This window comes from Microcaecilia unicolor, chromosome 9 (assembly GCF_901765095.1).
Source record: "Microcaecilia unicolor chromosome 9, aMicUni1.1, whole genome shotgun sequence".
Classification (NCBI taxonomy): Eukaryota; Metazoa; Chordata; class Amphibia; order Gymnophiona; family Siphonopidae; genus Microcaecilia; species Microcaecilia unicolor.
The window spans coordinates 196,519,098-196,663,276 of NC_044039.1; the positions used below are offsets into that span (position 1 = coordinate 196,519,098).

Genomic DNA, 144,179 nt, shown 5'->3' on the forward strand with positions numbered 1-144,179 from the left:
GAATCAGGTGCTCAGCATTAAAAGTTTATATTTATTTACTTATTTATGGCATTTTATCCCACATTAAACATGAATTAGGGTGTTTTGTGGCTCTACATGAGAATTGTGATGATATGATCCCTTGTTTCATATTGTTGACGGTCTGCATTTTCCGTATGGGTGGTATATTGGTGTATTAGGTTCTGCCCAGTGTAATATTTATGGTACAGTAAGGTTCTGAGTGTGTTTTTGCACAAAGTTGTGCATAGTGTTTTGCAGTTGAGCGATTGTGCTTAGAATATGCTTTGAGCAACCACTTTATTCTTTGACATATGATACATATCTAATATCTAAATTTAATAAAAGGTATTAATTGTGACTTTTATTTTTATTTATTTTTTTCTGTGTTTTGTCAGACAATTATGGATTTAAGCCCCACCCCTAATCCCGCCCCCTTTAGCCTCCCCAAACAGTTGGGCCACCGACCGCCTATGCTTGTGTACGTGCATCCAACACGCTCTCCAAGTAGAACACAAGTTTTGCACAGGGCCTGCTTGCTTATAATTTGTTTACTGCATTGCAGAGCAAAAATTGTTTGTTACACTTGTATTAGAAGCTGTGCACTGAGCCACCAGTCGCACAGCTCTAGTACAAGCTTTCTTCATAGACCCCTTAGTGCATTGAAGTCCCCGGAGACAACCGCTCGCTATTTCCACCTTGGTAAAAATTACTGGAGGTGGAAATAGCGAGCAATTCCCAAACGAAATCGCAAAAACAGCGAGTAGCTTGGTAGAGGAAAGCCCAGTGCACGAGTACGGCATCCTACTCTGCTCACTGCATCACGTGGCCCGTCTAAGATGCAATATAAGTGTGTAACATTTATTTTATTAAGGATAATAATGAATTCCACAGTGTGCACATTTGAAACGGTTTTGCAATAAAAATTTACATCAACATATGCTCATGAATACTTCAGGAGCGAATTCACAGATTTTAATTACTTGTCCTGTTTCTGCTATGAGAACAGCACTGCCAACCAAAAAAAAAGAAGAAAAAAATCTTCCCTAATTAATGACATTTTCAGTTTATGGTTTATTTGAGATTTGATTTACAGCCATGTCTGACATACAGGTTTCTTAATGAAGGCTAAAATCTGTCTGCTCTATTCTAGGATTTTAGGTTTTTGTGTCTGCTTTAATCACACTTCTCCCCTTTCCAGTGGCGTTCCTAGGGGGGCTGGCACCCGGGGCGGATCGCCGATTTGCCCCGCCCCCCCAGGTGCAGCGCCCCCCCCCCCCGGCGAAAGCACACCCCCGCGAAGGAACCCCCCCCCCCCGCCGAGTGCATGCCGCCGCGCGCGCCTGTCCTCCGTTGTTCCATGCTTCTTCTCTGCCCCGGAACAGGAAGTAACCTGTTCTGGGGCAGAGAAGAAGCATGAAACAACGGAGGGCAGGCATGCACGGCACCCCCCCCCCCCCCGGCGGCGTGCACCCGGGGTGGACCGCCCCCACCGCCCCCCCTAGGAACGCCAGTGCCCCTTTCCCCTGTTCTTCATGTAGGTCAGATGTCAAGGTGGAGGATGGAGATGCCAGCTACCATCTCTTCCCACCCACAACCCTACTTTGTGGTTTCCCACAATTCCACAGGGGAATCGGCCAACTCTACAGCGATTGGCACATTGTGCAGCCCTTGTCAGATGCAACTTGGAACAGGGTCCAGGGGGCCCTGGTATGAGGAAGAGTGGCAAGCATAAAGCATAGATGCCTGACAAACTTCCTTCAGACATATAGGACTAAATTATGTACATGGATGGCACCGAAAAAAAAAGAACATAAGAACAGTCAAATTGCGTCAGACCAATGGTCCATCTAGTCCAGTATCCTGCTTCCAACAGTGGCCAATTTGATTTAATTACTTAACATACCACTTAATACAGCTCACAATTGATTTGTCCCATAACTCTGTCCCATTAAACCATGTTTGTCTATGTGTTCAGTGATTTTATTCTTTATAATAGTTTCCACTCTTTGCCCGGCACTGACATCGGGCTTACCGGTCTGTAATTTCCCAGGTCACCCTGGCTCCCTTTTTAAAAATAGGCGTTACATTGGCCACTCTCCAATCTTCAGCTACTACAGACAATTTTAATGACAGGTTACAGATCACTAACAGCAGATCTGCAGTTGTATATTTGAGTTCTTTCAGTACTCTGGGGTATATACCATCCAGTCCAGGTGATTTACTACTCTTTAATTTATCGATTTGGCTCAGCACGTCTTCCAGGTCCACCTAAATTTCTTTCAGTTCCTCTGCACCATCACCCTTGAACACCATCTCTGGTACAGGTAGATCTGTTACATCTTCTTCAGTAAAAAACTGAAGCAACGAATTCATTCAGTCGCTCTGCTATGGCCCTGTCCTCCCTGAGTGCCCCTTTTACTCCCTGATGATCAACAGTCGCAGGGATTTCCTCACAGGCTTTCTGCTTCTGATATACCTGAAACAGTTTTTACTATGAGTTTTTGCCTCAGAGGCAAATTTCTCTTTGTATTCTCTTTTTGGCCTTCTTTAGCAATGCTCTGCATCTAACTTGCCAGTGTTTATTGTGTTGCTTCTTGTTTTCTTCATCTAATCTTTTTTCCATATTCAGAAAAATGTTCTTTTGGCTCTAATAGCCGCCTCTTTCACTTCTCCCTTTAACCATGCTGGCTGTTACTTGCTTTTCTTTCCATCTTTATTAATACTTGGAATACATTTGCTCTGAGCTTCCAAAATGGTTATTTTTGGAACTCCGAGTTGGACACTATTTATAAAGTAGCATTTGGCATCGGGCTCCACACCCAATTTTTGGCACGAGGATTTACACCAACTGAAATCTGATGGAAATCCTTGTGCCTAAATTAGGTGGTAGATCTATCCAATTCTGCACGCAAATTCCAGGAACGTCCTTCCTGTGGCCACGTCCCATTTTGGATCTGCATATAAATATTTATGCACACATCTTTATAGAATAGTGACTAAAAGATGTGTGCATAAATTTTAATTACTGCCTATTAGCACGGATACTCATTAGCACCCAATTATCGGCGCTAAATGGTTTGTTATGCAATTAAATTACATGCACAAGTGGGCATGCGACCAAATTTGCGCATGCAATTTTTAGTGCCATCCATAGAATTAGGGGAATAATGTATTGATCGGTGCATCCTATATATTCCATCACACCCCATGCCTTTCATGTGACACTGAAGTGCGCTAAAGCCATGAATCTGAAAGAGTAAATACAAATTATACATATCATATATTCTGATCACAACCACAAAGTCCTTCTACGTGTGAAGCAAGAAACGCTGATTTGCAAGGCTAAATCTTCCAGCCCTCCTTCAGTCCTTGCACAGAAGAATTCTTCCTGCTATTGGGACCGTGTTGCTTCTCTCCGGGGTTTCAGGTAGCATATAGCCCCGTCCAGCGGCCGCAGTGTCCCAGAGTCCAGAATCTTAAAGCTCTGTCCTGCAACCAGCTGAAAGTCAAACCTTTGCACCAGCTTTGCCAACACCACCTTTGCTTCCATCTGCAGGAGGAGAGCAGAGGATGAGCAGGAGCTCAGTATTACATCTGACATATGAAATGTGTGCGATGCTTAGGACGTGGAAAATGCTGAATCACAAGCAATTTTAGCAGCAAGGATAGTCAATTGAATCTTAAAAGTGGCACTGTATGCTCTCCTGTGCCCTCATATCACATTTTCTTTCTTAAACCTTCCCTTCTTTTGGACTAAAAGTGCAGACTTTTCATTATAACAAACCAAAGGCTAGCCAGAAATGTGTACAAATATAATCACACCCACTTTCAAAGTGGATATCCTGAAATCCAGGCCTGTTTGTGGCACTGAAGGACCTGAGTTGCCTATCCTCGGCTTAAGCTCTCCAAAGAAGGGGACCCAGGTCCATATCCCACGCTAACTGTTACACTTGTGATGGAAAATATCCAAAACCCACAAAGATCTACTATACCCACATATAGGAGACGCCTGCGGCCATAAAGGCTAGTGTAGTGGTGTACAGTGGGATACAGTAGGTTTTTGGTGGGCTCCCCATACAATATAAGGTGGTAATGGTGAGATGTGGACCTGGGACCTTTTAGGTGAAGTCCACTGCAGTGCCCCATAGGCTGCCCCACTGCTCTACTGGGATGTCTGTGTGGCCAATCTGCTAAGAATGCTGCCCCCCCCCCCCCCCCATACATCTCAATGGCTTGTTTTTTGCGTTTTCCCCTTGGACTTCTTTTTTCGAAAACGGTCCTAAAAGATAGATACGTTGAGCACAAAAACATCTAACAAATGGCCACTTGATTTTTGGACATTTTCAGCAAAAGTCCAAAATCGGATTTAGATGTCATATCGAAAATGCCCTTCTAAATATCATTGCATAACTGAGAATTTCAATTGACCTGTAAACCAACTAGAGGCACACCAAATTCTGGCTTTGGTGCTGAAACTGAGCCCAAATCCAAATTCCATCTTGTTTTGGTTTCAGCTGAAAATGCAAGTGTGTTTCTGTCTGAAACCGAAACGGCTCCCTGAAATTGATGCAGCCCCCACCACCTCCTCCTGAACAGGAGCAACTCCCCTCCCAGACCATTTCCCTCACCCCAGTGGCTTACCCAGTGCATTTTGTTTCTAGTGAAAAAGGTGCCGTTACTCAAATGCCAGGCCAGCCTTCAGGGGTGGGGTAATCACTGAGGGACCCCACCTCACAATAGCCAGGCTACCTGCAGCCAGTCACAGAATCTGCGACAAGGCAGAATTAATATGTAGAGCCTGAGCTCTTTCATTAAGACTTGGTGACCATGGATCAATTTTAGCAAACAATGGAAAAGGTGCCGGTACTCAGTAGCCCCAAGTACCCTCTCAAAAAAAGCCGTAGGCTTACCTTACAAGCACACGGGATGTCCAGTGGTGCAGTCAGGGCAGGAGCGATCCCCACTTGCTCCTGCCCGTCAGCTCTGTTGTCGAAATGTCTTGTCACAAATTCAAGAAGCAATTGTACGAGGCTGCTGCCAGAAGGTCACGGCCACCCTTTGAGATTGGAGTCGGAATGGGTAGGAGCGATTGGCTATGCATGCGGGCTCCAATCTCAAAATGGCTGCCGCAACGTCTGGCAGCAGACTTGTGAGACCGCTACACGAAGTTGCAGCAGCCATTTTGACAAGAGAACCAGCAGCACCAAGTGGGGATCGACCCTGCCCCAACTGCACCATTAAACTACTAATGCTTGTAAGGGAGGCCCATGGGGTAGAGGAACTGCCTTTGTTCAACAGAGGGTGGGGGGAGAGGGAGCATAGCACAGCACTGCGCTGATTAGAGGCAGCCAGTTTCAGTTGAAAGCAAGCAACAAAATTTGGTCGCAGGTTTGGTTTTGGTTGAAACTGTAAAAAATTCTTTGTCCTGTAAAACCAACCCACAAGTTGAAAATGGACAGTTAAGAGATTCAATTTTTAAGAGACCACAAAATGAAGGACTCTATATGTACACACACACACACACACAGAGTACATATAAGGTAGAGATATAGATATGGATATACACACAGTGTTCAGAAAACCTGGAAACCCCAAACATTCTTGCAAATAACCCAAAACTATATTATTATTAAAAATTATTACTACTATTGACAGGTGTTACTGCAAAATGCAAACTGGCAGATCTCTGCTTTTAAAATGTTATCATTCAGAAAAAGTGTCCATTAAGATCCATTTCAGCGAAATGGCATTTAGGGGGCTAAACTGGGCGCACGCTAAACATTAGAGACGCCAATGCATTCCTATGGGCATCTCTAACATTTAGCGCGCCCAATTTTAGTGCGCGCTAAAAACGTGAACACGCCTTAGTAAAAGACCCCCTTAGAGAAGAAGATAAAGCGGAGATTAAATTTTGGCACCAAACCACACCATATGGCGCAAAGCGTTTGCTAAGGAAGTTTCTTAATAAAGCTTAGTCTAATGTATTTTCAAAGGCACCATATGCCTGGAATAGACTTCCTGAGCTGGTACGTCAAGCTCCATCTCTGGCCGTCTTCAAATCTAAGGTAAAAGCCCACCTTTTTGATGCTGCTTTTAACTCCTAACCCTTATTTTAGCATCCTCACTTTAATATTCCCTTATCTCTTGTTTGTCTTGTATGTCTGTCCTAATTAGATTGTAAGCTCTGTCGAGCAGGGACTGTCTCTTCATGTTCAAGTGTACAGCGCTGCGTACATCTAGTAGCGCTTTAGAAATGATAAGTAGTAGTAGTAGTAGTAGTAGCATACTAAATGTTTAATAATTGTGAAGTATTTTCAAACTATTTAAAGGGGATCCGGTTTTTTTTCCCCCCAGACATTGTGTAGAAAGATAGAGATAGCATCAATCATGGATTTAGCTGCTTAATGTTACATACAGACGGAAGAGCAATCTCTAAGGAAAATACAGGGATCCAGTCTCTTTGAATCTCTGAACGCAGTGTGAGGCACGGTAAAGGGGATACAAAGCGTATGTCAGTCATGCAGCGACTCACCTGTGAGAACACCTGGCCAATACAGGAGCGGGGTCCCAGAGAGAACGGGAAATATGTGAAGTTCGGCCTATTGTTAAGAAGCAGCATGAAACTGAGTTATTGATTGAGAAGGTGAATAAAAATGCAGTACCATAGAGGATTTCATGATTACATCACAGAAGTATTTCAGCCTTTTAATATAAGAACATTCTTGAAACCGCATCTAATTTAGAATTTCCTGTCTGCCCTCTTTCTTTCCCTTAAATCTATTACAAAATCTAATGTTTTAGTGACAAGCAGCTCTTGACACGGCACTAGAAATTCACCAGTGCCACATCCTAGGTCGCTACATCTCTACATGACCTCATTTTTAGGTACCATAATTTCCATCTAGCATAGGCACCCGGTATAAGAGGCCTCCCCAGCCACAAGCAGACCCGACAAGCCTCTTCATGGTACCAACACAAGAGGAAAGAAAGAGCAAGAATCCATTAGTGCTGCAGCCTTTGGGACCTGTCATCATCTTTGGATTTCTGCACTGCTGCGTTCCCCTCCCTCCACCTCTGACAATTAACAGGGGCATATGAGAGAAAAGGGGGATCTATTCTTTTGGGGAAAAGCAGAATGTTGGCTTCAGTAATTGGAGGATCCAAACATGTCTTTCCAGTGCTTTTTTTGTAGAACAAAAGGTGCCAGTACTCATTATGGGCGGGGTCACCACATATGGTTCCACCCCTATGATAGCCACACCCACATTAGCCACATCCCCTATACCAGCCATGGCGCATATAAACAGCCATTATTGAAAATACTATACTAGTATAGAAGAAAAAAATAACAAGATTTTTTTCATTATAAATAATTTCTGTAAGCTGTTACAGCTCCAATATACCCAGTGCAAAATAAGATAGCAGATGTAAATTCTCAAATTGGACATATTCCAAACACTAAAAAATGAGTTTTTCTACCTTTGTTGTCTGGTGACTTTGTTTTTCTATCCATATTGGTCCCAGTCTCTGATTCTGCTGCTCTCTATCTCTTCCCTTAACTCTGTTTCCAGGACTTCTTTTCCATTTATTTCTTTACTTTCCTCCTTTCTTCTTCATTTCTTGCCCTACATCCATAAGTAAAAGCTGGGTCCTCTGTGGAATTGACTAGAGAAGGTATAACGTGGATCCAGCTTTTGCTATTTTCTCTACCCATGTGCAGTTTTTCTCCTCTCTTCCCTTTCCCTCATCTCCATCCATGTGCATCTTCTTTTTTCTTTCCTCCCCTCCATCCATGTCCAGCATTTCTCCTCTCTTCCCTCCCCTGTATCTATATAAAGCAATAATTCTCTCTCCCCTCTCCTCCATCCAAGTCCAGCATTTCTCCTCTCTCTCCACCAGCCCCTCCATCCATCTATGTCCAGCAATTCTCCTCTATCTCCTGCTCTCTTCTCCATCCATTTCCAGCATTTCTCCTCTCTTCCCTGCCCTGCCCTCCTATCAATGTCCAGCAATTCTCTCTTCCCTGCCCTCCCCTCCCATCCATGTCCAGCAATTCTCCTCTCTCCCCTGCCCTGCCCTCCTATCAATGTCCAGCAATTCTCTTAACCCTGCCCTTCCCTCCCATGATGTCCAGCAATTCTCTCTTTCCTGCCCTCCCCTCCCATCGATGTCCAGCAATTCTCTCTTCCCTGCCCGCCCCTCCCATCCATGTCCAGCGATTCTTCCCTCTCCCCGCCATGTTCAGCAATGCTCTCATCCCTGCCCTCCCCTCCCATTGATGCCCAGCAATTCTCTCTTCCCTGCCCTCCCCCTCCCATGATATCCAGCGATTCTCCTCTCTCTCCTGCCCGCCCCTCTCATCGATGTCCAGCTATTCTCCTCTCTCCCCTGCCCTCCCCTCTCCCATGACCAGTGATTCTTCTTCTCCCAGCCCATCCATCTTCTCCACTGCCTGCCAGCGTCAGACTCAGCAGCGCGAGCGGTGCAGGCAGCGATTGAGAGAGGCTGGCAGCATTGGAGCTTCCCTTTGCGAGTCCCACCTATGCGGAAACAGGAAGTTGAAACAACGTAGGCGGGACTCGCAGAGGGAAGCTCCGACGCTGTCAGCCTCTCTCAATCGCTGTCTGCACCGTTCGTACTGCCAAGTCCGACTTAGTAGTAAGTAGGGGAATGAGAGGAAGGGTGTAGGAGTCACCGGGGGGAAAATGGTGCCGGTACGCCGTATCGGTGTGTACCGGCACAAAAAAAGCCCCGTGTCTTTCTCTCTCACCCATTCGCTTCGGCACTACAACATGGTGATGTGACATCAGCAGTTGCTACGCAAGAAGTCTACAGTACTGCGGAAGTCAAAGGCACACTTTTTCGAAAAATAAGCACTTTAACTTCCATGACGTTGTTTCACGATTCCAGTTACATAAGCTGCCCAACACAAGGCATCTCATTCTCAATTCTTTCAGCTCATCAAGTATCAGCAAAGGCTATAAATTAGAGCATTACCTAGGAGCCTCAGGACTGAAGCGATCGGGGTCAAAGGTGAGGGGGTCTGGGAAAAACTTATCTATCCGTGCCATTACATACATGTTGATCTGTAAAGAGAGAAAGCTTGTTTGAATGAGTTAACATGCCCGGCACAATCCGCATCCATTTCTCTAAGGAACAGCTTCTTGGCCCATCCCAAACCATAAGGTGAACTACTGTAAACAGTCCACAGATGGGAGTGCAAGGAACGTGTGTTATGGAACAGTGAACATCCATCTTTCCTAGTGATGGCCAGATAAGATGTCAAGGGAAACCATCAATTCTAGTGTTGAGATCTCCGCAACACACCTACACGAATCAACGTGCACAACGGCTAGTTTAAATAAAGACAGAGCTCATTTGCAAGCTGGTGGCTTTCATCAGAACCTGTCCCATCAGCTGCTTACTGGAGTGCCGTTGCTGAACTTACAAATAAAGAAACGGTAGCTGGAACCTTGACTCCTTCAATAACAGTGTCTTCTTCCAGAAGGCGAGAAGTGGCAGGAGCTGGAGGGTACAGTCGGAGGGTTTCCTTGAGAATCTGTGGAACAGTAAAGAACAGAAAGGACTCAATATGAACGGGGCAGTTCACAACATGCCCCCCTACAGAGGAGAGCTAGAAATGGGGCCGCTGCCTGCATTATGTACAGAAGTATAGTTCTGGGTAATTGTGAGGGAGTGAACAGCCACAGGTTAGAATCTGGTCCCTAGAACTATGGCAAAGGGGTTGAGCACAAAAATAAAGAAAATTAAAACAGAGCTCTGTGTTCAAAACTTAAAACTTTAATATCAAAAGGTCTAGTGGTTAGGGTGGTGGACTTTGGTCCTGGGGAACTGAGTTCGATTCCCACTTCAGGCACAGGCAGCTCCTTGTGACTCTGGGCAAGTCACTTAACCCTCCATTGCTCCATGTAAGCCGCATTGAGCCTGCCATGAGTGGGAAAGCGTGGGGTACAAATGTAACAAAAATAAAAAATAAAATCAGGAAACAACCCACGTTTCACCAACAAGCTGTATCAGACTTGCATATTCTGGGATATTCTACATTAAAAGCCCTTTTTACAAAGATGCTGCGTGTCAAATTTCGGCACTAGCACCGGGCTACTGCAGGAGCCTGGCGGTACTGCCTGCCCTCAGTGCATGCCATTTCTGGTGCTTACATTTTTTTTATTAGCAACGAGGTTTACCTGGCGGTAATCGGGCAGCCCCGCACGCTGCCTGGTTACCACCTGCTGAGTGTGGCAATGGGTGGCAATAAGGGCTGTCCTGAGAAATGGCCACTTGGTAAGTGGTTCACTTACTGCAGGGCCATTTCCCTTTAAAAAAAAAAAGCCTTTTAACCGCTGTGGTAAAAGAGGCCCTAAGTTTTTAACCCAGGGCTCCATTTTGTTTTCTTTATTTTTTGTGTGTACGCTTTTTTGCTCCTTTATTTTGTGTTGCATTTATCTCTCATTTTCCCAAGTCAGAAGGAACCATCGATTTAGGACCCATGCATGTAGAGTTCCAGAAGCAGTCCTAGTGCTGGATCTGAGCGAAGCAGAGCTTTCGGGTACCACCGTTTTGGAACTGCCATTTCAGTACTGCTATTAGGGGTCTGGACTTTTGTGTGCTGGAATTCTGGGCACCCAAACAGCACCATCTAAAAGTCGCCTCATCGAGAGCAGGGCCAGTGCCTATTTGTTGTTGCATCTGGAGGTCCTTGGGCAGAAGGAAAATGTGGGCTGCTCCAGGCGGTGCCTGTTAGGGAAGAGAGAACAGGCAACCTGAAGAACCGTCCCCCCTAACAGGCACCGCCATGGGTGGCCCAACATCTCCCTTAAGCCCAAGAACCCCGGGCCAGAGCAGCGAGCAGGCACAGGCCCTGCTGTCGACAAGTGCCAGAGGTCAGCGAATGGGAGGGAGGAGGGAGAAGTAGATGTTGCCATTTGGGTCATGGGCGCTCATATGGTGACACCAAAATGACGTCACCCATATGACACCACTGAAAGTTCACATACCTGGATTCGAGATGAGAACTGTTATTACAATGACCAAACTCTGTACCCTGAAGATACAAAACTAGGGAAAAAATTCCTAGGTAGTAGACAGCAAAGTTTTATGGTACCAGGATCCTTGCTCTGGTTCTGATTGTAGAAGGAAATGGCCAGGTAAATAAACAAGAACCACCCCCCCCCAAAAAAAAAATCTTTCACTAGATTTCCAATCCACAAGACCGACCAAAACACAGCAGCCGGACTGATATATGGTAAAATACGATTTGAAAGCGCTAAACCCGTTCGAGAAAAGCTGCACTGGCTCCCAATCAAAGAACGGATCATCTTCAAAATCTGCACATTGATCCACAAAATCATCTACGGCGTAGTCCCAGGATACATGACAGACCTCATAGATCTACCAACTAGAAACAAACGCGGATCAACCCGATCATACCTAAACTTACATTACCCAAACTGCAAAAGGCTAAAATACAAAACAACTTATTTATTTATTGCATTTGTATCCCACATTTTCCCACCTCTTTGCAGGCTCAATGTGGCTTACAATACATCACGAGTAATGGAAATATATCAGAAAATAGACATTTAGTGTTACAGCAGGATTTTGGGTAACATGATAATGATAGAACATGGTAGTAGTATAACAAGCAGTTATTGTAAGACAGTTCTGAATATACGTGGGGGAGTTGTGTATATTCACATTGGTTGATTTTTGTTGTATGCCATGTTAAAGAGATGGGTCTTCAGTAGTTTGCGGAAGTCCGTTAGTTCGTAGATCGTTTTTAAATTTACACGGCAATGCGTTCCATAACTGTGTGCTCAAGTAGGTAAAGTTTGACGCGTGCATTAGTTTGTATTTTAGACCTTTGCAGTTAGGGAAGTGCAAGTTGAGGAATATGCGGGATGAACTTTTGGCATTCCTGGGTGGTAAGTCTATCAGGTCTGACATGTAGGCTGGTGCATCTCCGTGAATGATTTTATGGACTAGAGAGCATATTTTGAACGTGATACGTTCTTTAAATGGGAGCCAATGTAGTTTCTCTCGTAAGGGTTTAGCACTTTCGTATTTTGTCTTACCAAATATGAGTCTGGCTGCAGTGTTTTGGGATGTCTGAAGTTTCTTGATTATTTGCTCTTTACAGCCGGCGTAGAGTGCGTTACAATAGTCTAGATGACTGAGCACCATAGATTGTATCAGGTTGCGGAAAACTGACCTTGGGAAGAAAGGTCTTACTGTTTTTAATTTCCACACAGAGTGGAACATCTTCTTGGTTGTGTTTTTCGCATGGTTCTCGAGTGTTAGGTGTCGATCAGTGATGACTCCAAGAATTTTTAGGGTGTCCGAGATTGGAAGGTTCAAATTTGGTGTATTTATGGCGGTAAATTTGTTCTTATTATGTTGAGAGGTAAGTATTAGGCATTGGGTTTTATCTGCATTCAGTTTCAGCCGAAGTGCATCCGCCCATGAGTGCATGATCTGGAGACTTTGGTTGATGTCATTGGAGATTTCCTTTAGATCTTGTTTGAATGGGATGTAGATCGTTACGTCGACTGCGTATATGTATGGGTTTGATAATAGTTTGGCTAAGGGTGTCATCATTAAGTTGAATAGAGTCGGCGAGAGGGGGGATCCCTGTGGGACTCCACATTCAGGTATCCATGTGGCTGAAGTACACGAGTTAGATGTCACTTGGTATGATCGTGTGGTTAGAAATCCCTTGAACCAATTGAGAACGTTGCATCTAGTTTCTCCTACATAAGCGCACAACTATGGAATGGTCTCCCGTATGCACTGAAAACAATACATGACCACCTAAACTTCAGGAAATCATTAAAAACCCACCTCTTCAAAAAAGCCTATCCCACCGATCCAACATAAATCTCCACACCCAGCTACACAACATAATCAATGGTCATACTGGACAACATACTATCCTCTTCCCTTGACCCCTGACGTCTGATTCACTTCTACCTCATTTGACCACAACACAATCTTGTATTTGTTATCAATCGAATTGGCAAACGCCTTTACGGTACTTTGTAAGCCACATTGAGCCTGCAAATAGGTGGGAAAATGTGGGATATAAATGTAACAAATAAATAAATAAGACATGACAAGAAATCCACTTCCGGCTCTAATGGACCATGATGTGCTTCTGAGCTCATTGGTGTTTAGGTAAGAGAAGATGGTCATTCTCTGGGTTCAAGCTGTGGGATCTCAAGATGCTTCAGTGGGATACAGGTATACTGCAAGCTGTGGTACTTTTCTTAGCTTACTCTGGCAATTTCAACCTTAAAGACAAAGGTAGGAAAGCTATGGCCTAGGGACAACATCTGGTCATAGAAGGTCTCCATCGAACTGTTGCAACGAAATGGATGACAACAGGAGCATTTCACTTCCAGCAGGAAATGGCATTGGTTGGCCAGAACTGAGCTTTCCATTGGGCACCCATGTATCCCTGTCATTCTAATTAGATCTCTGGTGACCCCTTCCCCAGATCCTCAATGGTCCCTCATCCACAGCTCCAAAAGTTTGCTTATCCATGCTCTAAATTCTGCAATAACTTCTAGTTGCCTCCAGTTTATTCCGATGCCATGATATACATAAGAACATACGTATTGCCATTCTGGGACAGACCAAAAAGTCCATCAAACCCAACATCCTGTTTCCAACAGTGGCCAAACCAGGTCACAAGTACCTGGAAAGATCCCAAAAAAGTACAGTACATTTTATGCTGCTTATCCTAGAAATCAGTAGTGGATTTTCCCCAAGTCTATTTTAATAATGGACTTTGGACTTTTCCTTTAGGAAGTCATCCAATCCTTTTTTAAACCCCACTAAGCTAACCGCCTTTACCACATTCTCTGGCAGTGAATTCCAGTTTACCTGTGATAAGTACTTCAGTTTGCCAAGGTCCTCATAGTCAATGTTCCTCTTAGAACCAATCATCTCATCCACTTCAGCCCGAACCCTGCAGATAAAGGATAATAGAAAATTTGCCAATCTAAAATAAACCCTTTTCCACCAATCTACACATCTATAAAAGTAACTACTTAAAAGCAAAAGTAATTGTTGTTAGTTCAGCAGTCCGAAAGTAAATGCCACACTCGGAATTCAAAGCCAGCAAGATTATAAGTTTTTATGGACTTGATTTTGAGGGGGGGGGGGGTCCTCCTCAAATGTTCCCCCCAATTACACTTACTCCTGACCAGTGGCGTAGCTACGTGGGGCCACGGGGACCTGGGCCCTCCTGCCAACAACCCTCTCGACCCCCCTCCCGCCGCCAACCCTCCCCCAGCCACCGCCTACCTTTGCTGCTGGGGGACCCCAACCCCCTGCCAGCTGAGGTCCTCTTCTTCCAGCGCAAGGCTTCGTTCTATTTCTGTGAGTCTTACATCCTGCGTGTGTACGTGCAGGACGTCAGACTCACAGAAACAGAACGAAGCCTTGCGGTGAAAGAAGAGGACCTCGGCTGGTGGGGGTTAGGGTCCTCTGCCAGCAAAGGTAGCCGACAGCGGCGGCGGGGGAAGATTGGTGACAGAAGGGAGGGTCAAGAGGGTCGTTGGCGGGGGGGGGGGGGGGTCAAAGTTGTTGGTGGTGGCGGGTCAAAAATGGTGGGAGGGGGGGTCAGCGGCGCCAGGGGGGGGGCTAAAATGTGCCCCCTCACCTCAGGCTCTGGACCCCCCCCCCCCCCCGCCAGTCTGGCTACTCCCCTGCTCCCAACCTTCTGTTTGCTCTTATATAATCAGGATATGCAGGAAGTCTCAAGCAACGAACACTGTTGTACATAGAGAATGGAATGATCCTGGGGTCAGGGTGTATTTTGTGTGGCAATTCAGGATCTCCAAATTCTGATCTTTGCAGACTGAACTAACGTGATACCTGTTCAATAGGTCCATGAAAAGTGTTGTCCCAGTGATTCCACTCTATAATGAACATTTCCTGATTGTGCAAAGTCAGTCTAGAGGAAATTCCAGTTAAAATGAAATAGTTGGCTTTAACTGTACTTCTGTAGGCATCAAACAATTTACTCACAGATTTACACATTGCCTCTCCCACACCATTCGCATGTGTAAAAAACTAATTTAAATGTAAATGGCATGCGCATGTAAGTAGCAAAAAAAAAAAAAAAAAGCTACCTACAACATGTACAGATTATCTTGCTGAAAGGTGGTATATCAAGTCTCATTAAACATTCAACGGGGGCACGTTCTGGCCATACAAATATTCCTGATTTTCTAATGAAAATGCATGTCTAGTTCAAGCAATTTCTCCGTCAGCATTTTGACCTGCTCTGAGGCACACATCACTGTCGGTTAACTGCTCATTTGGACCAGAGGCGTAGCTATTGGGGGGCCACGGGGGCCTGGGCCCCTCAAACGGGTTCTGGGGCTCCCAGTTTGGCTGGCAGGGGTCCCCATCCCCCGCCAGCTCTGTCCCACGCTTTTCTAATATTGCTGGCGCCCTGTCCTGTTTTTCAGCACTGTGCACGCTCGTTTTAATGAAACTGAGCATGCTCGCGCACAGCACTTCACGTTAGAGACATCACAATTAACCAGCATGGAACCGGTAATGCTTTCACAGCGGTTAGTGTATCTGGGTTTAAAAAAACGTTTGGACAAATTCCTGGAGGAAAAGTCCATAGTCTGCTATTGAGACAGACATGGAAAGCAACTGCTTGCCCTGGGATTTGTAGTACGGAGTGTTGCCACAATTCGGGTTTCTGCCAGGTATTTGTGACCTGGCTTGGTCACTATTTGGAAAACAGGATACTGGGCTAGATGGACCCCATTGGTCTGGCCCAGATTGGCTACTCTTATGTTCTTCCTTTTCCTACTGGCCATTCCTCTCCCTACATACTCAAGCATCCTTCTGGCTTTTGCTGTAGCCTCTTCTACCTTTTTGATGACCTTAAAATCGTCAGATACGATCACCCCAAGTCCTGCTCTTCTTTTGTGCACAAAGTACTTCAGCCTCTGGTTTTTGCAACCCAAATGCATTGTTTAGAATTAAATCTTAGCTGCCAAATTCTGAACCATACTTCAAGCTTCACTACATCCCTCCTTATGTTATCTATACCATTACGGGTGTCTACCCTATTGTAGAGAGGCAAACCTTACCAGACATAGGAGCCAACTTTTCAAAATTATGTCCATGTGCATAATCGAAAGGGATGCCCAAGATTTGCTGAGGACATCCTCGTAAAACGTCCCGACGGAGGGGTGGGGAAACCCATATTATCAAAACAAGGTGGACATCCATCTTTCGTTTCGATAATACGGTCAGGGATGCCCAAATCCTGAAATTTAGCTCATCCCTAGACATGGTCGTCCCTAGACTTGGTTGTTTCTGATTTTCGGCAATAACGGAAACCAAGGACGCCCATCTCAGAAATGACCAAATGCAAGCCCTTTGGTCGTGGGATGAGCCAGCGTTCATGGTGCATTGGTCCCCCTGACATGCCAGGACACCAACTGGGCACCCTAGGGGGCACTACAGTGGACTTCAGAAATTGCTCCCAGGTACATAGCTCCCTTACCTTGTATGCTGAGCCCCCCAACCCCCCCCCCCCCAAAGCCCACTACCCACCACTGTACACCACTACCATGGCCCTTACGGGTGAAGGGGGGCACCTAGATGTGGGTATAGTGGGTTTGTGGTGGGTTTTGGAGGGCTCACATTTACCACCACAAGTGTAACAGGTAGGGGGGGTGGGCCTGGGTCCGCCTGGCTGAAGTGCACTACACCCACTAAAACTGGTCCAGGGACCTGCATACTGCTGTGATGGACCTGAGTATGGCATTTGAGGCTGGCACAAAATATTTTTAAAGATTTTTTTTGAGGGTGGGAGGGGGTTAGTGACCACTAGGGGAGTAAGGGGAGGTCATCCCCGATTCTCTCTGGTAGTCATCTGGTCAGTTCGGGCACCTTTTTGTGCCTTGGTCGTAAGAAAAACAGGACCAGGTAAAATCGTCCAAGTGCTCGTCAGGGACGCCCTTTTTTTTCCATTATGGGTCGAGGATGTCCATGTGTAAGGCATGCCCAAGTCCCGCCTTCGCTACGCCTCCGACATGCCCCCAGGAACTTTGGCCGTCCCTGTGATGGAAAGCAGTTGGGGATGTCCAAAACCGGCTTTTGATTATACCGATTTGGGCGACCCTGTGAGAAGGACGCCCATCTTCTGATCTGTAGGGGTGCTAAATCCAATGGAAATTACCTCTCCCCAGTGGCACATCCATTCAAGATTTGTGTATTACATACATAACCCATCAGTTCCTCCCTTCTCCCTCCTGATGTATCTTTTCCTTCCCTTCCTGGCCCTGCAAAACTCTCACCATTCCCCCCCTTCCCCATGCCTTAAAATCACCTCCAGTGTTTGGCTGGGCAGCACCAGCAACAGCAGCACTCATAGGCTGCTTGTGGCCTGCACCGGGACTTTCTCTCTGAACCGTCCCACCCCTTCTGATGCAACTTCCTGTTTTCTGAAGGGGCGGGACGGTTCAGAGAGAAGCAGCGGCAGGGAGAAGGGAGGTAAACGCAATGCGAGACACACCCCCTGTCTCTCCCTGGACAAGGCAAGGAGTTTGTTAGGGGTTCCAGAGCTGGATCCTATATTACCAAACAGCCCTTCCACAACATTGATAACAAAAATGTTAAAAAGAACTGGACCAAGAATCAATCCTTGCGACATACCACTGGTAAGGTCTGTTTCCTCAGAGCAGGGGCGTATCTGCGTGGGGCCTCAGGGGCCTGGGCCCCCGCAGATTTTGCCCTGGACCCCCCTACCGCTATCAACCCTCCCCCGCTGCCGTTCTTACTTTTGCTGGCGGGGGACCCCAACCCCCGCCAGCCGAGGTCTGCTTCCACCTGCCGCTGCCATAAAAACTTCTTCTTCAGCCGGCGGGGGACCCCAAACCCCCGCCAGCCGCCCCGCGGTGTTTAAAATTCATCTTCGGCCTCCGTGGCCGTGCTGCTGTGATAGGCGCTGTTGAAATCCACTTCGGAGTCTGACGTCGCAGCACGTACAACGTACAACGACGTCAGACTCCGAAGTGGATTTCAACAGCGCCTATCACAGCAGCACGGCCACGGAGGCCAAAGATGAATTTTAAACACCGCGGGGCGGCTGGCGGGGGTTTGGGGTCCCCCGCCGGCTGAAGAAGAAGTTTTTGCGGCAGGTGGAAGCAGACCTCGGCTGGCGGGGGTTGGGGTCCCCCGCCAGCAAAAGTAAGAACGGCAGCGGGGGAGGGTTGGCGGCGGGAGGGGGGTGGAGAGAGTCATTGGTGGCGGTGGGGGCTTGGCGGTGGGGGCTCGGCGGCGGGGGGGGGGCTAAAATGTGCCCCCTCCCTCTGGCTCTGGCCCCCCCTACCGCCGGAGTCCAGATACGCCCCTGCCTCAGAGTGAACTCCATTTATTACTACCCCTTTGTTGCCTTCCACTCAACCAGTTACTAACCCAGTCGGCCACTTTAGGCCTCTACCAAGGACCCATCCTCTTTCAGTTCATTCACCACCTAGAAAGCTGAATGGACAATTCATAAGTGCTATGATTGTACAGTGTAGGAGCTATTGTTTAAAAGGCAAATGTAAAATTACAAGTGAGCCTGAAAACAAAAGCCAAGATCCCATTTAAGATAAATAAAATGAATTGTTGACCTACCTTTCCATTATCGCTGGATGCCTTGCTATTTCTATCACTGCAAAGGCCAGCTGGCTGGCGGTAGTCTCCTGACCTGCAGCATTCAACATCAGGATAAGCAGACAGCAACAGCACAAAAACAGAAGTAGTATGACCAATTAAAAGGCTAATTTCCCATCTAGCATACCTAGGGCGGGGCGGTGGGGGCAGTCTGCCCCGGGTGCTGGCAGCGAGGGGGTGCACAGAGTGGGCACGTGCTGTCGTCTCTGCCAGTCCTCTGCCCTGGAACAGGAAGTTGACGTCTGAGGGGGCATGGGACTGGCAGAGCCGAGAGTGCGCGCACGCACCGCACACCTCCTTGGCCCCAGGTGGCATTTAAGGTAGGTATGCCACTGAATTTCTCCATCACCCTCACAACTGCCAAGCCTGTGGGGGTACTTTTTACCCAGGCATGTTGCACCCGTTTTCAAAATGAAACTAAGCACATATTTTCCCTTTGAAAATTGCTTAAAGAAAAGGCGCTTTCAGGCATGTGCTCCTCCTTCTTCTGCTGGTAGTTTTTATTTTATTTTATCTTTTGACAAAAATATGTGCATTTCTGTGATTCCCACCCAACTCCACCTCCAGGAGAGACATGCAAAATGCAGTTTTCAAAAGAAACTATTTCTGCAGCTACAACACTATTTTACTCACAGAAATGGCTTTGAAAATTGCCCTTTGTATATCAGAAATGACAGGTGAAATGTCAAACATACTGTGCAAAGTAAATAAAAAATTAAACCACAGCTCCCCCTATATTATAATTGTCATTTTATATATTACATAGAGCTATGTGGACACCATATAAACTATCTAAGATATCAAAAGATGCTTCCAATCGTTGCTGGTCCTGCTGCAACAATATAGGAACCTTGGACCATTTAATATATCATTGCCCATTACTGGATGAATATTGGTCTCAAATAGAGAAAACAATTTCTCTTATACTAAATTTAAAGATTTCTTTAACTTACAAAACGATAATAGCAGGAGATTTCGGCATTAACAATACATTATCACCACATATAATTACACTACTACGTATATTGATCCAAGTGGCTATAAAATTGATATGTCAAAACTGGAAAGATTTTACAAAGTTAACCTACGAAATGTGGTGGAACTCAGTATGTCTAACAGCTAAATACGAAAACGTAGCAGCAGAGAAATGTGGTTCCTTTATGGCATATAATAAAATTTGGTCTCTGGTGATTAAATATTCATCCAGCTAAGTAATTAATGTACAGGTACTTTTCAAACATTGGCATTAATACTATAACATCTGATATGCATGCATACTTCATACGAATATACATATACGTATATATATATAGTCAGAGTACATTGACCTTTCTGTTAACTGTTATTGTCATTGGTACTAAATTTACAATATGTTATAAAATCAATAAAAAACTGATTGAACTAAAAAAAAAAAAAATGATAACTGCATAGTATTCACTTACCTATACTTCTACATGTAAGGCAGTTGGTGGTGGTGGGGCGGGGGTGGGGGGGCAATTTTCAGAGATCATTGATGTGGGTAAAAGGTGACCTATCCAGGTAAAAAAGCCTTTTGGAAATTGTCCACCTTCTTTGCATGTAAACGTATGTCCATTGTTAAATGGGTGTCTTTACTCACATCAGCAGTAACTTTACAAAGCTTTTACTATGTGTAAAGACCATTTTACATGCATTAAAGAACTTTCATGTGTGACCATATATGTGCATATATACAGCACACAAAGCGTGAGTGCCTATAAAATAATGAGTGGAGTTGAACAGGTAGATGTGAAGCGTCTGTTCACGCTTTCCAAAAATACTAGGACTAGGGGGCATGCGATGAAGCTACAATGTAGAAAATTTAAAATGAATCGGAGAAAATTTTTCTTCACTCAACTTGTAATTAAACTCTGGAATTCCTGGCCAGAGATTGTGGTAAAGGCGGTTAGCTTAGCGGAGTTTAAAAAAGGTTTGGACGGCTTACTAAAGGAAAAGTCCATAGACCATTATTAAATGGACTTGGGGAAAATCCACTATTTCTGGGATAAGCAGTATAAAATGTTTTGTACTTTTTTGGGATCTTGCCAGGTATTTGTGACCTGAATTGGCCACTGTTGGAAACAGGATGCTGGGTTCGATGGACCTTTGGTCTTTCCCAGTATGACAATACTTATGTATTCTTTATGCAACCTGCACATAGGCATTCCCAGAGGCATAGCTTTGGTGGAGTGGGGGCATGCAGTTCATAAAATGGGCAAGTACATGTTTACAGTACATGAACATTTACCCTCTCAATATTCAAAACTATTTAACTGGCCAGGAACAGCTCCTGGTTGTTTAAATAGGATTTAAGAGCCTAATGGTGGTTAGGGTGGTGGACTTTGATCCTGGGGAACTGAGGAACTGAGTTCAATTCCCACTTCAGGCACAGGCAGCTCCTTGTGACTCTGGGCAAGTCACTTAACCCTCCATTGCCCCATGTAAGCCGCATTGAGCCTGCCATGAGTGGGAAAGCGTGGGGTACAAATGTAACAAAAAATAAATAAATAAATAAAAATAATCACAGATATTCAGCGGGAGATAACTGGTTATGGAACACTTTTAACCTAATGACAGAGGAGAGCCTTGACAAACTTCTAAGAGACCTTCGACCAACTACCTGCTCCCTCGATCCCTGCCCATCAAAGATAGTGCAGCAGGCAAGTATGGGCCTTATAGAAGGCGCCACAAAAATTGTGAACACCTCTCTTTCTAATGGGCAACTACCAACAGCATTAAAAAGGGCAGTGGTTCACCCTCTGCTGAAGAAAAACAACCTTGACCAGGACAAACTTGAAAGTTACAGGCCAGTATCCAACATCCCGTTTCTAGGGAAACTCATTGAACGAACAGTCTGTGTTCAACTTAATGAATGGCTAGAAAAGAGTAACTGGCTAGATCCATGTCAATCTGCATTCAGACCCGGTTATGGAACAGAAACGGTCCTCGTATCCCTGCTAGATGATCTTCACGGAAACCAAGACAAGGGATCTGCCTCGATGTTAGTACTGCTAGATTTCTCAGCAGCTTTTGACACTGTGGATCATGATATCTTGCTAGCACGACTGACAGAAACAGGTATCAATGGAACAGTACTTGCCTGGTTCAGATCCTATCTATCTATCAGACAGGCAACAATCCATAATGTTTGGCAGCAACTCATCACCACCATGGACACTGACCTGCGGGGCACCACAAGGATCGATACTGTCACCTATTCTGTTCAATATCTACCTCAAGCCACTAACTGAGCTGATTCGGTCAATGGACACTCAGTTCTACATCTATGCGGATGATGTGCAGCTACTCATACCCATTGAACCTGACTTACCCATTGAGCCTTGAATAAACTGATTACTTGTCTAACATCAATCAAAGAATGGACTAAACACAACAAACTCTGCCTGAACCGAAGTAAAACCGAGCTTCTCTGGGTCCCTAACACAAGTGGATACATACCTGACATCAAAATCCCTTTTGGGATGTATGAACTCCCCCTCAAATCACAAGTCAGGAACCTTGGAATACAGTTAGATTCAACACTTACTCTGAGTCCCCAAATCCAAGCAACCTTTAAGAGCTGCTTCTACTATTTGCGACAGCTACGCTGCCTCTCTCCTTGCATCGAGAAGGTAAATATTATCCCAGTTGTGCATGCCATGGTAACATTAAGACTGGATTACTACAATGCACTATACAATGGTCTGACTACAAAGGGCCTGCACCAGCTCCAGTTGATTCAGAATGCAGCAGCAAGACTCATAGAAGGTTGCAAGCGACGTGACCACATTACACCATTTTTGCAAAACCTACACTGGCTACCAGTACAATACAGGACTAAATTTAAAACTCTATGCCTGATCTTCAAGGCCCTGAAAGGAAATGGCCCCGAGTATCTGAAGAATAGGATGAACCTCCACACACCGCCAAGGACACTAAGATCCTCCCAAGGACTTTCACTAACCACACCCTCTCCAAAAGACTACACGATGTGATACCCGCAAGCGAGCCTTCTCTGGAGTAGCCCCCACACTCTGGAATGCATGGCCGGAAAGGCTCCGCTTAACACAAGACTATCTCTACTTCAGGAAGCAGGTGAAAGCTTGGCTCCTCAACCAAGCCTTTAATGGAAGAAGTAACTAACTTGTTAGTCTCACACACACAAGGATTGAGTCGGGCTGCACATACTGCAGCGGGACATATTTATCCACTCCTACCCTAGCTGAGATGATATTTAACCATCTCTCTGACCTCACGTGCAATTTTCTTCAAATCAGTCATCTTACTTTCTATTTCTTCCTACTTTTTTTTCACTCATCTATATGTTACAACTTTGCCTTACCCCTCACTACCAATTTGGTCCTGGGGAACTGAGGAACTGAGTTCGATTCCCACTTCAGGCACAGGCAGCTCCTTGTGACTCTGGGCAAGTCACTTAACCCTCCATTGCCCCATGTAAGCCGCATTGAGCCTGCCATGAGTGGGAAAGCGTAGGGTACAAATGTAACAAAAATAAAATAGATACTATTGGAGATTCTACATGGAATGTTGCTACTATTGGAGATTCTACATGGAATGTTGCTATTCCACTAGCAACATTCCATGTAGAAGCCTGCGCGGCCACATAGGTGATCTGCAAGGGCCGACTTCTACATGGAATGTTGCTAGTGGAATAGCAACATTCCATGTAGAATCTCAAACAGTAGCAACAGTGGAGGAGTGGCCTAGTGGTTAGGGTGGTGGACTTTGGTCCTAAGGAACTGAGTTCAATTCCCACTTCAGGCACAGGCAGCTCCTTGTGACTCTGGGCAAGTCACTTAACCCTCCATTGCCCCATGTAAGCCGCATTGAGCCTGCCATGAGTGGGAAAGCGCAGGGTACAAATGTAACAAAAATAAAATAGATACTATTGGAGATTCTACATGGAATGTTGCTACTATTGGAGATTCTACATGGAATGTTGCTATTCCATGTAGAAGGCTGTGCAGGCTTCTGTTTCTGTGAGTCTGATGTCCTGCACGTGCAGGACGTCAGACTCACAGAAGCAGAAGCCTGCGCGACCACATTGGTGATCTGCAAGGGCCGACTTCTACATGGAATGTTGCTAGTGGAATAGCAACATTCCATGTAGAATCTCCAATAGTAGCAACATTCCATGTAGAATCTCCAATAGTAGCAACAGTGGAGGAGTGGCCTAGTGGTTAGGGTGGTGGACTTTGGTCCTGGGGAACTGAGGAACTGAGTTGGATTCCCACTTCAGGCACAGGCAGCTCCTTGTGACTCTGGGCAAGTCACTTAACCCTCCATTGCCCCATGTAAGCTGCATTGAGCCTGCCATGATCGGGAAAGCACAGGGTACAAATGTAACAAAAATAAAATAGATACTATTGGAGATTCTACATGGAATGTTGCTACTATTGGAGATTCTACATGGAATGTTGCTATTCCACTAGCAACATTCCATGTAGAAGGCTACGCAGGCTTCTGTTTCTGTGAGTCCGTCCTGCACATACGTGCAGGACATCAGACTCACAGAAGCAGAAGCCTGCGCGGCCACATTGCTGATCTGCAAGGGCCAACTTCTACATGGAATGTTGCTAGTGGAATAGCAGCACAAGCACAAGCATTCAACGCCGATGTTTCAACTTACAGGTCATTGTGTATCTGCTGAGGGCAATTAACCAGAGTCCCTGATGAAAGTATTGAAACCCGCGGTGTCGGGCGCAATCAGGGGAAGCCCAAGTGGATTTCAGCATTAAGAGATATGGACACGGCTTAAAAGACAAGATAAGTTTATTATTATTTAGAGCACATGTAGTTTGAGCACTTTTACGTGTTTGCAATAGCACTTACAAAAAATGAACTAAGGGATAGCCCAATGAAGAGATGCTATGCCACTAGGCAAAAGAATCAATAATATTGTCTTTATAAGTGGTATCTTCCGAGGGTTCCCTTATACAAGTATAAGAATATATCACATCATGAATATGTATAACATAATAATGTGTAAGGAGAAAAACTAAAGGTATTGCTATTTGCAGACAGTCAGTTCTTATCTTTGGTTTTGTAGTTTATTTAATTAGCTAGTGGAATAGCAACATTCCATGTAGAATCTCCAATAGTAGCAACAGTGGAGGAGTGGCCTAGTGGTTAGGGTGGTGGACTTTGGTCCTGAGGAACTGAGTTCGATTCCCAGCACAGGCAGCTCCTTGTGACTCTGGGCAAGTCACTTAACCCTCCATTGCCCCATGTAAGCCGCATTGAGCCTGCCATGAGTGGGAAAGCGCGGGGTACAAATGTAACTAAAATCAATAATGTTCTAGTACATATTGTTTTGTCATTGCAAGTAGTATACCACGCCATACTTTGTATTGTTACTTGAATATTTTTACTGCTCTAATTGCCTGTTGCTCATGTTTGATCTATTCTTACTGTACACCGCCTTGAGTGAATTCCTTCAGAAAGGCGGTAAATAAATCCTAATAAATAAATAAACTTAGGGGCCACAATATGCATAAATCCAGCCCTGATTAACCTCCTGTACCGCAGCTCAGAGTAAAGTGGCTACAGACCAGCAATGAAGAAGGTGACGAAGTTGTCAATCATGCTTTCCTGATCACAGTCCTCTTCCAGAGCTGCAAGGAGAAGAAACAGAAAGGGTACAATGAGCATTAGTATTTGCAACGTGCAGCCCAACAGGCAGCAGCCAAATAAGGCAGATGCAGGACTAATTCCTAAGTCATGTACCCTGGTAATTTCAGTGCCTAGCAGCATACACAATTCATACACAATTCATACAGTTCAAGCTTCTCCTACTAACCTACAAATGCACTCAATCTGCAGCCCCTCACTACCTCATCTCCCCTTACGCTCCTACCCGTAACCTCCGCTCACAGGACAAATCCCTCCTCTCAGTACCCTTCTCCACCACCGCCAACTCCAGGCTCCGCCCTTTCTGCCTCGCCTCACCCTACGACTGGAATAAACTCCCTGAGCCCATACGCCAAGCCCCCTCCCTGCCCATCTTCAAATCCTTGCTCAAAGCCCACCTCTTCAATGTCGCTTTCGGCACCTAACCATTCTACCTCTATTCAGGAAATCTAGACTGCCTCAATCTTGATTGACTGCACTTTTTGTCCTTTAGATTGTAAGCTCCTTTGAGAAGGGACTGTCCTTCTTTGTTAATTGTACAGCGCTGCGCAACCCTCGTAGCGCTTTAGAAATGTTAAATAGTAGTAGTAGTACTCTGTCATATCTGGAGATTTTTCAGTGCAATAACAAAAGAAAAAATGCAAAGTGACATCCAGACACTTGTTCTACAGAAACATGGGTCTCCATATTTACCCCCCCCCCCCTGCTAGTAGGGGCCATTTGTAAGGCCGGTGTGAAATAAGTTAGGGAGGATGTGGCAGCGTGAGCGGGGTTGGAGCGGGAGGTCTTCATAAAATACAGCCAGACAAGGAAAAATGAAAACAAAACTCATTAACAACTATTGAACCCTGTTACCTCACATGTACAGTAAAGTAAAGTAAAGAACAAGGTCTCTGTAGATTCAGAGGCAAAATTCCCACATACCTGCAGCTGACAGGCCTCAAAGCCCACAGTACACACTGCTACTTGTAATGTTGCACAACACAGGTCTGGCTCCAGCCAGACCTCAAGGACAGTATTCCTGTAAAGCTCAAATTAAAGCTTAGCCTACCTTAGCCAGGTTCTGGTAGCTTACACATAAGCAGGGCAGTGGCGTAGCCAGAAGGCAATTTTGGGGTGGGCCAATAGGTTGGATGGGTGGGCACTAGACAGTGGTGTGTTGGTAAATGTTTAACAACAGGCTCTCTCCCCGGTCCACTTCTGCGCCTCCCCTCAAAATTGCAGAGCTGGCTATAGCCGGGGAGAGAGCCTGGTGTGGGGGGGGGGGGGCAATGCATTACTCTCTCCAGGAAAAAAAAATTAAATGATCCCAGGTTCCAATCTAATTCATGTTTAATGTGGGATAAAATGCCATAAATAAGTAAATACATATAAACTTTTAATGTTGAGCACCTGATTCTCAAAGTGGACATATTCCAAACACTATAATGAAAATAAAATGATTTTTTTCTACCTTTGTTGTCTGGTGACTTTGTTTTTCTGGTCATGCTGGCCCAGTATCTGATTCTGCTGCTATCTGTCCTCTTAACTCCATTTCCAGGGCTTCCTTTCCATTTATTTATTTCTTTACTTTCCACCTTTCTTCTTCATTTCTTCCCCTACATCCGTAAGTAACAGCTAGGTCATCCGCAGACTTGACTGTCCAGTGGATCCAGCTTCTGCCTATTTTCTTCATCCATGTGCAGTTTTTCTCCTCTCTTCCTTTTCCCTCATCTCATCTCCTTCCTCACTCTTCCCTCCCCTCCATCCATGTCCAGGATTTCTTCTCTCTCCCTTCCCTCTCCTCCATCCATGTCCAGCAACCCTACTCTCCCCTGCCCTCCCCTCCATCCAACCATGTCCAGCAACCCTCCTCTCCCCTGTCCTCCCCTCCATCCAACCATGTCCAGCAACCTTCCTCTCTCCCCTGCCCTTCCCTCCATCCACCCATGTCCAGCAACTCTCCTCTCCCCTGCCCTCCCTCCATCCATTCATATCCAGCAATTCTCTTCTCTCCCCTGCCCCCCTCCACCTATCCATACCCAGCAATTATCTTCTCTCCCCTGCCCCCTCTATCCATCCATACCCAGCAATTCTCTTCTCTCCCCTGCCCCCTATCCATTGATACCCAGCAATTCTCTTCTCTTCCATAACCCCCTCCCATTCATCCATACCCAGCAATTCTCTTCTCTCCCCTATCCCCCTCTATCCATCCATACCCAGCAATTCTCTTCTCGCTCCTAAACCCCTCCATCCATCCATACCCAGCAATTCTCTTCTCTCCCCTGCCTCCCTCTATCCATCCATACCCAGCAATTCTCTTCTCTCCCCTGCCCCCCCTCCATTCATCCATACCCAGCGATTCTCCTCTCTCCCCTGCCCTCCCCTCCCGCTCCCATCCATGTCCAGCAATTCTCCTTCACCCCCATCCACCCCTCCCATTCCACCTGCCCGCCCTCTTCTCCCTCCAACAGCCCCCTTTTTCTTCCTGCCACAGCGCCCTGCGTAAATTACCTTCATCAAAGTGGCTGCGACATTGAAAGCCCTGCCCGTCTCTAGCCTTCCCTTTCTGAGTTTGTTCCCTCAGTCCTGCCCTCGCGGAAAGAGGAAATTACATCAGAAGGCGGGACTCTTCGACAGAGGCAAAAAAAGATTTAAACCCCGGGCGAGGGGATGTTGGGTGGGCGGGCCTGAAGGGAAAGTGGCTGGGCCTGGGCCCGTCCAGGCCCATCCGTGGCTACGCCCCTGAAGCAGGGAAGATCTATACTGCAGGGTGGCTTCTCTCTAGCCTAGTGGTTAGTGCAGTGGACTTTGATCCTGGGGAACTGAGTTCAATTCCCACTGCAGCTCCTTGTGACTCTGGGCAAGTCACTTAACCCTCCATTGTCCCAGGTGTAAATAAGTACCTGCATATACTATGTAAACTACTTTGAATGTAGTTGCAAAAACCACAGAAAGGCAGTATATCAAGTCCCCTTCTCTTCCCTCCTAAACCCTCATTCATTTGTACAGCACCCGTGTACATTTTATCATTTCCACCTTAGTAATTCCGTTATCCCTTATTTGTCCTGTTTGTCTGTCCTGATTAGATTGTAAGCTCTCTCGAGCAGCGACTGTCCTCTTACATGTTCAGTGTACAGCACTGCGTATATCTAATAGCGCTATAGAAAACATAGTAACATAGTAGATGACGGCAGGAAAAGACCTGCACAGTCCATTCAGTCTGCCCAACAAGATAAACTCACATGTGCTACTTTTTGTGTATACCTTACCTTGATTTGTACCTGTCCTTTTCAGGGCACAGTCCGTATAAGTCTGCCCAGCACTATCCCTGCCTCCCAACCACCAGCCCCGCCTCCCACCACCGGTTCTGGCACAGACCGTATAAGTCTGCCCAGCACCATCCCCACCTCCCAACCACCAATCCCGCCTCCCACCACAGACCGTATAAGTCTGCCCAGCACCATCCCCGCCTCCCACCACCGGTTCTGGCACAGACCGTATAAGTCTGCCCAGCACCATCCCCGCCTCCTGCCACCGGCTCTGCCACCCAATCTCGGCTAAGCTCCTTAGGATCCATTCCTTCTGAACAGGATTCCTTTATGTTTATCCCACACGTTTGAATTCCGTTACTGTTTTCGTTTCCACCACCTCCCGCGGGAGGGCATTCTAAGCATCCACCACTCTCTCCGTGGAAAAAATACTTCCTGACTTTTTTCTTGAGTCTGCCCCCCTTCAATCTCATTTCATGTCCTCTCGTTCTACTGCCTTCGCATCTCCGGAAAAGGTTCATTTGCAGATTAATACCTTTCAAATATTTGAACGTCTGTATCATATCACCCCTGTTTCTTCTGATACGTAGTAGTGGCATAGCAGAAGTCTCCTCGGCCTGAGAGCAGCCAATATGTAAAGTTGTCCGAGTTTTCTTTTACTTTTCCCCTCAAAAAGATAAAGACCAGTCCAGAAGCCCTCCCTATCACGTTGCTGTCATTTTGTTTTTATTTACTTCTCCTAGATTCCATGCTTCATCTCCTTCACAACAGAATCCCACGGCTCCTGGCTCGGGGTCCCCCTGTTTATCAGTTGAGCTTTGCCTCCTTTGCTGAGCTGAGTCGGCGGTTCTCTTTACTGTTACAGAAATGACGTGGTCGCCCCCCCCCTTCACAGACCCCTCAAAAACTCCCCAACCCACCCACCCAACTCCCCTTACTTTGCCCCTGCCCCCCGCTTCCCTCCTAAAAGAGAATGCTAAATATACACCTCACAGTTTGCTATTGTTTTAGGCAACTCAATATGGTGGCAAGCTCTGCCCACTGGCTTCAGCCCAGATAATGGGCCAAATGGGATCATGCCATCTCCTGTCATGAAACCTCCTTGTCCTTCTGGTTGTTGAGCCCCACCCTCCTGGCCTGACAAGCTAACATCCCTATGCTACACTGGCTCTGCCTCAGCCTCTGACAAGGCAGGTTTAACACCACCTGCTGTAAGGTGGCTAGAGTGTTCTTAGGGACACTTGCCGCTATACCAGTCACTCTCTCACAGAGGACCATATCTAATATGAAAAATCTCAGTGGAGGTCAGACTGATGAGTGAAAAGTAGTGCCGATGAAGCTCTGCACACAGGTAGGAAAGAGCCTGGGAAGTGACCAATGCAAATAGACACAGCTTACATAAGAAACTGGAATTGGGGGGGGGGGGGTGCATTTTTAAATAGTTAGAAGCGACACATATTTTGGAAGATTTTCAATGAGAAACTACTCCCATTGATTCTCTTTGAAGGTATGCACTCCCAGCACTTCTAGAAGGCAGGTCTCCAGTTGGTTTCCCAGGCGGCACCTTCCATACCCAGGGTCAGCGGGGGCTGGGGATACTGTAACACCAGCATTCAGAACTCTTGATTGGGAAAGACGTCATGGTCAAAAGTAAGGGTGACACCTGCCAACTGGATATAGCCCTCGTGGCACAGGGTTCTGGTGCTTAGCTCCTGGCCTTCAGACTATCGTTCAAATGATCAAATTAGGAAAAATTCAGCAAATTTGATTAAATAGAAAATAAATCTCTGAATATAGGAGCATAGTGCCAGCATACTGCACTGGTTCTGACTGAGCTGGAATTAAAAAAAAAAAACAGAAATAACAAACTACTAAGCATCTCCCCCACACCCCCTTCCAACAGCAAACCTAACCCTATGCACTAACTCCAGTTACTCAGCCCATAATCTCCTAATTCTGCAGCTCCTAAGCTCTGATCATCCATCCAATTCTCGCAGGGCTGGTGCACTCCCCCCCCCCCTCCAATTAACCTTTAGGCCCATTGGACCCCTTAACAACAATCATGATCACCCCAACACCACCCTCGGAATAGTCTGGGTAAATAGATTATTTGAAAACTGCTCACCCGCCCTGCCAATGCAAGTACCTCCAATTATTTCTTGGAGTATGTGTGGCTGTCAGGATGTGTTGTTTTGCTTTCACTGCAGCTACGGGTCCAGCCTCGACCTCTCCTCACTACCAGATGACCTATGCTTTCCTTCACTCCCCTAAGCAACCCTCTCTTCTACTAACCCACAATATCCATCTCTACCTGAAGTTCCCACTGCTCACCAAACATGCCCACCAAGCCGTGATCTCCCCCTACCTCAACGTTGGTACTGTGCAACAATTTTCTCCCTCCCACTTACCCATAATCTCCCTTCCTCCTTATCCCACGGGTCGATGTTCACAGCATAACTTTGCGGTGAAAAGAAGATGCTGCTTGATCGGAGACAGTCCCTGATATAGCTTATCGCGAAACATGGATTCATGTTGGCGTGAAAAGTCTCCTTTGCTACAATGTGTATTGTCTTATGGAAATCCTAACGTTAAGAACTAAAGAAGAAGCAGCTTTTTAAGCTAAGTATTTTGTTTTTTTAAAAGATATTGAATTTTTGATTTAAAAAAGTAGTATTTGATTAAAAAGCAATATATAAAAAGGAAAACAAAACTCTATTGCAAACGTTTCTGGATCAATGACGAATACATGCCCACTCTAAATTGCGTTTGGCTTGAAACACTGAGCCATAGAAGCGGAGTCATGCGCATCTCACAGATCCAATATTACTACTGAAAAAAACTGTATTATTTAAGGAATATAAGAAAACTACAGGAGCTGGGTATTTGGTTCAGATTTATATGCATCACCTCCTCCTTTGAAGGAAGTTATTGGTACTATTGATATTGAGAATCAGAGTATAATGCCGGCATTAGAGCCCATTAGTGCAGGACTAGCACCAGCATTAATCTGTGCAGACTGCTCGGATGGCTTTAGCGGAGGAAAGAGTGTACACGCTAGAGATGGCTGCAAATTACATTTAAACATAGTCAAACCGTTGTTAATGAGCTCATTTGCAATGACCGCCTAATGCTCAGAGAACAGCGCAAAAACAAACCCTGCTCTTACCGCTGGAAACCTGCCACCGGCTCAGAGCTGGCGTTGGGGGATTGGAAAAGAGAATTTCTTTTGATTTTCAGTTTAAAATCTGCCAGTTTTGATTTCTCTTGGAAGCGGAAGAAAGCCTGTTCAAGGCCTGTAAGCACCGGTACTGAGAGAAAGAAACGTGCGCAAATCCGAGCAAACCTGAAAGTGAAAGCACACGCTGGCACCTGCCCGTTTTCTACTCTTAAATATAAGTCTTCCAAGTTTAAAAAAAATTGATATGTGCTTCACTTTCGGGTTTGCTTGGCACATGCGCACAAGAGCTGCGCTTACCGCCAAACTCTTCTGCACACGCACCAAGCACATTTCTCCATTGCTTTCGCTTGTGCAGCATGCATATCATTTGAATACAATTTCTTTTGAGCATTGGCAAGATAGTTTTCTGTGCTGTTCCGGCAGCATGAGGTGTGCGCCATTGACTTTAGAACGGGAGTTTAGCATCGACTGCTGGAGATCCCACTGATAAACAGGCCCCCCTGGTCACCACAATCATTCACTAGTGGGCCGATGACCAGAAGCAAACGCAGGTGCTAGAGGCTGTTAGCGCCATACTAGCATCTGCATTTGCTACCGCCTCGTGATCAGAGTCCCCCGAGCGCATGAAACAATGCGCTCATGGGCTCTGAACGCAACTAGCATGCAAATGCATGCAAAACAGGGCTCTTAGCGCAAGCAGCATGCAAATTCATGCTAAACCTATTCATCCCCAAAGATCAGCGACCAGCATGCCAAAGATTGGCTTGCTGTCCGCGGCAAACCCTACGCCAGATCGGAGCTGGCGTTAAGAGTTTGCAGACCATTGGAGAGAAATGGTGAGCCCTGTTCAGCATGCATTTGCATGCTAGAAGGCCCATTCACCCCAATTCAGAAGCCACTGCAGGAACCCCGAGCCAAGCCGACCCGACCCTCAACCCCCCCCCCCCCCCCCCCCCACCCACAGGGGGCTGGAGGTCCTGCGGACCTCCGGTCCCCAAACCCCCCCGACACAGGTTCAGGGGGGCTGGAGATCTGAGGAGTCTCGAGCCCCCTAACCCCCCCCCCCAGCATTCCTGAGATGTCCCTGGTGGCCCAGTGAGCCGTGGTCAATCCCCCCACCCCCCCTACCTTAAGCTGGAGGAGGGAGGTGGTCTCCCTCCTCTTCCATTGGCGCTGCCTGCAAAATGGCGGCGCCAAGCCCTGCCAGTGTATCCTGGTGCCCAGTGTATTCTGGGATGCACTGGGCAGGGCTTCATGCCATATAAGGGAGTTTCTCCCTTATATGGATTGGAGCCCCGCCCAGCACATCCCAGGATACACTGGGCAGGGCTGGGCACCGCCATTTTGCAGGCAGCGCTGATGGAAGAGGAGGGAAGCCACCTCCCTCCTCCAACTTAAGTTAGAGGGCTGGGGGGATTGACCGCGGCCCACTGGGCCACCAGGGACTTCTCAGGAATGCTGGAGGAGGTTGGAGGGGGCTGGAGACTCCCTGGATCTCCAGCCTCCCCTTAACCTGTATCAGGGGGGTTGGGGGAACGGTGGTCTGCTGGACCTTCAGCCCCCTGTCGCTGAGAGGAAGGTCATCGTCATTCACCCACTGGGCCACCAGGGATTTCTCAGGAATGTTGGGGGGATTAATGGGGGCTGGAGACCTACCGGATCTCCAACCTCCCCTGAACCTGTGTCGGGGGGCAGGGGGACTGGAGGTCCGGAGGACCTCCAGCCCCCGTTTTGCCTGACTCGGGGCATGGGTTGTTGGGGTCTGGTGGTCCCATGGACCTCCAACCCCTGAGCTTGACAGGTCTGGGCTTTTGACAGCCCAGACCTGTCAAACAAGTGTGGGAGGATTCTACCCCATGATCAGAGAGAATTGCATGCTTAAATTTGCATGCAATTATCTCTGATTATAGGGGTGGTAAAGCCCCACGCTGTTCCAGCGCTATTTTTAGAGCGCTGTTTGGAACAGCGCGGGGCTTTTGATCATCTGCCCATAGGTTAGGTTGGCAAACCCTGGTATATTATGAAATATATTCTCATGCTCCGGGACCACTTCTTTAAACTTGTCGTCATCACGTTGCTATAAATTTCAATTTTACAATAATTGTCAATCCCAAATAATTTAAATAAAATTGATCTTCATTTTAAAATATAAAACATCCCCAAAAGAAGAACAGGAAAAACTTGACGTCCAAGTGTTTGCGGTTTACCGGCCACTTTCAGTATCTGACTGAGAATATCCATGGGTATCTCCTCTCCGTTCTCCATGGACATCTTCCTGCGTTCAATGCATTCCATTCCCGTTTGGCGCAGTAACCTCACACTCTCCTGGATCTCCTTTACAGTTTTCCAATTTCCGGGCATGTACTTTATGGAAAAACAAGAAACAATCCCTTGGTATATCTTCATACTTGCGGCCAGCAAAAGTGATCAACAAGATAAGGGCACCAACATTAAGGGCAAGCCATTTAAAACCATCAATGGGCCGCCTGTGATATTACAGACCAGTGTTTCCCAAGTTGGCCCTGGAGCAATGGCGTAGCTACGTGGGGCCATGGGAGCCTGGCCCCCCCCCCCCAAAATTTCCTGTGGGCCCCTAGTTTTGCTGGCGGGGGTCCCCAACCCCCGCTAGCTGAAGAGTTGTCCAGCGCAGGTCTCCGGTGCCGCCGTGTTGCCTGCCCTGCTCTGTCTTCCCCTCACGTCCGGCACACTCCTTTTAGTGAAACGGATAATGCTCAATTTCATTAAAAGGAGTGTGCAGGATGTGAGGGGAAGACAGAGCAGGGCAGGCAACGCGGCGGCGCTGGAGACTGGTGCTGGACAATGCTTCAGCTGGCGGGGGTTGGGGACCCCCACCAGCCAAGGTAATTGCTGTGGCAGTGGGTGGGGAGCGGCAGGGTGGCAGGGGGGGGGGGGCGAGGCGGCGGGAGAAGCATCAGAACAAAATGTGCCCCCCACCTCGGGCTCTGGCCCCCTCCCACTGCGAGGTCTGGGTACGTCCCTGCCCTGGAGTACTCCCTTGCCAGTCAGGTTTTCAGGATATCCACAATGGACATGCATGAGATTGATTTGCATACACTGCCTCCCAGGGGCGTAGCTACGTGGGGCCACAGGGGCATGGGCCCCCATAGATTTGGCCCTGGCCCCCCCCTGCCACCAATGCCTTCGACACCCCCCTCCCGCCGCCAACCCTCCCCCGCTGCCGTCGTCGCCATCGGGTACCTTTGCCGGCAGGGGTCCCCAACCCCCACCAGCCGAAGTCCTCACAGAAACAGAAGCCTTGCAGATCAGCAACTTGGCTGCGCCGGAGAAGAGGACTTTGGCTGGCAGGGGTTGGGGACCCCCGCCAGCAAAGGTACCCAACGGCAGCGGCGGGGGAGGGTTGGCAGCAGCGGGAAGGGGGGTTGAAAGGGTTGGCACTGGGGGGGGGGTCAAAGGTGGTGGGGGGGGTCAAAAAGGGCAGGGGAGGTCGGCGACACCGGGGGGGGTGGGGGGAGGCTAAAATGTGCCCCCTCACCTCGGGCTCTGGACCCCCCTTCCGCCGAAGTGTGGCTACGCCCCTGCTGCCTCCATTGTATGCAAATCTCTTTCATGCACATTCATTGTGGATATCCTGAAAACCTGACTGGCAAGGGGGTACTCCAGGACCGACCTGGGAAACACTGTCATACAGCACAGGACCAAGAAATATAGCCTCTAATGACCTTATTTTCTGCTTGCATAGGTTCAGTCATAGGAGCCAGCTCTGTGGGTACTCCAGGTGCTTCAGCACTCCCAATATTGAACACACACAATGATTGTATCCAGGGAGGGGTAATTTCCATTGGGTTTAGAACCCCCAATAATTCTGAAAAATTGGCTCCCTTGGATACAGTTGTGTGTCTTATCTTGCTACCTACATTGTACAAGGGGAATAAACAATAGGTATAAACACTGAAAAACAATAGGTATAAACACTGAAAAACCTCAGGGACAAATCAAGTAAGGAAATGGAAAGAGATTTGGGATTTAGCTAATGCTTTTTCCAGTAGCGGTTCAAGGTGGGTTACAGTCAGGTAACACAATCTGAGAGGCCCTTTCACTAAACTGTGCTAGACGCTAATGAGTGCCTAACGCAGTTTAAAATAGCAAACCACGGGATGCACTCAGTCCTGTGGTAATCCAGGTGCTAATATATACATATATATATATATATAGTAACATAGTAACATAGTAGATGACGGCAGAAAAAGACCTGCACGGTCCATCCAGTCTGCCCAACAAGATAACTCATATTTGCTGCTTTTTGTGTATACCCTACTTTGATTTGTACCTGTGTTCTTCAGGGCACAGACCGTATAAGTCTGCCCAGCACTATCCCCGCCTCCCAACCACCAGCCCCGCCTCCCACCACTGGCTCTGGCACAGACCGTATAAGTCTGTCCAGCACTATCCCCGCCTCCCAACCACCGGCTCTGGCACAGACCGTACAAGTCTGTCCAGCACTATCCCTGCCTCCCAGCCACCTGCCCTTCCTCCCAACCACCGGCTCTGGCACAGACCGTATAAGTCTGCCCAGCACTATCCTCACCTCCCAACCATCAGCCCTGCCTCCCAACCACTGGCTGTGGCACAGACCGTACAAGTCTGCCCAGCACTATCCCCGCCTCCCAACCACCAGCCCCGCCTCCCAATCTTGACTAAGCTCCTGAGGATCCATTCCTTCGGCACAGGATTCCTTTATGCTTATCCCACGCATGTTTGAATTCCGTTACTGTTTTCATTTCCTTTTTTTTTTTTTTTGAGGGGACAAGTCAGGAGTCAGAGAGTGGGCATTCATGTGTTAACCCGTTAGCGCATCCACATTAGCGCATACTAACTTGCGCGAGTCCTTACTACCTTCAAACTGGGTAAGTACTCATGTGGTAAACCTTTTTTTAATCTTTTAAATATAGAAGCTACTTGTAAATCCCCAAGTCTACAAAACAGATCATACATCACCTTGGACTCAAAAATTTGTTTTTTGAATTTTCACTTAATGCAATTTAAAAATAAATCTACACACAAAAAAGTTTAGTGTATCAAAATGTGCTCAGTTCCGTGCCTGGTGCAACCATTATATCCTCAGGGAGAATATGTGGTCATATCACAGTTGGAACCATCACTGCACATTCGATGTTCCACCTCCTTAATGTATGTACGTACATCCAGAAGGCAAAAGTAGAGACTAATAGACGATTTATATTAGCAGAAGCCAAAAACTTTTTAAATCTTTTGAATATATGTATGCTGTTTTAATGGTTATTAAGCATATTTGAGCATATTGACCTCTGATCAGAAAATCAGTGTCTATTGAATTTTCATATCTCTATATGGATGTGCATGTATGTTTTTATTGGCATTATTTATATGTTATATGTTTTGATTTGTAGTGTATTTATTGACCCCTGATGCAGACGCTTTTTAGCGTCGAAACACGGCCTGTGTCGGGTCGTTATCTCTGATATAATAAAGACTGTTGGACTCACGTCTCCAGTGGTGAATCGTCTATTAGTCTCTACTTTTGCCTTCTGTGATTCGTCATCGTAGAGAACTTTTCCTGTTCTATATTTTGGATGTACGTACATCCAGACCAGATGTAAGGCCTTCACCATATATTGGATAATATACTAGACTTAGATTAACACATTTTCATATTTATCAGAAAGAAACATTACCCAACCTTTTCAAAACACTGCTGACACAATCCTATACTAAATATGTGGAGGTACATGCATATTCAGTGACACTAATATAACCGACCAAAAACCAAACAATCAGAGCTGTACAAAACAATATGCACAGAAAAATAATATCCTCAAGGGAAGTGATTATATTATATCTTAGGGCTCTGTTTACTAAGGTACGTTAGTGTTTTTAGCACGCCTATAACGCTGTTTAGTAAACAGGGCCCTTAGTCTTGTCTGCGTTGAGCATTAGCATGTGCCAGGTGGCTAAGGACTTTAGATTGTTAATACACAATGATACAGCTGAATAAGTTAAAGCTGTAGTTTCAGAACCAGGGAGCCAAATAAAGATGTCATCAGCATATGAAAGAAAACAAGCACCTGATGGTAAACCAATAATGCTCACGGTATTCATAAGTAGATTAAATAAAGCGCGACCTAACCAACTTTCAGAAATCACTGAAAACCTGCCTCTTCAACAAGGCATACCGCAACGATCCTTCATATGAACTTTAACGCATTACCACTTTATCTATTATTCCGAATACGATCTCTTTAAACCTGTTTGTTTGCTTAATTTTATTTTGTCATTCATGTTCTCTATGTCATACCACTTACATCTCTCACTCGGGAATGGCGATTGCCATGATGGAACAATGTAAGCCACATTGAGCCTGCAAATTGGTGGGAAAATGTGGGACACAAATGCAACAAATAAAAAATATCTTCCTTGTTATATTGTAAGTCACATTGACCCGAACGCCTGTTTGGATAATGTGGGGTATAAGAACTAATAAATGGAAAAATGAAAATGGAAAAACTGATGACCCAACATGGCCGTGTTTCGGCAAGTGTCTTCCTCAGGGTTCCTTGATTTTCAGTGTGAGTAAACTCAATACGTTTTCACAAACCTTAAGACTCTCATATGATCAGCTGGTTTAACTCAGTGGTGTAGGTCCGTGGGGCCTGGGCCCCCGTAGATTTGGCCCTGGCCCCCCTGGCGACGATCCCCTTGAACCCCCCTCCCGCCACCAACCCTCCCCCGCCGCCGCCCGCCCTGCTGCCGCCACATCAGATACTTCGTTTCCTGCAGCCGAAGAGAGTCTTCTTTAGTTCAGCGCCGGAGAAGCGCCTTCGTTCAAGGAAGTTCTTGCTGTGATCAGCTGTTTCTGATGCCTTACATCATGCACGTAAGGCGTCAGAAACAGCTGATCACAGCAGGAACTTCCTCGAACGAAGGCGCTACTCCGGCGCTGAACTAAAGACGACTCTATTCGGCTGCAGCAACGAGATATCTGACGCGGCAGCAGGAGAGGGTTGGTGGCGGGAGGGGGGTCCAATGTGGCGGCTGCGGCGGCTGGGGGGGGGCGACGGCAGGGGTGGTGGCTAAACAGTGCCCCCCCACCTCGGGCTCTGCCCCCCCCCTCCCAGCGAGGTCTGGCTACGCCCCTGGTTTAACTTTGCAGCGACTACAAACATATGAGCTTCTGAAGACTTTCTGTTTTAACACTGTTTTGCACAGTATAGCAGTATCTTTGTTGGATCAACTGATTATATGAGAGGCTTATTTATTTATTTATTTATCTATCGCATTTGTACCCCATCTTTTTGCAGGCTCAATGGGGCTTACAGAGTAAGGTTATGATAGAGTCAAGACATGGTTTAAATACAGTTGATCATAAGCTGAGGTAGAAGAGGATTTAGTTGGGTGGATGTTGGGTAGGTTGTGTTTTAGGTGAGTTTGGGTATATTGGGGGATGATTTGTATCATTGAGAGTGACTTTTGTAAGCTTTGTTGAAGAGGTGTGTTTTCAGAGCTTTGCGGAAGCTGGTTAGATTGTTCATCATTTTCAGGGTCTTGGGTAGCGCATTCCAAAACTGTGTGCTTTTGTATGCGAAGGTCGTAGCATAGGCCTGTTTGTATTTCACTCCTTTACAGCTGGGAAAATTCAGATTGAGGAATTTGCGGGCCGATCTTTTGGCGTTTCTGGGCGGTAGGTCCACTAGGTTTAGCATATAGAGTGGGGCATCTGCGTGAATGATTTTGTGCACGGTTGTGCAGATTTTGAACTCAATTCGTTCCTTGAGCGGAAGCCAATGTAGTTTCTCTCTTAGGGGCTTTGCACTTTCATATTTAGGTTTTCCAAAGATGAGTCTGGCTGCCGTGTTTTGGGTTGTTTGGAGTTTTTTAATGGTCTGTTCTTTACAGCCTGCGTACAGAGCGTTGCAGTAGTCCAGGTGGCTTAGAACTAGTGACTGTACTAGGGTGCGAAAGATGATTCTTGGGAAAAAAGGTTTAATTCTTTTGAGTTTCCACATCGATTGGAACATTTTTTTCGTTGTGTTCTTCACGTGGGTATCGAGTGTGAGGTTTCGTGAAAACACATTCCCCCCCCCCCCCCCCCCCCCCATATTCAACACATTCAACCAGCCAGGAACAGCACCTGGCCGGTTAAATGGCACTTAATCAGCTATTCTGCGATATTCAGCAGAGTATAGCCAGTTATCCCCCGCTGAATACTCCCAGTTAGTGCCTAGGAGATAACCTGCTATATCGTGCGATATAACTGGCTATCCCTGAACATTCAATTCATATCTGGCTACTGTAAGCAGCCACATTGGGCCGCTTAAATAGCTGGTATATCTTTGGCTGGTTTAAAGTTAACAGACTATCTTTGAATATCGACTTAGCGGGTTAACTTCAAACCAGCTAAAAATAAACCGGATATTCAATGCCTGTCACTGGAAACGGCCCGGCATTGAATATCTGGACAGACCACGGGAGTCAACCGGGTTCCCTCACGCAGTCTGAATATTGGCCCCACTGAGTTTACTCACGTTGAAAATCAAGGACCTCTGGTGCAGGCACGTAACGAAACACGGCTGTGTCGGATCATCAATAAATTATTAACCCAAGTGCGGCTCCAGTGACATTATCCCAGTGACCATCTCTGCTTTTTGCTGTTACAAGACTGCACACAGGTGTACACATCAAATGTAGGTGCCTTGGAAGGCTGCGCCTATTTTTACACGATCTGCACTTAAGCATCCTAAGGATGCAGTTGTACATGCATCAAGAACACATCTGCACCTTCTTTGGAGCAGAGAAAAATTTGCGTGAAAGAATTCGTCCATTAATGAGGGACACTGTGCAAAGCTATTTTATAAAGACACATAGAGGTGTATTTTCAAAGCACTTAGACTTACAAAGTTATGTGGAGGGGCATTTTCGAAAGAAACGTCTAAGTTGGAATTTGGTTGTCTTTGTAAAATGGCCAAATTCAGAGGCGGGGAGAAGGTCATTTTCTAAAAAAGATAGACGTCCATCTTTGTGTTCGAAAATACCATGGACGTCCTTGGATTTGGAAGTCTTTGATTTTCGGCCATTTTCGAAACCAAAAACATCCAAGTCTAAAACATCCAAATTCAAGCCATTTGGACGTGGGAGGAGCCAGCATTTTTAGTACACTGGTCCCCCTGACATGCCAAGACAGCAACTGGGCACCCTAGGGGGCACTGCAGTGGACTTCATAAAATGCTCCCAGGTACACAGCTCCCTTACCTTGTGTGTTGAGCCCCCCCAAAACCCACTACACCCAACTGTACACCACTACCATAGCCCTTACAGGTGAAGAGGGGCACCTATATGTGGGTACAGAAGGTTTCTGGGGGGTTTTGGAGGGTTCGTTGTTTCCTCCACAAATGTGACAGGTAGGGGGGGTAAGGGCCTGGGTGCACTGCACCTACTATTAAACTACTCCAGGGACCTGTATGTGCTGTCATAGACCGGAGTATGACATCTGAGGCTGGTATAGAGGCTGACAAGTAACATTTTTAATGATGCTTTTTTGAGGGTGGCAGGGAGTTAGTGATCACTGGGTGAGTAAGGGGAGGTCATCCCTGATTCCCTCCAGTGGTCATCTGGTCATTAAGGCAGTATATCAAGTCCCATTTCCCTTATTCGTAATAAAAACAGGTCTGGGTGAAAACGTCCAAGTTTTAGTCCTGGACGTCTTTGATTTTTTTCCATTATGGCTCAAAGACGTCCAAATCTTAGGAACGCCCGAGTCCCGCCTTGACCATGCCTCCGATATGCCCCCTTGAGTTTTGGACGTCCTTGCGATGCACTTCCGATAAAGAAGTCCAAAATCGGGTTTCAATTATACTGATTTGGACGTCCAAGTGCCGACTTGTCACTTTTTGGACGTCCATCTCTTTCAAAAATGAACCTGATAGTAACCTCTGTAACTTTGTAAGTCTAAGTGCTGTCAAAATGAGCCTCAAAGGGGCCTATATCACCTGTATACAACAGGTGCTTTTTTGGACATTTTGCAGAGGCGTCCTGGGATAAACTTAACCTGCCTGTACAGAGTAGCTAAACTGCTTGCACTCATATTCTGTGGCAGGAGGGGACACACAGTGGCAACAAATCTGCAAACCTTGAATGCAGGATTTCGGATTGTCGTCACCCCCTTCATAGCCATTGAGATTGCCCGAGGGAAAGGTGTCTGGTCATCCTGCAGCGCATTCAGTTCTAAGCCAAAAGCTACCTGAGAGGAACCAGAGGAGAGACAGCAGTTTAGTCATCTACTATTTTCTGTCCATGTTTATTAATATGCAGTGTCGTTCCTGGGGGGGGCTGGCACCCGGGGCGGATCGCCGATGCGCCCCCCCCCCCCGGGCGCAGCGCCCCCCCCCTCCCCGGCGAAAGGACACCCCCCCGCCGGGTGCACACCGCTGGGGGGGTGCCGTACACGCCTGTCCTCCGTTGTTCCATGCTTCTTCTCTGCCCCGGAACAGGAACCTGTTCCGGGGCAGAGAAGAAGCATGGAACAACAGAGGACAGGCGTGCGCGGCACCCCCCCAGCGGCGTGCACCCGGGGCGGACCGCACCCACCGCCCCCCCCCTAGGAACGCCACTGTTAATATGTAATATACCACCTTTCTGGCAAAGGAAACAAGGTGGTCCACAATATATAAACAATTGGAAAAAACCTCCGTAAACCAGAGGGGACAGTGGTGAAAAAAAAAAAAAAAGGAATGAAGAAGATGCCAGAGAAGATAATATTAGACAGGACACAGCAACACTACAGCCCCCCCCCCCCCCCAAAAAAAAAGAAACCTGGTGTCCCCAAAAGGTTATGTGAAAAGGCAGGTCTTCAAGGCAGATCTGAACCATACATAAGATGATATAGAGGGGCATTTTTCGAACGGGGATGCCCATCTCTGAGGATGTCCCCGCGAAGGGGCGGGGCATCCCGTATTATCGAAACAAGATGGGCGTCCATCTTTCATTTCGATAATACGGTCCAGGACGCCCAAATCTCAACATTTAGGTTGACCTAAGAGATGGTCGACCTAAATGTTGAGATGGTCGACCTTAGAGATGGACGACCTCGGTTTTCGCCGACAGTGGAAACCGAGGACGCCCATCTCAAAAACGACTAAATGCAAGCCCTTTGGTCGTGGGAGGAGCCAGCATTCATAGTGCACTGGTCCCCCTCAAATGCCAGGACACCAACCGGGCACCCTAGGGGGCACTGCAGTGGACTTCACAAAGTGCTCCCAGGTGAATAGCTCCCTAACCTTTGGTGCTGAGCCTCCCCAAAACCCACTCCCCACGACTGTACACCACTACCATAGCCCTAAGGGGTGAAGGGGGGCACCTACATTGTGGGCACAGTGGGTTTCGGGTGGGTTTTGGAGGGCTCACATTTACCACCACAAGTGTAACAGGTAGGGGAGGATGGGCAAGGGTCTGTCTGCCTGAAGTGCACTGCACCCACTAAAAACTGCTCCAGGGACCTGCATACTGTTGTCAGGGAGCTGGGTATGACATTTGAGGCTGGCATAGATGCTGGAAAAAATGTTTTTTAATGTTTTTTTGGGGGGGTGGGAGGGGGTTGGTGACCACTGGGGGAGTAAGGAGAGGTCATCCCTGATTTCCTCCGGTGGTCATCTGGTCAGTTTGGGCACCTTTTCGAGGCTTGGTCGTGAAACAAATTGGACCAAGTAAAGCCGGCCAAATGCTCATCAGGGACGCCCTTCTTTTTCCATTATCGGCCTAGGACGCCCATCTCTTAACCACGCCCTAGTCCCGCTTTCGGTACACTGCCGACATGCCCCTGTGAACTTTGGTCGTCCCCGTGACAGAAAGCAGTTGAGGACGCCCAAAATCGGCTTTCGATTATGCCAATTTGGGCGACCCTGAGAGGACGACGCCCATCTCCCGATTTTTGTCAGAAGATGGGCGTCCTTCTCTTTCGATTATGCCGCTGTTGGTCTGCAGTGTGGGTGGGAGAAAGTTCCAGAGCGCAAAAGAAGGCAGCTGCGTGCCTGGCGGATTCCAAGCGAGCAGGGGCTGCCTCTGGAATGAACATCTGGAAACTGGTAGAACAAAGAAAACGGAATGAGGTGAAAGGAGCGATGAGAGAAGTAAGGTAAACTGGGTGGCAGGCCAACATAAACGGCTTTATGAACCGTGATGTCCTTAAAATGAATGCGGTAGACAGCAGGAAGCCAATGATGGGTTTCCATGCACTGAAAGGAGTGTGGTTTCCATATGTGCCTTCTCACTGGTCTTTTTACGTTCAAAGGCTTCCTGGAAAAAATGGCGCAGCGGCAGTGTTGCGTGCTGCCATGCAGAGGGTCCCCATTTAGACTCCTGGACCAGCCAGAGCTGGAACTGCTGAAGAACTTTGCCTCAGCTCCAATCTGGCCTCGAGAACAAAACATGCGCTGTCGGCTCTGTCTGTTCTGCACTTTAAACGCAAGTCATAATGACAAAAATTCTCACTTTTGCAATCACATCCAGGGTCAGTCTGCTTAGCAGATTGTGCATTTTGACTTCAGTTTTGCCATTGGCCTTTTCTGTCAGTCTGTCCATCAAATCCTCGGCCTTTTCATTGAATACGTCCATCAAACCAATCAGGTAACTGCAGGACACAAAATGTGCACAGCTAAATTATTTCAAGTCAGTCATTTGACTCACGTCCAAAACATTTCCTTCCTTGCATCGATCCCGATATCTGTACCCTGTACCCCCTTTTTGTCACTCATGTAAGATCTCCTTCCACCATACATTCTCCTCCATTTTACTCATATAGTTTGACACCAACACTTTGTATTTCTTTTAAAGACTGTTATCCAGAGATTCCTATATCCTTCAGTGATCATATGTACAGGTTTTTCTGTGAGTGTGTGTTTGTGTGTAACCCCATGCTAGCCCTGCTATTGTTTCCAATATATATACAGTGGGGGAAATAAGTATTTGATCCCTTGCTGATTTTGTAAGTTTGCCCACTGACAAAGACATGAGCAGCCCATAATTGAAGGGTAGGTTATTGGTAACAGTGAGAGATAGCACATCACAAATTAAATCCGGAAAATCACATTGTGGAAAGTATATGAATTTATTTGCATTCTGCAGAGGGAAATAAGTATTTGATCCCCCACCAACCAGTAAGAGATCTGGCCCCTACAGACCAGGTAGATGCTCCAAATCAACTCGTTACCTGCATGACAGACAGCTGTCGGCAATGGTCACCTGTATGAAAGACACCTGTCCACAGACTCAGTGAATCAGTCAGACTCTAACCTCTACAAAATGGCCAAGAGCAAGGAGCTGTCTAAGGATGTCAGGGACAAGATCATACACCTGCACAAGGCTGGAATGGGCTACAAAACCATCAGTAAGACGCTGGGCGAGAAGGAGACAACTGTTGGTGCCATAGTAAGAAAATGGAAGAAGTACAAAATGACTGTCAATCGACAAAGATCTGGGGCTCCACGCAAAATCTCACCTCGTGGGGTATCCTTGATCATGAGGAAGGTTAGAAATCAGCCTACAACTACAAGGGGGGAACTTGTCAATGATCTCAAGGCAGCTGGGACCACTGTCACCACGAAAACCATTGGTAACACATTACGACATAACGGATTGCAATCCTGCAGTGCCCGCAAGGTCCCCCTGCTCCGGAAGGCACATGTGACGGCCCGTCTGAAGTTTGCCAGTGAACACCTGGATGATGCCGAGAGTGATTGGGAGAAGGTGCTGTGGTCAGATGAGACAAAAATTGAGCTCTTTGGCATGAACTCAACTCGCCGTGTTTGGAGGAAGAGAAATGCTGCCTATGACCCAAAGAACACCGTCCCCACTGTCAAGCAAGGAGGTGGAAATGTTATGTTTTGGGGGTGTTTCTCAGCTAAGGGCACAGGACTACTTCACCGCATCAATGGGAGAATGGATGGGGCCATGTACCGTACAATTCTGAGTGACAACCTCCTTCCCTCCGCCAGGGCCTTAAAAATGGGTCGTGGCTGGGTCTTCCAGCACGACAATGACCCAAAACATACAACCAAGGCAACAAAGGAGTGGCTCAGGAAGAAGCACATTAGGGTCATGGAGTGGCCTAGCCAGTCACCAGACCTTAATCCCATTGAAAACGTATGGAGGGAGCTGAAGCTGCGAGTTGCCAAGCGACAGCCCAGAACTCTTAATGATTTAGAGATGATCTGCAAAGAGGAGTGGACCAAAATTCCTCCTGACATGTGTGCAAACCTCATCATGAACTACAGAAGACGTCTGACCGCTGTGCTTGCCAACAAGGGTTTTGCCACCAAGTATTAGGTCTTGTTTGCCAGAGGGATTAAATACTTATTTCCCTCTGCAGAATGCAAATAAATTCATATACTTTCCACAATGTGATTTTCCGGATTTAATTTGTGATGTGCTATCTCTCACTGTTACCAATAACCTACCCTTCAATTATGGGCTGCTCATGTCTTTGTCAGTGGGCAAACTTACAAAATCAGCAAGGGATCAAATACTTATTTCCACCACTGTATATATACACAACACACACACACATGTTATTCCATATACATATATGAGTATATTTTTTAATCAGATGACATACATAAGTTGTATTATCAACATATATTATTATTTAATTTTTATTACTTGTTGGACTGTACGTTTTGGATTGTGTTTCTTATACGACATTTCCTCATCAATTTAGAACACCATAGACTTCTCTAATATGTTTATTATTTCAATGGATCATTTATTTTTATTCATTTATATTATTGCATAAATCTATTTAATGCAAGTTATCCTCTGAATTCACATATGTAATGCTTATTTGTACACTTTAAAAGAAGCTCTAAAGTGCTAACATTTTTAACAAGACTGTGTGAAACAAATTAAAAAAAATATTCCAAACAAACCACAAATGAATTGAAACATGTTTTCATGTTCACATCCCTCTGCACAAGCTGTGGTCTTACTCTGAGTGAATCCCTTAAAGTATTAGCATACCCAAAATGAGATGGTCGCCGCATCTCAAAAAAGATATAGTGGAATTAGAAAAGGTGCAAAGAAGGGCGACAAAAATGATAAAGAGGATGGGACGACTTCCCTATGAGGAAAGGCTAAAGTGGCTAGGGCTCTTCAGCTTGGAGAAAAGGCGGCTGAGGGGAGATATGATAGAGGTCTGTAAAATAATGAGTGGAGTTGAACGGGTAGATGTGAAGCATCTGTTCACGCTTTCCAAAAATACTAGGACTAGGGGGGCATGCGATGAAGCTAGAATGTAGTAAATTTAAAACGAATCGGAGAAAAATTTTCTTCACTCAACGTGTAATTAAACTCTGGAGTTCATTGCCAGAGAATGTGGTAAAGGCGGTTAGCTTAGCAGAGTTTTAAAAAGGTTTGGACGGCTTCCTAAAGGAAAAGTCCATAGACTATTATTAAATGGACTTGGGGAAAATCCACTATTTCTGGGATAAGCAGTATAAAATGTTTTGTACTTTTTTGGGATCTTGCCAGGTGTTTGTGACCTGGATTGGCCATTGTTGGAAACAGGATGCTGGGCTTGATGGACCTTTGGTCTTTCCCAGGATAGTAATACTTATGTACCCCTTGCTACACGCTGCATCTCAAAATGAAGTACTAAGAACAGTGGAAATGTACTTGACTGATCTGGAGTACTGTGTCCAATCCCAGAGCCTATGAGGGTAATTCTATATCAGCAGCGTACTTACCTTTTATGGCACCCAGGGCGGAGCGCACACCCTCCAGGCAGTGCACACCTCCCCCCCCCCCCCCCCCCCCACCATGCCGGGCAGAGTGTACATATCTCCTCTTCCAAGCAGGGGGTGTGCAGAGCAGGTGTACGGCTGTCAGATCTGCTGGTCCTCTGCCCCCTCTGACATCAACTTCCTGTTTCGGGGCAAGACACTGGTAGAGCCGAAAGCCACGCACCTGCTCTGCGCACCCCCTTGCTGCCTGCACTCGGGGCAGACCGCCCTCACCACCCTGCCCTAGGTATGTTAGAGTTCTATATAAAGGGTGAGGCAAAACAAAAGTAACTGTCATGAAATGCCTAGCACCCTCCTGGGGCTAACCATGTATCTAAAGGGTCCAACCCAGCACTGCTCAGGACCGCCTGTACCTGTGTCTGTGCTCCTACACTGGTACCCTCCACCCACTGCACTGAGTCCCGCTTGCCTCTGAGCAAGTCTCCCACGCACAAGTTAATTCCCCGATGGTTTCTAAGGACACTGGGGCACAATCCCCACAGACCAAGAACACAAACTACCAGGATTCTGAGTCAGTCCAGGACAACAGAGCTAATAAACTAATAGATTTATTATCAGAAAAATTAACATAATGAATGGTGAAAATGTGTAAACAACAAACAGTAACCGGTACAAATAACAGGAATCAACATTAAAAATAACTAAACACTTTCTTACTACCTAAGAGGTACCTGGGGAATTCAGGAAAAGTAACTGCTCACAGGATTTGAAATGGGTCTCAGTGCAGAGATCGCCACTCTCCACATTCCCACTCTGAGACTGGGGATTCGATTCCAGCATTCTCTGACTGGATTTTGCTCTTCAGGGCCAATCAGGGCCCACAGCATTAACACTGAGGATATTTGGCCAATGGCAGTGCAGGTTACTTTCCCTCAGAGGCTTTCCTCTCTTCCTATGGAAAATAAGCTGAAAGGAAAATAGCCACAGCTTTAAAGAACAGGACAGGCACCACCTGCTGGCCAATTAAGGGAAATGCACTGAGGGAAAAAATGTCATACAGCAACATAATAAATAATAGACATAAGTCCCCTGTTTTGCCACAGTAACCCCCCTAGAATTTTGTTGTTCTCAGCAACTGCTTAGAATTTCAATATGAAATTTTATAGCTTTATTGAGGGCGGCCACTCAAAACTCAGTCCTGGATTTCAAGCATGCTGACTTTAGTAAAATGGGGGAATACCTGAGGAAGGAGCTGATGGGCTGGGAGGACGAACGAGAAGTGGAAGGACAGTGGTCCAGGCTGAAAGAAGCTATAAATATGGCCACAAACCTTTATGTAAGGAGAGTAAATAAAAGCAAGAGAAAAAGGAAACCGATATGGTTCTCCAAGCAAGTGGCCGAGAAAATAAAGGCCAAAGAGTTGGCGTTCCTGAAATACAGAAAAACTCAAGAAGAGGAACACAGAGAGGAATACCGAATGAAACTGAAAGAAGCCAAGAGAAAGATACATCTGGCGAAAGCGCAAGCAGAAGAACAATTCTTGGAGTGATTCTAGACAACCACCTTTCAATTGAAAATCACGCTATACCCACTACAAAGAAAATGCTCAATATGATGTGGATATTGAAACGCGTAAAACCCTATCTTCCCCTGAAAACTTTAGTAGAATTGGAAAAGGTACAGCGAAGGGCGACAAAAATGATAGTGGGGATGGGACGACTTTCCTATGAAGAGAGGCTGAGAAGGCTAGGGCTTTTCAGCTTGGAGAAGAGACGGCTGAGGGGAGATATGATAGAAGTGTATAAAATAATGAGTGGAATGGATCGGGTGGATGTGAAGCGACTGTTCACGCTATCCAAAAATACTAGGACTAGAGGGCATGAGTTGAAGCTACAGTGTGGTAAATTTAAAACGAATCGGAGAAAATTTTTCTTCACCCAACGTGTAATTAGACTCTGGAATTCGTTGCCGGAGAACGTGGTACGGGCGGTTAGCTTGACGGAGTTTAAAAAGGGGTTAGATAGATTCCTAAAGGACAAGTCCATAGACCGCTATTAAATGGACTTGGAAAAATTCCGCATTTTTAGGTATAACTTGTCTGGAATGTTTTTACGTTTGGGGAGCGTGCCAGGTGCCCTTGACCTGGATTGGCCACTGTCGGTGACAGGATGCTGGGCTAGATGGACCTTTGGTCTTTCCCAGTATGGCACTACTTATGTACTTATGTACTTAATTTAGTACAATCCACGGTACTTACCCATGTCGACTACTGTAATAGCATTTTCCTTGGCTGCAAGGCCCATATCCTGAAAAAACTTCAGACTGCCCAGAATACAGCAGCAAGACTCGTTTTTGGCAAATCACGTTTTAAGTCTGTCACCCCTCTTTGTGCAAAACTTCACTGGCTCCCTATCAAAGAACAAATCAACTTCAAGATCCACACTAGAGGTCTGCACGGGAACGGGGTTTGCGGGAATCCCGCAGGTTCCCCCCTGGTCAGCGGGAGTGCCGCGGGGACGGAAACAGACACGCGGGATTCCCGTGGGGATGGAGGATGTTCTGGCAGGATTCCCGTGGGGACGCGCACATACCTTTGTTTGAGACTGGAATGAACATAGTTTGCAGATACTTACAATTCCACCCAGTGAACCGGGGAGAACCAGACAACTGGCCTAAGAGGACACATACTGATCTCCCCATTCCTATCACCCGAAGTAAAAGGGAGCAAACAGCCGGATCCACTGTATTTTCGCCCACCCCATCCTCTCCTGCACCCCATACGAACCCTGGAGCTCACCTTTGCTCAGGAGCACGGCCATGGCGCACAACTCAAGTTGCAGCCAGAAGGAGAGAAAAGCGCAGCGTCGATCCATTTAAGCCCCGGGGTGGTCGCCCCTTCCTCGGCTGCCATCTCCACCTCCTGCGCTTTAGGCTCGCAGTCACAGTGGCATGGCTAAAGAGCACACACGCAAGCAGAGCTCGTCCATACCTTCGGGAGCCCACTACTAGCACTGTCACCCCAGGTGGCGCTCGGGCGGCTGCTTAAATATCCCCGGACAGTCCGCAACCTGCCCGCCCTCTGCAAACATTGGATAACGCAACGCCAGGTTCCGCCCCCTAGGTCGCTGTCTTTCACTCTGACTGGCTTTCCTCACTGCCCGTCGACTGAGTAAGTGTGGAAAGGTGAGTGGGCGTTCACGGAGAGGTACAGTACGCGAGCCCGCAACGCTGGTTGGTGGACCGTCTTGTCATGAAAAATGCAGAGGAGCAGTTAAACATTCAGTATGCATGAACTATACAGGAGTCAAGAGAGAAGTGCAGAGGAGCATTCTTTGAATATGCAGAGTCTATAGATACTTATGGAATAGTAGATGGAGTACTAGAGGTGAGAAATGCCGAGGCGCATTTAAACATGGATACCCTTCCACTTTAGTTCTTCCTTTTTTTATGGGGACGGGTGGGGACAGAGGAGATTACTCACGGGGAAGGGTGGGGATGGGTTAGATTCTGGTGGGGATGAGCGGGGACGGGTTTGATTCCAGCGGAGATGGGTCGCATTTCTGTCCCCGTGCAACTCTCTAGTCCACACATTAATCCACAAGATTATCCACGGTGAATCTCCGAACTATATGCTCAATCTGTTGACCTCCCTACCAGAAACAGGTCTGAATCTTCGCGAAATTACCTCAACCTGCATTCCCCAACTGCAAAGGAATCAAGTACAAGACCTATCATGGATCTAATTTCTCCTTCCTGGGCAGTCAACTCTGGAATGCTCTCCCCAGATCTATCCGATCAATCTGCGACTACCTACCCTTCCGGAAAGCACTAAATACCCATTTATTCAAGCAAGCCTATCCAAACGATCCAGATTAATCTTATGAACCATCTACCTAACACATACCCACCCCCATGATAACGACATTGACCCAGACTTCATGTCCCACTTTACTCCCCTCTCCATTGCCTTTTTCTACCCACTCATCTCGTCTATTATTCTGGTATAATTAACTTTTACCCTCTCTATCAATATTCTGTATTCCTTTTACCATGTAAGCCGCGTTGAACCTGCTTTGAGTGGAAAAGCGCAGGATACAAATGTAATAATAAATAAATAAACAAATGGCTAGAAATGTAGGAAGGGGTGACAAAACTTTCTTCAGGTACTGCCGTGTGGGAATCGCTAGCACGGTTTGGTAAAAAAGGGCCTCTATCCTTACAAAAAGATTCTAAGTATATGCTGCTCATTTTTGACTGGGGCCAGCACAAGAAATTTTCCGCTAAGGTGCAGGATGGCGTAGAAGATTTTCTGCAGAGAATTTCTTGTCAATCTTTCTAATTTAACTGCCAGCCTTGTTATTTTCTTGCAAGCAGAAGGAAGCCTCCCCTGCAAGTTGTAAAAGCAAACTGGAAAGCAACAAACATGTGTGTGTTGGTACAAAACCAAAAGTTAAAAACCCACCATCAACATTTTTCTTCTGTGCCTAAATAAGAGCCTTGCAAAATTTTTCCCTGGATTCTATATCCCACATCTTAAGTTGTGTGTGCAAATCTGGTCGTATTTTGGATTTTCATGCGCAACTTAATTAGCTAACAAGCCAATCAGCGTTAACCACCACTTAACAAGCAATTATTGATACTAATTGACATTAGAATTTACACCCACAACTGTCTAAGCTTATTTTATAACGTGATGCGCATAAATTCTAAGTTGCATAGTTGAAAAGGGGGCATGAATAGGCAGGTCGTGGGTGTTTCACAAATCTATGCGCATTGTTATAGATTACACCCGGTCCGTGCCTAATTTAGACATTATTTATTTATTTGTTGCATTTGTGCCCCACATTTTCCCACCTATTTGCAGGCTCAATGTGGCTTACATAGTACCCTCAAAGGCGTTTGCCCAGTCGGTGGATAACAAATACAAAGTTGTATAGTGATCGTATGAGGTATAAGTGGAGGGTCGGAATGGATGAAGACTGCGTGTTGTCCTGTTCGATCATAGTCATACTGTGTTGGTAGGTGAAGAGGGTTACGTGGGGTCGATGGGGTAGGCCTTTTTGAAGAGGTAGGTTTTTAGTGATTTCCTGAAGTTCAAGTGGTCGTGGATTGTTTTCACATTGGCATTTACACCAACTTTTACTTGGCGTAACTGCTCGCGACTAAATTCAAGCACGCAGACGGGTACTTGACGTATTCTATAATCCACGTAGATTTAAGCATGCTTTTTAGGATACGCCTAGGCGTATTTTTTTTTCAACGCAGATTTTTCAGGAGCCATGTATGGAATCTATGCGTAACCAACTTTTGCAAGGCTCATTATTTTAAGTGCAGAAGAACGAGTGCTGATGTGTGCCGACACTTTTGTTTGGCCATGCGCACAGCGAAACCATGTGTACATGCGCCCAGCATACTTCCCTCGTATTTGCCACAGGTTTTCTGCACATAAAGGGCCCTGTGTACAAAGGCACGCTAGCGTTTTTAGCATGCGCTAACCGTGTAGATGCCCATAATATTCCTACGGGCATCTACATAGTGCGTGCTAAAACGCAAGCGTGCCTTTGTACACAGGGCCCGACATTTTCATGCAGTTAGCTTCTTGCATGCAGCAGTTATTACATTCGCTGTACAAGTCATGCGCTCAGACATCTGCGCATGACTCTACCGCAAAACTTTCCGCATCAGGGCCTACGATCCTTTCCTTCAAACAGATAGGACACACAGAGAAATGCCAGAAAATTATCTTTGGTGTCTGCTTTTTGCAGACATTTAAAGGCTTATTTGTTTATGGCTTAAGGCTGGGCAGGTCCTAACTGTGAGCTATTGGAGATGAGTCTTTTTGATGCCTGGTTATTTTTTTAATTGATAGCATGCCCCGATGTTATTTTTATTTTTTATTTATTACATTTGTACCCCGCGCTTTCCCACACATGGCAGGCTCAATGCGGCTTACATGGGGCAATGGAGGGTTAAGTGACTTGCCCAGAGTTCCACTAGCAGCATTCCATGTAGAAGTCGGCCCTTGCAGATCACCAATGTGGCCGCGCAGGCTTCTGCTTCTGTGAGTCTGACGTCCTGCGCAGCCTTCTACATGGAATGTTGCTAGTGGAATAGCAACATTCCATGTAGAATCTCCAATAGTAGCAACATTCCATGTAGAATCTCCAATAGTATCTATTTTATTTTTGTTACATTTGTACCCTGCGCTTTCCCACTCATGGCAGGCTCAATGCGGCTTACATAGTAACAATATAAAGAATTACAAAGTCGTGAGAAGAATATACAGTTTGTAGTAAATGCTATAAGTAAATTGAACAGAGGAGGAATTGGGTGCAGAAGGAAATGAGCGTTGGGTAACTGAAATCACCCATTATTATTGTGTTTCCCAGTTTGTTACCCTCCCTAATTTCTGATAACATTTCTACATCTATCTGTTCGTCCTGGCCAGGTGGGTGGTAGTACACTCCTCTCACTATCCTTTTCTCCTTTACACATGGAATTTCAATCCATAGGGATTCCAAGATGTGTTTTCTTTCCTGCAGAACTGGTTTACGTTACACAGAGTTTTACAACAGAATGATTATGGGTGTACTCATCCAAAGTACCTTCCAATAGTAGTTTCTGAGTTCCATCTTAACCAATCAGTTGCTCTGCCAGTATTTCTTCCTACGCCTCATGCCCACAAGAGGAAAGCGTACCACACACTCTGGTTTTCAAGAGAGCACTGGCCTTCTGTCTGGGGCAGACAAAAAGTCCATCAGCCTTTTATTTTCTTTTGACCCATCCAGAGGCGTAGCCAGACTTCCGTGGGAGGGGGGTCCAGAGCTCGAGGGGAGGGGCACATTTTAGCCCCCCCCCCCCGCCGCCGCCCCCTCCTGTCGCCATTGTCGCCCCCCCATCTCTGCCGACCCCCCTCCCGCCACGAACCCTCCCCCGCCGCCGCCTACCTTCCGTTTTGCTGGCGAGGGACCCCACTCCTGACGTCCTCTCCAACCGTTCTGCTGCAGAGAAAAGTCTTCTTCCTTGCATGCTGACGTCCTGCACGTTGTACACGCAGGACGTCAGACTCAGAGAACATTTCTGTTCTCCGAATCTGACATCCTGCACGTTGTGCAGGTCAGCATGCAAGGAAGAAGACTTTTCTCTGCAGCAGAACGGTCGGAGAGGACGTCGGCTGGCGGGGAGTGGGGTCCCCCGCCAGCAAAACGGAAGGTAGGCGGCGGAGGGGGCGGGTTCGCCAGGAGGGGGGTCCTGACTGAAATCTACGGGGGCCCAGGCCCCCTCAGGCCCCACGTAGCTACGCCACTGGACCCATCTAAAATGAGTTTATCTTGTTGGGCAGACTGGATGGACCGAACAGGTCTTTATCTGCCGTCATTTACTATGTTACTATGTAGTTTGTCTATCAGTGTGTGAATATATTATATATGTTGCTTGTAGCCCGCTTAGACTACTTAGATTATGCAGGAGATAAATCTGTGAAGTAAAACCATTTTGAAATTTGCACGATTTAAATGAAAGACGTGCAAGACAACTGCTGCAGAACATGTGAACTCTTGCCGCAGAATCTTGGAAAAATCTGCCAAAGGAAACCGGGGCTTATGACACTTACGTTCGACTGAAGGCAGGGTCCATTATTCTTCGCTGGCTATGCCAGTGATTGTAATCTGGATCAGTCACCAGTCCTTTCCCCAAAAATCTAAACAAACAGAAAAAAAAAGGAGGGTGAGGTAAGAACTGGCACAGGTCCATTTGCAGGCGTGTTTTACCTATATGATAGTGCCTACCTGGGGGGGGAGGGGCGCTCCATTAGTTTGTATGTCTGTCTACATGCATAGATGCAGAGACACACCCCCAGAAACACATACACAAAGACAAACCCCTTATGCAGCGTCTGCCACTCAAAAAGACACCCATGGCAAGATGCACTAAAGACTCGTTAAAGCCCTTTCCTTACCGATTCCCTTAGCGAATCAGTAAGGAACGGACATGCATCAAGGAATAGGAATGCAAATGAGCTGCTCGTTGTAGCTCACTTGCATTCTCTATTCCGTCGTTAAACAGTCAGCCAGTCGAGCATGCGCAGAGCAGCCACGCATTATGCTGGCTGCTCTGCGCATGCCAAATACGCCTCCCTGTGCCGCCCGAAGACACCGCGCTGCTCACCCCCTCAGATGCGGCTCGATCCAGAGGACAGTGCAGTTGAGGACGCCCATCCAAAAAAAACCGTCCATTTTGGCCGTCATTCCTCCCTTGCAATAATAAAAACGTCTTTTTTGGCAGTGCTTCACTCAGCTGAGAGACCTGGAAGTCTCTGAGCCAATCACAGCGCAGGAACCTATACTCAAAATCATCAAATGTCAAACCGGAGAACTTTAATTTAGTCAGACTGACCAAAAGGCATATGCAAATAGACAGACACTAACAAACTCTGTGGGGTCTGTTCTCCGGTTTGATATTTGCTGACTTTGAGTATAGGTTCCTGCTGATCATTTATTCATTTGACCCCTGATGTAGGCGTTGTGATACGCTGAAAGACGGACCGTGTCGGATCCCTCAGTATCTGCATCAATAAAGTATTTCTCCATAACATCTCCAGTGTTGGATTTGTCCTTTGGTCAGCCTCTGCTTTTTCCTGTTTGGTATTCCTGACGTAGAAGTTCTCCCTGTTTTTGTTCTAATCAGTTCCGGATTCCCAACTCTTAATTCCTTCTAGGAGTCTTTGAGAGCAATGATATCAATACCTAGTAGCTGAAATCCAGATCTGCAAAATATTCATTTATACAGGGCAGCAAGCTCACGAGATCTTAGAAGCCAACCCTCCTCTTTACTGATCTTTAAGAGGTATTTTAGGACAGTTGTTCTCAACCCAGTCCTTGGGGAATATCAGCCAGTTGGGTTTTCTGGATATCCGCAATAAATATACACGACATAGATTTGCATGCACTGCAGATATCCTGAAAAGCTAATAGATAAGTAACAGTATGAGCTGTTGATCTAAGCGGCGTAAACTAATGCAAAACAAACGAAACAGCCAAATTCAATCCCAAAAGGTCATAAAAAGGCATACAATACTTGAAAGCACGAGAATTACCCTCAGAAACCAAGGTATTGACCAAGGTCTGACCAACAAGACCCGTTATCTATAGAAGATTTTGGTGTCCGTGGTCTAATCTCTTTCATTGGGTAAGAAAATTAATCTCACATGCTTACAATCAGAATGTTCTCACAATGCAGACATTTTCACTGAGAATCAAATATTTCCAAAAGCACAGCTATAGCATAAAATAACTTAGCTTTGCTTAGCTGGCTTAATCACCCCTCATTCCAACTGCTTAATTGTGTTCAACGGGGCCCATATCGTTTCACCCGCTTCTGGGCTTCATCAGGAACAACCCAGTTCAGACAAACTTATGCAGGGGCATTTATCTCGCTGACAAGAATCCACTAGGAACCATTGCTGGTGGTTCCTAGTAGAGATTAGACCACGGACACCAAAATCTTATATAGATAACGGGTCTTGTTGGTCAGACCTTGGTCAATACCTTGGTTTCTGAGGGTAATTCTCATGCTTTCAAGTATTGTATGCCTTTTTATGACCTTTTGGGATTGAATTTGGCTGTTGTTTCATTTGTTTTGTATTAGATATCCTGAAAACCCAACAGGTTAGGTGTGCACTGAGGAATAGGTTGAGAACCTGATGAGTGAAAGACCTCAAGAGCTCCAGAAACTTTCAATTGAAATCAAATAACTAGTTCACTCTTGGTGTTACGCTGCTCATAAGCCTTTGTACTTCTTGAGCACATGGAACACATGATTGATTACTCCTATACATCTGCAATGACCAATTTATCAAGTGGATGACCTTATTTTATCTAAGAGACTCCTGATGCAGGCCTTGTCGGCCGAAACACAACTGTGTCGAGTCTCGGTTCTCTTTTAATAAACTGTTTTATCAACTGGAGCGTTGCCCACCCTTTCTTGGTCATCTTCGCTGTTTTTACTACACATTGTGTTCTGCAGAGATTTGTTTCTTCTGTGTATACATCAATTGAACTGAAGGACTGTCACCATGCAACCAATAAGTTGATTTTCTTTCAAAATGTTTGCATTATTGAGATGCCCCTTATCCAGACCTCAAATTCAGGGTAGACCAAAACAGGATTATCAAATCCCTTTCTCCTTTCCAGATGTGCAGGGGAGACTTGCATTTGGCTGCTTACCTTTCACCATACACTCCAAACAAACGATCATAAGTGGAATCCTTCCTGTACTTGGGGGACATAAGGAACTCCTGGAATGAATTCAGAAAGTACATTGCAATTACCAAGTTAATTAATTTTACCTAGTATGCTGTGAGGAATGACAACTGTGTGTTTTGAAAAAGCACATTAATCCCCGGCTTCTATATATGGTGCCTAGATTCTGAGCAGAGATATGTGCATATCTTAATTGGCGGAACAAGGTAATCGGCATTTTTAACAGCACTTAACAACAATTACTAATTAGCAATAATTACAATTTATGCGTGGAAATCACTAAGTGTATTCTATCAAGAACTATGCCTAAATTGCAAAGCGCACAGTTCAAAATAAACATTTGTAGCTTAAAAGGAGTGTGTTTATGGGTGTTTTGTGGGTGTTCCAAAGTTTCCACGCATAATTACTGCGTACATCTAGTAGCGCTATAGAAATGATAAGTAGTAGTAGTAGTAGTAATTACAAAATAAGAGCCAGTGCGCCTAAATCTACACGCATGGATTTACACCAGGGTTTTACTGGTGTAAATGAACGCACCTAGATTTAGGCGCTACATTATCGACTAAGCGTATTCTATATACTGTGCCTATATTTTATAGAATACGCTTAGTTCCGCGCAGATTTTTTAGGCGCCAGATATAGAATCTGGCCCTAAGGGGGGGGAGTTATTAATGTGAGCAACTGTTAAGTCAGGTTATTTTACCACATTGGGATATTTTAGCAGAGGGTCTCGCTGCATAAAATGGAACCCTGTGGGAGTCATGTGATGCTGCCTAGCTGTGCAGATGTCCATCAGCTCTGCTCCTCTCATGCCAAAAATCATGTGGGAGCCTTGAAATCCTTATCCCAAACTGGCCCAGAATACCACTGAGGGTGTAAAGGACACTCAGGAGCACAAATTGTAGAACTTGCAGCGTTTTTCGTGCAGGCACTGTGCAGAATGCCAGCAAAGACTCCTCGGTCTGGAAAGGAGTGCATGCCAAACAGAAGCTCCAAGACGGTGGTCTTGCAAGCTACCGCACCGATAGTGATCCTGCAAGAGGAAGCAATTCATGAACTTACCAAACAACTCAACAGCTGCCCTTGACGAACGATTATCCAAACTGCAAGCATCAGTAGATGACATGAAAGAGAATTTGCAGCAGCAGCAGGGCTCACGCCTGCAGCAAGCTGAGGAAAGAGTATCGCTTCGGGAGGACTGGTGGATTCGGCGTAAGTGCACCGTGCCACAATGGAGTCTCAGTGTAAATAATTGTTATAACGAGTCGACAATCAGGAAAATAGAGGAAGGAGATCAGGATCATTGGTCTAACTGAATCAGTGAAAGATAAGGAACTATGGGAATTTATCGAGAGCTGGCTCCCCAGTCAATTAGGCCTCACACTCCAGGATTCCTTTCTGAAGGTGGAGCACATATATCCAATGATGATGCAGTGTACTCAAAGAGAGAGAGCAGAGGCTGAGACTAGTGATGGCACGGGACGCAACAGAGGGCACTGGAGAATTAAACACTGCTTGAGATATTAGGCACTCCAGAGCAATTCTTGCTAGACATGCCAGGTGCTTTTCGAGAAAGAAGGCATGGGGCTATGTTGCTTCGTAAGGTTGTGTCTGATTGCACGTAAATGTATATTACAATACTGGACCTCTCCTGATCCTCCGGCCTACTGGCATTGGAGGAATCAGGTTCACTTGGTGGCAACCTGGGGGACCGTAGAAGTTAAAGGCTCACCTAAATGTAAGAGGAGATTTTTGGCGATCTGGGATCCTTATTTACAAATTTTACATTCCCGGGGTCGTAGTTTGCTCTTAAATAAGTCTCAGTGACTCATAAGAATTGGGTGCCTACTTAGAAGGTGGGAGGGTTGAGGAAGGGGTGGAGGGGAAGTGATCTTATTTATCTGTTTATGTTGTACCTCGAGAGGGTCACAAGAGCCAGGACCCTGCGAGGCAAAGATGTTGTTTACTTTGGGGAAGGGTGGTCCAATTTTGTAGGGTTGTTTGTTATGTGGGGGGGGGGGGGGGGGGGGGGGGGATGAGAAATGTCCTAGTATTTGGATCAAGAATTTGATTTGATCGGGGGAGTTGGGTAGGGGAGGGGAGAAAATGTAAAAATTTATGATGGTGTGTTTATTATCTTGTCATCACCCAGTCTGTTTGTTTTTCATTGGCTGTATATTGAGATTGCTGACTGTTAAGCCTGTTGTATCATCAATAAAAATGTTGAAATATAAGCACTGCTTGAGAGAGAGAAATACAAGGTATTGGGGAGGGTTGGCAGGGGAGGGTTAGGGGTTTCCCATAAACATGATCAAAGGAGGGATGACACTAATTGTATTATACTGTTTATTTTTAAATATTTGGATTTTGATCACACCTTTTCAGTAGTAGCTCAAGGTAAGTTATAGTCTGATACACTGGATATTTCTCTGTCCCAGGAGGGCTCACAATCTAAGTTTGTACCTGAGGCAATGGAGGGTTAAGTGACTTGCTCGAGATCACAAAGAGCAGCAGTGGGATTTGAACCGGCCACCGCTGGATTGCAAGACCAGTGCTCTAACCACTAGGCCACTCCTCCACTATAGCAACATTCCATGTAGAATCTCAAATAGTAGCAACAGAATTTAAAATAGTAGCAACATTCCATGTAAAATCTCAGATAGTAGCAACAGAATCTCAAATTATTTATTTGGATTTTGCTCACATCTTTTTCAGTAGTAGCTCAAGGTGAGTTACATTTAGGTACACTGGATATTTCACTGTCCCAGGAGGGCTCACAATCTCAGTTTGTACCTGAGGCAATGGAGGGTTAAGTGACTTGCCCAAGATCACATGGAGCAGCAGTGGGATTTGAACCGGCCACCTCTGGATGTTAAGATCAGTGCTCTAACCACTAGGCCACTCCTTTATGCTGTTTATGTGATATGAGATGCAACACATTCTTTAGCACTGTGGTTCTATTTATTCAGCAACTTTGTGCGTGTTCTTTTTTGATTGGTTTACAATGTACAGTGCATCTTATCTCTGATTCAATAAAGATATTTTAAAAAATGGAACCCTGTACTAAAATAATCGGACTTGTGGTAAAATAGCCTGACTTAACAGCCCATGTTGATAACTTTCACCCTAAATCAGTAGTGCCAGATAAACTGCTTTTGGAGGTTTGTTTTTGTGACGAAACAGGGGACTTATGTTTGTAACTTCTTATGTGAAAGTATGACATTTGTTCCCTAGTGCATTTCCCTTGTTTGGTCAGCAGATGGTGACTGTCTTTTTTTCGTAAAGCTGTTACAGAAGTGACAGTTTTTCCCCACTTAAGCACTGAGGTACTCTTTAGTCTCAGACAGGGAGAGGACAGAGAAAGAGCTCTTCACTAAGGCCCTGTAAGCAGCTATATTTTGTGAGCAGCTATATTTCCTGAACTCCCCAGGTACTACTCAGGTAGTAAACAAATCTTTAGTTAGTTTTAATATTGATACCTGTTTGATTTATCTGCTATTGTTGCTATATTTTCACCATTTTTTCCTCTTACTGTTCACTGTTCAGTTTCCTGACAATAAACCTTATTAGTTTATTGACTCTGCTGTCCTGGACTGACTAAGAATGTGGTTTGTGTTTTGGTGTGTGAGTGTCTTCGGGGAACTGTGGGAAAACTGGGATTGTGGCCCCAGTGTCCTTAGAAACCACTGGGGAAATAACTTGCGGATGGGAGACTTGCCAAGAGGCAAGTGGGACCCAGCAAGCGAGTGGAAGGGTATGCCAGTGTAGAGCATGTGTGCAGGTAGTAGCGGACCTGAGCAGTGCTGGGACAGACCCTTTAGGTGGCCGCAGGGTTAACCCCCCAGGTGGGCTCTAGGCGTTTTGTGACAGACTTCTTTTCTTATTTTTTATTTTATTTTAGATTATTCATTGTGCTGTTAAACTGAATCACTGAGACTCTCTCTTCTCATTCCAGTTTTGAATTCATCCCTGCATCATATTAGTCCATACCTACTTTCTATTGACTCTTTCCCTGCTGAATAAAATTCTAACATCAACGTGCTGGCCTTTCTTGACAACTAATGAAGACAACACCCAGATCCATAAGCAGAACTAGCAAATGGGGAATCAGGGGCTGACACTTAAAGCTTACCATGCTAGCAACGTCCGATTTAAACTGGTTCTAGCCAGTCTAGCAATCACGTTATTCAGCGTCTAATGCACAAAGGGGTTCTGTATGGTTTTTACAATTCGGGATAGCAGCTAACGATAATCCTATTCAATGAATTACAAAGAGCTCATTAGTATTAAAATGAGCATTCCGAGTGATGCACAGACATTTCCGAGTGATCCACAGAAAGGAGTGCCTACCTTTATCGTGCAAAATTTTCCGTCAGGTCTGGAGCTGTCGTTGTGTGAAGGACACTTCTGAGAGGAGCAGTCTGCTTGCATTTTTCAATAGCAAGCAGTATCAGAGAGAGGCGATCAGCTTAGAGGCCTAGTGGTTAGGGTGGTGGACTCTGGTCCTGGGGAACTGAGTTTGATTCCCACTTCAGGCACAGGCAGCTTCTTGTGACTCTGGCCAAGTCACTTAACCCTGCATTGCCCCAGGTACAAATAATTACCTGTATATGTAAGCCGCATTGAGCCTGCCATGAGTGGGAAAGTGCGGGGTACAAATGTAACAAAAAAAATAGCTAAGGGGGGGGGGGGGCTTTCAGCAAGGAGGAGATTTTTTCAATAGCAAATACTGTGGGAGAGCAGAGCACAGCTTAGGGGTGAAAAAATAAGCATACAGCCAATCGACTGGGGAAAGCCCCTTGTGATGTCAGCTGGCAGCTGGGCGAGGGGAGAAACAAGCAGACAGCTAATTGGCTGGGGAAAGCCCCTGTCAGCTGGGGTGCTTTTAGCAAGGAGAAGATTCCCAAGCAAGATTATCAGGGGCAGAGGGAAGGCAAGTAAGCTGCAGGAGGAAGGTGGAGCCAGCAACAGAGCACTGCAAGGGAAAGGAGACAGGGGGTACAGTGGAGCCAGCAAGTACTGCAGGAGAAAGGAAAGAATACACCAGTCCTAGGAGCATGTACAGAACAGGACACTTACCGACAGACGTTCTGTGCACGTGCAAGGCGCTTTCCCTACCGAGCTGCTTGCTGAAATTGTGTGCAGCTCATTTGCATGCGATTTCCTTTCAGCATTGCTCACTATTTCCAAATCGGTAAGTTCTACCAAGGTTCTAAACACACACGGTTTTTAACTAGGACCTTTTGTGCATTGGGCTCTCAGTCCGATGTAATAAGCTCCTCTGGCCTTTAGCGCAGTGGGTTACCTCCGATTTTCCCCACACTAATCTTACTCTCAATGTAGGAAGAGTTTTCAGAGCAGTAAAATCGCTGTGCTAAAGTGGGCATGCAAAGCATATGCAAAAAGGCCGAAACAAAAACTGCCTTCATTGTAAAAAAAAATGCACTAAATTCAACTTCTCTTTTATTGTAACATAACATAGTAACATAGTAGATGACGGCAGAAAAAGACCTGCATGGTCCATCCAGTCTGCCCAAGAAGATAAATTCATATGTGCTACTTTTTTTTTATTTGTACTGTCCTCTTATTCCTGGGAGTAAAAATTCTAGCATGGGAGCAAAGAGCCATCTGAGAAGTGCAGCATTTGGACCTCAGATGAGCATGATTGGCAAAGATCCCTGATGGCTCGTGGACCCCGGCAACCCTCCACCCTCCGCTCCACCAAAACAAATCGTTTATCATTTGAAATGGTTTACATTGCAATAAAAAGAAAATCAAAACAAATCTAAAATTGGAAAAGGAACGCCATAAAATAAATAGAAGCACAATCGCTCAAGACCAATCAAACAATTAACAAACCATAACTCAAGCCAAAGTACAACCTGCAGGAAACAGACTATTACAAATTGAGTTTCTTCCCCTTGCTGCAGGAAAGCCAACTGGAAAGAAAATCCCTGGTTTCTGCCAGTGGGGCCCAGACACCTACCCACCTTAGATCAGAAGGCAGGAGCGAAGCCCACTCACTCCTGCCCCCAGTGCCCCCGTCTAGCAAAATGGCAGGTGCTTCGTTTTCATAAGTGGCCAAATCCAAGAGAATGAATTTGACGACATCTTACCTTTACAGCTTCAGGACTTGAAACAAGAAGTATCACTCTGTGAAAGACATTCAAACGTACCACGGGGCCATATTTCTTTACCCTGAAAAGGAGACAAGAATAAGATAATCAGGGTCTCAAACTGCACCTGAAACAATGACAACTACACTGCTGGTGGGGGGGGGGGGGGTTCGTCATGAGCCAGAACAAAATTTGTAACATTACTTTTATGGGTCTGTACTGGTCCCAATTTCACTAGACTACAGGGAAATGTAAGTGGATGGGGGGGGGGGGGGGGGAGGGAGACCACTAGACTACCATGGAAATTCACTGTCTCCTTGGTAAGCAAATCTCTCTCATGCATAATCATTGTGGTTATCCTGAAAACCTGTCCTGCCTGTGGACCTCAAGGACTGGAAATGAGTAGCCTTGGCCTAGAGCCCTGATGGCGAACCTATGACAAGCGTGTCAGCACTGACACGCGTAGTCATTTTCGATGACACGCGGCGCCGCCGCAGTGTGGTCCGCCCAGTGCTCCCCTGCTCGCTCCCTGCTGTTTGCACCGATCCCTGCCTCGTAAAACTTATTTTTTCGCGAACCGGCAAACTGAAGAAATAAAACAAACAGCTGACAGGCTTGCCTCCTTCGATCGCGTCGGCCGCTTCCTTTCCCTGCATTCTCAGCGTGTCCCGCCCTCGAGGAAAGGAAATGACATCAGAGGAGGGCGGGACGCGCTCAGAATGCAGGGAAAGGAAGCGGCCGACGCGATCGAAGGAGGCAAGCCTGTCAGCTGTTTGTTTTATTTCTTCAGTCTGCCGGTTCACGAAAAAATAAGTTTTACGAGGCAGGGGTCGGTGCAAACAGCAGGGAGTGAGCAGGGGAGGGTGAGCAAGTGGGGCTGGGGGGTGTGTGTGGGCAAGTAGGGCTGGGTGTGTGTGTGTGTGGGCAAGTGGGGCTGGGGGGTTGTGTGGCCAATTGGGGCTGGGGTGTGTGTGTGGGCAAGTAGGGCTGGGGTCTGTGTGTGTGGGCAAGTGGGGCTGAGGATGTGTGTGTGTGGGCAAGTAGGGCTGGGGGTGTGTGTGTGGGGGCAAGTGGGGCTGGGGTGTGTGTGTGTGTGTGGGCAAGTAGGGCTGGGGTGTGTGTGTGTGTGTGGGCAAGTAGGGCTGGTGGTTTGTGTGTGGGCAAGTAGGGCTGGGAGTATGTGTGTATGGGCAAGTGGGGCTGGGCAAGTGGGGCTGGGGTTTGAATGATCTCAGGGGCAGGTGGAGGCTGGGGCGAGTCACTGGACATTGAAGGGAGGGGGAGGATAGGGGGCAAAAGAGAATCGCTGGACATGGAGGGGATGGGATAGTAGGGCAGAGGAGAGAGGAGAATGGAGAATTGCTGGACATGGATGGAAGGGGAAGGCAGGGAAGAGAGAATTGCTGGACTTGGATAGGAGAGGAGGGCAGGGGAGAGAGGAGAATCACTGGACATGGGAGGGGAGGGGAGAGGAGACATGCTGGACATGGATGGAGGGGAGGGAAGATAGGAAGGAGATGCACATGGATGGGATGGCAGGAGAGGAAGGAGAAATGCTGGAAATGGATGGAGAGGAGAGCAGAACAGGAGATAGAGGAGAATTGCTGGACATGGATGGATGGAGGGGTTGGCGGGGAGAGAGGAGAAATGCTGGACATGGAAGAAGAAAGGAGGAAAGTAAAGAAATAAATGGAAAGAAAGCCCTGGAAACGGAGTTAAGAGAACAGATAGAGAGCAGCAGAATCAGACACTTGGACCAGTATGGATAGAAAACAGTCACCAGACAACAAAGGTAGAAAAAAATTATTTTATTTTCATTTTAGTGTTTGGAATTTGTCCAATTTCAGAATTTACATCTGTTGTCTTATTTTGCACTGGGTATACTGGAGCTGTAACATCTTACAGAAATGATTTATAATGAAAAAAAATCACAAGTTATTGTTTTTCTCCTATACTAGTATATTTTCAATGATGTCTGTTTATATGCGCCATGGCTGATATAAGGGGTGTGGCTAATGTGGGTATGGCTATCATAGGGGTGGAGCCATATGTGGTGACCCCACCCATAATGAGTACCGGCACCTTTTTTTCTACAAAAAATGCACTGGGTCCGCCCTCCCTCCTCGCTCCCGGAAACTAACCTTAAAGCCTCCTTTCACGTCGCAGCAAGCAGCAGCAGGGCAGGCCACTCCTTCCTTCCGTGTCCCGCCCTCGCCTGACGTAACGTCCGCGAGGGCGGAGCACAGAAGGAAGGAGGAGAGGTCTGCCCTGCTGCTGCTTGCTGCGACGTGAAAGGAGGCTTTAAGGTTAGTTCTGGGCCCGGTAGCGGGTGGAGGGGGGGGGGGGGCCCAGCGACCTTGGGTGGGCAGCGATCTCGGGTAGGGGGCAGCGATCTCGGGTAGGGGGGGGCCCGGGGGCGGTCCTAGTAGCAGTGATTTTTCTCGAAGTGACACACCACCTGAGTTATGCTCGGTTTTTTGGCGAATTTTGACACATCAAGCTCAAAAGGTTGCCCATCACTGGCCTAGAGGATTATATGAAAATTTGAAAGATGATCGAACTGTTCACTTCTTTCTTTAGAAATAAGATTATTACTGGATGATGATGATGATTTAAGGTGCCTTGAACAACCTGGTAAAATGTGGAATTAAGTTTAATATGTGCAATTAAATAAATACACATATATTTAAAATAATAATGGCTATGTAACATGTTATGTATAATGTTTATAGGCTGACTGAAACATCTGCTGTACCTGAATGTAACTCATCTTGAAACTACCACAATACATAGTAACATAGTAGATGACGGCAGAAAAAGACCTGTATGGTCCATCCAGTCTGCCCAACAAGATAAACTCATATGTGCTACTTTTTGTGTATACCCTACCTTGATTTGTACCTGTCCTTTTCAGGGCACAAACCGTATAAGTCTGCCCAGCACTATCCCCACCTCCCAACCACCAGCCCCGCCTCCCAACCACCGGCTCTGGCAGAGACCGTATAAGTCTGCCCAGCACTATCCCCGCCTCCCAACCACCAGCCCCGCCTCCCACCACCGGCTCTGGCAGAGACCGTATAAGTCTGCCCAGCACTATCCCCGCCTCCCAACCACCAGTCCCGCCTCCCACCACCGGCTCTGGCAGAGACCGTATAAGTCTGCCCAGCACTATCCCCGCCTCCCAACCACCAGCCCCGCCTCCCAACCACCGGCTCTGGCAGAGACCGTATAAGTCTGCCCAGCACTATCCCCGCCTCCCAACCACCAGTCCCGCCTCCCACCACCGGCTCTGGCACAGATAGGTAAGTCTGCCCAGCACTATCCCCGCCTCCCAACCACCAGCCCCGCCTCCCAACCACCGGCTCTGGCAGAGACCGTATAAGTCTGCCCAGCACTATCCCGCCTCCAACCACCAGTCCCGCCTCCCACCACCGGCTCTGGCAGAGACCGTATAAGTCTGCCCAGCACTATCCCCGCCTCCCAACCACCAGTCCCGCCTCCCACCACCGGCTCTGGCACAGATAGGTAAGTCTGCCCAGCACTATCCCCGCCTCCCAACCACCAGCCCCGCCTCCCAACCACCGGCTCTGGCAGAGACCGTATAAGTCTGCCCAGCACTATCCCCGCCTCCCAACCACCAGTCCCGCCTCCCACCACCGGCTCTGGCACAGATAGGTAAGTCTGCCCAGCACTATCCCCGCCTCCCAACCACCAGCCCCGCCTCCCAACCACCGGCTCTGGCAGAGACCGTATAAGTCTGCCCAGCACTATCCCCGCCTCCCAACCACCAGTCCCGCCTCCCACCACCGGCTCTGGCAGAGACCGTATAAGTCTGCCCAGCACTATCCCCGCCTCCCAACCACCAGCCCCGCCTCCCAACCACCGGCTCTGGCAGAGACCGTATAAGCCTGCCCAGCACTATCCCCGCCTCCCAACCACCAGTCCCGCCTCCCACCACCGGCTCTGGCACAGATAGGTAAGTCTGCCCAGCACTATCCCTGCCTCCCACCACTCACAGGTGGGTAATAAGAGGCTGAGGGGTGTAACCTCGACTAAGCATGTCCTTGAGGTTCTTCTGTCAATTTCAACTTCACTAATACCTCTTTCCAAGCCAGTCATATATCTTCTGCAGGCTTGTAATGACCTCGTAAACAACTGGAAAAGGGGGGGGGGGGGAGGGATACAATATTAGGTTCATGAACACAGATAGAATATGTTCAGTTACTGAGCCCTTCTTGAAGAACAGCAGCTCAACTAGAAATGCACTAAACTTAAACATGCTGTTAACATGGTAAATCAAGAAAACTGAACTTACCATTCTAGAAAGACATCATACATTAACATGTTGCTATCGCTGGCTGCCTGCCTGAACAGGTACCAGTGCCCCAGCAAAAAGCTGTAATTAAAAAAAAAAATAAAAAGAAATTTCAGGTTTAGAATAACTTTGGTTCTAGTTTAAAATACAGTGCTGCTGTGTAGAGACTCTTTACCTACTGTCATGATCACAGGGCATATTTTGGATAGGATACGGGGTTGGATATCCTGCTATACTGATGTGTTTCAGACGAACTTACCTTTGGAAGACTAGTATCCAATAGAGCAGACTAATCACTTGCAGGTGAAAAGTTCCAGCAGCACCGTTGTAATGGTATCAGTTTATTACTGAAATATGTAGCATATTTGCTGGATTATATATACACCAATATATTTGTGTATCTTTTAAAAATATATATTTGACACTGCAGAAGAGAGAATAGGTTCATTTCAAGCCCCTCTCTCTCCATTCCTTTTTCTGGGAACTTCTGATAGCAGGGATAGTTAAGTACAAACACTTAACAAACACAAAAGAGCTTCCTCTGCCCTCCCACCTAACAAAAGATGGACTAAGGTGGGCACCTGAATAAAACAAAGAACTCAGAGGAAGCATAAACAGGACATTTGCTTGTCAAAGGTATACCTGCCCCTCCCATCAGCTTTCAAACATGTGCAGAAAGGAAGGACTTGTAATGTGTATCTGCCCCAGAGACTGAGCAGGACATCAAAAGAAAATCCAGACTGTAAGTCTCGTGATGTCATAAGACATGAGACCAACTCAGGGGTCGTGTGCAGACATGAGACCAAGATACCACAATGCTTTGCAAATGCCCAAGGGTCGTGTGGAAACCAGGACAAAGATCCACATGACATATCCTCCTGCAGCTTGCAAGATATAAAAGGACAAGCTGTTTCCCAAGAGTCAGATTCTCATCAACTGCCAGCAACTCAGATTCTCTTCACTGCAAACAACTCAGATTCTCATCAACTGCCTCCTCCTCTTGGAACCTGCCTCCTCTTGGGACCTGCTGCTCTCTTGGGGTCTGCTGATGCCTTGCTCCTGAAACATGTGCTCATCAATCAGCTGGACCACAGCATGCTTGTAACAAGGACTAGTAAGTTAACCTACCTGCTACTTTGTTCTATTTTATGCACAGATTACCTGTAAAGATTTCTTAAAACCTACCTCTCGTGTGCAATTGTATATTAAATCAACCTTTTTGAAGCTAAAAATACGGTCTCTTTGTGTTCTGAGTATATTGAAGCTACATATACTTAATTTATTTAATTTATTGCAATTATCTCCTTTGGTGATTGGTGGAGAAATTAATATCCTAAAACTTATAAATACAGCACCTGCTCTTAAATTATAAGCAGTGGCGAGTTGCTCTAGAGCTATTTTCCCCAAAATAAATCATTTCTTGTAACACCGTCACTGCTTCTACCTTGCATGTATCTCATTGCAAAGGTACTTAACAAATCTTAATAAACATATGTCATACTGTAAATTATTACTATCAGGTCTGGATCAACACTATATTGGACCTCAGGCAAATATATATGAATGTGAATCCCTACAATGGCTCCCCATTACTTCTCATCTATTCCTCCACAGTCACATTCACTCTTCCTTTCCCCTCTGTTCTGTTCCCCCCCCCCCCCCCCCCCCCCCAGATTCTTACACTTCACCTCTGCAGAAGTGGCACATGGAAAACAGTAGCAGGCTGTGAATGAGCCTGGGGCCTGTGAAAACACATGGTTTGAGTTGAGTGACTTAAAGGGAAAGGCATCAACCTGGGCTACTGTTAAGACGTATTAATTTACCACAACTCATGCTATTTTAGCACAGGTCCCATTTTATGCAGCGAGACCTAGTTACTAATAACTGGGGTTAACAGTAAAATAACGTGTGTTAAAGGTAGCCCATGTGGATAACGTCCCTCCTTAATTAAAGAAAAAAGAAATGACTGCCATAAGTAACAAAAAGAGACCCAAGTATAGAGCAATCAAGCCATTATGACACCACTAATGAGGTTGGCTCTTAGGCATCGGTGGAATGAGGCATTATGACATCATAATATCAGCTCCCTTACCAGAAATAGAAACTCTCCACACTAAGGGGGGAAGTTATCAATGTGGGCTACTTTTAAGATGTGTTATTTTTCCACTAACGTGCTATTGTAGCATAGGCCTGGCATCTCCCCATCTCAACCCCCACCGGGAAGGTTCAGCATCTCTCTATAGTCCCACCCCTGCAAAATGGGTCCATCATGTTTTTGTAGCCCCCCCTCCCCCCAAGCTGTTCTCCACATTTGTTGCCACTGTCGGTGACACCCCACAAATTTAGAGGATGCCTGGGGGGCTATAGAAAGATGCTATGGGGGAGAGGGATGGAGGGATACTAGACTTGTTGGGGGGGGGGGGGAGAAGTTCAACAGCAAGTGGCCCCTACCATTGGGTGGCCCCAGGCCTTTTGCTGGGCTCGATCAATGGTGGCTATGCCCCTGCACACAGATTTCACAGCAGGTGGAAGTTTAGATACAGGGAAAATGGGGAAAATCCACTATTTCTGGGATAAGCAGTATAAAATGTTTTGTACATTTTTGGGATCTTGCCAGGTATTTGTGACCTGGATTGGCCACTGTTGAAAACAGGATGCTGGGCTCGATGGATCTTTAACAGGATGCTGGGCTCGATGGAACTTTGGTCTTTCCCAGTATGGCAATACTTATGTACTTATATGTACTTATGAAAAGGGCTGGCGCAGGAGAAGGGCAAAGTACAGGTCGGGAAGGTGTGCTCAGATAGCTTCCTACTGGTGGAACCTCCTGGCTTCTGAGGCTTGCCTCTCTCTCTCTCATGAGAGTTACTACTACTACAAATCATTTCTACAGCGCTACCAGTCGTACACAGCGCTTCACAATTGAACATGAAGAAAAGACAGTCCCTGCCCAAAAGAGCTTACAATCTAAATAGAGTTGTAATTGGAATCAGTGCACAGGCCCTTAGGCTTTAATGATTGTGAGAAGGGGTTCAAAGTAGATACCTGCACAGGAACGGGGTTCCCACAGGGATGGAAGTAGTTCCTGCGGGCTTCCCGTGGGGATGGAAACAGTTCTGCGGGGTTCCAGCGGGGATGGAAACAATTCCTGCGGGGTTCCTGTGGAAGTGTAAGCTGCACCTGACCTAGCCTCTCGCCTACCGAGTACCAAGTTCTTTGAGAGCTGTCTCCTCTGCCTCCTCCTTGCTTTAACAGCACAAATGTGGAAAGTCTTCCATTAAGGAGGTGGTAGAGACACAAATGATGATGGAATTCAAAAAGGCATGAGATGAACACAGATGATCTCTAATTAGAAAATGGAAGTTATAAAAGAACTAAACTTAAATGTCTGCATGTGTGTGGATGTGTCGACTGACGCTTAGATGGCGACTCTGGCTGTGATGAACTAGGGCCGATACCAGGCAGACTTCTATTGTCTGTGTCTCATATATGGCAATCTGGTTTAGGATGGGCTGGAAAGGGCTTAGACAGCAGTGGTTGGAACATGAGGACAGTGCTGGACAGACTTTTACGGTCTGTGTCTCACAAATGAGAAGATGAATAGACTGGAGTGGGCTTCGACGGCAACCTGAGCAGTTGGAACATAAGGATAGGGCTGGATAGACTTCTATGGTCTATGTCCCAGAAACACCAAAGAAAGCCCATAATCAAGTATATAATATCACACTCGTTGATTTAATCATGAATTGATAATGAGTGTGATTATTGGGCAGACTGGATGGACCGTTCAGGCCTTTATTTGCCGTCACCTACTATGTTACTATTAATCCTCTTTGCTCCCGGGCTGATGGGCAGACCTGAGCTCTGACACAGGCTCGAGCATCAGATGTCACCTGGCCTACCGGCACATGTGGCAACCTCTCAGCATAGAGTGCCAGTGAATCAGAGACAAGTCTTACACGTGCGCACCAGAGTGTTCCAAGTTCCAAAGTCCGTTCCTTCCTTGCAGTGCTGTGGCTCAAATCCAGAGACAGACAGAGAGATGACTGGAATTTTTATTTATTTACCGCCTTTTTGAAGGAATTCATTACAGCAGTAAAAATATTCAAAAACAATACAAAGTATGGCATGGTATACTATTTACAATGTCAACGCGCAGAGGGAGCAGCAGGGAGGGAACGAGCGGACTCAGCCAACAGGCGCGCGACACCCTCCCCCCCCCCAGCGACGTGCACCCGGGGACGACCGCCCCCTCCCCTTGGTACGCCACTGCCTTCAGATCCTCAGATACTATCACCCCAAGATCCCTCTCCCCGTCCATACATATCAGACTCACCGCCTAACACATACGTCTCCCGTGGATTTCTACTCCCTAAGTGCATCACTTTGCATTGAATTTTAAATTGCCAAACATTAGACCATTCTTCTAGCTTCTGCAGATCCTTTTTCATGTTTTCCACTCTCTCCTGGGTGTCTACTCTGTTACAAATCTTAGTATCATCCCCAAAAAGCCAAACTTTACCTTCTAACCCTTCGGCACTCACAAATATATTGAACAGAATCGGCCCCAGAACCGATCCCTGAGGCACTCCACTACTCATCTTTCCCTCAACCGAGTGAATTCCATTAAAAGAATCCCTAACTGATTTACAGCTCCTTTTACTAAGCCGCAGTAGTAATTACTGTGTGGCAAATGTAACGAATCCCATAGGAATTGAATGGGCTTTGTCACATTTGCTGCACCAGGAATCACTACTACTAATAATCATTTCTATAGTCCAACTAGATGTGCGAATGCTGTACGTATTATAAGCAGGTACTTTCTCTGTCCCTAGAGGGCTCACAATCTAAGTTTTTGTACCGGGGCAATGGAGGGTTTAGGACCCCTTTTAATAAGCTGCATAGGCGCCTACGCGCACCGAATGCAGGCCACATTAGCGTTACCGCCCAGTTACCGCGTGGCTTTTGCGGTAATTTCAATTTTGGCACGCATCTGAAAAATATTTTTGATTTTCTGGCGCTTGTAACGGTCGTGCGCCAAGTGGCATTTGACGTGCGTAGGTCATTACTGCCCAGATTATTTACCGCTAGGTCTATGGCTGGCGGTAAGGTCTCAGACCCAAAATGGATGCGTGGCAATTTTGATTTTGCACTATTCAGGAAGTGTGCACTCTTTCCTTACAGTGCTGGCATCTACTACTACTACTATTTAACATTTCTAACAGGGTTATGCAGTGCTGTACAATTCAAACATAGAAGGACAGTCCCTGCTCAAGGAGCTTACAATCTAAAAGATTACATCTGTGCAGCAGTGGCGTACCAAGGGGTGGGGGCGGTCCGCCCCGGGTGCACGCCGCTGGGGGGGTGCCGCGCGCCTGTCGGCTCCGCTCGTTCCGTGCTCCCTCTGCCCCGGAACAGGTTACTTCCTGTTCCGGGGCAGAGGGAGCATGGAACGAGCGAAGCCGACAGGCGCGCACGGCACCTCCCCCCCCCAGCAGGTAAAAAGGGGGGTGTCCTTTCGCCGGGGGGGGGGGCGCATCAGCGATCCGCCCCGGGTGTCAGCCACCCTAGGAACGCAGCCCTTCTGAATATTGTGCACTGCTAACGACTCACTCCCATGACAGAATGAAAAGAAAGAAAGATATCCAAGAAAAACGATCCGGGAAACGACACCGTTGACATGTTCTGGCTGCACATCCCTAACCCCTTGGAGATCCTCTGGCACAGTAAGAGTGTTGAGAACTCAGTATTGATGATCAATCCCCAACATATCGTGGCATAAAGTGAGGCTCGTCCCTGTCATGTCATTATTATGTGCAAGACTAATCCATTTGCACTGACATGACCCCAAGTGCTTTTGCCATAAATTAACACAGTCCACACCCGTGCAAGACTTTTTCGTCCTAGTATTTCCCTGTCTTATAAAGAAGTCAATCAATAAGTTACCGTCGCCCCTAATCAGCTTTTAGGGAAAATTCTCCTCACAGGGGCTGGCTGGGTCTCACCTTTTCCGGGGAGGCCCCGGGATGTGGTCGTACTTCAGATGACTGTATTTCACGTAGGCGCAATAGAGGAGAAAGACCAGGGCTGCGGCGCCCAGCGGGAGCCAGCACAGAGCTGCCCATAAGGCCATGTTCAGCAGCTCTCGGGGGCAGGCACCTGCACACTGAGACGCAGGAGGTAGCACAGGGACACAGCAGCTGGGTGAGTCGCAAATCCCGTATTTCTGGCACGCGGCGGTGGGAACGGGGAGCAGGCTTGAAGAAATGTGTTTGCCAAGAGCAGGTGCAATGCCGCCCTCTTCCTGAAGCTGTTTAGGGGAGGGACCCGAGTGGGAGGTTTGATGATTTGTTTTTTTTCTCCTGCTGCCCCAGACGCTCCGCTGAGGTCAGTGAAGTGCACGGAGATTCACAATCAGCCAGGGGGTGGGGTACAGCAAATGACTGCTCCTTCCCCCGAGACTGCTGCTTCGCAGTTTAAAAGCCCCACTCCACTTCGCAGTCTTTCCTCTCTCGTCGGTCCCGGGTGAAACGAGGATCTCGCCGATCCAAAAGCGCGCGGCACAGCCCAATGGGAAGACTCAGGGGGTCTTGTACTAAAGCTTAGCGCGAGTTATCTGCAGCAGCAGGACCCAGTTATTCCTACGGGCCCCTCTGCTGCACATAACTCGCGCAAAGCTTTAGTAAAAGCCCCCAGGCGATCGCTTTCCGGATCGAGTTAAACTTTCACTTCCATTGATTCCTTCAGATCTAATCAATTCTTGTATTCGGTACTGCTAATATCCCCTTTCCAGGGTTCTGTGCGGTTTACATTCTAGGTGAGGCAAAAGCCGATAAAGTTAGTGCGAGGTATGACAACAATTAGAGATGATCGGTGTAATGCCTGAGACCAAAAAGGTTAAAGCCAGTGGAGTGTTTTGAAGCAGTCTTTGGGAAGAGAGAGGTTTTTAGCCTCTTCCAGAACCTAAAGTAGCTGTTTTCGTTTTCTGTTCCGATGGCAGTAGGTAAAGAGTTCCATATTTTAACTCCAGGGAATAGAGATGAAAAATCTGATTTCGAATTGGCTTTTGAAACGGTGATACTAGCATCAGTTGTTATTTTAGTCTGTTAGACTGGACCAAACTAGTGAAGTGGTCTTAGCAGTTCAGAGGTGAAACCCTGTAAGATTTGAAAAACTAAACAAACAGCTTTGAACCTGAATCTGGGAAGCCAGTGCAGTTTGTTGAGTTGAAACACCAGTATATTGGATTTATTTATTTTTTATTGCATTGCATTTGTATCCCACATTTTCCCACCTCTTTGCAGACTCAATGTGGCTTACAATAGATCACGAGTAGTGGCAACATTTATGAAAGTATACATTTAGTTTATTCAGCCTGCTTGATACTACCGAAGGTCTCGCCGACCCCCATGGCTGCGCCAACTCACTCTCTGGCCAGTTAAATTCCCCAGCAAAAGACAGCAGAAATGCAAAGGGTTGCTGAAATAAAAGCTGCGATTTGGCAATATTTTTGACTTGTGTGCAGAAGCAGCGCCATTAGCTCTGTTTATTACTATACTGAAAGAACTTTTGGGGACTGGTTTTGCTCTGCTTAGATTTTCTTATTATTTTTTCTTTTTATACTTTTTAAAGCTGCTGCTTCATGTTTCCCCCCCTCCCCTCCCCTCCCCATTTCTTGTTACTCTTTTCCAGTGAATTCTGCATCTTATTTTCATGTGCAGTAGAATTCAAATCCTGTTTGTACTCAAGAGGCCAATTACCGAAAAATACCTATACGGAATATTTATTTCTTAACTGAACCATTACCGGCTTTGCTGCTACAATTATTCTTTAACACTTACCTCCCAGTTTACTAAGCTGCGCCAGCACTGACGCAGCCCATTCAGTTTGTGGTACTTTTACTAAGCTGCGGTAAAAGGGGGGCTGCGCCAGTGGCGTAGCCACAGGTGGGCCTGGGTGGGCCGGGCCCTACCCATTTAGGGCTCAAGCCCACTCATCAGTAGCACATGTTTAGCAGTAGCTGGTGGGGATCCCAAGCTCCGCCAGCTGAAGACTTCCCCCTGGTGGTAACGAAAACGCTACTCTCCATGATACCGGCACCTGCTCATGCTCAGTTTTCAGCATAAGCCTGCTGCAGACGGCCAAGGTGGAAAGAAGTGTTTTCCCGCCAGCTGAGATTTTTTTCGTGGTGGGGGGGGGGGAGGGAGGGAGAACACTTGGTGCCCACCCACTTCTTGCCCAGGCCCACCCAAAATCTGTTGTCTGGCTACGCCTCTGCTATCGTCAGCACGTGTTTTTTCGACACTCGCTGAGACCCTCAAAACTTTTACCGCAGTGGGTAAAATAAATGGCCATGCGGTAAGTGAAGCACTTACTGTGCAGCCATTTCAGGGGGGAGGGAGCACTTAGTGCTACCAATTGAGGCGACGATAAGGACCTCCTGCGCTAAAGGGCAGCGCACGGCACTGCCTGATTAGCACCGGGTAAACAACAGCACTACAAAAATAGAAAAAAAATTTGTAGCACCAGAAATGGTGTTCGCTAGGGGTGGGAACTATCGCCAGGCTGCTGTAGTAGCCCTGCGGTATTCCTATGTTGCGCATGGTAAGCCCATGGTGGGCTTACCGCCGTTTATTAAAAGGGCCCCTTTGAATGGGCTGTGTCAGCGTTGCCGCGCAGCTTAAGTAAACAGGGGTTCATTTGGAGTTTAGGATTCTTTATGCCTATTTACTGATGGTGCAATTTCTCCCCTCTGTCCATAATCTGGATACAAAGTAAATGATTAAACTAAGAAAATGGAAGGCTTGTCCCCGGTCTCTCCTCGCACAGGGAGTGAAACTGAAGCAGGTTCCTGGAAGCAGAAGAGGCGAGATTTGATAAGATATCCTATAACATAGGCAGGCAGCACACTCCTCACTCAGGCCCAAGTAGGTGAAACATTTTGACAAATAAAAATACTAGAGCCAGGGGTTTAAGATAAATTTGTAGGAAATTAGGCCACAGTTTTATTCAACAACTAGTAGAAAAGGCCCGTTTCAGGCACGAATGAAACGGGCGCTAGCAAGGTTTTCCTCAGAGTGTGTGTGTTTGAGAGAGTGTTTGTGAGAGTGACTGTGTGAGAGAGAGCGAGAGTGAATTTGCGAGTGTGTGTGACAGAGTGAGTGAGACTGTGTGCGAGTGTGTGTCTGTGAGAGAGAGAGAGTGTGTGTGCCTGGGGTCCCACCCACCCAGTTCCAGTGTCCCCCCCCCCCCTTCCTCCGTGTTCCAGGGTCGTCGCCCCTCCCTCCCTCCGAGTTCCAGGGTTGTCCCCCCCTTTTGTTTTTGTTTTTAAGTTTTTGTACAGGTGGTGTATTCCCCCCCGTCCCTCCCCCGTTCCAGACCCCCCTCCGAGTTCCAGACCCCTCCCTCCTGCTGTCCAAGTTCCAGACCCCACCTCCCTGCCTCCCTCCCTCTGATTTGCAGACCCCACCTCCCTGCCTTCCTCCCTCCGATTTCCAGATCCCCAGACCCCCCTATCGTGACCCTCTCGAGCCCCCCCTTCCCGGCGCCAAACCTCCCCCACCGCCGTCACGTACCTGTGTCGGTTACTTTCTTCGCTGGGCTCCGAAGCCCCAGCTGACATCACTGGACGTGATCAAGTTGGAATCAGTTTATGTTCGTGCGTCTGATGCAAAATTAGTCCAATAAAAAGATCATCTTATTTTCATTTTATATTACCACAGCTACAATACTACTTTATCCTAAAGCAAAAAATAAATAATTAAATAAACATATATATATATATATATAATATATTTACCTTTATTGTCTCTGTTTTCTGCTTTCCTCCTCTTCATTCTCTCCCTTCCATCCAGTGTTTGCCCTCTCTCTCTCTGCCTGCTTTCTCTGCCTCTTCCATCCAGCCTGTGCCCCCTTTCTCCTTTTTACATGATGCATTCCAGCATCTCCCCCCCTCTCCATCTTTGTCTCCTCTGTTCCCCATCCATATCTGTATCCATCTTCTACTTTCCAGTATCTCCTGTCTATTTGACTTTTTTTTCTCTTAATATTCACCATCATTCCCTCTGGCTCCCTATCTCTCATGTCTATAACCTCCCCTCTGTGTCCCTATTCCTCCCATATTCACATCTGCCCTCTGTGTACCCACCCCCCACCCCTTCCCATGTTGCTGGCCCTGGGATGGGAGTACAAGAGAGAGGAAGAAAGAAGGGGGAGCATCTCTCTTGCCCCATAGTACTGCATCTCTTTCTCCCCCTCCCCAGATCCAGTTTTTTTCCCAGTCTCCCCTCCCTCATGTGTCCCACCTTTCTCTCTCCCCTCCCCTGTGGGTCAAGCATCCACCCCCCCCCCCCCCCACCTTCATCCTTGCTGTCGCTTCCTCCTTCCCCTTTGGTCCAGCATTGCTCTCCAACCTCTCTCCACCTTTTTCCCCTTCCCCTGTAGTCTGGCATCGCATCACTGTCCCTCTTTTTTTCCACCCCCCTTTCCCTTCCCCTGTGGTCTGTGTTTTTAGGCTGCTTGTATCCCTTCCCAAATTAGCAGAACCAGCCATTCTCAACTGGGAGGGGTAAAAGAAACCAATGCTAATTGCCTATGAGAAAGTATATTTTATTCACTTACCAATACAAATACAATAGTTTCTCATGAGAGATCAATTCAGTAACATAAAAAGCAGTTCACTGTTTCTCTGAAATACTCTTCTGAAACGGCAGCTTATATCGTTTGTTTCAGACAATGATTTACATGACTCTTTTTCTACAAACTGTCCTTCCCACAGATTATTATCTGGTTCCCAGCATCTGATTCTCTTAGGCTGCTTGGGCAACATTCTTCTGCTGTTTACACTATCCTGTTTTCCAAGGCCTCCCTTGCTCAAAAGGGTATCATAAATACCAGAGATCATGCAGGCTCATCAATCTCTGATAGATTCCTGTGTCACACAGACTTATCAATCTCTGGCCTTTTAACCCATTCCATAATGCATATCTGTGCTCATAATTCTACAACACAATGAAACCAAATCTCGTACTGGACATAACTCTTCGCCCTTACGAATCCCTAATGTGTCTGTAACACATGAACTGTACTTTACTACAACATCACAAAACAGGAAGTTACATCAAAGAGGCGACTGCAGTAAAGGGATGAGGCGGGTGCCAGTGTCGCCTATATGTAGGTACAGTAGTTTGGGGGTTTTTTTTTGGGGGGGGGGGGGGGGGGCTGACACTTTCCACCACAAGTGTAATAGTTAAAGTGGATTATGGGCCTTGGTCACCTTCTCTACAGTGCACTGCACCAACCACCAGGCTGGCATAGATGCTGGTATGTACTGTTTCATTTACATCTTTGTGGGGTGGAGGGTGGGGGGTCAGTGACCACTGAAAGAGTAAGGGGGTGTCATTCCTTTATTCTTGCAGTGGTTATCTGGTCATTTAGGGCACTTTTTTATTTGTGGCTTATTCGTTAATAAAACAGGTCTAGACCAGGGGCGTAGCCAGACCTCGATGGGAGGGGGGCCAGATCCCAAAGTGGGAGGGCACATTTTGGCCCGCCTCCCTGCCACCCCCCCCCCCCCTGCTGCTGCTGCATGATGGTACCTTGGCTGGCGGGGGTCCCCCACCCCCACCAGCTGAAGTATTTGTCCCACACAAAGTTGCCAGGTCTGTGGGTTTCCCACCCAATTGGGCGGCTTTCCGCGACCGGTAGCGGGCAAATTTTGCCGGCTGTGGGTTGCGGGAAATTGGGCAGCTTTTAAAAAGCCGCGGTGCAGATTTGGGCGCTTTTCTGGGGTTTCTATTGGTCCAATTTGGTCCAATAGAAGCCCCGCAGAGGCTGGGTTAATGACGTCGGGGGCGGGGTTAGTGACATCGGTGGCTATGTCGGGGCGGGGTTAGTGACATCAGCTACGTCGGGGGTGGGGTTAATGATGTCAGAGTGTACGCCAGAGGCAGGGTTGATGACGTCGGGGGTGGGGTTGATGACGTCAGGGGCGGCGTTGAACTTTGGGCAGGTTTTAGGCTGGTTTTGGGTGGGGAAAATTTTTTTCAATCTGGCAACACTGGTCCCACACTGGTCTCGCATTCCCTGCCCTGCTCTGTTCTCAGACATGCCTTGCACGCTCATTTAAATGAAACTGAGCATGTGTGAAGGGTTGTGCATGCTCAGTTTCACTAAAACGAGCATGCGCGGCGCGACTGAGAAGAGCAGGGTAGGCAATGTGACGAGACTGGCGTGGGACAAATGCTTCAGCTGGTGGGGGGTTGGGGATCTCTTCCAGCCAAACCGGGGTGCCCAGAGCCAATTTGGGGGGGCTCAGGCCCCCATGGCCTTCCATAGCTATGCCACTGGTCTAGATCAAAACGTCCAACTTATAGCCCTGGATGTTTTTGTTTTGTTCCATTATGGCAGAAAAATGTCCAAGTGTTAGGAACGCCCAGATCCCACCCTTAATACACCCCTGACATGCCCCCCTTGTGATTTGAAAACACTTCTGATGGACTTCATAGAAAAACATCTAAAAACTGGTTTTGAAAATACCAATTTGGACGTTTTTCTCTTTTGAAAATGAGCCCCATAGTAACATAGTAGATGATGGCAGATAAAGACCTGAACGGTCCATCCAGTCCACCAAACAGTTACACTCTTGATCAATTCATGATTAAATCAACAATGACTGTGGAATAAAATATTTGATTCTGGTCTTTCTTTGCCATTTCTGGAACATAGACATAGGAGGCTATGTTCTGTTGTAGATTAGGGACTGGTTAATGGACAGAAAACAGGGTAGGGTTAAATAGCCATTTCTCTCAATGGAGGAGGGTGAATAGTGGAGTGCCACTGGGACCGGTGCTATTTAACATATTTATAAATGATCTAGAAATGGGAATGATGAGTGAGGTAGTTAAACTTGCAGATGACACAAAACTATTCAAAGTTATTAAAACATATGCATACCGTGAAAAATTGCAGTAAGGAAACTGGAAGACTGGGCATCCAAATGGCAGATGAAATTTAATGTGGACAAATGCAAAATAATGCACATTGGGAAGAATAATCCAAAATGGTAAGGGAGCCGCAGGAGCGGAAGACTGTGATCCACTACGAGATAAGGAGGACAACAAAGGAGTAATGTGACCAGCAGGATGACGAAGTGGTAGAAGAAAAAACTTTATTTATAATGCCTGGCATGGCACCGTGTTTCAGCCAAGTGCCTGCCTCAGGGGCCTTTGTGTAGAGACAGTATCTAATATGAATGAATGGCCGGGGGTCGTGTACTACTACTGCTATAAATCATTTCTATAGCGCTACCAGTCGTACGCAGCGCTTCACGATTTAACATGAAGAAAAAGACAGTCCCTGCTCAAAAGAGCTTACAATCTAAATCAGGACAGACAGACAGGAGAAACAAGGGATAAGGGTAGGACAGACAGATAGGACATATGGGGAAAGGGACTGTTGAAGAGAGGAAGACAAGATAAAGGTTACGAGTAGGTGACAAGTTAGGAATTTAAAAGCAGCGTCAAACAGGTAGGTCTTTAGCCCGGATTTGAAGGCGGCCAGGGATGGAGCTTGATGTAATGGCTCAGGGAGTCTATTCCAGGCATTAGGTGCGGCAAGATAAAAGGAACGGAGTCTGCAGTTAGCGATGGAGGAGAAGGGTACAATTAGGAGAGATTTGCCTAGTGAACGGAGTTCCTGGGAAGGAGTGTAGGGAGAGATGAGGGTGGAGAGGTAGTGAGGGGCAGCAGAGTGAATGCACTTATAGGTCAATAAGAGGAGCTTGAATTGTATATGGAAACTGATAGGGAGCCAGTGAAGTGACTTTAGAAGGTAATCATAATTACCTGATGCTAGGGTCCACCTTAGGAGTAAGCACTCAAGAAAAAGATCTAGGTGTCATTGTAGACAATACGCTGAATTTTCTGCCCAGTGTGGAGCAGCAGTCAAAAAAGCAAACAATGCTAGGAATTATTAGGAAAAGGATGGAAAATAAGACCGAGAATACCATAATGCCTCTGTGTCACTCCATGGTGCGACCTCACCTTGAATATTTTTAATTCTGGTTGCTGTATCTCAAAAAAGATATGGCGGAATTAGAAAAGGTTCAAAAAAGAGTGACCAAAATGATAGAGAGGATGGAACTGCTTCCATATGAGGAAAGGCTAAAGAGATTAGAGGGGATATATGATTTGAGGTCTACAAAATCCTGAGTGGTGTGGAGCAGATGGAGATGAAGCGATTTTTCACTTATTCAAAAAGTACAAACACCAGGGGACACTCAATGTAATTGCACTGAAATATTTTTAAAACAAATAGGAGTAAATATTCAAAGAATAGTTAAGCTCTGGAAATTATTGCCAGAGGATGTGGTAATGGCAGTTAGCGTATCTGGGTTTAAAAAAGGTTTGGACAAGTTCCTGGAGGAAAAGTCCATAAGTCTGTTATTGAGATGGACATGGGGGAAGCCATTGCTTGCCCTGGGATTGGTAGCATGGAATGGTGCTACTAACCGGGTTTCTGCCTGGTACTTGTGACCTGGATTAGCCACTGCTGGAAGCTAGATACTGGGCTAGATGGACCATTGGTCTGACCCAGTATGGCTATTCTTATGTTATGCTCTTATATTTCTTCCCTCAACGTGTAATTAAACTCTAGAATTTGTTGCCAGAGAATGTGGTAAAAGCAGTTAACTTAGCAGGGTTTAAAAAAAAGGTTTGGTTGGTTTCCTAAAAGAAAAGTCCGTAAGCCATTATTAAGATGGACTTGGGAAAATCCACTGCTTATTTCTAGAATAAGCAGCATAAAATCTGTTTTACTGTTCTGGGATCTAGCCAGGTACTTGTGATCTGGATTGGCTACTACTGGGAACAGGATACTTGCAGGGCCGCCGAGAGCCGTAGCCGGGCCCGGGACAAGGCCGCCCCCGGCCCCCCCAGGTTGCCGCCCACCCACCCACCCGAGGTCGCGGGGCCCCCCCTCCACCCGCTACCAGGCCGGGCCCTCGTAACTAACCTTAAGCCGCCTTTTCACCTTCGCAGCAAGCAGCGGCAAGGCAGACCTCTCCTCCTTTCCTTCCGTGCCCCGCCCTCGCGGACGTTACGTCAGGCGAGAGCGGGACACGGAAGGAAGGAGTGGCCTGCCCTGCTGCTGCTTGCTGCGAAGTGAAAGGACTGGAGGCTTAAGGTTAGTTCTGGGAGCGAAGGAGGGCGGGCCAGGCGGCGGCGCCGGGCCCCCCCCGGAGGCCAGGGCCCGGGGACTTTTGTCACCCCTGCCCCCCCCCCTCTCGGCGGCCCTGGATACTTGACTTAATGGACCTTCAGTCTGTCCTAGTATGGTAACGCTTATGTTCTTATGTATAGTAGTTGAATATGAAACCATTCACCTCTTCCTGCAAAGCAGGCACTTGGGCACAAGATGGCTCTACAAGTCACTTTCCCTACTGTTCTCCTAGAAGCATGCAATCATTCTGTGATCTCACCTGCAGTCATCTATTCATGGTCCTTATAATGAAAGCATGGGGAGAGCAAAAGCAGTTAAAGAAACTTTTCTCACAGACCAGTCAATGGCAGAGGAAAACTGGATTCAATTCCTGAGCTCGGCTTCTGCTCCTCAGACCACCCAGGACTTTTGAGATGCTGCAGAGGCAGTGTTCACAGCTAAACGCGCTGTGATTGGCTCAGAGACTTCCAGGTCTCTCAGCTGAGTGAAGCACAGCTAAAAAGGGCGTTTTTATTATTTGGGTGTGAATAATGGCCAAAATGGAAGGCTATTTTTGTGATGGACGCTTTCAACTGCACTCTCCAATATCAGCTGATTGAAAAACGGCCAAAATGGAAGGCTTTTTTGAAGCGGAGCAATTTTTTTTGTTGTTGTTGTTACTTTTTTAGCAGTTTTTCAATCCAGCGCAGCCCCAATGAGAGGTAAGACCTCTCGTTAGATTTTCCGGCGTTTTCCACTGTTAAGGCAATCGGAAAAGTTTAGTGCATCTCATTACAATAGGGTTTCTGCACAATTTGCTCATCTGCATTCCGTTTTCGTTAGCTGCTACCGTCATCGGAAAAAAGTCTTTAGTGCATGCCAGGGTTTACTACTTACTCGTTAAGGGCTCGTTAAGTTTAGTGCATCTGGCCCCCAGTTGGCTAGTGGTCAGTAAAGTGGACTTTAGAGAAGGGGACCCAGGGCCATATCCCACTCTAACTAGTACACTTGTGGTGGAAAGTGTGAACCCTCTGAAACTCACTATATTTCTGCTGTACCTACTACTACTTATCACTTCTATAGTGCTACAAGGCATACGCAGCACTGTACACCATACTTGAAAAGACAGTCCCTGCTCAAAGAGCTCACAATCTAAATATGGAATGTTGCTAGTGGAATAGCAACATTCCATCTAGAATCTCAAGTAATAGCAACATTCCAGAATCTCAAATAGTAACAACATCCCATGTTCCACTGCACTAACCACTAGGCTACTCCTCCACTAGCAACATTCCATCTAGAAGCCTGCCCTTACAGATCAGCAACGCAGCCGCGCAGGCTTCTGTTTCTGCGAGTCTGACGTCCTGCACATATGTGCAGGACGTCAGACTCATAGAAACAGAAGCCTGCGTGGCCGCGTTGCTGATCTGCAAGGGCAGGCTTCTACATTATTACTACTACTACTTATCACTTCTATAGCGCTATAAGGCATACTCAGCGCTGTACACCATACATGAAAAGACAGCCCCTGCTCAAAGAGCTTACAATCTAAATACCTACATATAAATGACACCTGCAGGCTTGAAAGCTATTGTAGTTGTGTACAATGAGAGACTGTAGGTATTTTTCTGCTCCCGGAGGGTTCACCATACAATATAAGAGAGTTATGGTGAGATGTGTACCTAGGACCTTTTATGTGAAGTCCACTCCAGTGCCCCCCTCAGGCTGCTCCACTGCTCCGCTGGGATGTCTGTTTGGCCAGACTACTAAAAATGCTGGCCCCCAGACATCCCAATGGCTTGTTTTTGTGCATTTTTCCCTAGGAATTTTTTATTTTAATGGTACCTAAAGAACGATGTACTGAGCACAAAAACCAATAGAAAACGGTGATTTTTGAAACAATAAAATAGATGTTCTTCTGGTTCAAAAATCACTTGTATTCGTCACTCAATTTTTGGACATTTTGCACAAAACGTCCCAATCAGCCTTAGACATCATATTGAAAATGGCCTTCATGGTGTGCGTAAAAACGGGACCCCTTACATAATTGTAAAATACTTTGCAATTGTTTAAACATTTAATATGATCCTTGAAAATACATTAGTATAATGTTTTTTCCCCCTTAGTTAATGCATAATTTGTGTTCAAAGTGTTCTCCTTCAACTTTGACACATTCAAGGTCTTCGCCACCACTGAGCTGTTGGGCTCAATGAATTCTGGGGTTTCATTAATTAAGAGCTCAACTGTGTTTTGAGCTCGATGTGCTGGAACTCCATCCTGTTGAAAAATAAAGTACTCGGTCATATCTAGAATTTCAGGCATTAGTTTCTGCTGTGGTAGGATGTTTTGGAGTTATTTGGAAAAATGTTGGGTGTCCATTTTTTTCCGGACACTATTGGGCTCATTTTTGAAAGAGAAGGACGTCCATCTTTTGACATAATTCGGAAGATGGACGTCCTTCTCCCAGGGATTTCCAAATCAGTATAATCGAAACCCGATTTAGGACGCCTCCAACTGCACTCCGTCGCAAGGACGGCCAAAGTTCAAGGGGGCGTGTCAGAGGCATCGCGATGGCGGGACTTGGGCGTGCCTAACACTTGGACATCCTTGACCCATAATCAAAAAAAAAACCAAGGATGTCCCTGACAAACACTTGGACTTTTTCACCCAGACGCGTTTTTATTACGACTAAGGCACAAAAAGGTGCCCAAAATGACCAGATGACCACCGGAGAGAATCGGGGATGACCTCCCATTACTCCCCCAGTAGTCACTAACTCCCTCCCACCCTCAAAAAAATCTTTAAAAATATGTCGCGCCAGCCTCAGATATCATACTCAGGTCCATGACAGCGCATGCAGGTCCCAGAAGCAATTTTAGAAGGTACAGCAGTGCACTTCAGACAGGTGGACCAAGGCCCATATCCCCCCCCCCCCACACCTGTTACATTTGTGGAGGGAACATCGAGCTCTCCAAAACCCACCACAATCCCACTGTACCCATATGTAGGTGCCCCCCTTCACCCGTAAGGGTTATGGTAGTGGTGTACAGTTGTGGGTAGTGGGGTTTGGGGGTCTCAGCACACAAGGTAAAGGAGCTATGTTCCTGGGAGCAATTTATGAAGTCCACTGCAGTGCCCCCTGGGGTGCCCGGTTGGTGTCTTGGCATGTCAGGGGGACCAGTGCACTACAAATGCTGGCTCCTCCCACACCCAAATGGCTTGTATTTGGCCATTTTTGTCATGGATGTATTTGGTTTCGAAAATTGCCGAAAGTCAGAAACGTCCATGTCTAGGGACGTACAAATTTAAGGATTTGGACGTCTCTGATGGTATTTTCTAAACGAAAGATGGACGTCCATCTTGTTTCAAAAATACTGGATTTCACCGTTTTGCAAGGATGTCCAAATCGCAGTTTGGACATCCCTTTCAAAAATGCCCCTCCACGTCATTTTAGCTGAGAGTTCTATCACCACATAATTATTTTTCACATTATTAGTGAGGATAGACAAACCTCCAGTCTTAAAAAGTACAATAGAGATGATGGGGATTTCATTGATGCTATTCTTTTATTTATTTATTACATTTGTATCCCACATTTCCCCACCTATTTGCAGGCTCAACATGGCTTACATAGTACCGTAGAGGCAATCGCCAATACTGGTATGAACAAATACAGAGTGAGGTTGTGGTAAAGTAAAGGTCATGTGTGACAGACACATTGGGAAATCATGAGGAGGAAGAGTTAAGCTATGTCCAATACAAGTTTTGGTTTTGTTGTGTTGCAGGGTTAAGGCATTTAAGTTGGATCATTAGGGTATGCCTTTTTGAACAGGTTGGTTTTTAGTAGTTTCCGGAAGTTTAGGTGGTCATATGTTGTTTTCATGGCGCTTGGTAATGCGTTTCATAGTTGTGTGCTTATATAGGAGAAGCTGGATGAGTAGGTTGATTTGTATTTGAGTCTTTTGCAGCTTGGGTGGTGGAGATTTAGGTATGTTTGTGATGATCTTGATGTGTTTCTGGTTGGTAGGTCTATGAGGTCTGTCATGTATCCCGGGGCTTCGCCGTAGATGATTTTATGAGCCAGGGTGCAGATTTTGAACGCAATACGTTCTTTGATTGGGAGCCAGTGTAGTTTTTCATGTTGAGGTTTTGCACTTTCGAATCTCGTTTTTCCAAATATGAGTCTGGCTGCTGTGTTTTGAGCAGTTTGGAGTTTCTTTATGATTTGTTCTTTGCATTCTGCATAGATTCCATTGCAGTAGTCAAGATGGCTTAGTACCATAGATTGTACCAAGTTGAGAAATATTTCCCTGCGGGAAAAAAGGTTTCACTTGTTTGAGCTTCCACATTGAGTGGAACATTTTCTTTATTGTAGCTTTCGCTTGGCTCTCTAGTGTGAGGTTTCGGTCGATTGTGACTCCGAGAATTTTCAGGCTGGCTGAAATAGAGAGGGTGCAATCTGGGGTGGTTATGTTGTTGGGTTTATATGTGTTATATTGGGAAGAGAGGATGAGACTGTGTGTTTTTTTCTGTGTTAAGTTTTAGTTGAAATGCATTTGCCCATGAGTTCATGATGTTTAAGCTGAGTTTGATTTCTTTGGTGATTTGTTAGATCATGTTTGTAAGGGATGTATATTGTGACATCATCTGCATATATGAACGGGTTAAGGCCTTGACTGGATAAGGACTTCGCTAATGGGGTCATCATTAGGTTAAAAAGGAGCGGTGATAGTGGTGTTCCTTGAGGTACTCCACAGTCTGTTTTCCATGGTGATGATATGTTTGAATTTGATTTCACTTGATACGTTCTGGTAGTCAGGAAACCCTTGATCCAGCTAAGTACACTTCCACCAATCCCGAAGTATTCTAGGATGCATAGTAATATATTGTGGTTTACCATGTCGAATGCAGTAGACATGTCGAATTGTAGAAGAAGTACGCTTTTGCCTATTGCAATTTCTTGTTTGAATTTGGCTAAGAGAGTGATTAGTACTGTTGCGGTGCTGTGGCTGGAGCGAAATCCTGATTGTGATTCATGTAGTATTGTGAATTTGTGTATGTAGTTGGTAAGTTGTTTAGTTACCATGCTTTCCATCAGTTTAACTAAGAGTGGGATTGATGCTACTGGGCAGTAGTTGGTGATATCGTCTGCTTTCTTCTTGGTGTCTTTTGGTATTGGGGTGAGTAGGATGTTGCCGTTTTCCTTGGGGAAGAGACCATGTTGAAGCATGTGGTTTAAGTGGGATGTGAGGTCTGCTATGAAGCGGTGGGGTGCAGATTTTAATAGGTAACTGGGGCGGGCATCCAATTTACAGTGAGTCTTGGAAAACCTATTAATCGCTTGGTTGACTTTTTCAGAGGTGACGGGGGCGAAGCTTGTCTAGAGTCTGTCCGCTGGGCATTCATCGAGGGTTGGGTCCATACACTCTAAGAAGTTTTCGATGTTGGTGATGTTCTGAGGTACCGTGTTGCGTAGGTTCACAATTTTTTCATTGAAGTATTTGGCAAGTTTGTGTTGGTTATGGTGACCAAGGTGGTGTCTAGTAGTTTGTTCACGAGTTGGTATAATTTTTTCATGTCTTTGTAGTCAGGCCCTATTTTGGTTCTGCTACAAAACTTTGGTATTACACATTTTTACAATGCACTTCCCCTGTTCAACCATCCAAGTCATCACCCCTTAGACTAGCTGTTAGAGATGGGCATAGGGCAAAACGTTTTGGTTTATTTGACTTTTATCCCAGTTTCAGGACTTTTTTTCTTTTAGTTCATTTCACTTAATGCACATTAAATTGATTTAGCATGCTCTAAATTTAAGGCATGTTACCAAACCAAAAATGCACTAACAAATGCACATCTCTTCTTGCTACTAGATGTATTTCTGACACACTTCTGTCCCATTTCAGCCAAGCACCTAGAATGCCCCAGTCCTCAGAGAATATACAATATTCTTAGTTTGTTTTTCCTCAGATACTGTTAACAGTTATAGAATACCATTTTTGGATGATCAAAGGTCTCCAATTTATGACTTCCTTCCAGGTCCAGCCTTAAGCAGGAGTGACAGGGGTGGCCGCACAGGGCCCCGCGCTTAACCAAGTTGGCACTGTTTTCCTCCCCTCCCCTCCACACCACACCACATTTTAATACATAATCCTAAAAGTCACCTAGACTGATTGCATGGTTCATAAGTATACTGGGATATAATTAAGCATTTGTGCGCCAGGTGAGTCTTTAAGAATGAGGGCCATTTTCAAATGAATGCATCAGAGAAGAGTGATTGAAAATCAGTTTTCCTCAATCCAGCGAAGTTAAGCATGGTCTTCCATAGAACATGTGCATTTTAGCAGCAATGCAAGGAGGCAAGCCCAGAGGCCTGCTTACTTTAGGACAGGAAAATGAACACATGAAGACAGGATTTTCAAACTTTAGACACACTGTTTCCCCTTAAAATTTCACCTGTACAAAAAGGAGCGGCAGTCCAAGCTGTGAATGCACAGGGCAGTCAATTGCTAAATGTGGTTTACATCAAGAAGGTAAATCTTATCTCAGTTGTGCATGCCATGATAAAACATCAAGACCGGATTACTGCAATGCACTTACACTGGTCTGACTACAAAGGGCCCGCACCAGCTCCAATTGACTCAGAATGCTGCAGCAAGACTAATAGAAGGTTGCAATCGATGTGACCACAGCACACCATTTTTGCAAAAACAATACAGGGCTAAATTTAAAATTCTATGTCTGATCTTCAAGGCCCTTAATGAAAATGTCCCCGAGTACCTGAAGAACAGGATGATCCTCTACACACCTCCAAGGACACTAAGGTCTCTCAAGGACTATCACTAACCACACCCTCTCCAAAAGACATTACACGATGTGATACCCACAAGCGAGCCTTCTCCGGTGTAGCCCCCACACTCTGGAATGCACTCCTTGAAAGACTCCGCTTAACACTACTACTACTACTTATCATTTCTAAAGCGCTACTAGACGTACGCAGCGCTGTACACTTGAACATGAAGAGGCAGTCCCTGCTCGACAGAGCTTACAATCTAATTAGGACAGACAAACAAGAGATAAGGGATTATTAAAGTGAGGATGATAAAATAAGGGTTCTGAATAAGTGAATAAGGGTTAGGAGTTAAAAATAGCATCACAAAGGTGAGCTTTTAGACTATCTCTACTTCAGAAAGCTGGTGAAAGCTTGGCTGTTCAACCAGTCCTTTAATGGAAGAAGTAACTAACTTGTTAGTCTCACTCACACACACAAGGAGTGGCACAGGCTGCACATTCTGCAGCAGGACATGTTTATCCACATTTATCCTAGCGGAGATAATATTTAACCATCTCTCTGACCTCATGTGCACCTTTCTTTAAATTAGTCATCTTACTTTTTTAACTCCTCTTACTGTCTTACCTTATATGTTCCATTTTTGTTTATACCCTACAATGTCAATAAAAATGTTTTATTACGTATTGTGTTTACATTGTACGTAGTATACTATGCTGTACTTTGTATTGTTATTTGAATATTTTTACTGCTGTAATTGTCTATTGCTCATGTTTGATTTATTCTTACTGTACACCACCTTGAGTGAATTCCTTCAAAAAGATGGTAAATAAATCCCAATAAATAAAATAAAAGGAAAGCGTGCACACACACAGCACACTTTCCCCACATCTTTTTTTTGTTTGTTACATTTGTACCCTGCGCTTTCCCACTCATGGCAGGCTCAATGCGGCTTACATGGGGCAATGGAGGGTTAAGTGACTTGCCCAGAGTCACAAGGAGCTGCCTGTGCCTGAAGTGGGAATTGAACTCAGTTCTCAGTTCCTCAGGACCAAAGTCCACCACCCTAACCACTAGGCCACTCCTCCACTGTTGCTACTATTTGAGATTCTACATGGAATGTTGCTATTCCACTAGCAACATTCCATGTAGAAGTCGGCCCTTGCAGATCACCAATGTGGCCGCGCAGGCTTCTGCTTCTGTGAGTCTGACGTCAGACTCACAGAAACAGAAGCCTGCGCAGCCTTCTACATGGAATGTTGCTAGTGGAATAGGAACATTCCATGTAGAATCTCCAATAGTGGCAACATTCCATGTAGAATCTCCAATAGTAGCAACAGAATCTCAATAGTAGCAACATTCCATGTAGAATCTCCAATAGTAGCAACATTCCATGTAGAATATCCAATAGTATCTATTTTATTTTTGTTACATTTTCCTCATGGTTACTGGAGCAGTAAGACCTGGAGAACTTGTGTTTGTGAAAGAGAATTTGAATGTGTGAAATTTTATGCGTAGACTGTAGAACAAATATCAGTGATTAGAACAGAATTATGTACTGTGATACTGGATATCAGATATAAAAGTCTTCTATTGATTGCATCTCTACCATGACTGTACAATATGCATGAGCCTGGCCAATGATTTTATTTTGCGTGAATGTGTGCTTTTATTCAGAAAATATACAAAATGCTTTGCTTACAGAAGACTGGGAATATATAATCCATAAGTCGTGCTCAGAGACGCCCAGCAATTACCAGGTTATATTCTCCAAGATATGGGGTTGTACATACCCAAAATCTACTTCCTCTAAAGAGAACCCAACCCTCTACAGTCCGGACGTAGGTGTCACCCATTCTAACTGCATTTTCTTACGTGATGCACCAAAGGTTAGAAGCCAGTGACAGAAGGCCCTCAAATTTTGAGGCAAACAACTTTTGAAATGTATATTTTCTCCTTTAGGAAGACAAGGTAGTACTATATTTTATGTAAATAAGCTCACAAAATACAAAGTAAGTCAATGTGTCAATGTTTTAAGTCAGCTAGACAAAGGGGCGTGTATTCTATAACTCCTAGCACGCAACTCACTAAAGAAGGAATTCTGTACACAGTGCTCACAAATCAGTGCCGGGAAAAAATCAGCACTGTGCACGATTCTATAAAGGGCATTCCGGGATGAGCACCCTTTTCTATAAATAGCGCTTAGAGCTGATTTCCATGCCAAAGTTGAATGCCGGTATTCATAGGAGCCAACTTTTCAAAATGATTGGGGGTGCTGAATTTTTTTTTTTTTTTACATGTGGTGCATTCCCCCCTCCCCGTCCCCCCTCCCCTCCCTCTGAGTTCCAGTCCCTCCCTCCCCTCTCTCTCTCCTTTCTCTCCCTCCCTTCCTCCCTTCGAGTTCCAGGCCCCCCCCTCCCTCCGAATTTTAAAAGTCATCATCTTACTTCGTCGGGGTTACGGAGGCAGCAGCGGTGAAAAGCGTGCAGGCTCGGCGCTTAGTTCAGTCTAAGCGCCAAGCCTGCATGCTTTTCACCGCTGCTGCCGCCGTAACCCCGATGAGGTAAGATGATGACTTTTAAAATTCGGAGGGAAGGAGCCTGGAACTCGAAGGGAGGGAGGGGAGGAGGGACAAAGGGAACTTCCGGTGGGTGAAATATTGGGGGTGCTCGAGCACCCACAGCACCCACGGAGTTGGCGCCTATGCCGGTATTTACGCTAGTTGAAACCTGGTGTAAATACTGGTGTTGAGCTCATGGCATTTGGACGTGTAAATGGCGCAATTCTATAACATTGCATGCAACTTTTCGGCACGCCCCTGACCTGCCCATGGCCACGCCCCTTTTTGAGTTAGGTTCTTGGTGTTATAGAATAGTGCACAGGCAGATATGTGTGCAAAACCAAATTCGTGCCAATCATGTCAATAATTATGGTCAATTAACTGACAGTTAAAGGCTCATTAACCAATTTGTAGGCAAGTGCATCTTGAATCCAATTTTGTTGCGAAAACTTTGGCACCATATATAGACTGCGGGGGAGATGTACAGGGGGAGACAAATGTGCAGGGCATGGGTGTGGCCAACATTTATGTGGTAACTTAGAGCAGTGTTTCCCAAGTCAGTCCTGGAGTACCCCCTTCCTAGTCAGGTTTTCAGGATATCCACAGTGAATATGCATGAAGGAGATTTGCATATAATGGAGATAGTATATACAACTCAAGTTCATGCATATTCATTGTGGATATCCTGTAAACCTGACTGGCAAGGGCGTTCTGCAGAACTGACTTGGGAAATACTGACTTAGAGAATACTGCAAGTTACTCATTAAAGTGCCACATTTACACCTGCTATTGCTGTGGCATAAGTGGGTGTGGCTAAAGCTACGCACATTGGGCCTGATATTCAGCCGGTAGCAGGCAGCGCTTTTGCTGTCCGCCGCCAACGTTAAACCCGGATATTCAATGCCAGGACGTTTCCGGCGACCAGCATTGAAAATCCGGGGTTTTTGTAACCACTAAAACATTAACTGGTTATGCCAATATTCAGTGCTGTCTATGTTGCGCAGGATAGCCAGGCGCTAACTGGTTATCTCCGGCTGAATATTAGCGGTTAGGCACCGATATGCTAGTTAACTGGTCAGCGGCCGTTTCTCCAGTTAAATAGTATCGGGGGATTGATGCCAACTTACACTAAGGGCCCTGTTTACTAAGGTGCGCTAGTGTTGTTACCACGTGCTAAAAATTAGCATGCGCTAAGCGTGTAGACACCCATAGGAATATTATGGGCATCGACATTCGTGTGAAAGGTATTAATCCGCAAACAAACCTTTTCCACAGATGGGAAGGCGGTAGAACTAGAGGACATGAAATGAGACTGAAGGGGGGCAGACTCAAGAAAAATGTCAGGAAGTATTTTTTCACGGAGAGAGTGGTGAATACTTGTAATGCCCTCCCGCGGGAGGTGGTGGAGATGAAAACGGTAACAGAATTCAAAAATGCGTGGGATAAACATAAAGGAATCCTGTTCGGAAGGAATGGATCCTCAGAAGCTTAGCAGAGATTGGGTGGCAGAGCCGGAGGGGGGGGGGGGCTAGTGCTGGGCAGACTTCTACGGTCTGTGCCGTGAAAATGGCAGATACAAATCAAGGTCAGGTATACACAAAAAGTAGCACATATGTGTTTATCTTGTTGGGCAGACTGGATGGGCCGTGCGGGTCTTTCTCTGCCGTCATCTACTATGTTACGTGGTTAGCGCGTGCTAAAAATGCTAACGCGTCTCTAACGTGGCTTAGTAAATAAAGCCCTAATATTTTATCATGGAATCTGGGTGCCCAGGTGAGCGTTAGAGAATTAGTGCTCAGCGCACTGCAACTAGGCAGTAAATCTGTGACTCTTTTTATAGATCCGTCCCTTAAATATTGCTCTCAGCTTTAGCACGGTGATTGATCTTATATTCAGCTAAGCACACAAGAAAAGTTAGAGAAGGGAAGCAGCAGTGATACTTCTGCAAAAGCTGATCTCAGGACTCATACAACCTTTGTATTTGTCAGTACACTTTCAAATGGTTTGGTGTTGCTTTCTAGGCCCTCAATCTAATATGCCGTGCATTAGAACAGTGTGCTAAGCTTCAACGCAAAGCATTCTGAAACATATATTTTACTCCCAATGCTGTAAATTAATAGCAGGTAAATTACAACAGAAAAACAAATCTACACGCTGCCATGGTAAGCTGCAGCAGTTTGCTGTATTGGAGCAGCAGAATGGTTAGGGTAGTGGGCTAAGAACCACGAGAGCCCGGTTCAAATCCCACTGCAGCACCTTGTGAACTGGGGCAAATTACTTCACCCTCTATTGCCTCAGGTACCAAATTAGATTGTAAAACCCCTAAGGACAGGAAAATACCTACCATACCTGAAATGTACTTCACCTTGCACTACCAATGAAAAGATGTGAGGTTAATAACCCTAATCTTAAAATGTCTCCCATCTTGTCAGTGCATAAACAGGGACTAGCTCACATACTGACAGGAAGGGATACATTTAAAAACACAGGGGCTGAAAAAAAACTTGGACTCCCCAATCTACACTCTTCACCCTGGAAAATTTCCCTAGTAGAAGAGTGGGACCCTGGACCCCAACTCCCCCTTCGGTGCTACCTGATCCAGGGCACTGAGAAGACAGAACTACTTGACCAGCCTCCATCAGGGCTGCCCCTGGGCCCCCCCCCCCCGAAGTCACCGCTCCCCCCTCCGTCCGCCACTGGGCCGGGCCCCCTGCATTGAAATCACAGCACCTCTCATCTCCATATGAAAGTGCTGCAGGCAGCAAGGCAGCAGATCGCCTCCCTTCGGGCCTCCTTCCCTCCCTGTGTCCCACCCTTGTGGAAGTTACATCAGACAAAGGTGGGACACAGGGAGGGAATGAGGCCCGAAGGGAGGCGATCTGCTGCCTTGCTGCCTGCAGCGCTTTCACACGGAGAAGAGAGGTGCTGTGATTTCAATACAGGAGGCCCGGCCCGGTGGCAGACGGTCGACGACAGAGGGCGGGAAGGACTGCGGCACCGGGCCCCCCTCTCTGTGGCCCTGGCCTCCATACAGCTGGATTCCCCCCCCCCCCCCAACCAATAATACTTACCTGGCCTGAGGACGTATCCATCTTGGAAAATGGCAGCACATGACCCCCTAGCGGAGTTTTGAGATGCAGCATTAGGGGGTCAACTGCCATTTTTCAAAATGGCAGGCCAGACCAGAAGGACACTTCCCCAGATCAGTTGAATATTTTTGATCCGGGGGGGGGGGGGGGGTCCAACTGCATGGAGGCTCTCTGCTGCAGGGGCCCTGTCTGTTCTGTTCCTCAAGCTGAAGTCCTGCTCTAACCCCAAATTCAGTGTGGTTTCTTCAGGAACAATTTCCAATTTGGCAGGTTTACTTATGATTTCATGCCAGCTCCACTATCCTTTATCACAATGGTTCTCAACCCAGTCCTCAGGACATACCCAGCTGGTCAGGTTTTCAGGATATCCACAAGGAATAGGCATGAGATAAATTTGCATGCACTGTCTCCATTGTAAGCAAACCTATCTCATGCATATTCATTGTAGATACCTAGGAAACCAGACTGGCTGGATATGCCCTGAGGACTGGGTTGAGGACCCTGCTCTAAAGGAAGGTAATTTGTTGCATTTTCTTCAAAGTCACCATTAAAACCGTTCTTCCTTCCCTTATTCATGGTTGGCAGAGCCCCAATCTTCTCTTATGCCCAATGCGTAACCATAATGCAAGTGCTATTTCTGCAAAATTCTTTTGCTTTCGTGCACGGTTCTACTTCATTTCGGAAGACAAGTTTTTGAATTCATCAAGATACATGCCAGGATGGAGCATGTGCACCAGAAGGCTCAAGTCATAAGCCAGGATTATTATTAGGGTACTTTGTTTCCCTAATCATCCCTCCTCAGTACACATACACTGTTCCTTACCAAACATTTCCATATCAAAGGCGGCAGGTCTAGAAGGCAAAAGGCACAAAATGTGTTAAAAGACACATCTAGAGCAGGGTTTATGACTCTCTAGGGCCTGCACTGTTTTAGATGTTGGCTAAGAGTCAAACACAAGATCAGTAAACTCAACCTTTGTCCAAGCTACCTATGTAAGTCTCTGTTTCCATAGGTTAATTGTTGCTAGTTTTCACCTTCAGAATGACCACATACAACACCTGCATCTTCCTGATGAGAGCAATTATGTTGACCCAGGTTAGCATGTTTACACTCCAGTAAGTTCTTCTCCTTTCCAGTACACTGAACATCGTCAAGCAGGATCTGTAGGGGATGGCCTTCCCCGAACTCAGCTTGTGTACTTGCCCGGGTCACAAAGGGAAACCCTAGCTGGCGACACACCACGGCTGCCGCCTTTGTGTTCCACAAGTCATCGCACACAGTGCCCCATGCTCCATTAATAAAAACTTCAACCCTTCCCCGGTCAGTTCTGCCTCGAGGGTCGATCAACCGCACTGCGCCATTCCGAGGTTCCGAAGAGCTAGTCCTGCCGGCCGAACCCCCTCTGGATCTGTTTTTCTTTCCCTGTCTCCTCCTCTCTCCATTTTTTCCCTCTTTCCTGGGCTTTGGAGGTTTTGTACTTGGCCTGCTGGCTGGAGAGACCCCTTGCCTTCTCTCTTCATTTCTTAGAAGTTGCAGGAGCAGAGCCAGCCAATCAGGTGTAGTGCTCTGGGGAGGCTGTACTGTAGGTCTGACTTTCGGGGTTGGTTTCACTTTAGGGGGTGTAGTTGGCCCTATTAGCTCTGGGAAGATAAAGCAAAAATAGCTGATCAAAACCCGCATGTAAAGAAACAATCACAGCTTAATCTGAACGAGGCTCGTGGTTCTCTTTAACAGTTACATTTTCTAAAAATAGTTTTTACTCGTAGCATTCCTTTTAACAACTGTGGCATCCACAGTTCTAAAAAAAATTCCCTTCACTGGTAAATATATCCCAGCATTGCATTATCAGACTAAGCAGTTTTAGAAACCTGCAGAAATCTGTTTGCTATTCTTTAGAGCTTAGAAATTAACTGTCTCTTGTACAGGGTCAGTGCTAGACATGAGGCCCAGAGCAGGAATTTCAGAAGGGGGCATCAAAGCCTAAGGCAGAGAGGTTCTTAACCAGAGGTAAGGAAAGGGGTCAAATTGGGTGCGAGAAGGGTCTTGACATCTGAGACAACCTACTGAATCTTTCTAGATAAGAGTGAAGGCAGTTATTAGGACAGTTATTGGTAGGATTACTGTGTACTAATGTAATTTTAGTGACATGTTAACAGAACAGGAGGAGTGGCCTAGTGGTTAGAGCACAGGTCTTGCAATCCAGAGGTGGCTGGTTCAAATCCCACTGCTGTTCCTTGTGATCTTGGGCAAGTCACTTAACCCTCCATTGCCTCAGATACAAACCAAGATTGTGAGCCCTCCTGGGACAGAGAAATATTCAGTGTATCTGAATGTAACTCACCTTGAGCTACTACTGAAAAAGGTGTGAGCAAAATGGAAATAAAGTATATATATATATATAGCACTATTAGTGGCTATTGACATAAGTAGCTGTCAGTAGTCTCCTAGTGGGCCTGTGGTTTAGGAAAGGGGTGAAAAAGTTTAATTGATCAGTTAGAGAAGTGCAGGAACAAAAATAAAGTTTAAGAACTCCTGGCCTAAAGGCTTCAGGCAGGACCAGCTGCATCCCTCTAACACTGGCCCTGCAGTAATGTGCATGTATTTATGTTGTGGTAAGGCTTACACGTGACCAGCTTGCTCCAATCCTCCAGGTGCTTCACAAGTGATGTTCAAACACTTAAGGGACGTAGTTATCAATGTGAGCTACCATTAAGATGTGTTGTTATACCACTAACTTGTGCTATTTTAGCATTTTATGCAAACTGCTTGATATTCAGCCGACGGCGTTAAGCAGCGTTTAAGCCACTGAACTGACTCTGGACATTCAATGCCAGGGCATGTGCAGCTCCCGGCATTCAATATCTGGTTCCAGCGGTCACCTTGAAGTTAACCGGCACTGGCCGATATTCAGACCGCTGCCCAGTTAGATTCACCGCATAAAATTAGGACAGCCTTTTTATTGTCCTAACTTTATGCAGTTACTTGGCCGAATATTGTGCTGAAAATCACCACTAACCAGCCAAGTTTCAGCTCCGCCAATGCCTTGTCCCCAGCCCACCCCTAACCTAACCAGGTAGGGGATGTTCAGCAGCACTAACCAGTTAAGTGCCGCCGAATATCCGTGGATAGTCCAGGGCAAGCCATTTAAACTGCAAAGAGCCTCTCTAGGTCACTTAAATGGCTTTGAATATCGGGCGGAATGAGACCTAGTTACTAATAACTGGATTTAACAGTAAAATAACAGGTCTTAATGGGAGCCCACGTTGATAACTTCCCTCCTTAATTAAAGAAAAAAGAAATGCATCTTGAATTCAAAATCACTGCTATATCATATAGCAGGGCTTTTTTTGAGGGGGTACTTGTGGGTACTCAGTACCAGCACCTTTTCCATTGTCTGCGACCCATGGTCCCCAAATTTGAATGAAAGAGCTCAGGCTCTACACACCAATTCTGCCTTGCCATAGATTCTGTGACTGGTTGCAGGGGGCGTGAGAGTTACTAACCAGTGGTAACTCAGTACCGCAGGTTAGTGACATACACATTAGAGAAGTAACGAGAGCACTGGACTTCTAATACATGGCCTGATGTTCTCAGGGAGCCTCTCTTAAAGGGGACCAGTGCTTTCAATGAGGCTTAAGGTCCAAAGGTCCAGGGTCCCCCTCCTCCCAGCCAAGACCCCCAAGATACCCCTAACCCCTATTCCCCAGCAGACACCCTCCCCCAAGATATCCTGCACTCTCACCTGTCGCCTGTGCTTAATGCTGCTGTGTTTCTGTGTTATAGGTGCAACTTGGAACACTGCCCCCCCAAAGTGTGCCACTGTTTTCTAGATCCTACATTTCCCTAGGCCGCTTCACTGGCACACAAAGGTGACTTCATGTGCCACCTAGGCATGTGCCGAAGGAGCTCACACAAGGAGTGGTGCTCCTTGGGGCCTCTCCTGGCTGACTCCTTTACCTGGCTTTGTCTGTGGCTATTAGCACAGGTAGACGCTTACTTTTGCACTCCTGTTTTTAGTATTGCTTATGCCTCACATTTTTCCTGTCCACTGTGGCTTACACCACCCCTCCCCACTCAGAATTGCTATGCCCAGTCACTTAACTGATCCTGTTTTTGTACTTTTGTCCTTGATCTTCATCAAAAAGGAATCCTAGTCTCTCAGTCCATCTGCTAAACTGCCTCTTTCTGAAATCTAAGGGGTCCTTTTCCTAAGGTGAACTATATGTCATCCAGCCCATAGGAATATAAAGGGTTGTATGGCATTTAGCTCATGCTAAATCTGTTACCACAGCTTAGTAAAAAAGACCCCTAAATCTTCAACTATTTTTGATTTTCTTTAGTCTATCTAGAGGTGTGCGTAGGGACAAGGACAACAGGAAATCCACAGGGATGGTGAGGAGACGGTAGCAATATGATGGGGATGAGGATGTAAAATAAGGACCAGATTATGTCACACAACCAATTCTTAGGAGAACTTGAGCAGAAAAAATAAAAGAAAATCAAAAATATCAACTCAAAACCCAAAAAACACAATCCGCAAGAGAACCTTTATTTTACTCACAAAACCATTTTCGTACCGTCATTAAAAAAAAGAAAGAAAAAAAAAAAAACCTTAAGTCAATAATTTTACAACCTCAGCCACAATGCATAAAGAGTTGGAAATGTATAATCATAGGTCATTAAAAAAAAAAAAACTCCACTTCAAAACAGAGGAACTCTCAATTTAAGAAAAAAAAAAAAAGACACATCTGAAATCACATTATCACTCTTCATCAGTACAGTGTACTTGGAAGCTTATAGGAATCCATGCAATTTCTGTCAGGAGAAGCTCATACAGTCTAACTGAAGTATCAACAGTACTAAAATTCTCATTCCCGAGAGAGATTCCCTGTTTCATTATTGCTTTTCAACAACAGGGCAGCCTCTGTGGCAGGGGCATAGCCAGACACCCAATTTTGGGTGGGCTTGAGCCCAAAGTGGGCAGGCACAACACAGCCCCCTGCCCTCCTGCATCTCTCCCTCACCACCTCAGGCAACTGGGGGAGGGGGGAATCACCTAATTTTACTCCCCCACCCCCCCCCCCCCCGATAACTTTACATCCTTTAGGTCTTCACCAGCAGTGAGCAACAACTCACTCCCCTTGCTTGCCAGCTCTGAGCTTTCCCTCTGGCACAACTGGCTTATGGACTTTTCTTTTAGGAAATTATCCAAACATTTTCTAAACCCTGCTAAGCTAACTGCTTTTACCACATTCTCTGGCAACGAATTCCAGAGTTTAATTACTCGTTGAGTGAAAAAAAACATTGTCTCCAATTCATTTTAAATATGCTACTTAGTAACTTCTTTGCGTGCCCCCTAGTCCTAGTATTTTTGGGAAAAGTAAACAAGAAATTCACATCTACCTGTTCCACACCACTCATTATTTTATAGCCTTCTGTCATATCTCCCCTCAACCGTATTTTCTCCAAGCTGAAGAACCCTAGCAGCTTTAGCTTTTCTTCATAAAGAAGTCGTCCCATCTCCTTTATCATTTGCCCTTCTCTGTACCTTTTCTAATTCCACTATATCTTTTTTGAGATGCGGTGACCAGAACTGCACACAGTAAATCATTTCTATGGGAAAATTTAACCTGTGTTATGCAGCAGGTACAACCCCAACAATGACAAGCATGGAGAACAAAGCATTAGGGCCCCTGATGCTGGGTACTGGAATGGATAGGTTGAGGAGAAGGAGTGAAGAATAGACAGGGAACACTGTTGCAAGATTGTTTTTTGGTGGGGGAGGGGATGACAGGAGAAGAGTACGGGCCAGGGGCATAGCCAGACAACAGAATGTGGGTGGGCCTAGGCAAGAAGTGGGGGTGGGCACCAAATGTTCTCCCCCCACCACCAAAAAAATATCTAAGCTGGTAGGAAAACGCTTCTTTCCACCTTGGCAGTCTGAAAAGGCATGCGCTGAAAACTGAGCATGCGCAGGTTCCGGTATCACTGAGAGTAGCGTTAGCTGGCGGAGCTTGGGATCTCCACCAGCTACCACTAAACTTGTGCTATTGTTGGGTGGGCCTAAGCCCTAAGTACCGTGTTTCCCCGAAAATAAGACACTGTCTTATATTAATTTTTGCCCCCAAAAATGCGCTAGGTCTTATTTTCAGGGGCTGTCTTATTTTTCGGGGAAACATCGGGGTTGGCCCGCCCGCCCTCCGTCGCTCCCAGAACTAACCTTAAACGCCTCCTTTCACCTTCGCAGCAAGCAGCAGCAGGGCAGGCCACTCCTTCCTTCCGTGTCCCGCCCTTGCCTGACGTAACGTCCGTGAGGGCGGGGCACGGAAGGAAGGAGAGGCCTGCCCTGCTGCTGCTTGCTGCTAAGGTGAAAGGAGGCGTTTAAGGTTAGTTCCGGGAGCGACAGAGGGTGGGTGGGGGGCCCCAGCGACCTCGGGTGGGGGGGCGGCCCAGTGCGGCCTTGTCCGGCTCTCGGCGGCCCTGCTTTCAAACAAAAATTTGCTAGGTCTTACTTTCGGGGGAGGCCTTATATCTACCAATTCAGGAAAACCTCTACTAGGTCTTATTTTCGGGGGATGTCTTACTTTCGGGGAAACAGGGTAGGTGGGCCCTGGCCCACCCAGGCCCACCTGTGGCTACGCCACTGGTACGGGCTAGAAGGGAGAAGTGGAGGGAACTGCTGGACACAGAAAGGAGAAGAAGTAATGGTGGGGATATTGATGTCTCTCTGGGCTAATGTATCCAAATGGGTTAGTTTTGCGCATACCAAACAGAATGAACCTTACTCCTAAGCCAGGGTATGTGGAGTAGGATCCCAGTTCCTCAAATTTATTGCTAATGCTCACTGTAGTACTTGCATCATGCCAAAATGAGTTTCCTTCTGGAGTTCATAAGATGTTACATGTATAGACAACTTAGCCAGGTGTGCTTGAAAATTCTGTTTAATCAAGCCTGTGAAACCCAGAAAAAAGGAAAATACTTCTATATTTTTCTGCCACGTTTTGTTGGTCTTGGATTGCATTTCTTGGTGCTAAAGAGTAGGGAGGAGGAACGAGGGGACAAGAGGGTATGGGAGAGAAGGATGAGCTGATGAGCCCAGTTCAGGGGGCAGGAGGAGAGTGGGGTGAAGCTGCTCATCACAGTATGCCCTGATGAAATGGACTGAGGGTGAGGGGTAAATTGGTGTTTTTGAGGGAGTTAGGAGATGTGTTGAGGCTGTTTTTGGAAGTGGGTAAGAGATGTCTTGCTGGGGCTGTCAAACTCCTGTTTCGGACGGGAGTGGGGGGAGAAGTTTTGTTGGGCCCACTGAACCTTTGTTTTGTAAGGAGCTTGGGGCCTCCCACCTTCTCCCAGCAACGCAACCACTAATGGGGTTTTGTGAGGAGCAGGAAATATTACCTTAGCACTGCCGAGTCCCTGTTTTTGTGGCATCCTCCTGACCCCTCTCATCCTCTTTTCCTGTCACTGCTCCCCCCCCCCCCCCACCATTTACCCCCTTTCCTTCTCAAAACTAAGGTAAAAAAAATTGGCATACCATTCTTTGTGTAGCACTAAATTCACTTCTCCTACTAGGGACACATATGCAAATTTTTTTGAAGTGTGGGGATATTTGCTAGCTAAAAAAAAAAAAGGCTTGAGCAGTACTGTCCTGTAGTTCACTAATCACAAAGGGGTCCTTTAACAAAGGTGCACTGAAAAAATGGGCTGCGGTAGCATAGGCACAGGTGTTGGGCCCGCGTAAAATCAATTCTCAGCGCACCTGTAAAAAAGCCCCCCCCCCCCCCCGAAAATGGACGTACGGCAAAATCAAAACTGCTGCGTGTCCATTTTGGGTCTGAGACCTTACCGCCAGCCATAGATCTAGCGGGAAAGAATTTGGGCGGTAATGACCTGCGCGCGTCAGAAAATAAAAAATATTTTTCAGACACGCGTAGCGGACGCATGCCAAAAATGAAACTACCTCAAGAGCCAAGCGGTAGTGGGGCGGTAACTCCATTTTGGAGCGTGTTGGGCGTTCATGGACGCTTACGCGGCTTAGTAAAAGGACCCCAAAACTGCATTTTGTGTTCCCTCTACTCCAGGAACCCTTATTACTGATCACAAGAACATACATTAGTTTTGTATACATATTTATGGATGTTTCCAGATGACGAGAACTCACTTTCCTTTGGCACAAAGTCAATGGCTTTACTTTTCACTCTAACTGGCAGAGGCTCAAAGTGACATCTTCCTGGCGGTGCCCTCCTACAAACGCAAGAAAATAGGTGGCAACATTAATTCTCTGTTCAAACGCAGCCAGCTTTCTTGCAAACACACAAGCTCATTTCTGCTCATTTCCCAGGGAAGGTCATAGCAACAGAAACTACAGGTTAGTCTAGAACAGTGTTTCCCAAGTCTGGTCCTGGAGTACCTCCTTGCCAGGCAGGTTTTCAGGATATCCACAATGAATATGCATGAAAGAGATTTGCAAATAATGGAGACAGTGTATAGTTCATGAATATTCATTGTGGATATCCTGAAAACCTGACTGGCAAGGGGGTACTCCAGGAGTGGACTTGGGAAACACTGGTCTACAAGGCCTGAGTAGCATTTACATGTATAAATAGTCTACGTGTGTAAATCATGAGTTAAGAAAACCGCTATGTACAAGAGCCGTGGACTGTTTGGAAGGGGCGGGGTTGTGGGTGCATCATTAGCATAGTTTTACTTTTTCTAATGTGGAAGGTTGGGAATGCTGCTAGATATCTTGGACCAAATTCTATATATGGCACCTTAAAAATCGATGCTGAAAAACCACGCGCTTAGTGCGATTCTATAAACTATGCCAAAAGTTAGGCATAGTTTATAATATACTAGTAAAAAAAGGCCGTTTCTCATTGAAATGAAACGGGCGATAGCAAGGTAATGACCTTCTGCCATTAATGTTTTTAAGGGAAGATTCTTCTCCCCTTCCGTTCTCTCCACTTGCCTCTTCCTTTGATGTCTGTACCTTGGAGTTCATTTTCAGAGAGTGGAAGAGAGAGATACACGTGGAGGGGCATAATCGACCGGCGTCGGCCATCTATATGGCCGACACCGCAAAGAGCGGTCCCGAACCGTATTATCGAAAAAGATGGTCAGCCATCTTTCGTTTCTAAAATACAGTTGGGGCCGGCCAAATGTCAGAGATGGCCGGTTTTGAGATGGCCGACATCGGTTTTCGCCGATAATGGAAACCGATGCCGGCCATCTCAAACCTGGCCCAATCCAAGGCATTTGGTCGTGGTAGGGGCCAGCATTTGTAGTGCACTGTCCGTACCTTGGAGTTCAACTTTCTTGAAAGTGAGAGTCCTGTCAGGCGGTTTGTGTGCTTCCCGCCACCGTGGTCCTCTGTTCTCTGGTCGTGGCGTTACTATGCAGCCTTCCCTTCCCTCTGAGGGCGGGGCAGTGAGAGCGAGTGCGATTGCCTGTGGGTTGGTCCCTTCTCCTTCTGACGTCGCGTTTCTTTCCCTGGCAACTATACAGAGTTCCCTCGAGGGAGGTGCAGTGATCGGGAGTGCGATTACGAACCCTACAAACACTACACGGCTTCACTGCCACGGAGTCAGCTTCAGAAGGTTGGAGGTGCAAATTATTATATTAGATTTAGGCGCAGATCAGGGGTATTCCATAATAGTGCGCATCGTTTTTGAAACGCCCACAACCCACCCATTCCACACTCGTGGCCACGCCCCCTTTTCAGCTGAACACATTAGAATGTACGCGCATCAAGTTATAGAATATGACTAGAAAGTTGTGCGCCTAATTCTAATTAAAGCCAATTAGTGCGCAAATTGGTTGTTAAATACCAATGATCGGTGCTGATTGGCTTGTTAATCAATTATGTTGTGTGCGCAGCTTGGCCATGCAGCCAAATTATCATGCACTACTTAAGGTGCCATTAATAGAATTTGGGGGCATTTTATGAAAGAAAATCGCTGCACCCGGGGGGTTATTTCGCCGGGGGGGGGGGGGGGCGCTGCACCCGGGGGGGCGGGGCGCATCGGTGATCCGCCCCGGGTGTCAGCGCCCCTAGGAACGCCACTGTGACAGGGGCAAAGTAAGTGCCTATTTGGACCTGAGGTTCATAAGAACATCAGAAAAGCCAGGCTGGGTCAGAACAAGGTCCATTGAGCCCAGCATCTTTTCTCCGACAGTGGCCATATGAGTGGACAGATCCCAGGAAGATTCCAAAAAGTAGATCTATTTGTCAGAGCCCGTTTCCAGGGATGAGCAGTTGCTCTTTCATCTGTTCATTTGGGTGGAGGGGGAACAATCTGCTTACCTCTCTGGTATATTTCACCATGTCCAAATGTCTAAAAATGGTAGCTTTTTGCACAGTTTCATCATTAGCTACACTTAAACATGCAGTTCTGTAAAATATGCAATTGTCCTTGTAACCAGTTGGCATCCCTACCATTAGGTCAACTGTACCACGCATCTTGTTCCCATCATATATCTGCTCTTGGTCCCTCAGCTATATGGTAAGCCGTATTGTAGAAAGTCTTTAGCATCATATCTATGTTAGTTGAATGCTCTAATGCATGCTTATTAGGTGTATCATTAGTATTATGCTAACACTGTATGGTATCTCTGGTATTTGAATTCCATTGCTGTTAAATGTGTATATTTTAAGGAGTGGCCTAGTGGTTAGAGCACCAGTCTTGCAATCCAGAGGTGGCTGGTTCAAATCTCGCTGCTGCGCCTTGTGATCTTGGGCAAATCACTTAACCCTCCATTGCCTCAGGTACAAACAGATTGTGAGCTCTGTGTACCTGAATGTAACTCACTTTGAGCTACTACTGAAAAAGGTGTGAGCAAAAATCTAAATCTAAAAATACTGTTTCACAGGCTCCGCTCATTCTGCCTTGCCTCACCCTAAGCTTGGAATCAACTTCCTGAGCCCTTATGCCAAGCCCCCTCCCTACCCATCTTCAAATCCTAGCTCAAAGCCCACCTCTTCAATGTTGCTTTCGGCACCTAACCTTTTTACCTTTCAGGAAATCTTGACTGCCCCAATTTGACTGACTGTACATTTGTCCTTTAGATTGTAAGCTCCTTTGAGCAGGGACTGTCCTTCTATGTTAAATTGTACAGCGCTGCGTAACCCTAGTAGCGCTTTAGAAATGTCAAGTATTAGTAGTAGTTCTATTATTAGGTTTCAATTTACTGTTTTCAAGTTCACCTCATTTATTGTATTTATGTTTATTCTTGGTTATTTTACTATTGTTGTGCTGTTAACAAAATTGTAAGTTTTATGCTAAACTGGACCTGCTGTACACAGCCTTGGGTGAATCTCTTCATAAACGCCGTTAATAAATCCCAATAAATTAAATAAATAATGAGGAGAACGTTAAATCTCAAAACTGGCAATCAAGTCTTACCGTGAGGGGTCCACAATTTTATAAACCACACCAGTAGGAGAGGTTGCAGTTGCAATCCCAGTAGACATGAAGTAAAGTTCTCCTTAGAAAAGAAAACAAAAAGAACAGGGGCCATAAAATATCTGAATGGCATCTCGGTGTTTTCCTGCTGACAGGCATGTGCACATTTCTCCTCAGCCAGTGCCAGGGGATGAAGCATGCCATCCTGCAGGACACTAACACACACACACATATATATTCTCATTTTCAGACCAAAATAAGATATCTTTATTGGACTAATTTTAATATATTTTTGCTAATGTTTGGAGACCCAACCCTCCTTTCATTTGTCAGAACAGAATACCGTAATAGCAGTATACTGTCCTGACCTGAGGAAAGAGGTTTTGGCTTCTGAAAGCTAACTGGAAAATATATTTGATCCAATAAATTGGTATCATCATATTTTCCATTTTTTTTTGTTTTATGTGTATTTGTTAACTTACACTAGTATAGTGATTGAAATATGCCAGGTTTTGAAATTTGCATCTGCGGGCAGGGGAATATCAGCAGCGCAGCAGGTAGGAAAGAACGGGGATTGGGGGGGCTGCGGCGGTAGAGGGGGTGACGGTAGGGTGGCGTTGGCTGCGGTGTTAGGGGGGCGTCGGGCAGTGGCCAGGCGGGGGGCCCAGACCACTCTGTCCGCCGCTGCTTACAGTTGATTCATTTCGTTATTTATTTATTTTTAAATTTATATATCACCTGTAACCTAGGTAGTTTCCATACAAATATACATAATAAGATTGAAAACAGAAGAGGACAGACATAATCATAAAGAAATCACAATAATACACTTCTTCACTCCTAGATTCAGTTATCAAAATGTAACAGCTCATAAAATACAGAACGATTCAACCTAACTAAGCCTTCCCACATGATTCTTATCGACGATTGTTATACATTGACCATGTTTCCCATTATCCTTATTGCTATCCCATATCCATTCCTCTCCATCTTCCTACGCCTACCTCCCAACGCTCATTTCCTTCTGCACCAAATTCCTCCTATGTTCAATGTACTTATCCGTTAACCCCATTAATATTGCGTTTACTACAAATTGTATATTCTTTTTTACGACTTTGTAATTCTTCATATTGTTACTATGTAAGCCGCATTGAGCCTGCCATGTGTGGGAAAGCGCGGGGTACAAATGTAATAAATAATTCATACTCTTATTTCTGCTGGACAGCAAGAAAAGCAAGCACATAGATTTATATCGTAGTGTAGGGAGAGGCTCTTAATTCTGGTTCTCAAGGGTCACAAACAGTCCCTGGTTCCAGGGTGAACCAGGCTATGCAGTGCTAGCCTGCTTCTGACTTCGACCACATGAATGCAAATATTTCCAATGAATTGTTGCTATGGATCTCCTGAAAACCAGACACTTTTGTGCCCCTGGCTGAGAACCCCTTGTGTAGACTGACAGTTTTTATGCTATAGCTTCCAAGGACTTCTGCATCCTTTCTCTAAATGTCCCTCACATCAAGCTAGGAAGACGCACTGTGAAAGATAAGTCACAGAGCTGCAGTGTCCCAAGGGGTCATTTCACAGATCCCGTGATTCCTTGTTAAAATGCACAACCTGCGACTATGAGAATTACTGTTTGCAGCAACTCCAGTCTTGTTAATAGCGGTTCAGTTTGTCGATTTTACCGGGAAACAAAGGAAGGATCACAGATTCCTTCTTACTCAGAGTCCCACTCCTATCATTTGCTTCAGGAAATCGGTAAGCAGAAATCGTGCATTTTGGCATGAGATTTTTCTATTCAGAAGCCAGCAGCCTCGGCTTGCCTCGCTCTCATAACTAAAAGGCTGTTGTGAGCCGCTGCCTAGCAGCCTGGCCAAAATTCAGAGCGAACAGTGTCTCTCCCACGGGCTGCGAGTACCACGTGCACGTTCCTTTTATAGTGCTTCAACTCTAGGCAGTTACATCAGTCGCAGCGTTACTCTGACGTCTGTCCAATGAAAAGCACTCATCTTTACTATTCAACAGACGAGATCACAGCCGCCTTAAGTACAAGCATCTGAGACTGCCATGTTTAACAAAGGAGTGGCAAAAAAGAGGGCGATCACTCCCTAAGAACCAAAGCTGAAAAAAATAAAACTCAAAACTAACACAGTAATCAGAATTCTTTGGAATTTTCATTAGATCTACCCTTCACTTCTGCTTCAGGTTTACTTCCCCCAGCTGTGGGCATAAAAGTGTGTGTTAGAGAATCACTGTATTTATTTATTTATTTACTTGTTACATTTGTATCCCACATTTTCCCACGTATTTGCAGGCTCAACGTGGCTTACATAGTACCGTATTAATACAGCAATCAGGCGTGAGAGGAAGTAACAAATTAATTAATGTATTCATTTTACTATTTATAATCTGCACTATCTAATATTCTAGGTAAACACAATACAACCATAATTAAAATCAAAACGCAAATATATTAAAAGAAACACACTAACATTAAACACATATTCAATCCCTAAATTTAATCCTGCAGGGTAGCGTAAGAGTATATTAAGCACAATTACCTGCCTCGTCTTCAGCAAATGAGATAATGTATTGGTAATAGTTATTGATGAGACCAGGGAATACGCAAGTCTGTCCAGTTCCCATACAAATTTCATTATATTCCCATTCACCAGTCTTACGATTCTCCTCCAGTGACATTAAACGTCTGCAACAGGGAACATAAAAAGTGACGGGCAAAAGACTTTTGCATCAAACCTCAGTCAGTATTACTTAATCAGGGCTGCCTGCAACAAGAATACTGGTGAACCCTGCTTCTGCGAATTTGGCATCAGTACAGAGGCAGCATCTGCAGGAGGTAGGAAAGGGGATCAGAAGTGCAGAGGCAGCATCCATAGGAGGAAGCAAATACATGATGCCCTGATGATCAGAAGCAAACTCCCTTATATGGTAGGAAGCCCTGCCCAGCGCATCCCAGGATGCACTGGGCAGGGCAAGGCACCGCCATTTTGAAGGTGGTGCTGGAAGGAGGAGGAAGTGCTACTCCCTCCTCCGCTCATTGATGAGGTACGGACCTATGGAGGAGGAGTCAGGGGCCGCTAGACACCAGGGTGGGTGGAGGTAGCAGCCGACTGGGCCACCAGGGATTTTGGGGGGGGGGGGGGGGTTAGGGGGGCTGGATATCCACCAGATTTCCAGCCAACTGGGCCCTTGTGTCAGGGGAGGGGTCCGAGGGACTGGAGGTCCATCAGAACTCCAGCCCCTGTGTTGCTGTCTGGGGGGGCTTGGGGGGACACCAAGCCACCAGGGCTGAGTGATGACAGGGGTCCAATGGACCTCCGTCTTCTGCGTTTGACAGGTCTGGGCTTTTGACAGCCTAGATCTGTCAAACAAGTGCAGGAGGATTGAGCTCAGGCACAATCCCCCCACACTTTTCCCCTATGATCAGAGCTAATACCATGCCTAAATTTGCATGTTATTAGCTCTCAGTTTAGAACAGCGCTGGGCTTCTGATCATCGGGGTATGAGGGCCTCTGGTACCAGACATCACCTAGCAACAGTAAGAGAGGATTTGGAGTCTCTCCTCCCTGGAAAGGGAGGTGGGGAAGTTTCCCAACCTCTCTGCCACAGAAGTAGCCAGGGGCAGAGCCATGGGTAAGCCTGGGCCCATCCACTTTTGCTTCAGACCCACCCAGCAGTGGCATACTATCAGCGTGGCCGACAGGAATCCCCAAGTCCCACCAGCTGAAGACACTGGCAGCCTGCCAAAGTTGTGACCCCCCCCCCCCATCAAAAACCATGACAATCAGTGCCCCAAGTTGCTGATGCCAGCACCCTGGACGGGGTGCTGACTGCCATAGTTTGATGGGTTTCACAAATTCAGTGGGCTGCTGACATCTTCGGCTAGTGGGGCTTGGGTAGGGTTACCATTTTGTGTCCTCTGAAAAAGAGGACACATGTCACGCCCCCTACCCCGCCCCGGGCCCCTGCCACGCCCCCTTCGGGTCCTCGTTCCGCCCCTATTCCCCGCCCCCCCCGTCACATACCCCCCCCTCACTTACTATCTAGCCCTGGTGGTCTAGTAGCGTCCTCTCTTCGGGGCAGGAAAGAGCCCCCTCTTTCCTGCCCGGAGCGCTGCCTGCCCTTGCCTGCTGCATCCTCCTCGGTCTGGCTGGGGATTCAAAATGGCCACCGAGAGTTGAAGCGGCCTCGCAAGAGTTCAACTCTCGGCGGCCATTTTGAATCCCCAGCCAGACTAAGAAGGATGATAGATAGGGGAGGCAGCGCTCTGGGCAGGAAAGAGGGGGCTCTTTCCTGCCCCGAAGACGTCACTAGACCACCAGGGAACATGGTAAGGGAGGGGACGGGAGACCAGACCCACGGCGCCCATCGCCCGCCCACATGCCCACCGCACGCACGCGCCTACCCACGCCCACGTTTGTCCAGAAATCCGGACAAACGTGGGCGCGGGCAAAATCCGCCGGACGCCCCGGACATGCCCTCAAAAAGAGGACATGTCCGGGGAAATCCGGACGAATGGTAACCCTAGGCTTGGGGATCCCTGCCAACCAAGGTATTTAATTTTAAAAGTTTGGTGGGGGGAGCAGAGTGAGAAAATGCATGCCCAACCAACCTGTCCATTGGCCCCACCCAAAAACTGACTTCTGGCTCTGCCACTGAAGTAGCTCAGATGAGGAACGAGGGTGGGTAATATAAGGAAGAAATTCCTCCATTATAGCTGGGAATGACTTGTAGGAGTGTTGGGTCCAGGCCAAACAATGGTCAAGAGTCCTGTCTTCAGTGCAGAGAGCCTCAGAGAAGCTGGTAGGATCAGTGGGATTGGGGGTAAAAGAGTTGCCCATAGGTTTACCCCACTGCATCTGGTTTCTCTAAGAAAGAGAGGACTGCATGTCCACAGATGCTGTGGAGCACAGCCAGGGCATAAGCAACTATCCCTTGGTTCTGGAAGAAACTGAGCATCGGATTTATTAATTATAGATGTGTTAAAAAGCAGTGTTTATTCCTGCTCCACTGCTCTGCATGCTTTCTGCTTTAAATAGCTTTGCTACTGCTTGTCATAAACACTATTCTTACAAAACATAAAATGTGACATTAATTCCAGCCTGCTGTTTTTCTGTTCCTCCCACACATGCAAACAGGAGACATGGTGCTCACTCGTCACGCAGAACACTAATGTGAGTCATGCATGTGAATCAACAATGTGGACCTCAGGAGAGCCAGGGCTGGTTAGCCAGGGGCACAGAGGAAGAATGTGTGAAAGAAGAGAAAGTTTCAGTGCTGGTCTTGGGCTTTACTTACCCGCTCATAAAATCACCAAATATGTACAGTCCATTTAAATTTGGAGACTCGCATCCTCGATAGACATACCCTCCTGTAACAGATTTCCCCATTTTGTGTGGATAAGCAAAAATCGGAAGGACATCATCTGTTGTAAGGGAAAATAAGACAGAATTGCTTGCCTCATGTGATGTAACTAGATTCTATTTTAAGTGTGTGAGGTGAGGAGCTGGTGGGGGGGGGAGGAGAGGTGAAATTTTCAAACAATCCATATAGCTTGACTATAGCTATTTTTAAAAGGAAATTTACACCTATGGGTATGCAGTGCCCACTGACTTTCACCTGCAGAAATTTCCTGGTAAACAAAGTGCACAGGTTAGAAAATCTGATCTGCATGCATCATTTCCTCACCCTGCCCTCTCTTCCCCTTCCTCAGTCCAGCTAATACGTGTGTGCGTTCTGGATCTGCAGCCACCTGCTGAGGACTGTCGTTGTGGTGGATGACTTATGCAGGTGAGTGTAAAAATAAAAATAGCATATACAAATGAACACACTTACTGGAGGATTCTATAAATGGCCCCTACAGTTAGGTGCTAATTCCGAGCCCAACATTTGGCATGGAAATGCGTTCTAACAGATGCAAGGCGCTGAAACGGCAGATCAGCGCGGAAATACACTTACATGCCCAGTTACAGGATAGCGCCTAAGTGCATCCATGTGCAAATGCAAAGAGGGTGTTCCCTTGGGAGGGGCATGGGTGGGTCAAGGGCATTCTGGAAAACTGCACACAGTATTATACAATACCACGGATCCACGTCCAACTGGTACCAGGGGCGTAGCCAGACCTCACGGTGGGAGGGGGCCAGAGCCCGAGGTTGGGGGCACATTTTGAGTGCCGCCCCCCCCGCCTCGCCCCCCCTACTGCCGCGCCTCCTTGCCGCTTCCCCTCACAAACAAATACCTTTGCTGGCGGGGGGGGGTCCCCAACCCCTGCCAGCCGAAGCCTTCTTCAGTGCCAGTCTCCGGCGCAGCCGCGTTCGCTGCCCTGCTCTTCTTTCTTCTTGCTCCTCCTGTGCACGCTGACGCTTCTTCTCAGTTTCACGTAAAGGAGCATCAGCATGCAGAGGAGGAGCAAGAAGAAAGAAGAGCAGGGCAGCGAACGCGGCTGCAGCGGAGCTCGGCGCTGAAGAAGGCTTCGGCTGGCGGGGTTGGGGACCCCCATGAGCCAATCCCGAGGCCCGGACGAAATTTGCGGGGGCCCAGGCCCCCATAGCTACGCCCCTGACTGGTTCACCAGGATTTACACCTGGTTTCAGTTGGTGTTCTCACACCTAAAGTAGGGTGAGGAATTCGGCGACTAACACTATTCTATAAAGAGCGCTCATCCCAATGCCCTTTAGAGAATAGCACTGGGTGACAACTTTTTCCACCCATATTTACTAAATCCAGCCCACAGTGCCAACCACGGCAGTTAGCCGGTCTAACTTCTGGAGTCTGAATATCGGTCCGTTTGTGTATACTTTCAGGGCTGCTAACAGACAGAGCTGGACCCGGAGCAGGGCCACTGCCCTAGCCCTGCCCCACCACTCGGGATGCCTCCCACTCCCCTTACCTTCCTGCTTCTTCTCCCTTGGTCTGTCACTCTCGCTGCTCCTGTGTGATGGGACCCGGATTATCACGTTAACACAATCACCTGGGTCCCGACACACAGAAGCAGGAGAGAGACAGACCTTGGCACCAAGCCCCGCTGGGAGGCTGGGCCCAGGGAATCTTGCCCCCCTCTTCTCGGCGGCCCTGTACTTTCACTCACACACAAACAGCACTGCCAAGGGCTCCTACTTTTTCTGCTGGAGATTTAGAACCCGCCCATAGCTCCGCCCATCCCCACCTAGAGCTCCACCCCGATTTGCAGCTATGGCACCAGAAGTCGCCTCCCTTTCCAGTGGCAGCAGGAGATGCCTTAGTAAAATATCATCTCCTGCTGCCAGGGGACTAGTCCCACAGCTCTTATCATTAGACTGGTCCCCTGCCAGCAGGAGATGACATTTCATTCAGGCATCTCTGGCTGCCAATGGAAGGGGAAATTCCTCAGAAGGAGATCCCAGTTCTTCTGCGGCAATGCAGGAGATGACCTGCAAAAGTGGGTGACTCTCCCCGAATGTGGGAGACTTGGCAGGTCTGCAAAAGGCAGGCACATTTCCATGGGTAATGCAAGGTACAACTTGCAGAAAGTACGTTTAAAATTGCCCAGATTAATGTCCTGTGCCCAATGCAATTCCTTCTCCTAGGTTGCCACCTTGTTGCTATGGTTCTTAATAGCACTATGACTTTGGGTTAACTGTGGTACAGTTCAACAGCACAACTGTCCACCGGATTCTATATATGGAACCTAAATTTAGGCATGCTGCCGAGATTTACACACAACTTAATTGCTTAACAAGCCATAAACTATCAATAACTGATTGCTAACAACCAATAATTGACGTTTATTGGCAATGCATAGGTTCTGCATACCCATCTGGCTGCACGCTATCCTCTAACACTAGGCGCCCAAATCTCATAGTGTTGTAATCCAAAAGGGGCGTTGCCATGGGAGGGGCATGAGCATCTCCAGGGCGTTCCAAAAAATTGTGCACGTTACAGAATACTGGCTCAGCATGTCCAACTTGGGCGCCAGCATTTTGCACTTGGTTTCAGCAGGTGTAAGTCTGGTGCCCAAAGCTTGGGCACGGGAACCGGTATTAAGCCCAATTCTAGGAAGGACATGAGCTCTTTATGGAACTGGGCTAGCGCTGATCTTTTCTGCCACCATTTTTGAGCGCGATTTATAGAATTTCCCTTCTGTATGCACCCTTCAACTTATGTGCATAGATCAGCTAAGTGTTAGCTTCTAAAACCACTGCCACAACTGCAAGAACAGGAAAGATTCAATCCAAAATCTATGTTCATGAGCCAGGCAGTTCATGGGTTAAAATGAGGTATCAAATAATACATCTGAAGTGAAAAAAACATGTTTCATAAACGTACACTAGAGACGATAGCCAAAACCAGGGGCGTAGCCAGACTTTGGCGGGAGGGGGGTCCAGAGCACGAGGTAAGGGGGTACATTTTAGCCCCCCCAGCCATTGCCACCCCCCTCCCGCCGCCAGCCCTCCCCCGCCATCGCCTACCTTTACTGGCGGGGGATCCCAACCCCCGCCAGCTGAGATCCTCTTCTTCCTTCATTCTGTTTCTGAGTCTGACGTGCAGGACGTCAGACTCAGAAACAGAACGAAGGAAGAAGAGGACCTCGGCTGGCGGGGGTTGGGGTGCCCCGCCAGCAAAGGTAAGAGACGGCGGGTTGACGGCGGGAGGGGGGGTCAAGAGGGTCATCGGCAGGGGGGTCCAGGGCCAAATCTACAGGGCCCCCGTGGCCCCATGTAGCTATGCCCCTGGCCAATACACAGAGTAATTATATATTACAAGAATGTGAATCAGTGGCAGTTCATATGAAGGCCCCCTCCCAAGCAAAATATTGAAAAAGGTGCCCAGAGCAGGGGGGATCCACCTCTGAAGATATGGGAGCAGCTGCAAAGGGCCCCCCTCCTTCCCTAGGTCCTCCTGCACTGCAGAGGTCACTGTTGTGAATCCATTAGAGTTCTAGTAATGCTATTCATAGATACCATTCATGTTACAATACTCATTTCCCATTTTTTTTAAATAAGCAATTGCACCATTCCAATAATATTCTGTTGAGCCACCAATCAAAATGAGATTATACCATTGATGCGATGCTCCACTATAGCTATTACAGAACTACTGAGCGCAGCTTAAAAGGGTGAAATGTTCTCTTCCAGGCTGTCACACGCCAGTCGGCGTCACTGAGAAAGCAGTTCCTGCAAACATTGTAACACCAGAACCAAGCAAGTGCACAGTTCAGTTAAATTACAGTTCAATGTGTAATTACCTAGAGAGGAATTGGCACAAAGTTTCTTATCATAACAGCTGAATCCTTCCCTTGCCCTCCAGCCATAATTTTTTCCTCTCTCTACAATGTCGACTTCTTCAAATTTATTCTGTCCTACATCTCCACAGAAAAGACGTCCTCTCCCCTCCTTTGTGTAGGGGTCACCCCTATCAAACGAGCATCGCCACATGTTCCTCACCCCATACGCATAGATTTCAGGTCGAGCTTTGGGGTTACTAACAAACGGGTTATCTGGAGGAATTCTATAAAGAGGCCCATGGTTGTTATTGTCCACGTCGATACGCAGAACTTTGCCTAACAAGGTTGACCTGTGGATATCAAAGGAAAAGAAAATATCCATTTAGTGATGATAATATACTTTATCACAGAATTAACACATGGAGAGAGTTGCTGGATCACTGGAAGAACAGCACACCAGAGGACAGCAGAGAAAGACCACAAGGAGGTCCATCTGGTATGACCATCTTCCTTCTTGTTGCAACATTCAACCCCTTGGCTTTCTTTCAACATACTCAGTTACTACTACTACTATAAATCATTTCTATAGCGCTACTACAGAACTATGTAACCGGGAGCTTCTCAAACCTGTCGGGTTTTAAGGATATCCACACTGAAAAAGCATGAGATACATTTCCATATGCATGGTTTCCACTGCATGCAGATTTTTCTCATGCATATTCAGTGTGGATATCCTGAAAACCGAACTGGCCCTGGGGTCTCCAGCACAGGTTTGGAAAGACCCCAGTCACACAGTCCTATAACTTTAAGTTACATGGTTAAGCATTCTTTAATAATTTAGAACAGCAGAGCTGGAATAAATGAAAAGATTCAGGAGGCAGTTAAAACAGAAATTAAATTATCAACAAGACCTGTTGCTCACTCAGATTTATGCTTCACCTGAGAGGTTAATGCTCAGAGCATCTGAAACCTCCCCCTGCCCAGTCACTTCCACCAGAACCCCAAGCAGGCAGCGTACTGAGGGGTTGATGCAGTAAAGTGAACTGGGCTTTGGGAACCGGTTAGCTTGGCTACAGCGCACAATTTTGTGGTCGCCCTATGTAAAAATGAGTTTTGCACATGAGCTAAACATGTGCCATGTGCCAAGTCCAACACACAAACAGCGCATTTACATGCGATGAAGCTACAATGTAGTACATTTAAAACGAATCGGAGAAAATGTTTCTTCACTCAGTGTGTAATTAAACTCTGGAATTCATTGCCAGAGAATGTGGTAAAAGTGGTTAGCTTAGCAGAGTTTTAAAAAGGTTTGGACGGCTTCCTAAAGGAAAAGTCCACAGACCATTATTAAATGGGCTTGGGGAAAATCCACTATTTCTGGGATAAGCAGCATAAAATGTTTAGTACTTTTTTGGGATCTTGCCAGGTATTTGTGACCTGGATTGGCCACTGTTGGAAACAGGATGCAATACTTATATGCATCCATGGTAATGAGATTATTGGCTATTCAGGGCAGATGCGGAGAAGTGTACAGCTGAGCACAATGCCAGGTCTGAAGAGGTGTAATAGTTACTTTGGAACTTCAGCATTACCGTTAGAGAGGATTTCATGCCTGTTTCTTCCCTTTACTGTAAGCATAATGATCTGCAGACGTAAAATATGTGGCACAGAAAAGAAAAATGTCTCTGGTTAATGTGAAAGCAGCTAAGTGTCATGAAAGGAGGGATCACAGTGAATAAGGCCAAAGCATGAGGATTCTGAAGATCGGTGAGGTTATAGCGATTCTTTTTCAGAAACAAAGACTGTTATTTACATGTGGAGAGGTAGAGCACTGGAAAATACCTGCATGAGGCTGACTTTTAGGCAATTCTACTACTGGCTAAGAGAGTAATTTTTTATAAAAAGTCACCTGGATTGAGAAGGCAGGAAGGCGCCTCGGTTATAGACATGTAGAGTCATCATAAAATACTACCGCATATCCTGCAGAAATCGCAGGTACAACACACCCGCATACATATACGCATGCTCAGAAGCAGGCAGAAATGTAACGTGCAGTAACATAGTAGATGACGGCAGAAAAAGACCTGCACGGTCCATCCAAGGTATAAATCTACACACATACAATACCCATGAATGCACACATTTTATGCCCAAATTCCATCCCAGGACCCGCTTGCACTTTTCCACGTGAGCTCAGTATGCACAAAAACGACTTTATAAAATTACCCCCTCAGACGGTGACTCTATAAGGCAGTTGCCTATTTTTAGGCATCTATCAGGAGTCTATTCTATAAAGGAAAAATAGGCGCTTGCTTTCCTTTACCGAATACTAGCACAAATACATGCATATATTTTAGGCATGACCACTTAAACCTGTCATAGATCTCATGTAAATGCTCACGTCAAGAATGTTAAAAATCATGTGTCACTTACACTTTAAATTGCAAGCTTCTGGGTTACTACTGTTACTATTTTAACAATTTAATTGCAATTTAAAGTGTAAGGGCTTTTTTTGAGGGGGTACTTGGGGGTACTGAGTACCAGCACCTTTCCCACTGTCTGCAAAAAATTGACCCATAGACCCCAAGTTTTAATGAAAGAGCTCAGGCTCTACACACCAATTCAGTGTTGTCATAGATTCTGTGACTGGTTGCAGGGGGCCTGGCTATTATGGGATGGGTCCCTCAGTGATTACCCCACTCCTGAAGGGTGGCCTAGCATTTGAGTACCGGCACCTTTTTTGTAGAAAAAACGCACTGATTTTAAGTAATCTAGAAAGGAAGAGTGGTAATCCGATTCAATTTACTATAGCACTCGGTATAGGACCTAAAGTGACTGACTGGGTTAAAAACTGGTTAAACGGAAGGAGACAGAGGGTAGTGGTAAATGGAGTTTGCTCTGAGGAAAAGGATGTTACAAGTGGTGTACAGGAGGGGTCAGTCCTTGAGCCGGCTCTTTTTAACATCTTCGTGAGTGATACTACAGAAGGGCTGTCTGGTAAGGTTTGTCTCTGTGTGGATGATACCAAACTCTGTAATAGGGTGGACACCACCAAGGGTGTGGATAGCATGAGGAAGGATCTGGCGAAGCTTGAAGAATGGTCAGAATATTGGCAACTAAAATTTAATGCTAGGAAGTGCAGGGTCATGCATTTGAGTCACAAAAACCCTAGAGAAAGGTACAGTATAGGGGGTGAAGAGCTTCTGTGTACGAAAGAAGAGTGGTACTTGGGGATGATTGTGTCGGATGACCTTAAGGTGGCCAAACAGGTAGAAAAGGCGACGCTCAAAGCCAGAAGGATGCTGAGGTGCATAAGGAGAGGGATGACTATCAGGAAAAAAGAGGTGATAGTGCCCTTGTGCAAGTCTCTGGTGAGGCCCCATTTAGAATACTGTGTGCAAATCTGGAGACCACCGTACTTACGGAAACATATAAACAGGATGGAGTTGGTCCAGAGGGCGGCTACAAAATTGGTCAGTGGTCTCGGTCATAAAATATATAGGGACAGGATCATGAACCTCAACAGGTATATGCTGGGATATGATAGAAATGTTTAAATACCTCAGTGGAGTTAATGTACGGGAGGTAAGCCTTTTTCAAATGAAGGAAACCTCTGGAATGAGAGGGCATAAGATGAAGTTAAGAGGAAATAGGCTTAGGACGAATCTGAGGAAATACTCTTTCATGGAAAGGGTGGTGGATGTATGGAATGGCCTCCTGGTGGAGGTCGTAGAGACGAAGACTGTGTTGGAGTTTAAGAAGGCATCAGACACGTTGGATCTTTTAGCAAAAGGAAGAGTTAGTGGTTGCTGAGGGTGGGCAGACTGGATAGGCAATATGTCCCTTATCTGCCATCATGTTTCTATGATTCACACACAGTAACTGTGCGCACTTTCCCCCAGATTCCACCCATGTGTCTGCATCGTACTTAGGCACCATTTTATAGAGTACCATGGAGCCAGAATAATGGCATTTATACATGCAAGTGACACATATGCATATATATGCCGGTATTCTGGTCATTTACATGTGTGCTTGACACCTAAACCAGTGGTGTAGCCAGACCTACTATTCTGGGTGGGCCTACAATTAATTTGAGTGGGCCCTTACAACTCCTCATCTTAGTTCAGCATTGCCTCTGTCCTTCCCAACCCTCCACCCCCAAAGACCAGAATCTTCCCCCTCTCTGAATCCTCCCATCCCTCTCCGGTGTACCTCAGAAGCATCCTGATGGCCACAGCGATTCATCTTTGCTGCCTGTACCAGCCCCCACAGGCTTCCCTCTGCCTCGTCCTGCGACCCCCCCCCCCAATGACATCACTTCCTGTTTCCTCACTAGTGGGATGCAACAGAGGGTGCAGATGCCAGGCCGCCGGAGGAGAGGAAGGGAGGGGAGTGAGGTGCTGCTGCTGGGTGGGCCTGAGCCAAGAATGGGTGGTTCTGTGCCCACCTGTAGCTATGCCACTGGCCTAAATGTTGGTGCCCTCCTTATAAAATTATCCCCTAACCCCCTCATTCTATTTAGGGCGCATGCAGATAAGTGCAATTGCTGCTAAATTGGCACTCAATTGGCTCATCTGAAGTCCTATTGATGATGTACACAGGATGGTACGATTCATGTGTTTATGTGCGCTGGGGACTAAGAACTACAGTACAGATTAATTTAACTGTTAACATAAAGACCCAGCTGATTTAGCTGAAAACTGTGAAGGCGTCCAAAGAAACGTTGGGGGGGAATGTAACAAACAAGTAGAAATGATACCATTTCTGTCTCTTGAGTAGTCATTGTGAAGGCCTGACTGGCCAGGGTTCACCTGACAGATGTCTGGGAATATGATTGAGGTCTATAAAATCCTGAGTGGTGCAGAACAGGTAAAAGTGAATTGATTTTTCACTCTTTCAAAAAGTACAAAGACCAGGGCACACTCAATAAAATTACACGGAAATGCTTTTAAAACAAATAGGAAGAATTTTTTTTTTTCATTCAAAGAATAGTTAAGCTCTGGAACTTGCTGCCAGAGGATGTGGTAACAGTGGTTAGCGTATCTGGCTTTAAAAAAAAGGTCTGGACAAGTTCCAGGAGTCTGTTATTGAGATGGACATGGGGGAAACCACGGTTTGCCCCGAGATTGGTAGCATGGACTGTTGCTACTAATTGGGTTTCTGTCAGGTACTTGTGACCTGGATTGGCCACTATTGGAAACAGGATACTGGGCTAGATGGACCATTGGTTTGACCCAGTATGGCTATTCTTTTGTTCTTACATGCAACTATTGGTCAAAATATCTCTGACTTCAGATCTTAGGGATATGCATTCATTAGCATGTATTTGGTTCATTAGTGCAGGCGAAACTGGTTTAAGACAGACTAACCTATGAATTATTGTGCCTTAAACCAATTAGTGCACATTAAAATGCTAGAGTGCATGTTCAAGTGGAGCTATTAAACAAATGTGTACATCAAACACCTGACAAATCTTAAACAGTAAAGTAACTAGATTTGCTTTACCTGTGCACATCCCTATTAGATATGACCAGTGGCGTAGCCAGTATGGGGCCACAGGGGCCTGGGCCCCCGTAGATTTGCCCCTGGACCCCCTGCTGATGACCTGACGACCCCCCCTCCCACCGCCAACCCTCCCCCACTGTCGCTGTGGGCTACCTTTGCTGGCGGGGGACCCCAACCCCCGCCAGCCGAGCCGAGGTCCTCTTCTTCCCAATCCCGCGCAAGGCTTCGTTCTAGTCTGATGTCCTGCACGTGCAGGACGTCAGAAACAGAATGAAGTCTTCGCGGGAAGAAGAGGACCTCCTCAGCTGGTGGGGATTGGGGTCCCCCGCCAGCAAAGGTAGCCCACAGCGACTGCGGGGCAGGGTTGGCGGCGGGAAGGGGGGGTCGAGAGGGTCATCATCAGGGGGGTCCAAGGCCAAATCTAGGGGGGCCAGGCCCCCTGGCCCCACATAGCTACGCCACTGCCCCACAGTAATCAGGTAGTGTGAAGTAATGTGCCCACGCTACCCAATTAGTGCAGGCACGCCTACTCTCCGCTCCCAGACATGCCACTTGTGCTAGAAAATAAAAAAATATTTCTCAGCACAGGATTAGCGCACGCTCAGCAGAACACTACCCTGGGATGCATCAACGCATCCCTCGGTAGTGCTGTTGTGCCTTAATATAAGGGCCCCTAAGTGTTTACACAAAAGTGCAAAAAATGGAGAATAAAGTTAAGAACAAGCAAGCTTATATTTTAGGTAACACAGTTATTATATTTTTCACAGCTTAATTACCCAGCGACGATACCTCTCCAGACAGAATGTGAAATAACATACATGTTTTGGGCGTTTCCAAACTTCCCAAATGGGTCACCTGCCATTCCTCCATCCCCGGTGAATATGTAAAGATATCCATCATCCCCAAAGAGCAGCTCTCCTCCATTGTGATTGGATGCAGGTTCATCTATCTCCATTACTATCCTATTCAAAAATACGGAAGAAAGAAAAGGCACATTGAATGAAAATGTATGTGCGAAGACCGTGAGGTAAACAAGTCAATGGCCATGCATATACAGAAAATGAAGGAAGTGGAGCCTCTAGGCAATGACATACCTACCTGGGTTGCCACCTGGAGCAGAGCAACCCCCTCCCCCAAGCGTGTCCCAACACCCTCCCTCCTCTGAACAAAGGGGTGCACTCAGCAGTCGTGAGGCTGTCGGCTCTGCCAGTCCCCTGTCCTGGAACAGGAAGTTCACATCAGAGGGGGCAGGGGACTGACAGAGCCGACAGCCACACGATTGCTCAGCGCACCCCTTGCTGCCTGCACTTGGGGTGGACCACTCCCACCGCCCCACCCTTGGTACGCTAGAATCCCTATGGGGAAAGTATTGGGCATGGGTTCAATAACTACAGTGGATTACAAAATCTAGAAAATAGAACTAAGGCAGAGGAACCTGTGTAGAACCTGTGAGGAACAAGCAAATCAATCTCTGCCATCAACATCTTGATTGGGGGGAGGGGGTCTGGAGAGAAGTCATTGTTAGTATCAGGTCATCAATCCATTAATTCTAGAAGGTCGTGTGCCCACATTTCCGACTAGCCTGCAAATCTGCAAGCACAACTTATAAAATAGTTCCATAACTTAATGATTTAATTAGCCACTAATTGGCCTTAACAACTAATTATTTGCTATAACTGGTGTTAATTGGCAGTTATGCATGTAACTACCCTTTAGTCCGGAGCTTCCCAAATTGTGGGTTGGGACCCTATGTTTGGGGTAATGACCTAAGTGGACTCTCCATCGGTGCATCATTATTCTGCACACAACTTTATCTGGCTGTAATCATAGGGTCACAGCCCAAAAAGATTTGAGAAGCATTACCTTATTCGGTATTCTATAAGTCGTGTACTCAAATTCTAGAGCACAGAACTCTGAGGGAGGTGTGGACCTGGGAGGGGCATGGGTGGGCCAGGGTATGTCAGACAGTTAGGCACAAGGGTTATAATATACTAATATTTATTTTATTTTTTGTTACATTTGTACTCCGCGCTTTCCCACTCATGGCAGGCTCAATGCGGCTTACATGGGGCAATGGAGGGTTAAGTGACTTGCCCAGAGTCACAAGGAGCTGCCTGTGCCTGAAGTGGGAATCAAACTCAGTTCAAACCAAAGTCCACCACCCTAACCACTAGGCCACTCCTCCACACAAGCATTTATGCCAGCCATCATGCCAGTTTAAGTGCTCAAGCCTAGAGTTAAATGCCTAGGGATCCACGCCGAAATCCAAGCGTATTCTATAGCTACACATGTAACTTAATTGGCTTAAAAAGCTACTGAGTGGTTCATAGCAAGTCTTAACATGCAATAATGAGCACTAATTGGCAAGAATTAGAATTTAGGAACACTACTCTATAACGAAATGCGCCTACATTTTAACATGCGCAGGCAAAAAGGGATGTGGTTATAGGTGTGGAAATGGGCATTTTGTGAGCATTCCAAAATTTGCACACCTACTTACAGAATATGGTCCAGTGCGTGTAAATTTACGCACAGGGATTTATGCAACATTTTCGTTGGTGTAAATGGATGCACGTACTTTTAGGCAGTAGAATACCAACTAAGCGTATTCTATATACCACGGCTAAATTAAGGCACGGCTTATAGAATACGCTTAGAGAGAACTGTTTACCGAGCAGATTTTTTAGGCACCATATACAGAATCTGGCCCTAAGTGTGTAAATGTAGGCTTACTCTAGTATTCTATAACGGCAGTTGCACACACTATTGCCATTATAGAGTTCTCACTTAGGGATAGAATTACCCTCTATGTCACAACAAACATAGGGGCCAATTCTATACCTGGGTACATAAGCAATCTTATAGATCACTAGCTAAGATGGCATTTACATGCCAACATTTAGGTGTGTCCACTTTAGAAGCCAATCAAATTTCGGTTTTGGTGTCAAAACTGGCCTGAAATCCATATTCGGCCATTATCCATATTTGGCCATTTTTGCCCGAAAATCCCTCCTGGACCAAAAGCACAACTACTCTCTGCTCTGCCTCCCCAACCGCTGCTGCCCTCCTACCACCCGTAGGACCTTTCCCTGGTGATCTAGTGGCCTCTTCGTGGGCAGGAGCAATCCCCAGTCACTCCTGCCCATGCTGGCTCCACAATCAAAATGGCTGCCGAGACTGCCGTGGAAGGTTGTAGCAGCCATTTTGAGTGGAGCTGGCGTAGGTTTAACACCAGCAGCAGACAGCAAACGCGCAGCCTGTCGCTGGTTGAATATCGAGCCCCCTGTTAATAAACATTTAAAAAGTAAATAAAATACATGTTTGAAAAATTTGTGCACTAACACACCAGTACCTTTCAGAAGCATGATCCACCACGTTCATATCAGCAGAGGAAATCTTGAACTCACTGATTCTAATTTTCTCATCAAACCCATCTTCCACCGAATAGTAGACGTACAATTTGCCATTATGTTTGAATTTAGGATGGAAAACAATTCCTAGAAAACCTCTTTCATCTCCTTCCCAGGGTGAAGTAAGGACCACGTCAGATATGTTCAGAAATGGTTTTTCGAGCCGGGCTCGGTTGGGGAGGTAGGCCCAAACTAAGCCCACTTGCTCTGCAACAAAAAAACGGTGAGTGCCGTCGTTCGCATGTACCATAGCCACAGGATTCTGTAGGCCATTCGCTACTTCTACCAGACACACTTGCAAACACCCTTCCGAGTCAGCAGTCATTAACCCAAGGTTTTGGTTAAGATTAGTATTTGATAGGAGTCGAGGAAAACAGTAGTCCACGTCATCAAGTGCCAAATAACGGCAGAACTTTCCCATGTGATTTTCCAGTGCTATTAGCTGTTTGTCTCCAGAGATATAACCAAATATGGACCTGCATTTTTGCAACACATCTATGCAATAATCGTCACAAAGCCCCGCAATGGTCCGCATGGGAGTTGAAGAATCTTCAGCGTCGTACAAGTGAGCAGCATAAGGAGAACATTCCTAACAGAAAGAGAGGACACATCTGAACAAAGTTATGGGCCTCAAGATGCAACACCTGTGAATACAAAACATCTGAAGCACACAAGTTCAGGAGATCTCTTTCCTAGAAAGGGTTACGGCAAAACAAATTCCTTCACCTTGGCTCTTCGTAGACCAATAATATCGTCAACCAGTAACCAGTTAAAGAACCAATAAGAATTTTAAGGGTAGAAGATAGAATTTGAGTGGTCCTGGTTGCTTAAATGTTTTCATTTCTGTTATTTCAGATTAGTGGTTCTCAACCCAGTCCTCGGGATGCACCCAGCCAGTCAGGTTTTCAGGATATCTGTAATGAATATTCAGGAGAGAGAGATCTGCACACAATGGAGGGGGGTGCATGCAAATCTCTCTCATGCATATTCATTGTGGGAATCCTGAAAACCTGACTGGCTAGACTGGGTTGAGAACCCCTGTTTTAGACTGTAAACCACTTAGATATGCCCTGGGGCCTGATTGACAGCCTAATACATAAAATTATTAAAAGTTGAATACAAGCAGTATACTAGAAATGAAATCTCCTGAAAATCCATAGCACAACTAACTACTATCATGCCTCAGTCAGACCTCATTGGCTGTGATAATCCCCCTGGGCACAAAGCTTGTGGACTGCTTGGATTGGACAGTGCTCCTAAGCAATGTGATAAAACGCAGGTATGATTATCCATAGCACTACGTTTTAAAGATCACTACTGGTATATTTAATCATGGGTTTGTCAACATTTCAGGAAAATGTTCACATATAAAAATGGGAGTTAATTAAAGGAGCTTGGTGATGTGTAGAGCAATTAAGTGGGCCGTTTATCAGCTGGGTTCACTTTAAATGTACGCTCTGCTGCAGGCGCAGTTACACTGAATTCTCCTATACTCCCTTCAAAATTTATATATTGAGCAAGTTAGAACCTGAGTTTCACTTATCAGATATATATATAGGGATTGGCTCATTTTTGAGTTGGTAATATGCAGCCATTTGCTACAGTGAAGAGTAAAATGCAGTGGCGTTCCTAGGCTGGCTGACACCCGGGGCGGATTGCCGATGCGCGACCCCCCCCCCCGCAAAATTACCCCCCCCCCCAGGTGCATTTTTACCTGCTGGGGGGAGTGCCGCGCGCCTGTTGGCTCCGAGTCCGCTCGTTCCCTGGCTGCTACTCCCTCTGCCCCGGATCAAGAAGTAACCTGTTCCGCACAGAGGGAGCAGCAGGGAGGGAACGAGCGGACTCGGAGCCAACAGGCATGCAGCACCCCCCCCCCCCCAGCGGCGTGCACCCGGAGTGGACCGCCCCCCCCCCTTGGTACGCCACTGGTAAAATGTTGCCCTTCCTGTCAGTGAATGGGCAGTGATTGGCTCATGCACTGACAGGAAGGGAGACTTTTGTTTTTTTAATGATGATGCTTTCCCTCTGGGTTTACTTCACTTCCCCTAACACCTTCCCAAAAAATCCCTGGTGATCTTGAGGTCATCCCACAATCCCTAGGGATGACCCCCCTGATTCCTACCCCGATACCACTAAAAAATTCCCCAGAGGTCTAGTGGACTGCCTCCCTGACCCCAGAGATGACCCCTCAAGTCCCTCCCAACACACCTCAAAAAAATTCCCTGGTGAACTAATGGACCCCATCTCCCTTCCCCAGAAATTCCCTCCAATTCCCCCCCCCTCCAAAAAAATCCCTGATCTAATAGACCCTGGCCCCCTCCCCTGCATACCTTTTAAGGAGTTTTATTTATTTATTTATTTAATTTCTTATATACCACCTACAAGTTTAAAAGCTACAGGAAGGAGCAAAAGGAGCACTCAGGGAGGACAAGGCTATAGCTGAGAGACCGAAAGAATTCTTTGCTTCTGTCTCTGTTTTATTGGTATATCTGATAAGTTACAACTAATTTTAGAGAGTGAACCTAAGTGTGATATTGTGCTTAGATAAGGAAATATAAGAAATCTACCTATACCAGAAATGGTTTTCAGAGGTGACGATGCGGAGGAACTGAAAGAAACCTCGGTGAACTTGGAAGATGTACTGAGCCAAATTGACAAGTTAAAGAGTGATAAATCACCTGGACCGGATGGTATACACCCCAGGGTATTGAAAGAACTCAAACATGAAATTGCTGATCTGCTGCTAGTGATCTCTAACCTGTCGTTAAAATTGTCCGTAGTACCTGAAGACTAGAGGATGGCCAATGTGAAACTGATTTTTAAAAATTGTCCAGGGGTGATCAGGGAAATTACAGATCAGTAAGCCTGACTTCAGTGCCGGGCAAAATAGTAGAAACTATTATAAAGAATAAAATTACAGAACACATAGGCAAACATGGTTTAATGGGACAGAGTCAGAATGGATTCAGCCAAGGGAGGTCTTGCCTCACCAATTTGCTTAATTTCTTTGAAGGCGTGAATAAACATGCTGATAAAGGTGAGCCAGTTTATGTAATGTATCTAGATTTTCAGACAGCTTTTGATAAAGTACCTCATGAGAGACTCCTGAGAAAATTAAAAAGTCATGGGATAGGAGGCAATGTCCTTCTGTGGTAAGAACTGGTTATTGGACAGGAAACAGAAGGTAGGGTTAAATGACCATTTTTTTCAATGGAGGAGAGTGAATAGTGGAGTGCCGCAGGGATCTGTACTGGGACTGGTGTTATTTAACGTATTTATAAATGATCTAGAAATCGGAATGACGAGCGAGGTGATTAAATTTGCAGATGACACGAAATGATTCAAAGTTGTCAAAACTTAGGCAGATTGTGAAAAATTGCAGGAAGATCTTAGGAAACTGGAAGACTGGTCATCCAAATGGCAGGTGAAATTTAATGTAGACAAATGCAAAGTGATACACATTGGAAAGAATAATCCGAATCATAGTTATCTGATGCTAGGGTCCACCTTAGGAGTCAGCACTCAAGAAAAAGACCTGGGTGTCAGTGTATACAATACGCTGAAATCTTCTGCCCAGTGTGAAGTAGCGGCCAAAAGAGCAAAGAGGATGCTAGGAATTATTAGGATGCAAAATAAGACCAAAAATATTATGGTGCCTCTGTATCACTCCATGGTGCGACCTCACGAGTACTGTGTTCAAGTCTGGTCGCCGTATCTCAAAAAACATACAGTGGAATTAGAAAAGGTTCAAAGAGCGACAAAAATGATAGGGGGGAATGGAACTGCTCCCATATGAGGAAAGGCTATAGAGGTTAGGGCTCTTCAACTTGGAAAGAAATGTCTGAGGGGGGATGTGATTGAGGTGTACAAAATCCTGAGTGGTATGGAGTGGGTGGTGGTGAATCGATTTTTCACTCATTCAAAAAGTACAAACACCAGGGGACACTCAATGAAACTGCATGGAAATACTTTTAAAAAACAAATAGCAGAAAATCTTTTTTTTCACTGACAGAATAGTTAAGCTCTGGAACTTGTTGCCGGAGGATGTGGTAACGGTGGTTAATATACCTGGGTTTTAAAAAGGTTTGGCCAAGTTCCTGGAGGAAAAGTCCATTGTCTGTTATTGAGATGGACGTGAAGGAAGCCACTGCTTGTCCTGGAATTGGTAGCATGGAAAGTGCTACTAATTGGGTTTCTGCCAGGTACTTGTGACCTGAATTGGCCACTGCTGGAAGCAGGATACTGGGCTAGATGGGCCATTGGTCTGACCCAGTATTGCTATTCTTATGTTCTTACAGAAGCGCTGTACATTCAGGTACAGTAAGTGTTTTTAAGTCCCTGGAGGGCTCACAATCTGCATTTGTAACTGAGGCAAGACAGGACTGATGCCCACTCACTTCTGCCTCCACCACCAACATCATTCAGAAAAGTGATACCTGACCCACACAGTGCATCCTGGGACACAGCACGCAAGGTCAGTCTGCCAAATGAAGCATAAAAGATGTAGCAGAATTAGAAAAGTTACAGAGAAGGCAATAAAAAGATAAAGGCGGTGGAACAACTCTCATATGAAGAAAGGCTAAAGAGGTTAGGACTCTACAGCTTAGAAAAGAGACAAATATAACACAGGTCTATGAGACTGCAAATCGCATGTTTACTGTTCAATGGCGTTCCGAGGGGCGCTGACACCCGGGGCGGATCGCCGATGCAGCCCCCCCCCCCCCGGCGAAGGGACAGCCCCCCACCCTGGTGAAAGAAACCCCTCCCGGGGGCACGCCGCTGGGGGGGGGTGCCGTGCGCCGGTCAGCGTTGTTCGTTTCCATGCTCCCTCTGCCTCAGAACAGGTTACTTCCTGTTCCGGGGCAAAGGGAGCATGGAAATGAACGACGCTGACCGGCGCGCGGCACCCCCCCAGCAGCGTGCACCTGGGGTGGAACGCCCCCACCGCCCCCCCCTTGGTACGCCACTGTTACGGTTTCCAAAAGTACAAGGACTAGGGGGCACACAATGAAGTTACTAAATAATACATTTAAAACAAATTGGGGAAAAAATATTTTTTCACTCAACATGTATTTAAGTTCTAGAACTCATTGCCAGAGAATGTAGCAAAAGCAGTTAGTGTCTTGTGGTTTACTAAAATATTTAGACAATCTCTACTAAAGGTGGACTTGGAGAAAAGCTACTGCTTATTCCTGTGATAAGCAGCATAGACTGTATTCTTTGGGATCCTGCCAGGTACTTATTAGCTAAATTGACCACTGTTGGAAACAGGATACTGAGCTTGATTGAACTTCAGTCTATCCCTAATACGGCAATTATGTATTTCTGCAATATTTTGGCAGACTAGCTCTGCATGAAGTCAGGCACTGCCATTTTGAAAGATTAGAACATAAGAACGTAAACGCTGCTATACTGGGACAGACCGAAGGTCCATCAAGCCCACTATCCTGTTTCCAACAGTGGCCAATCCTGGTCACAAGTACCTGGCAAGATCCCAGAACAGTAAAACAGATTTTATGCTGCTTATCCTAGAAATAAGCAGTGGACTTTCCCTATCCATCTTAATAATGTCTTTTGGACTTTTCTTTTAGGAAATTATCCAAACCTTTTTTAAACCCTTCTAAGCTAACTGCTTTTACCACATTCTCTAGCAACAAATTCCAGAGTTTAATTACACATTGCGTGAAGAAATATTTTCTCCAGTTTGTTTTACTTAGCCCCCTAGTCCTAGTATTTTTGGAAAGAGTAAACAAGCAATTCACATCTACCCGTTCCACTCTACTGGGTATTTTATAGTCCTCTATCATATCGCCCCTCTGCCGTTTTAGCCTTTCCTCATAGGGAAGTCGTCCCGTACCCTTTCTCACTTTCATCGCCCTTCTCTGTACCTTTTCTAATTCCTCCATATCTTTTTTGAGATACAGTGACCAGAATTACACAATATTCGAGGTGCTGTCACACCACTGAGTAATACAAAGAACATAAGGACATAAGACTAGCAGTACTGGGTCAAGCAATGGTCTATCCAGCCCAGTATCCTGCTTCCAACAGTGGCCAATCCAGGTCACAAGAACCTGGCAGAAACCCAATTAGTAGCAACATTCCATGCTACCAATCCCAGGGCAAGCAGTGGCTTCCCCCATGTCCATTATAACATTCTCATTATTTTGTTTTCCATTACTTTTCTAATAACTCCTAACATTCTATTCGCTTTCTTAGACGCTGCTGCACGCTAAGCTCAGGGTTTCAACATATCATCAACGATGAAACCTAACATAGTAACATAGTAGATGACGGCAGAAAAAGACCTGCACGGTCCATCCAGTCTGCCCAAGAAGATAAATTCATATGTGCTACTTTTTTTTATTTGTACTGTCCTCTTCAGTGCACAGACCGTATAAGTCTGGCCAGCCCTATCCCCGCCTCCCAACCACCAACCCCGCCTCCCAACCACCAGCTCTGGCACAGACCGTGTAAGTCTGCCCAGCACTATCCCCGCCTCCCAACCACCAACCCCGCCTCCCAACCACCAGCTCTGGCACAGATCGTATAAGTCTGCCCAGCACTATCCCTGCCACCCACCACCGGCTCTGGCACAGACCGTATAAGTCTGCCCAGCACTATCCCCGCCTCCTAACCACCAGCCCCGCCTCCCAACCACCAGCTCTGGCACAGACCGTATAAGTCTACCCAGCACTATCCCCGCCTCCCAACCACCAACCCCGCCTCCCAACCACCAACCCCGCCTCCCAACCACCAGCTCTGGCACAGACCGTATAAGTCTGCCCAGCACTATCCCTGCCACCTACCACCAGCTCTGGCACAGACCGTATAAGTCTGCCCACACTAGCCCCGCCTCCCAACCACCAGCTCTGCCACCCATTCTAGGCTAAGCTCCTTTTCCTGGGGTAGTGACTCCTAATGTTGAACCTTGCATCATGTAGCTATAGTTTGGGTTCCTCTTTCCCCCATGAATCACTTTGCACTTGCTCACATTCAGGCCCGCCAAGAGAGGGGATGGGGTGCAAAATTCCCCAGGGCCCAGCCTCCTGGGGGGGGGGGGGGGCTGGTGCCTGCCTGGCACTAGCATGGCTCGCCTGTTCCTGTGTCGCAGAGCTGAGTTATCATGTTAACTCTGCTCTGCCGGCCACAGGCCCTTCTTCCTGCCACGTCCTGCCTCCTGTGTAAAGCACTTCCTGTTTGGACGTGGGAGGAAGAAGGATCTGGGCAGCAGAACAGAGCTAGCAGGAGAGAATACATGCAAGTAAGCAGGCAGGGGGGGGCGTGGGCCTGGAGGGGGGTGGCGCGCGGGCCCAAGAGGTGTTTGCCCCGGGCCCAGCTTTGTCGCTCGGTGGCCCTGCTCACATTCAACTTTATCTTCCATTTGGATGCCCAGTCTCATAAGGTCCTCTTGAAATTTTTCACAATCCTCTTTCAATTTAACAGCTTTAAATAACTTTGTGACTTCAGCAAATTTAATGAACTCACTAGTTATTCCCATCTCTAGATCACATTTATAAATGTTAAAAAGCAGTGATCCCAGCACAGACTCCAGGGACCCCCCCCCCCCCCCCCCACTATCTACCCTTCTCCACTGAGAATACTGATCATTTAACCCTACTCTCTGTTTTTTTTATCTTTTAACCAGAGGTAGGAGCAGACATCGCTCCTGCCTCCCAATTTAAAGCTATGGAGGGGGATGCAGGGTTTGCTAGTCCACCAGGGTTTTTTGGGGGGGATGCCAGGGGGGGTCCATTAGACTAGTAGTGATTTTTTGGGAGTGTTGGGATTCACTCTGTTTGTTTAAGCTGATGATATCCAACTTCTTTCATTAATAGATCACTTTAGTCCTACAACCATTATTAATATCAATGCAAATCTTTCAAAAAATAACAACATAGCTTCAGGAACATTTTTTTAATTCTTAATCCAGATAAGTCAAAACTATTACTTTTTACAAACCATATTTATTTATTTATTTATTTATTGCATTTGTATCCCACATTTTCCCACCTATTTGCGGGTTCAGTGTGGCTTACAATACATTGTAAATGATGGAAATACAATTTGTTACAACTCGGTTATGGAATTACATTGTGAGGAGTTATGCGAAGACAAAGTCAGCGTATCGTTGAGGGAATAGAACAATGGAAAAGAACAATGGAACAATGAAAAGAAACAACGGGAAACTGATAGGGCAACAGAACAATAGTAAGAGAACATTCGGTATAACATTTTTCTGTGAGTATTGCTCAAAATCCCCGCTTATCAATTGCTTTATGTAATTTTCCTGTTTCACAACAGTCGGTCACAGGTGTTTTAGGAATACTAATAGATACTAAACTAGAATTTAGAGAACAAATAGGACAGATCGTGAAGCACTTATTATTTTGATTACGATTAATCCGTTCTCTCCAGTCACTTCTACACTGTTCTGCTTTGACTACTTTGGTACCTTCACTAGTCATATCTCAAATTGATTACTGTAACTCTCTCCATAAAGGTTTTCGACTGCTATTCAATTAATACACAATGCGAAGAAATCTGATCATATCACCCCTCTCTTGAAGAATTCCCATTGGCTCCCCATATCCCACCATATCACGTATAAATTGCTACTTACGGTTTACAAAATTTTAGCCTCAACAGAACCACTTTATCTTTGCCGTCTGCTCCTTCTTTATGTTTAAATCTGTTTTATTGACGATAAGATCAATACAATCCAGCAAAAATATGCTTATTTTATTTTTGTTAAATTTGTACCCCGTGCTTTCCCACTCATGGTAGGCTCAATGCGGCTTACATGGGGCAATGGAGGGTTAAGTGACTTGCCCAGAGTCACAAGGAGCTGCCTGTGCCTGAAGTGGGAATTGAACTCACTTCCTCAGGACCAAAGTCCACCACCCTAACCACTAGGCCACTTCTCCACTAGCAGAATTCCATGTAGAAGCCTGCCCTTGCAGCCGCGCAGGCTTCTGTTTCTGTGAGTCTGACGCCCTGCACGTACGTGCAGGACGTCAGACTCACAGAAAAAGAAGCCTGCACGGCTGCAAGGGCAGGCTTCTACATGGAATGTTGCTAGTGGAATAGCAACATTCCATGTAGAATCTCCAATAGTAGCAACATTCCATGTAGAAGTCGGCCCTTGCAGATCACCAATGTGGCCGCGCAGGCTTCTGCTTCTGTGAGTCTGACATCCTGCACGTACGTGCAGGACGTCAGACTCACAGAAACAGAAGCCTGCAGCCTTCTACATGGAATGTTGCTAGTGGAATAGCAACATTCCATGTAGAATCTCCAATAGTATCTATTTTATTTTGGTTACATTTGTACCCTGTGCTTTCCCACTCATGGCAGGCTCAATGCGGCTTACATGGGGCAATGGAGGGTTAAGTGACTTGCCCAGAGTCACAAGGAGCTGCCTGTGCCTGAAGTGGGAATTGAACTCAGTTCCTCAGGACCAAAGTCCACCACCTTAACCACTAGGCCACTCCTCCACTATATATATATATATATACCATTGTACAAAAGAGAAATCAACCAACATTCACAGAATCAATAACTTTTCCTTTTTCTGTGATCCTTCTTTATACTTCCATACGCTCTCTCCACTCTCTCGACCACAATTTGCTCATTGTTCCAACTTACAAACAGCTTCAACATGAACATACTCCCGTCTCCTTCTTTTCAGTACAGGGACCGTATCTATGGAACCTTCTACCTGTCTCTTTGCAGAAACAGACTTCCCTATTAACTGACATTGAGACGTAACTATTCAAGGATGCCTTTAGTTAATTTTCTTCCTTAGCAGAGCGCCTGGTTACACTTTGAAAGAATTGGAGCATTCCTACTGTTTTTTTCTCGCCCCCTCTTTGTCTTACTTAAATATATGGATTTCCTCCCTTTTTACCTTACTGTCTATTGTTTGTCTGTGTATACATACTATCACTTTCTTTATATTTGATTACATTGTAAGCCGCCTAGATGGTACGTCCAGCTGGTGGATTAGTAAATTGAAATAAACTTGACCCCCCCCCTCCGTCCAGCATCTCCTTTCTCTCTTCTCCCTCCCCCACTTTCTACCACCCTGCCCCCTTATTCAGCCCAGTGCCTTAAAAGGTGAAGAACAAAAGGGTTTTTCTGTTTTTTTTACTTGATAGCTTTCCTTATCTACTATAATACAACGCAGCCTCAACGTTCTGAGGACACTGACGTCACTGAAGTCACTCACACACCGGTTCATGGTTTCATGGTGGTGAAGCCACCACACCATCTTCATGCCCCGCCCTCGCGTCACACGTGATGACGTCGATGGCGGAACACAAAAACTAATGCACAGGGAGCAGTAGGGACGGTACCGGAAGGGGAGGGGAAGGGAGTCCCGTGCCCGCTACCGCCCATTTCATCGGCGCCAGAAACGGGCCATTTTTACTAGTCCTATATAATACAACTCACCCTCAACGTTCTGAGGACACTGATGTCAATGCAGCCAAGCCACTGACGTCACTTCCGTCATGAAGGGTTCGTGGTGGTGAAGCCTCCAAAAGCACCAAGTCTCTGGGCCCCGCCCTCGCATCAAACGTGATGACGTCGAGAACGGAGCAATGGCTCAACGCATCGAGGGCGGAGCAATGGCGTCATTAGCTTCAGAACCAAAAAGCTCATGAAGGTGGGTTCACGAGGTCCGGAGCAATGGCGTCAGTGGCTTCAGAATGACGAACAGGTGGGTAGGTAGGGAGGGAGGGAGGGGGGTGTTGGGGAGGAAAACCTTGCTAGTGCCCGTTTCATTTGCTCCAGAAACGGGCCTTCTTTACTAGTGTAGATATAAATATCATGCAATAAAATTGAATATCACTAAAACTGCTTTAAAAACTAATTGTAGCTGTAAAGACTGGAAATAAAATTAAACTCTTCTTTCATTGGGGCACATGGAATCACATCTTCATCTCATCTCTTTTGTACAAATGGATTATTCTGTTTTGAGCATGTTTCGGGAACAAGTGGTTTTCATAAGTCAAAATAATAAAAAGAAATATTTTCTTTCATGCAGATCTCTCATTTCTTTTAACATAACTAAATGGGCTTTAAGCCCCTAATGCAGTCCATTGGTTTCCTTATATTTTGTCCTTGTGATGACATATACTGTACCAAAAACTGCCCCCACCCCACAGCAATGCTGCCATCCCCCTCCAGTGTTCTAGAGTCCTACCTTGCCATCCACCCTGGTGGTGTAGTGGCCTCTGTGTGGTCAGAAAAGAATCCCACTCTTTCCTGCCCGCTGCCACCACTCCGTCTCCGGCGCTCTCCGCTTCTGTGCTGAGGGCGCCACCGCTGTGTTTTCCCAAAATGGCTGCTGAGCCTTCGACTGCCGCCAGAAGCCTCAGCAGCCATTTTTAAAATACAGTGGGGCCGTCCGCGGCACAGAAAAGTGGAGAGCGCCAGAGATGGAGTAGCGGCAGGGGGGTGGCAGCATTGCTATGGTGGTGGGGGGAGCGTAAGGAACGGTAAGAATGACAGTCTCTGGTGCCCCCACCAAATGTTGGCGCCCCCTTGCCATGCATACCCTGCTTACCGCGTTCCACCGGCCCTGCCTCCTTGCCCCAAGCCCAACTTCTCTCACACTCTTCCCCCCCCCCACCACACCCAGCATCTCCCCTCTTCCCCTGAGTCTACCTTTAATTTGTTTCAAAACTTGCCAGGCGGCGGCAGCGATTCACAGGCGCTGTCCTACCACCAGCCCCACGTTCTTTCTACTTCAGTGGCCTGCTGTCTCTGAGGTAACTTCCTATTTCAACTGGGGCAGGCCACGCAGCAGAAAGGGAAGATGTCGCAGGGCAGCACCTGTCAGAGGCATAGCCAGACGGCATTTTGGCAGGGCAGGGGCGTGATACACCTGCAGGAGGGGGGTGCCCTGCCCAGGGTGGCAACCAAGCTAGGTATGCCACTGTTGGGGATCCTAATTAGCTAAGGTATTTATACTGAGGTGTGATGCCAAGGTGGAACAGAGAAATATTGTGCCCACCCACTTTGGGCTCAGGCCTGCCCAAAATTGTGTCTGGCTATGCCACTGGCTAGGGTCCCAAAATTTAATTGGGGGGAGGGGATGGTAAGGCACCCAGTAGTTGCCGTCCTGCCTCCTAACCAGCCCAGGCAGGGAGAGCAAGGGCAAACGGCAAAGACAACAGGACCATGGAGAATGAGCGATTAGTTAGGACAACAGTGGCAGTAATAGAGAGAGCAGCAGACAGCATTACACTAGGCGCGCGGGCTGGTGGGGGGGAGGGCAATGAGAGAGGGGAGAAGAGCGCGTGCAGGGCGGGGCGGCGGCTCACCCACCTGGCATAGGATGTCCTGCACGTGCAAGGCGCAGTTCTCATGGCTGTGCGAGTCGAGGCGCGCGGGCTGGGGCGGGGGCTATGGGAGAGGGGAGAAGAGCGCGGGCAGAGCAGGGCGGGGCGGCGGCTCACCCACCTGGCATAGGATGTCCTGCACGTGCGAGGCGCAGGTCTCCTGGCTGTGCGGGTCGAGGCGCGCGAGGACGTCGTGGTAGCGCGCGAGCAGGTCGCGGTCCCGGGTAGAGTCGCAGCAGCCGAAGTCCTTGTACTGGACGCAGAAGAGGAGTTCGCTGGGCGGCCGGAAGGGCGGCTTGAAGTCCAGGCACTGCGGGTGTGAGGCGACGCGGCCCGGCCGGGAGAGCAGCAGGAGGAAGGCCAGTGTGAGTAGAGTCGCCCCAGCCCCTCTCTGGCCCGCCATGGGGGTAGCGGGAGGCTCAGCTGCGTCCGCCCCCCGCCCCAGCTGAACGGTCTGGGACTAGATGGCCCGGCGGGGAGAGATGATAAAGGACGGATTTGCCTTTCTTCCCCGACTGCCTTCGAGAAGGGGGAAGGCTCGGTCCTGTCCGGCCCCCTTTCGGGGCCCAGGTTGCATCTAATTTGTACTGGGTCTCGGTCCAGCACAAAAATGAAGGGGTGGGAGTAACTCAGAGTCTCTTTAAAGTTCCAAACGGTCGATTGCAGACATGCAAAGTTCTTCTTGTCTGCTCCAGCCAGCTGTCTCTGTCTACAGCCAAGCAGGCTTGACTGACACAGTTTGGTGCATTCCACTGTCTAAATCTCTGGAAATATTTTTTTCTTTTGTATTTGAAAGTTCAAGCTGATTGAAATGTCCAGACTTTCTCTCTCTTACCAATGCAAGCAGATGCTATGAAGATGGATGAGAACCACAAGACTTGCCTTCCCACATGTCTTTTTTCCAGTACTTTTCCTTCCTGTACCTACAGCGATCTGGCTCCTCCTATGTTGCCATTTTTCAGTAGTAGCTCAAGGTGAGTTACATTCAGGTACACTGGATATTTCTCTGTCCCAGGACGGCTCACAATCTAAGTTTGTACCTGAGGCAATGGAGGGTTAAGTGACTTGCCCAAGATCACAAGGAGCAGCAGTGGGATCTGAACCAGCCACCTCTGGATTACAAGACCGGTGCTCTAACCACTAGGCCACACTTCCAATCCCTGTTTTGCCTACTCCTCAGCCTGTGGAATAGCCACCGGTGGGCTCAGGTCCACCCAGCAGCAGCACAGGAGCAATGTGGCTGGCAGGATCCACAAACCCCACCAGCTGAAGACCCCCAGCATCTCTCCCTCCAGGAGGCTGGGGAGGGGTGTCACCACAATAATACTCCCCCAACCACTTATACCTTTAAATCCTTTAGTTCTTTGCTGGCAGCAAGTAGCAACACATTTCCCCTACTACTCGCGCTGGCTCAAGCCTTCCCTCTGATGCAGCTTCTTGGAAGTTGCATCAGAGGGAAGGTTCGAAGTGGCAAAGGCCTAAAGGATTTAAAGGTAGTGGGGGGGGGGGGGGTCGTGGAGTTAAGTGACCCCTCTCTGTCACCTGGGAGAGGAAAGGTGAGATGCCAGGTGAGGGGGTGACAAGGTGGGGTTGTTGTGCCAGCCCAAAATTAGGTATCTGGCTATACCCCTGCACCTATGCTGTTCCATGCAATCCCCCCCTTTTTTTCCTAGTGACTGTGACCCATTTTTCATCTTGCTGGTCCAAGCTGCCAGTGTTTTCATTCCTGCAGCATGCATTCAGCTTCCAACTTGCTATCAAATCCTTGAAACACCCAGTGGCGTCGCGAGGGCAGCTGACACCCGGGGCGGGTCGCCGCTGTGCACACCCCCCCCCCCCCCCCCGGGTGCAGCGTGACGCACCCTCCCCCCTCTGTAGCGCAACACCCCCCCCACCCGCCCGCGAGAACATACCTGGAAGGCGTTGAGGGGCGGGAGGGCCAATCCGCCGAGTGCACGCCGCTGGGGGGTGTCGGCGCCTCGCTGGTTCCTTGCTCTCTCTGCCCCGGAACAGGAAGTAACCTGTTCCGGGGCAGAGAGAGCAAGGAACCAGTGAGGCGCCGACACCCCCCAGCGGCGTGCACTCGGCGGATTGGCCCGCCCGCCCCCCCCCCCCTTCCTACGCCACTGGAAACACCTACTTACTTCAGAGAGTCACTGAAGAGGCTATTCATCTTTCTTGCTTGAGACCTTTCAGCCTGATGTTTCTGAGGAGATAAGACGAACTCTGTCTCCTGATAGAGCAAAAAATGGAAACTTCACTTAAGCATAACGGGGGTCTCTAAACTGGTCCCGGGTGGGTGGCAGCTCTCGGAGCATGCTGTTTCCCATCATGCTTTTCCTGTCCATAAATTGGATCTGACTTACCAAGCAAGGTTTTTTTCTTTTTTTTTCCTGCCCATGCATTCTATCCCCCATTTCTGCCCCTCTCCCCCCCCCCCCCCCCTTCCCTTCTGGAAGATTTCAGCATGCAGCTTATAATCAGCCCCGACTCTAGCAATAATAATAGGAATACTTTTATACTGTGATTACCAATTAACTGGCTGATTGCAGATTTACAATAAGAGTTTAATAGTCATTTCTGAGATATCACAAATTATGGAGGGGTTATCTAAACTAATAAAAATTCAAATCTTATCTCAAAAACAAAAAAGGTTTTACTTGGCGATGAAACATTTTATAATTTGATTCAGATCTAATGGTAAGTCGAAGTAAATGCCATGTTTTAGCTGCCTGTTAAGAAAAAGAGGAAGTACGGAAACAATTATATTTTTCACACATGGATAAGTAGCTCTCACTACTTGGATCCTTCTTGTGAAGTGACAGAGGCCTCAGGAATATGCTGAGAGCAAAGGGGCCAGTGGTAGGTGCTGTCTCTAGAGGCCGGGATTAATGAACCATGCCTACCAAAGATGAATCCTCTCAGCTTTTGGTCTTACAAAGACAGCTCAGCCCCAGCTTATACCTGTCATAGGCTGGTCACCATTGCTATCAAGGTGGGGGGGGGGGGGGGCTGCTTCTTAATCTTGGTCAAGCTAGCTGCGACTGCCTGCTTTCATGGAGGAAGGCCCTAGAAAGCCTGTGGGTGCCTTGGCTCCCGAGGTTGGAAGACTGGGATGTGTGTGAGTGCATTCCACGACTCGTGGACCTACCTCCCAGAAACGCCATAAGATCATCCCGCAAATTTCTCAATCTGCACTTCCCCAGCTGTAAAGGACTAAAATACAAACTGATGCATGCCACTACCTTCTCTTACATGAGCACGCAGTTGTGGAATGCATTACCTACAGCCCTGAAAACTATTGACGAAATAACTAACTCACAAATCTCTGAAGACATACCTCTTCAACAAGGCCTACAAAGAGAACCAATATCCTTACTAAACTACCACGCCAAACCACCCAGTTACGAAAGGTCACCTTCTATACTTACCCGCCTAACACTCTCCTTTTTCTCTTCCCATACTTAATCTCTGTGCATTACTAATTGCATCTGATATCCTGGAATGACAATGTCATAACAAAACTCTGTAAGCCACATTGAGCCTGCAAATAGGTGGGAAAATGTGGGATAAAATTGCAATAAATAAATGCAGGTTTAGGGGAAAATGATGTGCAGATGAGAGAAGGGAAGGGAGGAAGGGGAGTTGGAAGGAGCAGGGGTAAAAAAAGTGAGAGGAGAGAAGGGGGAGAGAGCACGTCACACACAAACCCACACAACCCAATCTCCTCCAGGAGGCAGTTGCTGTGGAAAGTGGGGAAACAGGTGGTAAAGGTTATCTAGCACAATCACTGAAAAGGTCAAACATGGTTTTGTCTCCCTCATTAGACTGTTCTTAAAAAGGACCTGCATCCTTTGAGCCATGTCAGTGACTTGAAATGACGTATGTTGCCCTTTACATTAAATATTTTGGGGACCCCCCCAGCTGTATATTGTGTAATATTTAAAAGAACAAAAGCATGTAATTCTTCTCATTTTCAAGAGAACAAAATCTCTTAGAAAGTCTAAATTAAGAACATTTTAGAGAAATCACTGGAACATTTGAGTCGGAAAAGGCTGATGTATTTAAACATATGTTTTGCAGATGATCCTTCACACAACACAATATGCAGAAAACACCCTGAGCCATAAAACAAAAAAATGCCAACATTTTTGTGGGCTTGTATGTCCATACAAAACTGCATTTGTGAAAAACATGGAAATGTTGGCCCTTCTCACTAGAAATCTTTCATGCTTGGGGGAAAGTTACAAACATAGATTTTACTGTTAAGCCCAGGTATTAGTAACTAGCTCTCACTGCATAAAATGGGACCGTGGTAAAATAACACATCTTAACGGTGGCCCACATTGATAATGTCCCCTCCTTAGTCCAGTACATACGAAATTTTATTTAAGTTTCTAAATAATGTGGTGCAATGATGTGAATTACTGCAAAACACCTCATTAATTGTGCATTTCATGAAAACAGGCATGTGGAAAAGGTTCCACAGGCTCATTCGAAAAAATGGCATCTACAGTAATTATCTAGATGTTGGGCTATTGTAACGTCCCTAGAGGGTACAGAAGTTTCCTTGTTGCTGCAGTGTTCTTTTGAAAACCACAACCCCCCCCCCCCCCCCCCCCCCCCCCCCATTTCTATAACAGGTCACTTAAACGTATGTGCCTTTTGCGAGTAAAATGGCAGTAGTGCGTCTATGTGCTAGGGGTGTTCATGATTGAGGGGCATGGGCGAGCGAATCGCTGTTTCCTGTAAACTGAGAGGAAGTCCTCCACCTACAGACCTGCCAGTAGAGGGTGCTGTTTCACTGTCACATTTTTAATAGTGATGGACAGGCAAGCTTTGCAGAACTCCAGGGAACCTTCCTTCACTAGTGACTGAAGACACAATATCAAAGCAGCACACCCCCCCCCCCCCCCCCCGCCCGGCAGCAGTGCAGTTGGAGGACACCTGCTCAGAGGGAACAGTGGTGAGCATAGGTGGGGCTGATATGTGTATAACTTATAGAATACTGTAAATTACATTTAACTTGATTGCACACCAGCTTTCCAGCAAGCTGTCAGGAAGGAACTTCATTTCAACTTCCACCTTAACAAAGCTAAAAAGGAATATTTTCCAAATTTATCTGTTCATTCTTTAATCCAGAAGTTTTAATTTCAACCCAGTCCTCACGGCACACCCCCAGCCAGTTGGGGCTTTCAGGATATTCCCACCCCCTGACTGCTCCCTTATTAAGCATAACTAACCAATAGTAACTGTCTCTGAAGTCTAGGGTGGGAAGTAGGGATGTGCGTTCGTTTGACACAATATTTTCCCTGTTGTTTTGCAAATAGTGCACATTGTTTTAGAAAGAGTGCACACTTTACAAAGGAGTGTGTGTGGGCCTCTTCCAAAATTGGGTGCCGATCCAAGATGTTTGTCCAACTAAATTGGCTAACAAGTCAATCAGTGCCAATAATTGGGTGCTAATTGGCATCAATTTGGATTTGGGTGCACATCTTGCTATGTGTTATTCTATGGGGGGGGGGGGGGGAAAGAGCAACAAAACCCTCTTCCACATGAATCACAGATGGAAGCCTTTTGAAGATTTTTGCAGTGCTCTCACCGCGGTTTGAGATAAGTAGACGCTAGTATTTCATCATATTTTGCTTTTGATTGGTGCTTTTATATTACACTAGTGAAAAAGGCCCGTTTCTGAAACGAATGAAACGGGCGCTAGGAAGGTGTTTCCTCAGAGTGTGTATGTCTGAAAGAGTGTGTGTGAGAGTGAGTGTATGAGAGGAGAGTGAGTGTATGAGAGAGAGAGTGAATACGCGAGTGTGTGTGTGTGTGTGTGTGTGTGTGTGTGACAGAGAGAGAGTGAGACTGGGTGTGTGTGAAAGAGAGTGAGACTGGGTGTGTGTGTATGTGATAGAGAGAGTGTGTGTGATAATGAGAGTGTGTGGGGGGAGGGTCCCCCCTCCCCTCTCCTCACTCCCTCCCAGTTCCAGTGTGGTTCATCCAGTTCCAGGGTTGTTGTCACTCCCCACTTCCCCCCCCCCCCCCCCCCCTCTTCCATGGTCATCCCTACCTCCCAGTTCCAGGTTTGGTCCCTCCCTACTTCCCAGTTCCTGGTCCCCCACTCCCTCCCTCCAGGTTCCAGCTCCTTCCCTCTGTGTTTGATGATCCTCCCTCCCTCCCTCCCTCCCTCCCTGTTTCTGGATCCCTTCCTCCGTCACAGTTGGAGTGTCCTCTCTCCCTCCCAGTTCCAGAGTTTTCCTTGACTTCTCTGCCTTTTCTCCTACATTGCCCTGCCATGCATCATTCCCTTTCTGTTCCCATCCATGGCCCTCCCCCTGAGTTCTGCGGTCGCCCTTGCCCCCGAGATCACCGGTAACGGCCGCCCCCCCCCCCCCCCGCGGCATCTTAC

At 46.5% G+C, this 144,179-nt stretch overlaps 2 protein-coding genes across 3 annotated transcripts; both read right to left on the bottom strand.

The window, feature by feature from the left end:
* Nucleotides 1–2,162: 2,162 nt before the first annotated feature.
* LOC115478032 (cholesterol 24-hydroxylase-like) lies at nucleotides 2,163–74,448 on the bottom strand. The gene is made up of 15 exons (XM_030215231.1): nucleotides 74,251–74,448; nucleotides 68,246–68,326; nucleotides 63,931–64,012; nucleotides 57,779–57,849; nucleotides 55,168–55,254; nucleotides 44,311–44,449; nucleotides 41,954–42,064; nucleotides 34,020–34,176; nucleotides 25,305–25,367; nucleotides 18,676–18,748; nucleotides 13,903–13,987; nucleotides 9,449–9,559; nucleotides 8,998–9,086; nucleotides 6,533–6,599; nucleotides 2,163–3,550 (listed from the first exon to the last, which is right to left on the bottom strand). The coding sequence occupies exons 1-15, from the start codon at nucleotides 74,376–74,378 to the stop codon at nucleotides 3,392–3,394; spliced, it is 1,503 nt and encodes a 500-aa protein (XP_030071091.1). The 5' UTR covers nucleotides 74,379–74,448; the 3' UTR covers nucleotides 2,163–3,391.
* A 21,888-nt stretch (nucleotides 74,449–96,336) lies between these two features.
* Nucleotides 96,337–138,507, bottom strand: LOC115477050 (HHIP-like protein 1). 2 transcript variants are annotated; one of them, XM_030213664.1, is made up of 9 exons: nucleotides 137,895–138,507; nucleotides 125,366–126,012; nucleotides 122,832–122,975; nucleotides 116,527–116,855; nucleotides 112,602–112,728; nucleotides 109,844–109,989; nucleotides 107,283–107,364; nucleotides 104,042–104,124; nucleotides 96,337–97,520 (listed from the first exon to the last, which is right to left on the bottom strand). In XM_030213664.1, the coding sequence occupies exons 1-9, from the start codon at nucleotides 138,174–138,176 to the stop codon at nucleotides 96,904–96,906; spliced, it is 2,457 nt and encodes an 818-aa protein (XP_030069524.1). In that variant the 5' UTR covers nucleotides 138,177–138,507; the 3' UTR covers nucleotides 96,337–96,903. The 2 variants fall into 2 exon arrangements, with proteins under 2 accessions (XP_030069524.1, XP_030069525.1); XM_030213665.1 differs by lacking the exon at nucleotides 104,042–104,124 and having other exon boundaries at nucleotides 97,417–97,520.
* Nucleotides 138,508–144,179: the final 5,672 nt, after the last annotated feature.

Excerpts from the sequence above, each read along its gene's own strand:
- LOC115477050 (XM_030213664.1), bottom strand. The coding sequence starts at position 138,176 with ATGGCGGGCCAGAGAGGGGCTGGGGCGACTCTACTCACACTGGCCTTC. Across the intron at positions 126,013-137,894 it reads TGCAGGACATCCTATGCCAG|GAATGTTCTCCTTATGCTGC; the intron begins GTGGGTGAGCCG and ends TCTTTCTGTTAG. Across the intron at positions 122,976-125,365 it reads GTGGATCATGCTTCTGAAAG|GATAGTAATGGAGATAGATG; the intron begins GTACTGGTGTGT and ends ATTTTTGAATAG.
- LOC115478032 (XM_030215231.1), bottom strand. The coding sequence starts at position 74,378 with ATGGCCTTATGGGCAGCTCTGTGCTGGCTCCCGCTGGGCGCCGCAGCC. Across the intron at positions 42,065-44,310 it reads CCCTGGATGTGATTGCAAAA|GTAGCTTTTGGCTTAGAACT; the intron begins GTGAGAATTTTT and ends GGTTCCTCTCAG. Across the intron at positions 34,177-41,953 it reads TCCGAAATCCTGCATTCAAG|TACATGCCCGGAAATTGGAA; the intron begins GTTTGCAGATTT and ends TTTTCCATAAAG.